We start from the raw sequence: 144179 nt of genomic DNA, 5'->3' as shown, positions 1-144179 counted from the left end.
TCAGATTTAAGTAGAAAAAAAATCAATATTTTTATATTTATGTTTTTACTCCTTGTTTTATAAAATGCATTGAAGATGCTAAAATAACCTAAACCAAACCTGTTGCCATCGAGTCATCTCTGACCCACAGTGACCTTACAGGACAGAGTAGAACTCCCATAGGGTTTCCAAGGAGCAGCTGGTGGATTCGAACTGCCGACCTTTTGGTTAGCAGCTGTAGCTCTTAACCACTGTGCCACCAGGGCTCCAAGCACTCCTGATTTCCTAACCCTGGTCAAGTTGCTTTTTGATACAGAAGGCACTCTGCTAAGCCTGGATAACTCTGAGGAGAATGTTTAGAGTTTAGATTGAAATTAAAGTACAACTATTTACAGCAAAACACTTTCAAATAAAAACTAGTAATTTATCATTGGAAGATCATGAAAATAATATCTCTCAAATTACCTGTTTCACTGTTTGGATCTCTTCCTTCCTGTATGGCCATGAGCTTATCACTGACAATTTTATGTAGAGTTCCAGGAATCTTAAGAAAAAGAAGGGACACAGGACATCATTCAATTCATTTTAATCTGGTGATCAATTACACAAACTTAACTACTTTCAGAGTTTTACCTTAAAAACATCTTTTTGATGATCCATTAAAAAGAGAACCAGAAGATCTGTTTTGCCTTTGGATAAATTTTTATTGTCAACAATAGCTTTCGAGAATATTCTTTTCACAACCATTCGGTTGTCACTCTATAAAAACAAAACACAGTATATGTTTAAAAGAACACATTTAGTACTAAAAAGAGGATATTAAATAATACCTGTTCATTATCCGTTTCAGCATATTTGATGCAAAAAAAAAAAAAGGAACAGTCTGACACACAGGTCCTCTAAATATTAAAGATACTGAATACCATTAGCATTTAGACAAAAGACTTACTTCTTTCTGTAATTTAAATTCAGAAGGATGGGCTGCAACAGCCATGAAATACAGTAGCCTTCTAAATTCTTCTCTATTTTGGGAATCCAAAAGCTTTAGAAAGAGCTGAGTAGCTTCTAATGCTGTTTCAGTCTTCCCATTCACTTTAGCCAAAGAAAAAATTGGCGTTAATTCTGACCAAACATGACCAGTATCAAAGGAAACAAAATTCAAGTTACAGCTTAAGCTAAACAGTAAACTTATTAAAAAATATTCCCCAAAGCAAACAGACAAACTAGGAATTACAATAAACATTTAACTCCACAAAAGCAGCCGGTTTTCAAACTGGCAACTAATACCCTTAATTCCTTATCAACTAATTTCTTATCCATTGAAAACCTGTTGCCATTGAGTCGATTCTGACTCACAGCAGCCCTGTAGGACAGAGCAGGACTGCCCCACAGGGTTTCCAAGGCTGTAAATTTTTACAAAAGCAGATTCTTACATCTTTCTCCTGCGGAGCAGCTGGTGGGTTCAAACCTCTGACCTTTTAGTTAGCAGCTGAGCACTTAACCACTGAACCATCAGGGCTCCTTAAATAATATCTTAGGACCTTGTTATGGATTGGATTGTGTCCCCCAGAAATGTGTTATCCACTTCGCTAGGCCACAATTCTCAGAATTGTGTGCTTGTCCACCATTCTGTGATCTGATGTGATTTCCTATGTGTTGTAAGTCCTATCTCTATGATGTTAATGGGGTGGGATTAGCGGTAGTGATGTTAATGAGGCAGGACTCAATCTACAAGATTAGGTTGTATTTTAAATCAATCTCTTCTGAGATATGAGAGAGAAGCAAGCAGGGACACATGGGGGAACCTCTTGTCACCAAGAAACAAGAGCCAGGAGAGCAGCACGTCCTTTAGACCAGGGTTGTCCCTGCACTGAGAAGCTCCTCAGCTGGGGATGATTGATGACAAGGACCTTCTCCCAGAGCTGTCGGAGAGAGAAAGCCTTTCCCTGGAACTGGCATCCTGAATCCGGACTTCTAGCCTCCTAAACTGTGAGAGAATAAATTTCTCTTTGTTAAAACCATCCACTTGTGATTTTCTGTTACAGCAGCACTAGATAACTGAGACAGAATTTGGTACCAAAAGTGTGGTGCTGCTCTAACAAATACCTAAAATGTGGAAGCACTTTTGAAACTGCGAATGGATAGAGGCTAGAAGAGCTTTAAAGTGCCTAATCATAAAAGCCTACATGGCTTTGAAGACAGTCTTGGTGGAATTATGAACATCAAAGGTAATTCTGTTGAGGACTCAGAATGAAATAAGGAGAGTTGTTTGGTTTTTTTTTTGGTTACACTAGAGATGGCGCAGATGGTGAGTGGCAGCAACAGAGAAACGGCAGCAGAACCAGGAGACCAGTGTGACATAGCACTGGAAATGACCCATGGAGTGACAGAGCTGAGGGCCTTTGCACAGGAGGCTTCCTGGCAGAGTGGGATACCTTCAAGCACTCATTAACAGAGCTAGGCTTGCTGACCCATGGAGCAAGAGAGCTGAGTGCCTCCTGGCTGAAGTTTACTGGCAGAGTGGGGTGCCTCCAGGCACTTATGGGTGGAGCTACACAGCTTTGGAATACTTGCCTCAGCAGGGCAGATGTGGGTGGCAAGTCCTGAGGGGCCGAGAGGCCAAGGACCAAGGAAGCAGAAGCTGGAGTCAAAGAACACAGGAAGCACAGCTGCCTCAGTCTCAAAATAGTAGCGCCACGGCCTCTGGGGTCTCAAAGGGTGGAGATGCCACTTAGATAGACTAGGAGAATGGGGCAGCCCAATTGCAAAGGAGCAGAGCTGCCGTTCCAGTGGGCCTGGAAGGCAGAGGTGAAGCCCAGGGCCGAGCGGCCTCCACTGAGAATCCAGAGAGTGTGGCCAATACTAGAGTCTAGAGGGCAGGGCCATTGTATAAATGGTCTCAGAGAATACAGGATTATTTTCAAGCCTTGAAGGCTAACATAATATATTCTGCTGATTTGCTTGGTGCCTGTTATCCCTTCTTTCCCTCCAGTTTCTCCCATTTGTAATGGAAATGTCTAGCTTGTGCCTGTTCCACCATTATACTTTGGAAGCAGATAATTTGTATTTTAGATTTCACAGATGAAGAGGAATTTTTGAGGTTTGGACTTGGACTTGATTTAAGGCTTTTGCTATGATATGATGAGGTGAATGTGTTTTACATGTGGCAAGGACATGAATTTTGGAAGGTCAAAGGGTAGAATGTTACAGCTTGAATTGTATCCCCCAAAAGTGTGTATCAACTTGGCTAGGCCATGTTTCCCAGTATTGTATGATTGTCTACATTTTGTGATCTGATGTGATTTTCCTGTGTGCTGTAAATCCTACTTCTAGGATGTTAATGAGGTGGGATTAGTGGCAGTGATGTTAATGAGGTAAGACTCAATCTACAAGGTTATGTTGTATCTTAAGTCAACCTCTTCTGAGATATGAGAGCGAATCGAGCAGAGACATGGGGGACCCCACGCCACCAAGAAACAAGGGCCAGGAGAATAGCGCATTCTTTGGACCTGCGGTCCCTGGGCTGAGAAGCTACTCAACTAGGGAAGATCGATGACAAGATCTTCCCCCATAGCTGACAGGGAGAGAAAGCCTTCCACTGGAGCTGGCAACCTGAATTCGAACTTCTAGCCTCCTAAACTGTGAGAAAATAGATTTCTTTTTGTTAAAGCCATCCACTTGTGATATTTCTGTTATAGCAGCACTAGATTACTAAAACAGACCCTAAATCTTACTATTTGCTTTGTAAATTTCCAGTCTACATTTTTCACTAATTCAATACATTTTGGGATACCAATGTATCCAAAAAATACCTGTACATAAGAAAAATAGAAGGGATTCTCTGAAACCCCCCGTTTTTTCCAACAAACCATGTAGAACAGTCAGGATCATTGGTAGAGGGCTAAAACATTATCTGCCACTTTGAAGAGACTGAATGGGGGTGACAGCAGTTTGATGTTAAAGCTTTCTAAAAAAAGAGAAATTACTGTCTACATGAACCATGGCCTCATCTACACTGAGACCAGAAGATCTACATGGTGCCTGCCTACCACTAACAACCATTCTCACAACAGGGCCACAATAGATGGATCCTGATAGAATGGGAGAAAAATGTAGAACAGAACTCAAATTCTTAAAAGGTTCAGTTGAGACTAGAGGACTCTCTGAGACTTTTGTCCTGAGATACTCCATAAACCTTAAACCGAAACTATACCCTTAGGACACCTTTTAGCTAAACAACAGATTTGCTCAAAAAATAAGGAATATTACCAGCGAGTACTGTGCACCTTCAAAAAACCATCTATGGGTGTTCAAATGGTCAACAATTACTTTAAAGCAAAGGTGAAAGGTAAGGGGACAGGGAAACCAGATTACTGGAAGTGTAACACCCATAAGGGAATTAATGAGAGAATGTGAAAACTGTAACCAATGTCTCTGAACAATTTGTGTAGCAATAATAGTTAAATGGAGACCTAATTTGCTATGTAAACTTTCACCCAAACACAGTATTATTTAAAAAACCGAGAGAGAGAGAGAGAGAGAGAGAGAGAGAATTGCTGCTCTGTGCCTAAGCTTCCAACGAATGAGAGCAGCATTCTCCTGTGGCAACCAGAAGTTACTGTATAACTCTGGTGGCGTGCAGTTGCCATCGCATTGATTCTGACTCACAGTGACCCTACAGGACAGAGCAGAACTGCCTCATAGAGTTTCCAAGGAGCGGCTGAGCTTCAAGGATTCGAACTGCTGACCTTTTGGTGGCAGCTTAGCTCTTAACCACTGTCCCACCAGGGCTGTTAGAGCTTGTTAAAGACTCCTTCCAAATCAGCCCTGAAAGTTTTGGAATAAAGACATTCCATGAATTAATTCAGATCCATTCTCAGCTTGAAGTAGTACACTAATATTCTGGTTAATTTTGAAGACAATTAACTTTTTCCCTCAAAAGACAAATTCTAGCATCCAATAAGATCTTCCTTACCTAACAGTTCTGCGATTCCATTATGAACATCAGATAAATGATTTAACAGAGGTTCCCTGCTGCTGTAATAATTGCCAATGGCATCAAACAGAAGTTCTTTCACTACATCTGTTTTATCTGGTTGCTCAGGAAAGTTTCTGCTTATATCCACCACCATCTGGTCTGGAAAGTATTCCAAGCAGTCAATTGCTGCAGAGAGCCACTCATCTTCCCTAGGAAGAAAAACATTATTTAAGAAAAGCAAAGAATAACAAATATACACATAATACCTTACTTCCTAGCTATTTCAATTTTGCCACCAGCTTACATTTCTACACACTTAAAGATATAGGTAATTCCTTTTTAATATATAGCGAGATAGTGTATCACAGATAAAAAGTTCGCCTTAATATATGTTCCGATGCTATTTTTTTAGCAAAATCAGAAGCTATCCACTACCACAGAGATGAAAAGGGCATCAGATTTCAAGCCCTACTTTTTAAATTTTACAGTGGAGACCCAGGAACTCGGTCCCAGCCAGGAACAGATGCCAGACCTGACTCCTAGAGCAATATTTTTCTAAAATAACGTTGCTTATTTCAGAGCTCTGTGTACGCTCTATCATCTCTCACTTTGGCTAGAAGAAAATGGAGGAAGATAAAGTTTCAAAATAATTACATATTAAATACCATTTCTAGTAAAATGTCAGCTGGGTAGCCTCAGAAAAAATATGACATTTCAAGAAATAAAATGCTTAACTTTTAATATCCAAGTCGTTAGTTTATATAATTAATCATGTACTCCACTGCCATGGAATCAGGATAACTAATGCTGCTGTGACCCAGGTATGTTACCTTGGCCAATTTGCTTCACCTCTCTGGGCATCGGTTTGATCAAGCATATAATAAAATGCAGCTAGATGATTTTTTTTAAGGTCACTTCTAGCAAAAATTCTGATTCTATACTATAAAATCAAGATAATTATAAAGTATTTCTGCATGTTGCTTCAGGTTGTAGAAATGTAACTTAAATTCTTGCAGAATAATGTTTCCTATTATATATGCAGAGCTCAATAACTAGTTATGTTGGGATTAACCTTTTCACATAAGGTTCTAAACTACCTTTTAACATTCAACTGCTTGTTAATAGTTCATTGGAATGTAAAATTGGTGAGGTGCTGAAAACGTAAACTGCGTTCCTTTCAAACATTTCAATCTCCCTAACTGGGCTGGAACACTACTGGCTAAGGCAAAACAATTAAAAATTAAGTAAGCTAGAAAATACAAGAATTTATTTTAACTTTTAATAATTTCACTTAGGAGAAGTCTCAAAGTTATGAGCAATAGGAAACTCTTCCTGGGGCGGAGTGGGGATCCTAATTCCCTTAGCACTTGAATTTAAGCCTTGAAACCTTAAGATTTATTTTCAGAGGAAAGGTAGTTGGAGGTGAAAGTGAGTTACTTTCATTATATTTCTTTTTGAAAGATTTGATTTTTAAAATCATGGACAACTCCTTTAATAAAGGTTAACTGAAGCTGGATATTTAAGAGGCACTCTATAGGAGTATAAAAGCATACGTAGCCAAAGGATACCAAGAATTTGTCAATCTGTTAATTTTGTTCCAGGTCCCTTTGAGGAACCTTGAGAGAACAGACAGCCCTACATTTTAACAAGGATAAGAAGACAGAACATAATCATTTTCTTCACTTGATGAGCAAGTAGTTATATGCAGAGCAAAAATGAACACGAAAAATAATGAAATTTAAATCTCTTGCTCTAATTTTGACCAAGACAATTTTGTTCTTCATCTTCCCAAATACCAAGAATATCAACTGACAATGCACATCTGATCTTACAGAAAGCAGGGTTCAAAACAGTATTTTAAAACTACTATCGATAATCTACCTACAAACGCACTCAAATTATTATATGTATTTCCACATACTGAGAGTCACTATAAGCCTTGAGAATCCCTCGATCCAGATAGCTACTGTTGTAGATCAAGTCAGGCTGCCTCTTAGACTGAGGAACTTTAGATACAATTTCTTGCTGTTTGAGTAAGGAGTCAAGAAGCGGAAGGTCTACAAGTTGTAGTAGACGCCCAATTGTTTCTTCTTGCCATACTTCATTAATAACTACACAGGAAAAATGACAAGGTGAAAAGAAACAATTAATAGTTACTAAATGCTCACCGCAATACTTGTCTAGGAAGGTCTAAGCCCGTAAGTTTGTGGCAAAAGAAAAGAAAAAAAGAAGTCAACCTTAATGAAGTGCTTTCTTTTAACAAAGCAAAACAATTCAAGATTTGTTTAATGTGTAGGAGAATAGACTTTGGACAACAGGAATTCTTTTCATTCTTTGTACTGTAAAATGCAATCTGTCAAAGATAAGAGACCAAGTCATGTAACATGTTAATAAGGGACTTTGAAAGAAAGAATGATTCATTCAATCTAAAAAGTGGTTTGAAACTATTGGCTGCAGATTATTCCACTCAGGGTTTCCACAACAGGGAGGGGGGAGGGAGGGTGGAAATCAAAGTCATTAAACTACATTCCATTGCCACAGACAAGGAAGAACACAAGAATTCTGTTAATGTTTTAATGTAATTTTCAGATTTTTATTTAACCTAATAAAATCTTAGGCAAAGAAACATCTGAAAGCATATCTTTAAATAAACAAAAGTCTGCACGCAGAACATTTCAGATTTGAACCTCTGCCAGCTGATAGGACAAAAGTCAGTGTTCAAGAATTGCAACACTGATTTATTTGTTAAAGATAATAGACCTCTGTAAAAAATATAAACAGCTTTAATACAGAGTGTGCTCTCTCTTTGCACTCTGAATATATTTAAATTCTAATAGAGGCTAAGATTGAAAATTTTTAAATAATTTTATTTGAAACTAGCTTTCTGTTGCTTACCGCATATTATCTTTAGCTTACCTTGTGGAGACAAGGCTGCAGAGATATTTACATGAGGAGAGCTAGCTGGCTTTAAACTCAGATTTTCCCACAGGTCCTCTAAACTTGCCGATTTGATATCCGATGACTTAAATAACATATCTGCACACCTAAAATGAACAGATTTCATAAATTCATTTTTATTAGTAAACTCACAGAAAAATACTTCAGCATCTGAGAGTTAGTTTCTGGAGAGTTTATGTATTTCAGAGGAAAAACACAACAAATGCAAATTCTAAGTTATCTTTCTCAAGCCTAAATATACTCTGAATAAATTCTCCTTTGAATATTTATTTAGATTTAAGTAATTCAATGACTGAAATTTTAGTCGCCAATTTTAAAACGTAATCAAACACAATCACATTTCATTATGCTTCTCTTTTTACCAGTTCTATTTCTGGGCCATTCTTTGTTGGAGAGTGCTCATCATTTTCCAGACACCGATCTCCAGTCCTTTTATCTGCAATTCTAAAATCCAAAAAGCTTTGAAACCGAAAGTTTATTCGAAACTCATATGGTGACCAAACCTGCCCTGAGGTTGTCATAGTTTTTATTTAACCCAGTTGGTATGAATGTTCTCTTGTTTACGACAGAAATATTAATGTGTCTGATGACCAGATGCTGTCCCAAATGCCTCCTGGGTTTTTATGTAAAATACCAAAAACCAAACCCAGTGCCATCGAGTCGATTCCGACTCATAGCGACCCTATAGGACAGAGTAGAACTGCCCCGTAGAGTTTCCAAGGAGCGCCTGGCGGATTTGAACTGCCGACCCTTGGGTTAGCAGCTGTAGCACTTAACCACTACGCCACCAGGGTTTCCTTTATGTAAAATACATGTACAAAATTACCTTTCTAAAATCTCCAAAGTTTCAGATTCCTAAACAAGGGTTTCAGATAAGGCATGTGGACCTGCATCTGAAAAGTGCCGACCATGCCCTACCTCATCCGCATATTTCCTTCCTATATAGGGAGATACATTTATCATGTTTTAGACACAGAGTTAAAAATATTTGAAAGTCAATACACTAAAGCTCTGACTTTAGGTCATATCCGAATTTTAAGGAGTTTTGATTATACTTCCACCACTGCAGAATTTAGCAAACATAGGAGAATATAACATAATACAGGAAACCCTGGTGGTGTAGTGGTTAAGAGCTATGGCTGCTAACCAGAAGGTAAGTGGTTTGAATTCACCAGACGCTCCTTGGAAACCCTATGGGGCAGTTCCACTCTGTCCTATAGGGTCACTATGAGTCGGAATCGACTCGGTGGCAATGGGTAATGGGTAGGAGAATACAGGGGAAAAGTTATTTTATTTCATGACAAATAACTACATTCACTATGTACCTGGGTTCTACAATTTTGTCTCTCCAATCTCCCTTTAAATGATTCCCTTTCTCCCCCCACTGCTACTTAGTTCAGTCTTCATCTTCTATAGATTGCAATACTGCAATAGGCTCTTAACTGGCTCTCCTTAGTAGGCTATCCATATGGTTGCCACGATAAACTTTCTAAAAGATAATCTCATCATTTTTGAAACCTTTTTGTGGACCCCCCACAACATCTGTACAATCAAGTTCAAATAAAGCCCTCTGCATCCTGGCTCCCATCTGCCGTTCGAGCTTCATTTATCTGCAACTTTCTGGATTCCAGTGATACCCTACTCTCTTAGTTATCTAGTGCTGCTATCACAGAAATGCCACAAGTGGATGGCTTCAACAAAGAGAAACTTATTCTCTCACAGTTTAGGAGGTCAGAAGTCTGAATTCAGGGCACCAGCCCCAGGAGAAGGCTTTCCCTCTCTGTTGGCTCTGGGGGGAAGGTCCCCATCATCAATCCTTCTCTGATTCAAGAGCTTCTCAGCACAGGGACCCCAGGTCCAAAGGACATGCTCTGCTTCTTGCACTTCTGTCCTGATAGAGTACCAGGTCCTGTTGTCTCTGCTCACTTCTCTCTTTCACATCTCAGAAGAGATTTTGACTCAAGGTACAACACAATCCTGTAGACTGAGTCTTGCCTCATTAACACAACTGCCTCTAATCCTGCCTCATTAACATCGTAGAGATTAGGATTTACAACACACAGAGTAGTCACATCAAATCACAAGATGGTGGACAACCACACAATACTGGAAATCATGGCCTAGCCAAGTCGACACATATTTTGGGGGGACACAATTCAATCCATAACATTTCACTCTTTGGGTCTCAATTCATGTCCCTGTCACATGTAAAACAGTTTCACCCCATCATATCATCCCAAAAGTATTAAATCAACTTCAAGTCCAAATTCCATCCTGGGGCAAAATTCTTCCTCATCCATGAAATCTAGAACACAAACTATCAGCTTCCGAAGTACAATGGCAGAACAGGCACAAGATAGACATATCCCTCACAAATAGGAGAAACTGGAGGGAAAGAAGGGACAACAGGCACCAAGCAAGCCAGAACACATTAAATTAGTTCTCAAGGCCTGAAAACAATCCTCTTTTCCCTGAGATCATCTAGGCAATAGCCCCCACCCTCCAAACTCTGGGCTTTGGCCACACTCTCCACACCTTGGGTGGCGGTCCCTCAGCCCTGCATGCCCTTGGATCTGGGCAGCTCCACTCTCCTAGTCTGAGTGGCGACCTCACACCTTTGGTCCCCAGGCATGGCAGCCCTGCGTACGCACCCCACCCAGTCTTGGGCAGCAAATCTGGCCCCGTCCTGCTGGCACCCATGAAAGGCTGCCCCACACTCCAGAACCAAGGGGGTGAAGATCTGACTCCCTGAAACCCAGGAGGCCATGGCCGCAGACCCAGCAGGCCATGGTTCCACCCCCCTAAGACCCCAGAGGTTGCAGCCCTACCTCCCAGGCTGAGGCAGCTTCACCGCCCACCTCTGCCTCCCTCCACACTTCTTCAGCCTCTGTCTCTCAGCCAGCCCAGCAACTGCCCCGAACAAGTGCCCAAAGGCACCCCACTCTACCAGCAAACTCCATGGGTTGGGAAGCCCAGCTCCCCCAACAAGTGCCCAGAGGTACTCCACTCTACAAGGAAGCCTCCTGCCCAAAGGCTCTCAGCAATCTTACTCTGTGGGTCAGCCCCACACCATCTCATACAGATCCCTTGACTCTGCTGCTGCCGCTCTTGGCCTGAGCAGTCTCTGGTGCCACAGCTTTCCTCGCATCCTTGAGTCCTCACTAGGATTATCTCTGATGTCCGCAATTCCACCAACAGTCTCTTCAAGGCAATCCAGGCCTTTACTAACAGCACCTCAAACCCTTCTAGCCACCACTCATTACTCAATTCCAAAATCAATTCCATATTGTACATATCCGTTAGAGCAGCAACCCACTCTCCGTACCAAATTCTTAGTTATCTAGTGCTGCTAAAACAGAAATACCACAAATGGATGGCTTCAACAAAGAGAAACTTATTCTCGCAGTTTAGGAGGTCAGAAGTCTGAATTCTGGGCACTAGCTCCAGGAGAAGCCTTTCCCTCTCTGTTGGCTCTGGAGGGAAGGTCTCCATCATCGATCCTCCCGATCCAGGAGCTTCTCAGTGCAGAGACCCCAGGTCCAAAGGATGCGCTCTGCTCACAGCGCTTTTCTCCTGGTGGTACAAGGTCCGCTATTCTCTACTAGCTTCTCTCTTCCACGTCTCAAAAGAGATTTTGACTCAAGATACAACCGAATCCTGTAGATTGAGTCCTGCCTCATTAACGCAACTGCCTCTAATTCTGCCTCATTAACGTTATAGTGGTTAGGGTTCACAACACATAGGATAGTCACTTCAAGTCACAAGATGGTGGACAACCGCACAATATTGCAAAGGGCCTAGCCAAGTTGACACATATTTTTGGGGAACACAATTCAATCAATAACTCCTATGTGGAATTCTCCCTACCTTTTCTCTGTTCTTATAACACTCTATGATTTTCTAACTTTTTTTACCCTGTAAGTGTAACCTGAAGCAGAAAATCAAAAGTTTGTGGACTGTTTCTACCAAATATAAAACATGAACAAACAAGAATTTTAGGAGATACCCAATAAAGTTAACAAAAGTACCCTGTACTTTATCAAGTATACCCACGGACCCAGATTTTACCTCAACTTACTGTTTAAAAAGTTAACACAAAGCCAGTCAGCATCTTATAACAAAGTAGATAAAATCCTGTCAATATCCCTCAGATAACCTAATATTACATACTAACCCAGAAGATGAGTGTAGTTTGTTCTCTTTGCCTAGTTGACTGTCTTGGTTAGGTATCGTTGTGAATCTATAAAGGCTGGAACTACTATCTTCAAATGTAGGTTTTTTGTCTTTTCCAAAAACTTTGGTTGGAACTGCTTCAAATATTTTGTAGTCCATAAGTGCTTGACACACTCTCACCACTTTGGTGCGAGGAATATCTACATCACCAAAATACTTATTCTGAATTAGGTGAGAAAAAATGACATCCACAGCTTCTGAACCAACAAAGCAGTCATTGTGTCGTTTTAAATGGTGCCTTCGTTTTTTCACTTCCACTTGTGTGTGAAGAGCATTTATAATGCTGCTCCATACATATGTGGCTCCAAATGGCTTCTGGGCCACACTGAAACCTAGAAGGGTAGAAAGCAGAGTAATTGATTTAGCATCTTGTTCATTTATATAAGGTCTAAACAATCCCTAAGCAAAAAGTGGCGATTTCCAAAGTTACTAATAAGGACCAATTCTGATAACAGCTTATTATTAAAATATTAAATTATTCATAGCAATTCCTTTTAAAATGCAGTGCCTGTTCTAAGTGCTAGGATACAACAGTGAACAAAAAAAGTCCCTGTTCTCATGGACTTAAGACTTTGAGGGAGGAAACAGACAATAAATACAGTATGTGTTACATCAGTGCTAAGAAGAAAAATAAAGCAGGGTAAGGAAAAGAATGCTATTTTAGCTGGAATGTCAGGAAAGACCTCTCTGATAAGGTGATACCTAAGCAGAAATTTGAGTAAAACAAGGAAACAAGCTGTGCAGATACCTTGGGAAAGAGCAGAGAAGAGAGAGAGCCGAGGCCCTGAGGTGGGAGTGTGCTCTGCTAGAACAGGAAGGAGACCAGCCTGGCCTTGGTTAGCAAGGGAGACAACAGTAGGAGGTGAGATCAGAGATGAAGTAGAGATGGGACTTGGAGTAGGGGTAGGAGGCACATCAAGTGGGACCCTGTTGGCACTTTCCAATTATGTGCCTTACATAAATTATCTAATCTTCATAGCAACCCTATGAGGTAGATATCATCTCTACTTGAGAGATGGAAAACACTTACAGAGGTTAAATGTAACTTCTAAACATTACATAGTAAGAGGTAGTACTGGGATTTGGCCTCACAGTCTATGTGACTTTGAAGTATTTATCAGTCTTTCACAGACACACATGCACACACGTCTTTTATGTCATATATACATATATAAACATGTATGTGTATATAAATATAACGGTTGCAGGAATAAACTAATATTTTTTAAGCTTCCTATTATGCAGGTTTATGAGTTAAAAACTTTGTAAGCAGGGTAAATTAACAATTTGATTCCTGTCCAACAGGAGCTTATGACCTATTGCAAAGATATGGTGGCCACAGAAATAAATCAAGATTTTAGACAAAAACAAAAGAAGGAAAACAGGTTTTTAAAATTTTCCTACCATATTTTTTTTTTCTCACTGTAAAACTGTTACTTGGCAAAAGTACAAAGAAGAGAAGCAGAAATAATCAAAAGAAAATGGGCCTTTGGCTTTAATAAGTTGATTGAACTGAGTCTAGCTAATAATTAGCTTACTGTCTGTCTCTCTTTCCTACATAAACACTGAAAATGCCCTTCTATGTGTGATGATTTTTAATAATTCTCTAAAATTCAGTGGTCCTAATTTTTTAAGCCCCCATTTTTGTTAAGCATATTACTTCCTTTACTTTTAGGATATTTTGGTGGAGAAATTGAAAAGTTGTTACTTCTCTTAAGATAGTCTAAGAAGAAAAACAATATGCAACAGTATAACAGTAAGGAATCAAGGGAATTAAAGGGGCTACTACTTGAAATTGCCTTCATACTTTTTCAGATAAAATAGGATGTGTAAGATGAAAGTATAAGGTAAGTTCCTGAAGAACACTCAAGCTCCGTTTAATGCACTAGAGTCATAATTTAAATGGGTTATTTGGAATTCAGCTTTTGTGCTGCAATAAATATAAGGAGTACAGTGAACCACTATACTGTATTCACTTATAGTATAATTTTGTTACACAGCTACTAACAATTTTAACGTCTTCACGAGAATCACTAACATACACACACATGCAGTTTATTAGTGTATTTCCAATACCAAAAGTAGATAAACAATTTACCACCTACCTATGACTGTAATGTTAGTTTGAAATAATCAGCAAGATTGTTTTTAATTATCAAAATTGAAGATAGTCCATAAACCAGTACTAAACAAAGAAGGAATAGTTGCCAGTCTTTCAAATACCATGTGAGCAATTGTAAGAATTGAACTGTGGAGAACTACATAAATAAATCAAGCTGAATCTAGATTTACTACTGGTATGATATTTAGTCTCTACTGAATAGAGCCAGAATCAGGCATTTGATGGAATCTCAAAATAAGTCCAGGTTCTTCCTGGTGTCCAGGACCCAGGAGTAAGCTGTACTGTTTTCAACCCCATGACTAAATAAAAGGGAGTGTTAGCAGCTAATACTCAACTTCCTAAAATACCAGGGATTATAACTGAGACTTAAATGAACTTAGTATCTGCTCTTTAATCTTTTTTAAAAATCTTCAACGTATTATTATTAAAATAGCTAACATCTGTGTACCTACAATGTGACATGCTCTGCTTTCTCTCATTTAATCCTGATAAACTTCTCCGTGAAACATTTATCAATAACACTATTTTGAAGAAATTGAGGCTCAATGAATTAAACAAAATAGCCTTGAGTTACATAGCTAGTAAATATATACTAGCTTTTCACGGTACTTAAATATAACATTAGAAGTCGTCTACCAGGTAAATTGTAGTGTTGACCTTTCATTTGAGACTTGGATTAAGTGAAATATCTGTAAGAGAGCCACAGAGATTAAAAGAAGTAAAACAAACAATTCTAGAATTAGTGAACCTTTAACCAAGCTATTGAAAAACAGTCAGTAGTTACTACTTCTAAAATAAGGTAGGATATTATAAACTGTTATAATAAATACTATCTACAGTTTTTTTTTTTTTTTTTTACAGTACACTAGTTTTTTTTTTACAGTACACAAGGGGTAAGACAGGAAAGGAAGACAGGCAAGATTCACATTTATAAGAGATCAGGCTGCATTTTAAATCCTAGTAAAACAGACTCTGGACTAGTGATAATATTAAAAATGAAACATCTCAGTCGTAACATTTGAGCTATAAGTAGGGTAGCACACAAATCCTAAAAATATATGGCTTGAGCCACTTCTTAATTTGAGATCAGTGAGACAACTGAAGGGGGTAAAGGTAGAGAGAGAGGGGGAAATGCAGCCTCAATGATGTGGAAAAGGCTAATCTTCACAGGGGAATTAAGAGGTAAAGAATAAATTTCCCCATCTTAACTTGCTGCTTCAGTGTGGGAAGTCAGGAAGTTTTGCAGATTGGATAATGCTGTATAGAAGATAAAAAAACAGGTTAGAGCAGGAGAGTAGGCACCTGTGAACCACACGGTCTCCAGAGTCCTCCAGGCATGATACAATCCAGCCCTTTCAGGTCCCTTCTGTTCTCACTGACCATTAATTCTCAACTATTGCATCCTGGGATATTCCCCTCAAGTATCACCACCCACAGACTCAAACCAGCTCATGTTCATACAGATACTTTAATATGTAATGTACCCTGGGCTTGACAAGTAAATGTGCCAAAACCCACACCAGGATAACCTGTTTTTTTTTTTTTTTTAATGCTGACTTCACCAGATGAACACAAATTTCCCAATATGCTGGTCTGAAACTTATTTATCATCATCTAAGACAAAATAAGAGTTAAAAACGAATATTGGTATAGCAGACCATGGCCCAGTAAGAAGACTTATTGTGTTTTCTAAACAGGATTCAAGATGCCAAAGTAGACAGAGAACATTTTTTAAGTCTAGCTATCAGAATTTATGCTTCATCTTGTCTTCAAATCTTCCTTGCAAACGATCTGCACAACTCTTCAAAATTAATTCATCACTATCTACGTCTTGATGCTTCCTTATTTACATTTGGTCAAGCCATTTTTTAAAAGCATCATGACCAAAGGATGTGATAACCCTGGATAAGAGACTTAACGTCTGTAGGTTGGTTTCTTCATCTACTGATAAAAGAGTTGAGCGCTATGTTTAAGGTTGGTTTCTAGTCTAAGCGGCTGATCTTAGGATTTTAGAGACTGAAGTTATACCTCCCTCCATTTAGAACACCAAATAAAATATTGTAGACCTACAGGTAAGAAATGAAGCCTAGGGACAAATTTGATCCTATCAGATATAAAGCTTTTTGGAAGGTGACCTAACAAGAGGCTCAGAAATTGTTTTAAGCTAAATCTATAACATCCTATACGTGCTCTTAAGCACTATATAAATCTAGGCTTTATTTCAAGCAGTCTCATCCTGATTTGCTTGAAAATAATAGCTGTTTTTCAAAAGCAAAGACCTGCCCATTTTATGTATTTGGCCTCAATCAAAAAGGTTTACTAACAATAAAAATATTACATTTCTAAGACCATATTAAACATTGACATAGCATTTGTACTACTAAGAACCATCTTTGCTTCCAAGAATACATGCTAAATAATCAACTTATTACAACAATAATTCCCTAAAAATCAAGTCAGAAAGCAGCTGTATCAAGTAAATTACATTTACTCAAAGTTACAAGGGTATAATCAGCATCAATCATAATCCACACTGCCAGCATCAACTATGGCCTTGCTGTGAAAACTAAGGGCAAAAAAAAAAAAAAAAAAAAAAATCCATGATCACCTCAAGTAGTGAGATCATATTAAAATCCTTAAAAGTAGATCAGTGTGCACATTATAAAATTGGAACCCAATATAAGGTAAACATACACACAGAATTACAAAAACACACCACCTTCAATGAATGCTTAATTTTACTTTTATTTTCAGGCTTTACACTGGACTAAAAAAAAAAAAATTCAGATAGCCCATGTTTTTCTAGCTAACTGTAAGAAAGAGCAAGCTAATGCCTCACTTCTTTCAAATTTCCTTACATTTTGTAGTTAATTGCCTTACACATTGTCTCAATAGATTATTCAATACTTGTTAGTTGTAGGTTATTAGCCAACTACTAAAAAACATTTGTTAAGAAAGGTTAACCCAATGCTTCTCAGTAGGCAGTTTTATGCACAACCCCCCCGCCCCCCACCCAATCGGGCATTTGGCAATGTCTGGAGATATTTTGGGTTGTCACAACTGTCTGTGGTTGGGGTGGGGCGGGGCGGGGGGCAAGAGCTATTGGCATCAAATGGGTAGAGGCCAGGGATGCTGCTAAATATCCTATAACATACAGGACAACCCCCAGAACAAAGAAAATGTTGTCGAGGTTAGGAAGCCTTGGCTTGAATGAACACTGTTCAGACATGGAAATGTGTGCTGCAAATACAAACATGTGCTGCAAATACAAAGAGTAAGACAAGAGCATGGATTTTGGAGTCCCAGAGACCCAGGTGCCATTTGTGGTTCCACCATTTACTAATAATGAAACCTTGGACAAACTGCCTAACTTTTTTGTTGCAAAGTAGAGCTAATTTTACTTACCTTAGTTATTGTAAGGATGATATGAGATAATATATGTAAAGTGGCCAACAACGAAAAGATATATAACTAAAAATAAAAAGGGGAAAGTATCACAGCATATAGGAATCCAAGGAAACATGACAACTCAATGTAATGTGGTATTCTGGATGGGATGCTGGAACAGAAAAAGGACATTAGGCAAAAACTAAGGAAATCTCAATAAAGTATGGACTTCAGTTAATAATCATGTACCAATATTAATTTTTTTTTAATATTAGTTCATTAATTGTGACAAATGTATCATACTAACATTAAAAAAAAAAAAAAACGAACCCACTGCTGTTGAGTTGATTCCAACTACTAGCGACCCCATAGGACAGACTAGAACTGCCCCATAGAGTTTCCAAGGCTGTAAATCTTTACAGAAGCAGACTGCCACATCTTTCTCCTGCAGAGTGGGTAGTAGGTTCCAAAAGCCGACCTTTTGGTTAGCAGCTAAGCGCTTTCACCACTGCACCACCAGGGCTCCTCCATACTAATGGAACCTGTTGCCATCCAGTCGATTCTGACTCATAGTGACCCTACAGAACAGAGCAGAACTGTCCCACAGAGTTTCCAAGGAGAGTCTGGTGGATTTGAACTGCTGATCTTTTGGTTAGCAGCCTCAACTCTTAACCACTCCGCCACCAGGGTTTACATACTAATGGAAGGTGTCAATAATAAGGGAAACTGGGTGCGAAGCATATGAAAACTCTATTAATAACTTCATGACATTTTTGTAAATCTCTTCTAACAATTTTTAAAGTTTCTTAAAAAGGGAGGTTTCTTTCTTCCTCTTCCTTCCTCTGAGCTCAGCTACACAGTCCTCACCCTCAGTTTCTCCTTTACCTACCCCTGTCACCTGGAGATAATGGCCAGCTCTAAAGAGCATCCAGTGAAATGAGAATCAATAGGATATCAGAAAACACGATGTGACACACACCAAAGGATTTAACCCTTCATCAGAAAATAACACATACATAAATCCTGGATTTAAGAGAATTTTATTTAATAATTATTTTTTCAAAGAGATTTTTTAAACATTACAGAATTGTCAAGACAAAGGAAAAGGACTAATATCTACTGGACAGTAACTGAGACCTCTGAGAACAGATAAATGTAAAGAGAACTGTATTTTGGGTGTTTTAAAATTGGGGAGCTGTGACTGAGTGGAAAAAAAATTCTATGATATCAACGCTGCAACACTTTTACTGGATATTGGTTTTGTTAGTCCCAAATTTATTTTTCTTCCTGTATGGCATTAAACGTTTCACGCTGAAAACTGAGATTGCTTCTGAAAAGGCTAGAGAAAGGCAGATAAAATACGTAAAACAAGTCTCTTCTAACAAGCACGATTTTTAAACATGTTAAGAGAAATAGCAATAAAAGGAGGCACTGGCCACTGCTTTAATTCATACAGATTAATGAGATAGCATATGGGAGGTATTTTGAGCTCCCTGGAAAAGTGATACTAGGCAAATTCAAAGAATCAGGTTACAGCATAAAGGGATAACAGAATAACATACCACCGTCTTGTTGCCTTTGTCTATGTTAAAAGACCAGAGTCTTTGAAGTACTAGCCAAAGGTTAGCACGTAGACCTTATTTCTACTACATAAATCAGGGTCCTGGTTTTTACAGCCTATTTAAGGTATGGAAGAGTTACTAATAGGCCGAGAAGCAAAAGTACAGCACTGCTTGCCAGAGCACAAAGAAAAGGAATGGCAAGGAACCAAGAACCATGGGCTCCCATTACCATGCTCACTAGAACTGATAAGGCATCTAAATGGTAGGAACTCCAACTGTAACAAGCCAAATGAGAAAACATAGTGGGCCCCTCCTTGCCCAATGCACCTGTGTGCAGAGGACGGTGTTCTTTTCTTTGGGTTCAAATCCACAAACGAGCACTTCGACTCTTCCTTCTGATGGTCATCGATTTGATTTTTGAATGCATATCCCCTTATGCCATCTAAGAACCTGTTCACAAATGCCTGATGCGCAGTCAGTATTTCAGCTGTTAGAAGAGACAGGTGCCATGTTTTTTAATCAGGTAAAATCTGGTAATTTCTTTCACTCAGAAAGTGAACCTAAAGATTTCTCAAAAGTGTTTCCAAACTTAAATATCTTTTGAAAAGGTTTTTAACTCCTAAATGCTGACCTACTTCCCTTCCCTCCCCAATGTTAAACAGGGCAAAATTCTGAATGTACCTTTTCCCAATCATTTAAATGGGAGGAGAGTAAGGTCAGTATTAAGAGCTTGCTTAGAAATGTACAGGTGAAAAGTGGTTCTCTATCAAAATTTATCATTAGCGTTTTGAGGATTAAAAGGGGCATTAATTAGTAACTCAAGGCCATTGAGATGCACCCATTTGATCTATGCCAGTTCACTGACCACTGTCACCTTGGGGAAGGAGTCGGTTTCACTGGCTGGCTTTTTATATGGAAAAGGCTTTTTTGTCAGATGGGAAACCGATTTTTTTTTTAATTGTACTTTCGATGAAGGTTTACAGAACAAACTAGTTTCTCATCCAACAGTACACACATTGTTGTATGACACTGGTTAACAACCCCACGACATGTCAGCGCTCTCCCTTCTCAACCTTGGGTTCCCTATTACCAGCTTTCTTGTTCCCTCCTACTTTCCAGTCCCCACCACAGGGCTGGTGGGCCCCTTTAGTCTTGTTTTGGGAACCAATTTTTTGATCATCCCATATTGAAGTTTCAGAAAGGGGGGGAGGTGGGGAATTTGCAACTTATTTAAAAGAAAAAAAAAAAAGCCTAGCGTTATCCAGATATCTTAACAGTCACCTGTTTTGTTGTTTTTTTTTTTTTACTACACTATAGATATGCATTTTTTTTTTTATAGATATGCTAGAATCAAAATTTTAGAAGTGATCATCCGATTTCACTCGTTTGGTCATTTGAAAAAATCAATACCCTAAGCAAACTGCCCAAAAGATATGATAAAAATGATTAAGCTGGGGGCAGGGTCTACCGACTTCTCTCCTAATGTCATGTAACTAAAAAAAAAAAAAGTCAGAGAGGTCTATTCGCTGAAATGCTGCTTATACCTTTTATGCCAAGTTCTTGCCGCTAGAATTTATATAACAGAAACCTCTCATCCCACCCAGGAAGAATCTGGGGAGACGACCATGATTCCTGAATCCTACCAGTCTCGAGAATAAAGTGGGCAAGAGAAGCACTCGGCCCCGGGCCATATCAAGGAACCAAAGTTTGTGGCTGAGAGAGGGGCAAAGAGCTATACAAACTCCTAGCAGCATACTTGTCACCAGCAGTGATACGCAGCATATGCTGGGCACCTACTTCCAGCGCCTGGCACCAAGCGGGCGCACATACAAACACGCGGTAAAGTTAAAGTTTGGGTAACTTAGCAAACTTTGGGCTGTGAGGGCAAACAGGCGCCAGAGTCCTGCAGACCACCAGCGGGAGAAGAACCCAAAACGGCTGCACCGCCCGGACGCTGTCCCAAGTGGTCACAGCCGTGCGGATCCCGCCGTGGGGCTGTTCCGAGCAGGGGCGCGTCTTCCAGCCGCCCACACCGCCCGCCCCGCGCTGGACCTCAGCCCCTTCCCTACGCCGCCTCGCGCCGCCCCTGGAGGGGGCCCTTGGCACCTACCGGGAGGCCTCTGCACGGGGCTGGAGAGAGCCGAGAGGTTGAGCGCGGCCGCCTTCTCCCGCACGGTGGCCATGGCCGCGCTGCCGCACTGCTACCTCCTTAACCACAGTCCAGCAAAACCTACACCCGCAGCGGCGCCGCCAGTTAACCGGCTCGGGGCGGGGCTCCCGCCACGGCCGCCCCCTTCCTTGGGCGAGCGGGCTCGCTAGCCAGGGCCGCGCGCCCAGCCTTGCGGGTCACGTGCCTCCTGGGCCGGCGTGTGGGCGGTGGCCTTGCGGATCCAGGGGAAGATGTGGCCTCTGCCCTCAGGATGCCAGGGGCCTATCACTGGGTGAGCTGGCAGCCAGGTAGGAAATACTTCACTGTGTCCAGCCCACCAGTTCTGCAATGTCGCCCGCACCGCCTCCCAGCACCTCCCAAGCGCAGGGATAAGCGCACGGCAGGCTCCGATCACCTGGGTTCAAACCACGCCCCATTACAGGTAGATTAACTCTGGGACTGGGCAGACTGCCTCAGTCTGCCTCAGTTTCCTCACGTGTGACGCGGAGGTCGTATTAGTACTCGCAGAGTTTTTGTTTTTGGGGTGTGTGTGTGTGTGTGTGTGTGTGTGAAGATTACACGAACTAATCCGTGTCCAGGATTTTAGTATCTGGGTCTGGAACATAAGTGCTTAAAATGATGTTATGGTAATAAATACATGGAGTTTTTCACCTGTCCCCCCCTATAAAGAACAAACAGATTTGTATATGGCTTGGGAGAGCAATGTCTAGATGTCACAGGAGAGCAGAGAAGGACCATCCTGGCTGCCAAAAAATCATGGCTTCCAAAGTTACTGGGTCATGTGGGTAGGGATAGGATTTGCTGTGGAAAGGGAAGGGAGAGAAGAAGATGGGGAGAGGGGAGAGCGCTGATAATGGGAAGCATCTGGGCAAGTTCAAGCCAGGGAATTCAGGCTGGCCCTCCAGTGCTGGGATAGGCAACCCAGAAGCAGGAGTTAACTCTGAAAGAATGAGGGTGTCTAAGAGACCAAAAATCCAATAGCCAGATACTTGCCTGTTTTTTTTTCCCCACGTTTGGAAATTTCGTTGTTATTTAAGACCTTCCTTTTACATATGTTATAATGAATGTCTTCTTAGTAAAGAGAATGCTCTGTGATCTGGTTATAAATTAGAACGGAGTTTAAGTGGAACTTTATTACTTAGCTTATTGGAAGAAGCTCCTACGCGTGGTTTCAGAGAATACATTTTAAGAAGTTGTGACCCTGGGGACCAGGGCTTATGGGGTAGAATGTGGGGAGCAATGGCTGCTCCCAAGACTTAGAGAAGGTTGCCAACCAAGAGGTCTTTTTTTATGTGCTCTCACCCCCTAGTGGTAGTAAAGCTTGGCTTCACTTCTGTTCAAGGAATTTCCTTTGTCATTTCTCAGCTGGTTACTGCTGGTAAGGATGCAGCTCAATACCAAATACAGGCACCTGATGGATGACTTAACTTCAGTCTGTCCCATCCTCACTGCTTGGGAGAAAAAAAAGGTCATCCTATTTCTGAAAACGAATCTTGACAAACATTAACTTCGGGTCTTTTGAAAAAAGCAGGTGACCTCAGTGACCATATTGATGCCTTATATAACATCTCAAAGAATTTTTCACTGGCTTGTGCTGTATCTGGCTACCTCATTTGTAATGCTGTATTTGCTTTTTTCTACCTACCCACATTCTATACACCCTGGAGGCCTAACCCAAGTATCACCTTCTTCACTGGACAGGTTTTCCCAAGTTAAACCCTGATGTAGTCCTGCTCTGACTGCTAATGGCATTTACCAAGCACACTACTATTTAGCCCTTGTCGTATTTTTACTCTATTTCAGTGGGACATCTTGATTGCCTAACAAAGTTAGAAAATTTGTTGTTTTAACCTCTCAGATTTCTTTCAACATCTGTACAGTGTTGAGCATGTAGCAGATGCCTTGATTATCCTCGTCAAAATACAGAGCTTTAAAAAAGATCAGCTTCATGCTTTTTTTTTTTTTTTAAGTTTAATGTTTAGGAACCTCTAGATTAAAAAAAAAATCCTCTCATATCTGGCAAGTGTCTCAGTCAGTTTGTGACATGAAAAGACATTTCTTTAATCCCTTTCTGATTAATCCAGTGTACAGCTTGCAGTCTCCCCCCCCCCCATAAAACTACCAGGAGTGTGCACCCAGGTTATAATTTTAGTGCAGTGTGTTTTTTCAGTTACAGATTGCTTGAAAATCACCAATGATTTCTCAAACAAATGTGTAAAGTCAGTATCATGTTTAGCATATGGCAGCACTTCATTTGATCTAAACTTGTGTAAGATCAAACTTGTGGAAACCAGTCGAGAGGTAGGAAACAGAATAGAAAGTGTATGATTCACTAGTCTGTTCTGGTGCAATCCTAAATACACACACACATACACACAAACACACACACACACACCCCACAACCCCACTTCTGGTTTTCTCTAGCAGTATAAAACAAAGATGAGTTTTTTTAAGCTTTGTTATTAACATGACAATTTTGTGCTGTCTTTTCATGGTTAAAACATTGGTTAAAATCTTTTAACTTCTACCTCAAATTTTTGCTAATTCGAATCCAGGCTTATAGCCTACCTAAGCCTCACCTGCCAAAAATTATCATAGTAGGCTTTTTTTGTCTTTAGGACATTTATCTCTGTCGTACTTGCTCCCATTTTTGGTGCCAAGTGATGGGAGAAATGGGAAAGACAGCACTAAAAACAGAAGGGAATTAAAACTTGTTTTCTGGAAAGATCTGATAACATCATTTATAATTTCTATGTGAACCGATGATGGGCGTATATGAGGGAGGAAAGAAGCAGCCCTGATATTAGACAGCCTTAAGCCAGACCTTTTAAAATGATAATTGGTATACTACACAACCATAAACAACAATGTTGAGTCCGTGAAACATTGTAACATGGACCTGGAGGACATAATGCTAAGTGAAATAAGTCAATCACGCAAGGACAAGTATTCTGTGATCCCACTTTTATAAGAAGATAAGAATAGATATATATAGAGAGACCAGTGTTCATTGGTGGTTACCAGGGAGTGTTGGGAGGAGGAGGACTCAGTCTGTAGATCACAGATACTTATTTTTTTTTTTTATTAACTTTTATTAAGCTTCAAGTGAACATTTACAAATCCAATCAGTCTGTCACATATAAGTTTACATACATCTTACTCCGTACTCCCACTTGCTCTCCCCCTATTGAGTCAGCCCTTTCAGTCTCTCCTTTCGTGACAATTTTGCCAGCTTCCCCTCTCTCTCTCTCTATCCTCCCATCCCCCCTCCAGATAAGAGTTGCCAACACACTCTCAAGTGTCCACCTGATATAATTAGCTCACTCTTCATCAGCATCTCTCTCCCACCCGCTGACCAGTCCCTTTCATGTCTGATGAGTTGTCTTCAGGGATGGTTCCTGTCCTGTGCCAACAGAAGGTCTGGGGAGCATGGCCGCCGGGATTCCTCTAGTCTCAGTCAGACCATTAAGTATGGTCTTTTTATGAGAATTTGGGGTCTGCATCCCACTGATCTCCTGCTCCCTCAGGAGTTCTCTGTTGTGCTCCCTGTCAGGGCAGTCGTCGATTGTGGCCGGGCACCAACTAGTTCTTCTGGTCTCAGGATGATATAGGTCTCTGGTTCCTGTGGCCCTTTCTGTCTCTTGGGCTCTTAGTTGTCATGTGACCTTGGTGTTCTTCATTTTCCTTTGCTCCAGGTGGGTTGAGACCAATTGATGCATCTTAGATGGCCGCTTGTTAGCATTTAAGACCCCAGACGCCACATTTCAAAGTGTGATGCAGAATGTTTTCATAATAGAATTATTTTGCCAATTGACTTAGAAGTCCCCTCAAACCATGTTCCCCAGACCCCCGCCCCTGCTCCGCTGACCTTTGAAGCATTCATTTTATCCCGGAAACTTCTTTGCTTTTGGTCCAGTCCAGTTGAGCTGACCTTCCGTGTATTGAGTGTTGTCTTTCCCTTCACCCAAAGCAGTTCTTATCTACTGATTAATCAATAAAAAACCCTCTCCCTCCCTCCCTCCCTCCCCCCTTTGTAACCACAAAAGTATGTGTTCTTCTCAGTTTTTACTATTTCTCAAGATCTTATAATAGTGGTCTTATACAATATTTGTCCTTTTGCCTCTGACTAATTTCGCTCAGCATAATGCCTTCCAGGTTCCTCCATGTTATGAAATGTTCCACAGATTCGTCACTGTTCTTTATCGATGCGTAGTGTTCCATTGTGTGAATATACCACAATTTATTTAACCATTCATCCGTTGATGGACACCTTGGTTGCTTCCAACTTTTTGCTATTGTAAACAGAGCTGCAATAAACATGGCTGTGCATGTATCTGTTTGTGTGAAGGCTCTTGTATCTCTAGGGTATATTCCGAGGAGTGGGATTTCTGGGTTGTATGGTAGTTCTATTTCTAACTGTTTAAGATAACGCCAGATAGATTTCCAAAGTGGTTGTACCATTTTACATTCCCACCAGCAGTGTGTAAGAGTTCCAATCTCTCCGCAGCCTCTCCAACATTTATTATTTTGTGTTTTTTGGATTAATGTGAGATGGAATCTCATTGTAGTTTTAATTTGCATTTCTCTAATGGCTAATGATCGGGAGCATTTTCTCATGTATCTGTTGGCTGCCTGAATATCTTCTTTAGTGAAATGTGTGTTCATATCCTTTGCCCACTTCTTGATTGGGTTGTTTGTCTTTTTGTGGTTGAGTTTTGACAGAATCATGTAGATTTTAGAGATCAGGAGCTGGTCTGAGATGTCATAGCTGAAAATTCTTTCCCAGTCTGTAGGTGGTCTTTTTACTCTTTTGGTGAAGTCTTTAGATGAGCATAAGTGTTTGATTTTTAGGACCTCCCAGTTATCTGGTTTCTCTTCATCATTTTTGGTAATGTTTTGTATTCTGTTTATGCCTTGTATTAGGGCTCCTAGGGTTGTCCCTATTTTTTCTTCCATGATCTTTATCATTTTAGTCTTTATGTTTAGGTCTTTGATCCACTTGGAGTTAGTTTTTGTGCATGGTGTGAAGTATGGGTCCTGTTTCATTCTTTTGCAAATGGATATCCAGTTATGCCAGCACCATTTGTTAAAAAGACTATCTTTTCCCCAATTAACTGACACTGGTCCTTTGTCAAATATCAGCTGCTCATACGTGGATGGATTTATATCTGGGTTCTCAATTCTGTTCCATTGGTCTATGTGCCTGTTGTTGTACCAGTACCAGGCTGTTTTGACTACTGTGGCTGTATAATAGGTTCTGAAATCAGGTAGAGTGAGGCCTCCCACTTTCTTCTTCTTTTTCAGTAATGCTTTGCTTATCCGGGGCTTCTTTTCCTTCCATATGAAATTGGTGATTTGTTTCTCTATCCCCTTAAAATATGACATTGGAATTTGGATCGGAAGTGCGTTATATGTATAGATGGCTTTTGGTAGAATAGACATTTTTACTATGTTAAGTCTTCCTATCCATGAGCAAGGTATGTTTTTCCACTTAAGTATGTCCTTTTGAATTTCTTGTAGTAGAGCTTTGTAGTTTTCTTTGTATAGGTCTTTTACATCCTTGGTAAGATTTATTCCTAAGTATTTTATCTTCTTGGGGGCTACTGTGAATGGTATTGATTTGGTTATTTCCTCTTCGGTGTTCTTTTTGTTGATGTAGAGGAATCCAAGTGATTTTTGTATGTTTATTTTATAACCTGAGACTCTGCCAAACTCTGCTATTAGTTTCAGTAGTTTTCTGGAGGATTCCTTAGGGTTTTCTGTGTATAAGATCATGTCATCTGCAAACAGTGATAACTTTACTTCCTCCTTACCAATCTGGATACCCTTTATTTCTTTGTCTAGCCTAATTGCCCTGGCTAGGACTTCAAGTACGATGTTGAATAAGAGTGGTGATAAAGGGCATCCTTGTCTGGTTCTCAAGGGAAATGCTTAATTTCGCCTTCATATTTCAGAGAGAGTTTTGCTGGATATATGATCCTTGGCTGGCAGTTTTTCTCCTTCAGTGCTCTGTATATGTCATCCCATTCCCTTCTTGCCTGCATGGTTTCTGCTGAGTAGTCTGAACTTATTGATTCTCCCTTGAAGGAAACCTTTCTTTTCTCCCTGGCTGCTTTTAAAATTTTCTGTTTATCTTTGGTTTTGGTGAGTTTGATGATAATATGTCTTGGTGTTTTTCTTTTTGGATCAATCTTAAATGGGGTTCGGTGAGCATCTTGGATAGATATCCTTTCGTCTTTCATGATGTCAGGGAAGTTTTGTGTCAGGAGTTCTTCAACTATTTTCTCTGTGTTTTCTGTACCCCCCCTCCCTGTTCTGGGACTCCAATCACCCGCAAGTTATCCTTCTTGATAGAGTCCCACATGATTCTTAGGGTTTCTTCATTTTTTTAAATTCTTTTATCTGATTTTTTTTCAGCTATGTTGGTGTTGATTCCCTGGTCCTCCAGATGTCCCAGTCTGCATTCTAATTGCTCGAGTCTGCTCCTCTGACTTGCTATTGCATTGTCTAATTCTGTAATTTTATTGTTAATCTTTTGGATTTCTACATGCTGTCTCTCTATGGATTCTTGCAACTTATTAATTTTTCCACTATGTTCTTGAATAATCTTTTTGAGTTCTTCAACTGTTTTATCAGTGTGTTCCTTGGCTTTTTCTGCAGTTTGCCTTATTTCGTTTGTGATGTTTTGAAGCATTCTGTAAATTAGTTTTTTATATTCTGTATCTGATAATTCCAGGATTGTATCTTCATTTGGGAAAGATTTTGATTCTTTTGTTTGGGGGGTTGGAGAAGCTGTCATGGTCTGCTTCTTTATGTGGTTTGATGTGGACTGCTGTCTCCGAGCCATCACTGGGAAGCTAGTTTTTCCAGAAAATCCGCTAAAAAGAAATGCAGTCAGATCCCTATCAGAGTTCTCCCTCTGGCTCAGGCTATTCGGATGTTAATGAAGCTGCCTGGGGAGGGTGGGGGAGGGATCAGAGAGATAGGAGAGTCGCACCTCAGAATATAGCCAGAGTTGCTTGTCTTACTTGGAATGACTATTATATCTGAGATTTCCGCGGGGCGCGTCGCCTATGTGTGCTGGCTGTGTGGAGATTGCCCCCGGGGGGTCTGGCCCCCTGGAGTCACGGTCAGATCCTCCGCTGCCAGCCCCACGCCCAATGTCAAGGTTCCCCTACTGGGATGGTGCACTCCTGACTCCAAAATCAGTCGCTGCCTCCTGGGGACTCCCCATCCCGCCAGCCGCGTTGCCGCGCCGCCTCCGCGAACCGGCTGGGCCGCCCCCGGGGTCAGCTCAGGTGAGCGGAGCAGCTCCCCACGCCTGCGCCGCAACCGCGTGTCCCGGCTGGAACGCCGCTCTCCCCACCCCAAGACCAGTCGCTTCCCCCCGGGGACCTCCCCCACTGGCCGCGTCGCCACACCGCCCGCGCGATCTGGCTGGGCCCCCCCGGGGCTAGTTCAGGGGGGTGGAGCAGCTCTCCGTGCCTATGTCGTGCCTGTGCCCAGTCAAAATTCTGGGGGGACGGTTCCCTGGCTGGGACGCTGCTCTCCCCGCTCCAAGACCCGTCACTGTCTCCCGGGGGCTTCTCCCATCGGCTGTGTCGCCACTCTCCCCGCCCGAAATGGCTGGACCCCCCCCCGGGTCAGTTCAGGGGGGTGGAGCTGCTCCCCGTGCTTATGCTGTGCCCGCACCCCGCCAAAATCCCGGTGGGACGGTTCCCCGGCTGGGACGCTGCTCTCCCTGCTCCAAGACCAGTCACTGCCTCCTGGGGACTTCTCCCACCGGCTGCGTTGCCACGCCGCCCGCGCGAACCAGCTGGGCCCCCTCCCGGGGTTAGTTCAGGGGGGTGGAGCAGCTCCCCGCGCTTATGCCGTGACCGCGCCCCGCCAAAATCCCGGCAGGACGGCTCCCCGGCTGGGACGCTGCTCTCCCCGCTCCAAGACCAGTCACTGCCTCCTGGGGACTTCTCCCACCGGCTGGGCCGCCACGCTGCCCGCGCGAACCGGCTGGGCACCCTCCCGGAATGAGTTCGGGGGCCAGGGCTGGGCCCCTTGTTTGTGCCATCTGCCCCCCTGGGCTCTGCCCCAAATCGGGTGCCGAAGGTCACCTGACTGGTACGCTGGCTCCAGGCTCTGAAAACAATCGCTGCCTCCCCGTATTTGTTCGTTCTCCGTCTCTAAATCTGTGTTTGTTGTTCAGGGTTCGTGGATTGTTATGTATGTGATCGATTCACTTGTTTTTCCGAGTCTTTGTTGCAAGAGGGATCCGCAGTAGCGTCCACCTAGTCCGCCATCTTGGCCCCGCCTCCAGATACTTATTTTTGATGGTGGGAGAAGTAGCACTGAATGTGGGTGGGTCAAGCACAGCTTGACCAAAGTAAATGATGTCACTAAGAAGAGCTCAAGAGAAAAGGTTGCTTGTACGAAAGAATCTGACATATGTAATCTGGCAACAACACCAACAATAACCAAAAAACGAGTGTATGGTCACATATAGGTTTGTATAGGTGTATAGGTGTATGGGTAGGTACAGGTGTATAGATATGTGTGAACAGATAGAAGTATCTGTATGTAAGTGTTAAGTACAGATATGTGTGTGCAGGCATGTACATTCATAGAAGACACAATTACAGATAACTTCTCAGACATAGCCAAACATCTTTCAAGGTTGGCTTTCTAGGTTTGAAGGCTTAGGATCTTAGTCCCCTGGGACAACTCAGTTAATTGATATAGTTCACAAAGTTCATGCTCTTTATCCTAGTGTAGGGAGTAGCTTCTAGGGTATTAAAAGTTTGCCAACAGCCATCTAAGAGTCAAAGAGTAAGAAGGAAACCAAAGTCTCAGAGAACAAACAAGTCTACAGGGCTAAAAGCCCACATGAACCATGGCCTGATCTACTCTGAAATTAGAACTAGATGGTGCCCAGCTACCACCACTGACAGTTCTGACCAGGATCACAATAGATGGTCCCAGATAGAATAGAAGAAAAAATGTGGAACAAAACTCAAATTCTTAAAAAACTCCAGACTTACCAGACCAGTTGAGACCAGAGGACTCCCTAAGACTATCGCCCTGAACCAAAACCAAACCTGTTGCCATCGAGTCAATTCTTACTCACAATGACCATATAGGACAGAGTAGAACTGCTCCAGTAGGGTTTCCAAGGAGCAGCTGGTGGATTTGAACTGCTGACCTTTTGGTTAGCAGCCATAGCTGTTAACCACTGCACCACCAGGGTACCATCACCCTGAGATGCTCTTTCAATCTTGAACCAAAACTCTCCCATGAGATCATCTTTCAGCAAAGTAACAGAGTGGTATACAAAATAAGGGATATTACCTGTAAGTATGGTGTTGTACTAAAAAACTATCTATAGGAGACCAAAAAGTCAACATTAACTCTAAAGCAAAGATGAGAAGATGAGGGATCAGGGAAACTAGAGTACTGGAAATGGAACTACCAAAACACAATTAAAGAGAATGTGGACATATTTTGAAAAATGTAAGTAATGTCACTGAACAATTTGTATAGAAATTGTCAAATGGTACCTAATTTACTGTGTAAACTTTCACCAAAAACACAATAAAATATTATTTAAAAATGAAAAAATAAAATGATGATTGGTTTTATAGAAAAAACCTAGACTTAGAATTTTTTTTTTTTTTTTACTATTACAGTGTCTTAAAGCTTCAAGATTCAATATGCATCATACTGAAAAGTATCCTTTTTTGTCCCTTAAAGTTTTTTTCCTCAGACATAGTTTGCATTATTTGGTATAAATTAATATCAGTTCAAATGAGTGCATTTCAGCAGGTTTGACTCCATTGGTTCCTAATTTAGAAGAAATCATTTAGATTTACATGGCCTTTCAGAGAACAAAGTTCCTGGGTCTGTGAGGTCTTTAAATATACTCTAAAAGACACATCCTGAAAAAGAGTTTTCTAATGTTAGTGTGCATAGAAATAATTCCTGTCCCCCACCCAAGTTCTGATTCACTGCTTCTGGAGTATCTCCCAAGAATCTCCATTTTTAACAAGCTCCCTGTCGTGCCATTGATTGCATTCCCTTGGCCTTTCTTGCCATGGTCTTGTAACTCCCACCCAGGTGATTGAATGGGACTGTGCAAATAGGATAACTGTGGCCCACCAAGAGAATTGGTCAGTTTTGCCATCCTGCTGGGCTTGAAATGAGCCATGCCAGAGGGAGGAGAGAGAGGATCCCACCACCACCAAGGAAGAAGAGCTGGTGCATCTTTTGGACCCAGGATCCCTGAACTGAGAAGCTCCTGGAACCAGGAGACTGAGAGGCAGAGAGCTGTAACAGCACAGACAATGAGAAACAGTGGCAGAGAAAGAAAGCAGAAGGGACCAGCAGGATACAGCCCAGTGGGCTTCTTGGCCCATGGAGCAAGAAAGCTGAGTGGCTTTGGGCAGGAGGTTTGCCGGAGGAGTAGGATGCTCCCTGGCACTTGGTGGACCTAGGCTTGCTAACCCACAGAGCTAGAGCTGAGTGCCTTTGGGCCAAGGCTTACTGGCAGAGTGGGGCGCCTCTGAAAGTGCTTTTTAACACCTGCCTGAGGAAGGCAGAGGCCAAGGGCCAGAGAGAGGCATGCCTGCAAGCATGGCTGAGAAGAGGCTGTTTTGACAGAAAAACTGTATCCTGAGTGTTCCTGAACCTGAATTGTATGTAACCTGTTACTTCCCTAATAAACCCCATAATCATGAGTATTGTCTGTGAGTTCTTTGTGGCCACTGCAATGAATTATCAAACCCAGCAGAGAAGTAGAGAGTGCCGTGAGAGGGATGGTTGGTGTCAGAAATGATAAAGATGGCGGAGAAAGGAGGCACGCCTGACCACCACCTCATAGGAATCAGCCTTGGGCTGTTGATCTTGATTCTTCTCCCTGTGAAGTTAGAGGAGGTCAGATGCTGCCCCCACACTATTTTTACACACCCCAAATGATTACAGTGTAAAATGTCAGAGAACCACATTTTAAGAAACATTTCTCTAACGCCTCATAGTTTCCTTTAACCTAACAGGATTTTATTCATAGAATGTGAAGTTCCAGGATGACGGGATTTTTGTCTTTTCACTGTTGTATCCTGAGCACTTAGTTCAGAGCAGCCTGGCTCATAGTTAGCTCTAAGCAATTTTTGTAAATGCTTGAATAAATAAAATATTTATTTTAAATGCAGTAAATCTCAATAAAAATACATTCAGAATATAGTTTTCTGTATACATTATATATTTGATGTAATGGTATATCCTAAGCTTTCTTTTCAAAAGCACAAAAAATTCAATGTAAATTTCTGTATCACTTTACTTGCAAATTTAAATCGGAAAACCGTGGAGGATAAATTAGTCTTAATAAGTTTGCCCTTCGTGTGATTTCAGATACAGGGCTTTTTAGGTTTCTTATTAGTTGGAGACTAGGGATGCCACAGAAGAATTAGAATAAATCATGTTTACCCTAAGCGTTTTGTAGAAATATTTCAGCTATCCACAGTCCACCCCATTTGTCCTTTATATAAATCATATATCAACAATGACCCTTTTCATGGAGTAGTAAAATACGTTAAAGGATTGTTTTACTTTTTTCTTCTGTGTATCAGTCAATTAAAAAGTTAAATGCATCATGACCAATATTTAGTCCATAGACTCGAAGCATTTACCGATGAAGATCGAAGACTACAGTCTTCAGTATGGATTACACCTGAACATAAAGAAAACAAAATCCTCACAACTGGACCAATAAGCAGCAACATGATAAATGGAGAAAATATTGAAGTTGTCAAGGATTTCATTTTACATGGATCCACAATCAACGCCCATTGAAGCAGCAGTCAAGAAATCAAATGACCCATTGCATTGGGCACATATGCTGCAGGAGACCTCTTTAAAGTGTTAAGATGTCACTTTGAGGGCTAAAGTGCGCCCGACCCAAGCCGTGGTATTTTCAATTGTCTCATATGTATGCGAAAGCTGGACTATGAGTAAGGAAGACCAAAAAAGAATTGATGCCTTTGAATTATGGTGTTGGTGAAGAATATTGAATATACCATGGACTGCCAAATGAACAGCTCTGTCTTGGAAGAAGTACATCCAGAATGCTCCTTAGAAGCAAGGGTGGCAAGACTTCATCTCACATACTTTGGACATGTTATCAGGAGGGACCACTCCCTGGAAAAGGACATCATGCTTGATAAAGTAGAGGGTCTGCAAAAGACAGGAGTACCCTCAAGGAGATGGATTGACACATAGCAGTGATTGTAGGGATGATGCAGGACCTGGCAGTGTTTCATTCTGTTGTACATAGGGTCACCATGATGGTAAAAGTCATGTGTCAACTTGGTTGGGCCATGATCCTCAGTGGTTTGGCAGCTATGATGCAGTTTAGCAGCTTTTTGATAATGTAGTTACCTCCATTATGAGATCTGATATAATGTGATCACCTCTATAATGAAATCTGTTGTGAGCAGACAGTCCATTGAAAGGGAATTTCCCTGGAGGTGCAGCTTGCATCCAATATACATGGACTTTCCGGCAAGGCTCGCTGGCTTTCACTCACTCTGGATCCTGCAGCTGGCTCCTGTTCATCTGACCTCTGGTTCTTGGGACATGAGCTAGTAGTTTACCTGCCGTCTACCTTCTGATCTTGGATTCACCAGCACCTGCAGCTTAGTGAGTCAGAAGAAGCCTCCAGCCTGACCCCAAAATTTGGGACTTTCCAGCCTCTACAACCACATGAGCTATTTCCTTTACATAAATTCTCTCTGTATATATACTTATATGCTGCACTGGTGTTGCATCTCTAGAGAACCCAGTCTAAGACAGTTGAAAGAAAAACTTGGAACAGTGTGGAGAAAGTATGACTGAATATAGTGCTTTCCTCTAGCAGGTAGAGATGGAGCCTGTGTAACAATGCTAATGGAACCTCACACCGCCAAGAATGAAGAACAAGGAGGGGAGGGCATCCTTTGGACCCTGGGTCCGTGTGCTGAGACGCTCCTAGAACAGGGGAAGATTGATGACAAGTACCTTCCACAGAGCTGACAGAGAGAGAAAACCTTCCCCTGGAGCTGGCACCCCGAATTCGGGCTTCTAGCTTCCTAAACTGCGAGAGAATAAATTTCCTTTTGTTAAAGCCATCCATGGGTGGTACTTCTGTTATGGTAGCACTAGATAACTAGGACAGTCACTATGAGTCAGAACCAACTCAGCGGAACCTCACAACAACGACTGTAGAAAAGTTGTGTTACTGTTTTGTGACGATAAACTAGTAAATAGAGATTAACTATTGTAGTAATTTAACTGAGGTACCCAGAAATTGGCTTGTTGTTATGTGCTGTCAAGTTGGTTCCAACTCATAGCAGCCCTGTATACAAAGAACAAAACATTGCCTGGTCCTGCACCATCCTCACAATTGTTGCTATGTTTGAGTCCATCTTGTAGCCACTGTGTCATTACATCTCCTCGAGGGTCTTCCTCTTTTTCACTGACCCTCTCTTTTACAGAATGTGATGTCCTTCTCCAGGGACTAGTCCCTTCTGGTAACATGTCCAAAGTATGTGAGATAAAGTCTTGCCATCCTTGCAGCTAAGGAGCATTCTGGCTATACTTCTTCCAAGATGGATTTGTTCATTCTTCTGGCAGTCCATGGTATATTCAATATTCGTTGCCAGCACCACAATTCAAAGACATCAGTTCCTCTTTGGTTTTCCTTATTCATTGTCCAGCTTTTGCATGCATATTGACGAGACTGAAGACACCATGGCTTGGGTCAGGCAAACTTTAGTTGTTAGAGTAACATCTTTGTTTTTAAACACTTTAAAAAGGTTTTTTGTAGCAGATTTGCCCAATGCAGTGCGTTGTTTGATTTCTTGACTGCTGCTTCCGTGGGCCTTGATTGGGTCCAAGTAAAATGAAATCCTTGATAACTTCAATATTTTCTCCATTTATTATTATGTTGCTTATTGGTCCAGTTGTGAGGATTTTTGTTTTCTTTGTGTTGAGGTGTAATCCATACTGAAGGCTGTAGCCATTGATCTTCATCAGTAAGTGCTTCAAGCCTTCTTCACTTTCAGCAAGCAAGGTTGTGTCACCTGCATAACGCAGGTTGTTAATGAGTCTTCCTCCAATCCTGACGCCATGTTGTTCTTCATGTAGACCAGACTGTCAGATTATTCGCTCAGCATACAGATTGAATAAGTATAATAAAAGGATACATCCCTGACGCACACCTTTCCTGATTTTAAACCATGCAATATCCACTTGTTCTGTGTGAACGACTGACTCTCAGACTATGTACAGGTTCATCATGAGCACAATTAAGTGTTCTGGAATTCCCATTCTTCACAATGTTAAGCATAATTTGTTATGATCCACACAGTCAAATGCCTTTGCATAGTCGATAAAACACAGGTAAACATCTTTCTGGTATTCTCTGCTTTCAGCCAAGATTCATCTGACATCAGCAATGATATCCCTCATTCCATGTCCTCATCTGAATCTGGCTTGAATTTCTGGCGGTTCCCTGTTGATGTACTGCTGCAACCATTTTTGAATTATCTTGAGCAAAATTTTACTTGTATGTGATCTTAATGATATTGTTAGATAATTTCCACATTTTGTTGGATCACCTTTCTTTGGAATGGGCACAGATATGGATCCCTTCCAGTCAGTTGGCTAGGCAGCTGTCTTCCAAATTTCTTGGCATAGACAAGTGAGCATACAGCACTGCATTTGTTTGTTGAAACATCTTAATTGGTGTTTCAGCAGTTCCTGGAGCCTTTTTTCTTTTTTTTGCCAGCGCCTTCAGTGCAGCTTGGACTTCTTCCTTCAGTACCATTCATGGTCATTAAGGTTATGTGTCAACTTGGCTGGGCCATGATTCTCAGTGGTTTGGCAGTTTTAGTTTGGCAATCGTATGATGATGTGCTCACTTCCATGGTGAGATTTGATATAATGCAGTCGCCTCCATGATGGGATCTGTTGTGAGAAGCCAGTTGAAATGGAGTTTCCTTGGGGGTGTGACCTGCATCAAATATATAAGTGGACTTTTTGGCAAGACTCATGGGCTTTTGCTCACTCTGGATCCTGCAACTGGCTCCTATTCGTCTGACCTCTGGTTCTTGAGACTTGAGCTGGCAGTTTACCTGCTGTCTTGCTTGCCGATCTTGTGATTCGTTGATCTTCTTAGCCTGTAAACAAGAGCCCTACTGTCTGACTTGCTGATCTTGGGTTCACCAACCCCAGCGGCTACGAGAATCAGGAGAAGCCTCTATCTTGACCCGTGGACTTGGGACATTCGAGCCTCTACAACCACGTGAGCCATTTCCTCGATGGAAATCTCTATATATATATTTGGAGCCCTCGTGGCAAAGTGGTTAAGAGCTCGGCTGCTAACCAAAAGGTCAGCAGTTCAAGTCCACCAGCTGCTCCTTGGGTACCCTATGGGGCAGTTCACTCTGTCCAATAGGGTGGCTATGAGTTGTAATAGACTCTATGGCAACAAGTGTATATATATATATATATATATATATATATATATATATATATATATATATATATATATATATATATATATATATATATATATAACACGCTTTACTGGTTTTGCTTCTCTAGAGAACCCAGCCTAAGATATCAAGTTATGACAAACCATGCTCATGACCTGTTTTATTTTTTTGTATATCTTATCGTTAGTAATATGTATTACATACAGTGTTGCAGCTCGTAATTTGCTGATGTTATCTTTCTCAGATGTTCACTCAAACATTAGATTTGTAAAAGATACTGATAATAAAAGGCAACAATAATGAAACAGAAAAAAAATTATTCAACTTAACATCAGAACCGACTTACAATAGAGTCATCCGAAGGGAACCCCATCATAAGTTGGGGACTACCTTTATATGGATTTTAAGGCTACCCCTAATGAAAATAATGCCCGCGTGCTCCCAATTCATCATAACTTTTACCTAGGCAAAAATCAGATTTAAATGATACAGTGCAGCAAAATACTTGATATGGATCTTCTAGCCATAGTCTTTATGAGTCCCACACAGTGATTGGGTAGAACTGTGCAAATAAGGTGCTCGTGACCTGCCAAGGGGATAGGACAGCCTGCTAATAATAATGAGGTGCATGGAATCTTATGGGGGTGGGATCATGCAAATAATGTATATGGAACCGTAGCAAGGGGATTGGTTGGTTTTGTCATCCTGCTAGTTTTAAAATGAGTCATCCCAGAGGTGGGAAGAGGGAACCTCATAGCAACAAGTAAGCAGCACCAGGAGCAGAGCATGTCATTTGGACCCAGGGTTCCTGCACTGAAAAAGTCCTAGACCAGGGGAAGATTTAAGACCAGGACCTTCCTCCAGAGCTGACAGGGAGAAAAAGCCTTCCCCTGGAGCTGGTGCCCTGAATTTAGACTTCTAGCCTTCTAGATTGTGAGAGAATAAATTTCTCTTTGTTAAAGCCATCCACTTGTGGTATTTTTGTTACAGCAGCACTAGATGACTAAGACACTGTTTGTTTTTAATCATATGCTACCTCGTGAAATGATTGAACGTCGACCAATTCTTTTTGGTACAGTGTCCCTGTGTATTCTTTCTATCTTCTTTTGATTCTTCCTATGTCATTCAATATTTTGTCCATAGACTCTTTCAGCATTGCAACTGAAGGTTTGAATTTTTTCTTCAGCTCTTTCAGCTTGAGAAATACTGAGCATGTTCTTTCCTTTTGTTTTTCTTAACTCCAGGTCTTTGCACACTTCATTGTAATACTTTACTTTGTCTTCTCAAGCCACCCTTTGAAATTTTCTGCTTAGCCTCCGCTACGCTGGCCTTCGAAGCATTTAGTTTATTCAGGAAACTTCTTTGCTTTTGGTTTAATCCAGTTGTGCTGACCTCCCCTGTATTGTGTGTTGTCTTTCCCTTCACCTAAAGTAGTTCTTATCTGCTATGTAATTAGTGAATACCCTTTTCCCACCCTGCCTCCCTCCCCGCTCTCATAACCACAAAAGAATGTTTTCTTCTCAGTTTAAACTATTTCTCAAGTTCTTATAATTGTGGTCTTACACAATATTTGTCCTTTTGCAACTGAGTAATTTCACTTAGCATAATGCCTTCCAGGTTCCTCCATGATATGAAATGTTTGACAGATTCATTACTGTTCTTTATAGATGTGTAGTATTCCATTGTGTGAATATACCATAATTTATTTATCCATTCATCTGTTGATGGGCCCCTTGGTTGCTTCCATCTTTTTGCTATTGTTAACAGTGCTGCAGTGAACATGGGTGTGCATATATCTGTTTGCGTAAAGGCTCTTATTTCTCTAGGATATATTCCGAGGAGTGGGATTGCTGGATTGTATGGTAGTTCTATTTCTAGCTTTTTAAGGAAGCACCAAATTGATTTCCAAAGTGGTTGTACCATTTTACATTCCCACCAGCAGTGTATAAGTGTTCCAGTCTCTCCACAGCCTCTCCAACATTTATTATTTTGTGTTTTTTGTCTTTCCTGTCTTTGTAATGACCTTTCTTCATGTATGTTGTCCTTGTTGGCATCCCACACCTGGTCTGGTCTTCAGTCATTAGTGTTCAATGTCTCAAATCTGTTCTTGAGATGGTCTCTAAATTCAGGTGGGATACACTCAAGGTCATACTCTTGTAGACTTGTTTTAATTTTCTTCAGCTTAACCTTGCACTTTTGTATCAGCAATTTAGGGTCTGCTCCATAGTCAGCCCCAGTCTTGTTTTGACTGATGATATTGAGCTTCTCCGATGTCTCTTTATACAGATATAGTCAATTTGATTCCTATGTATTCAGTCTGTTGAGGCCCACATGTATACTCTCTGTTTTTGTTGTTGAAAAAAGATATTTGCAATGAATAGGTCATTAGTCTTGCAAAATTCTATAACACGTTATTTCTGGCATTGTTTCTATCACCAAGGCCATGTTTTCCAACTACCAACCCTTCTTCGTTTCCAGCTTTCACATTCCAATCACGAATAATTATCAATGCATCATGATCGTATGCTTGTTCAACTTAATACCGCAGAAGTTGTAAAAACCTTCAATTTCTTCATCTTGGCATTTTTTTTTTTTTTTGGCATTACTCATTGGTGCAGAATTTTTTTTTTTATTGTGTTTAGATGAAAGTGTACAGCATAAGTTAATTTCTCATAAAAAAATTCATACATATATTGTTATGTGACATTAGTTGCAGTCCCTATAATGTGACAACACACTCCCCTTTTCCATTCTGGGTTCCCTGTGTCCATTCAACTAGTTTCTGTCCCTTCCTGCCTTCTCATTCTGCCTCCGGACAGGAGCTGCCCATTTGGTCTCGTGTATCTGACTGAACTAGGAAGCATAGTCCTCACGTGTATTATTTTTGGTTTTATAGTCCTGTGTAATCTTTATCTGAAGAGGAAGCTTCGGGAACGGTTTCGGCCCTGGGTTAACAGAGTGTTCCGGGCTGTGGTTTTGGAGGTTCGAAAATTTGAATAATAGTCGTATTAACTGGTCTTCCTTGTAGACATGCGGGTATTATCCTATCACTGACAGCGTTTACTTTAGGATAATCTTGAAATGTTCTTTTTGATGATAAGTGCAATGTCATTCATCTTCCATCTGTCATTCCTAGCATAGTAGACCATATGATTGTCCAATTCAGAGTGGCTAATACCAGTCCATTTCAGCTCATTAATAATGCCTAGGATATCGATCTTTATGTATTCCATTTCATTTTTGATGACTTCCAATTTTCCTGGATTCATACTTCATACATTCCACATTCTGATTATTAATGGATGTTTGCAGTCGTTTCTTCTCATTTTGAGTTGTGCCACATTAGCAAACGAAGATCCTGAAAACCTGACTCCATCCACATCATAAAGGTCAACTCTACTTTGAGGAGGCGGCTCTTCCGCAGTCATATTTTCGGCATCTTCCAACCTAAAGGGCTCATCTTCCAGCACTATATCAGACAGTGTTCTGCCATTATTCATAAGGTTTTCACTGGCCAGTTTTTTCAGAAATAGATCACCAGGTCCTTCTTCCTAGTCTTTCTTAGTCTGGAAGCTTCACTGAAGCCTGTCCACCGTGGGTGACCCTGCTGGTCTTACTCCCTATCATTCATTCACTCCTTCAGTGATCTCATCCAGCCTCATGGCTTTTAATACCGTTTGAAGACTCTTAGAATTCTCTGCTACTCCAAATCTTTTTCTAAACTTCAACCTCATTTATTCAGCTGCCAACTCTTCATCTCCACTTGAATGTCCAGTAGGAATCCCTAACTTAACATGTCCAAAACTCAACTCCTGTTCCCAGCCTCTAAGTCTGCTGCACACACAGCTGCTCCAGCTCAGTTAATGGCAAGTCCAACTCTAGTAGCTCAGCCCCAAAATCTTGGGAGTCTTCTTTGATTCCATTATTTCTCTTACATTCTATATACAATTTATGAGGGAATCTGTTGGCTCTACTTTCATAATATATCTAGAATCTGACCACATCCCACTGCCTACCATTCCTACTACCCTGGTGTGAGTCACTATCATCTCTTACCTGGATTACTACAGCAGCTTCCTAATTGGTTTTTCTGCTTTTTTCCCTTTGCCCCTACCCTTTTTAATCTTTTAAACAATGCAGATAGAGTAATCCTTAAAACATAAGTCAGATTATGCCATTCCTCAGCTCAAAACCCTGCAGAGGCTTCACATTTCACTCAATATAAAAGCCAAAGACCCTATATGACCTGCATTTTCCACCTGTCTTACCTTACCTCCTGCCACTCTACCCTTCTATCACTCTATTCCAGTCACATTAGCTTCCTTGCTGTTCAGTTAACAGGAGGCGCATTCCTACCTTAGTCCCTTTGTACCGGGGCTTCAAACTCTTCTTTCCAGTTAGAACCACAGCTGAAAATTTGCATTTCTTGTTGGGCCCTAGGTGATGCTAATGCTGCTGGTTAGGACCTAATTCTGAGGACCACTAGCAGAGCAGTTGTTCTCAAATTTTGTTATATGTAAGAATCACCTGGGGATCTTGTTAAAATGTAGGTTCTGATTCAGTATATCTGGGGTGGAAATGCAAATTTTCAGCAGGGGTTAGAACCAGAATGAACTGGTTCAAAGCTCAGCTTTGTACATCTGTTCACTCTGCCCGGAATGCTGTTTCCCCAAATAAACTTTCTCATATTCTTTAAATCTTGGTTCAAATGCCACCTTCTCAATGAGGCCTTCTTTAACCATCGTATTTAAAAATTGCAATCATAACCCCACCTCCCCTCCCCACTTCTCAGTATTCCAGATCTTCCTTGTTGTTGTTGTTGTGCCGTCGAATTAGTTCCAACTCATAGTGACCCTGTGTACCACAGAATGAAAACTGCCTAATCCTTCTTATCCTGGTCTTTTTCTCCTTTTCAAATGAGTTATCCCTTCTAATACATGTATTGACTTATTTATTGTCTGTCTCCCTTCATCCTAGAATATAATCTCCATGTGGGAAAAATTCATTGACACATTCCAAGCACCTAGAACAGTGCCTGGCACACAGTAGGTGCTCAATAAGTATTTATTGAATTAATTGATCAAAAGTAGACTCCCCCTTGCTACTATGTTCTTATTTATATTGTAGAGGTTCATTTTAATTTTTTCTTTTTTTTTTTTCACTCATGAAAGAGGAAAGATCTATTTAAGTCTAATATTTGCTTAAAAACAGGGAAGAACTCCTTCTTGGATCCCACACTATACACAATTGTGTTATTGAGTACCTTTCCGTTGGATCTTTAGCGGGAGAGCCCATTGGTATAAGTTTACATGACCTGGTCTGTATTTCAGCATCCCGAGGATTTCTTTTTTGTGTTTGGTGAAATCTCTTTCCAGCTTTCTATTTGGCTCATCTTCCACTCCATATACCTGGAGTTATTCAGTGTCTTTCCTATTGCACCTGCTGCCTGGGTAAATATCACATCACCTGCTGGCTTGGTGTTTGGTGTGGGCGTGCTTGTCCTAAAGCTTTCCAGCTTCCAAGGCCTTTTGAGTGTGGGGAAGGGTGTTTCAGTTGGACTGCTCCCCTAACGTTTTATGACTTATCCTTTTGGCCACTCCGTAATCCTCTAAATTAGGGGTTGATCGTTGGGTTTTGCCAAGATTTCCTCTATTTATTTATCACACCAGCATCTGGTTCCTTAGAAAGAGGAGTTGAACATCAGCCCTGGTGTCTTTCTTTCATTTGGTCTCATTTAACACTCTAGCCAGACATTTCTTAAGGTTTACAGCATTCAGATCATCCTACTGATGCAGATTTTTTTTCTTTTTTTGCACTCCTTTGGCCATTTCAGTTGTAGTTTGGCAGGGACCAGTTATCAATTTGTACTTGGAAGTCCAAAGAGTATGCAATTTAATAATTACTGGTAGGATGTGCATAAAAAATTTCCATCTCTTCTTCTCTTGGAAATAAGCTCCCTGAGTGTTTTCAGGGCACAGCTGTATTTGGGGACTACTGGAACAGATGATCAGTGAGGTTTACATTTAGGATTTAGGCAAAAGTCAAAATCTTGTGCAGCACTCTCAGTCAGTCACCACTTAGTTGGGTTTATTTATTTTTTTTTTTTTCCTGCAGTTCATTTTTTTTTCCCCAAAGCCTAGAGGCCTTACCCAAAAATATCAAGATACTGCAGGCACCAATTATCATCATGGCTTGAGGGGTACTTCAAATGAGATTTTTTCCCTTATAGTTTTCCAGTGTTTTAAGGAAACCATTCTTTCTAGAATCTAATGTCTAGTACTATAATTTAATAAGATACTAATTATGAGATCCAATCATTAATCCATTTAAAAGCTATTTATCAGTTACTGTCATATGCTAGGTACCAAATATGAATCTAGGCCTGAAACTTAATACAAATTGTGGGCCCTCTTTATTACAAATTCAAAATTAGGTACAGAATTCTGTCTTCAGGAAGATGATATAGAGGTATTTTTCCCATTGTTCTTACTAAGTATAACTAAAAACCTAAGATGTTATGTATAAAACATACATAAGAAGATTCTGAAAGGAGGAGAGAAGAGGGCTGACCATATAGGAACCTTAGGATCAACAATGACATGGTGATGGGTTTTCTTTTTGCCTCTCTAGCCAGAGGACCAAGAAAGGGGCAGTCTAGCAAGACGACAAACATAGCAAGGCAGAAAGCTTTTAGACGACAACTGTTTTACTCCAGCCAGTCACCACAGTAAAAACGGTGGACCCATCCTAATCCATGCTGGGTAAAGACCAGTAGGAACCGCAAACTTCCATTTCTCTAAGCTGTAACGAAGCACCCCACTGCCTCCTCCACCGCCCACCAGGCTGGCGTCAGAGAAGACCAAGTAGGGAGCCAGGATTTTCATCCTCAGATAAAGGAAAATTAAGGAAATTTGTCTCCATTGTGCCAGCCATAAAGGAATGACTAAAGTTCTCTAAACAGAAGGAAATAATAAGAGCAGGAACCCTGGACCATCAGGAAGGAAGGAAGAACACAGTAAGCAAAAACATATGTGAACACAACAGACTTTCATTTTCTTCTTGACTTTTCTAAATTATGTTGATAGTTGAAGCAAAAATTTTAATATTGCCTTAGAAAACCCCTATGTGGTTCTAAATATATATAGAGCAAATATTTAAAATGTTTATAAATGGAAGAAAGTAGGTTCCTATACTTCACTTGAACTGGTAAAATAACACCACGAGTAGACCGTGGTGTTATGTGTATATAGTGTAATACCTAGAAAAAAAAAAAATACCTAGAGCAACCACAAATTTGATATTCAAAGAGATATACTTGAAACACTATAGATAAATGAAAAGATATTTCTAAAAAATGTTCAAGTAACCCACAGGAAGGCAGGAAAAAGAAATCAAAGTTACGAAAAATGGAACAAACAAATCAAATTCACTAATCATTTCTTCTGGAATGTCTCATATTCATCCCATCCAATGTATTTTTCATCTCAGAAATTATAGTTCTCATCTCTAGAAGTTTGATTTGGTTCTTTTTTATATATCCTCTGTGCATCTCCTATTTATGCTTATACTTTGCTCTACGTTCTTGAACATACGGAATATACTTATAATAGTTATTTTATTGTCCTTGTCTAATAATTTATCATTTGTGTCATTACTGAGTTTCTTTCTATTGATTGATTTTTCTCCTCTTTATGAGTCGTTCTTGCTTCTTTGCCTGCCTGGTTATTTTTAGTTTGATGACACTGAATTTTACATCGTTGGGGGTTTGAAATTTTTTTTGTATTCCTTTATATACGTTTAGGTTATGCTCTGTGATGCAGTTAAGACAAAGAAATCCAAACCGGTTGCCGTTGAGTCAATTCTGACTCATAGCGACCCTATAGGACAGAGTAGAGCCCCCCCCGTAGGTTTTCCAAGGCTGTAAATCTCTGCAGAAGCAGACTGCCACATCTTTCTCTCACAGAGAAGCTGGTGGATTTGAACTGCCAACCTTTCAGTTAGCAGTTACCACCTGTTTTTGTATGGCCCATGAGCTAATAATTTTTACATTTTTAATTTGTTGAAAAAAATCAATAGAAATTTTTGTCACATGTAAAAAAAATACTAATGGAAAGTACACTAAACTACTAATAGAAAGAGTTACTGATTCTTTGCAAACCTAAAAAAAAAAAGTGTTATTTAGGTTTACAATATAGATAACTTAACTGTACCACTGGGGCTCCTTGCAGTTAAGTTACCTGAAAATAATCTTTTTGAGACCTGCCTTTAAGCTTTGTTAGGTGGGTCCAGAACAGCCTTTAGTCTAGGTTAAATGCCACCTCACTTTTGAGACAATACCTTCTGAGAACTCTACTTAATACCCTGTGTATTAGGGAGCCATTCCAATCTGACTGGTGGGAACACAAACTCTGCTAGTCCCCGTGCAAGCACAGGGGATTGTTCCAACCTGATTCTTTCTGGTGGTCCTTTCCCTGACTGTGGAAGTTTCATCACACATGTACACTGGTCAGTACTTGGAGCATCAAGGGGAACGTCCTGCAGATCTCCAGAAGTCTCTCTCTGTGTGGCTTTCTCCTCTCTAATAAATCTATTCTGTGAATTCTAGTTGCCTAGGCCTCCCTAAACTCTGAAGTTTGTCTTAGCTCAAGAAGACCTACAAGCTCTGTTTAGGTTCGCCCTTCCAGTATTAAGGCCTGGAAACTCCCTTTAGGCAGTAAGCTGGGGTAATTGTAAGGCTCATCTCATTTATTTTCCTTTTCTTAGGATTATTATCCTGTGATGCTGGTTTTTCAGTGTTCGAAAACCATTTTAATATATTTTGCCCTCCCTCTTAAGGCAGAAAGGTGTTTCTGGTCCCTGTTAATCCGTCATGGCTGAAAGTAGAAGTCACCATTAGAGTTTTAAGCCTTCATCCTAAGAGCAATAGGCAGCCATTGAAGGGTTTCCAGTGGAGAAATCACATGATCAGAGTTGTGTTTTAAAATCACTTTGACTGCTATGTAGAGAATGGACTGAAGGAAAGCACGGCTGGGAAGGGGCTAAGACAGCAGTCATAGGCTACTGTGGTAGTCTTGGCAGGAGATGATGGTGGTTTGGAGAAGGAAAATAATGAGAGAAATGGGCAAATGTAAGATTTATTTAGGAAGTGACAGGATATTATTGCTTTTGCAAAGTTCAAAGGATGTGATTCAGTAGCAGTCCAAAGCCACCCAGTGGCTCCATGGAATAAAAGGTGTGGTGATCTGCTTCTATAAAGATTATAGCCAAGAACCCACATGGAGCAGTTCTACTGTCACACACATGGTGTTGCCATGAGTCAGGGGCCAGCTCAATGGCAGTGAACAACAATGCTAGGGGAATTTTATTGTGAACCTCTGAAAATCCTACAGCCAGAAAAGAGGGATATATCTAAATTGTTATTGCTTCTGGATAGACCAGAGAGATGATTTTAAGCCAAGCAGTGATGTCTATTTCCAAGACCGGCTTTAAATTTTTCTACACGTAGCTGACACCTCAGTGGAACTCAGTTACGGCAGTCCTAGTGATGACTTATCTCATCTTTCTGTTTCGGATGTTTATGAGCAACATAGGCATACTTAAAAGGCAAGTTTTTGCTTTGCAATGCTTTGTCAATGGTGCTTTAATGGGTAATCTTTTTGATAGTGAATTGTTTGCAAACTCCTGGCAATGTTAGCATTAGCGTCAGCTGTGAAAAACCCTGACTTCCTGACTTATACTTAAATCAAATAACATTATCTTACTGTAATCTCAGTGAAAGACCGGCATTTAAAGGACCTTCTACTGATTGGCCCATTAGCAGTTTTTTAGCCATTTATAAAGAGCCTGTGTAAACAAGAGTAATTTTAAAAGTTCATGCTAAAGCCAGGCTCCTTCTGTTAGGCTGTTGTTAGTGTTTTGAGTTCTCTTGCTTCACTGCTCAAAGACACCTGCTCTCTGATGATAGCCTATCCACTTCCACGGAGTAAATGGAAATTAAATATAAGAATTAAAAGAATGGACTCTGATCTGCTGGGAAGTAAACACAAAGCGAGGAGAGCTAAGAGAGTGACATGCATATGATGGGTACCATAACTGAGGTATTTTCTTTTAAAGATAGAAAGGGAGAGCAAAGAACAAACCACTGGCATTCCTAGGATTGACATCAGACTATTCTGAACTACTTGGAGGCCAGCTTGAAAACACTTTAAACTGAATCCAAATAAACTCTTGTTTTGCATTTACCCATATATTCAACACGTACCTATTAAGTGCCTATTGTGTAAAATACTTTGCGCTAGTAGGGATATAAAGGTGAAGACTACAAGTAGTTCATAATTGGCTGGTGTTACATGTTTTTAATTAATCTCACCCTAGTGTCAGAAGATGAACTAAGTATTGCCAAAGTACATGTGTGTGTGTGTATGAAGTAGTTGCTTAATGATTTGGAAAAAAATAATAATATAGTCAGATCTTTCTATTCTTATTCACTATTCTGCCATGCCTCTATTTTGGTGCTGCCAAACTGAACCACTTTGTAGTTTTCCCAACATTCTAGTCTGTATATCTAGAATCAAATGTTAGGAGCTAAAAAGATCTTATTTCTTACCTTACTTTAAGGATGAGGAAACTGAGATTCAGATTAGGAGTCACGTGACATGCCTAAGGATAGAGCTAGTTTTAGTGGCAGAAACCCCGAAAAGAAACTAAGCACGTCTTCATCCTGCTTTGTTAAAAGTCCCCTCAGCCTCTGAGGCTCAGCTTGTTACTCCTTCCGTGAAGCCTTCCCTAACCCCTCCCCTAAGTAAAGGACCTGTCCCCCAGAGTGCTTTGCTCTTGATGAGTGCATCTAGTAGAAACAATTTTACCAGGACTTCCTTCCCCAATTATTCTGTATGGAGAGTCTTAAGCCCAAAAGACAAGAACATCACTCCCTGTCTCTGGGCTGTCTCTGCATCTGAGTTCAAAATGTAAAAGGTGATTTTACACTTTACTTTTTACATTTTCATGGAACATCAGCAGTTTTTGAAATCACACAGGTCTTGTTAGTCATTTTCTTCTGATGTTGCAATTATTGCTGCTTATTAAGGTCATTAACACCTTAATTGCAAAATCTAGTAAATACTCATTTTCATCTTAGTATTCCCTGTAACTTTTCTTTCATGCATCCAGTTATTCATCAAATATTTAATGAGAATATACCTTATCACAGGTACCACACTAGGTGCTCGGAATGCAACAGTGAACAAAACACACATGGATCCCAACATGCAGGGACTTTTAGTCAGGCAAAAAGTGTGGTAAATGCTACACAGGGCACCTCATCTGGTCCAGAGGATCAAAACCTAATTGGGTGCAGTAGAAGTGATGTTAAATTGAAATCTGAATAAAAAAGTGAGGGAAGAACATTGCAGCAGCAGGAGTGTGAAGGAGTGGGGGCAAGAAAAGTATACCTTTGAGGAATTTAAAGAGGTTCCTAAGACTATGCCACAGAGCAGGAGGAAGGGCAAGAGAGAGAACGAAGAACCATTTCATAAGAAGCTTTGTAAACTGTTTTAGAGTTTGGATTAAAGGTAATGAAAAGCCACAGAAAGGGTGTAAAGAGGGGAAGGGCAGGGGAAAGATCACTTTAAATGCATGTTCATTTTTTAATTCTATTTTTTATTTAAATTATTTTTGTTGTTGCTTTTTTCTATATAAGAAGCTAAAATACTTTGCATGAAACCAAACTCTCTAAGCATCACAGGTAAATTATATGTAAAACGTTGTCTTTAGCAAAGCAATTTCTTGACTCTTGATTAACATCACAACATAAAAATAGTTGACTCTATTATTCATGTTAACCAAAGAACATATGCCTAAAATGATCAGTAATCCAGAATTGCTTCTATTTAACTTTGGAATGTGCTTCTTCATTTTCATTTAAACATAGGTATGTCTGAAATCTTGGAAATTACTTAGTCACATCACGGAAAAGGGGCAATCATAATACCTAAACTTGCAACTCATCCCATGCTGGGAACTGAAAGCATGTTTTCGGCTGATGTTAAGACTTAGTAGAGCCTAGTTTATATTTTTTTACACACTTTTCGGTGTTGTTTGATTTTTTTTTTAAACAAGTAGTTTTATTATTTTTCTGGTAATAAAAATATTTCCTTTTTGAAAACAAGTATCCTCTTTCACACCTTCCTGGAGCAGGCTCAGGTTTAACTGAGTTCAGAGATCGCCTCTAAACTCACGTTTAGAGAAAAGTACATTTAAGAAAGTACTGATAAGTATCGCCCCAGAACACCCTTTTAACTCAGTGCTGAAGTCACTTGTGAGGTTCACCCTTCAGTCAAATGTTAGACAGGCCCATAAAACAAAACAAAGACTAAATGGACACACCAGGCCAGGGACAAGGACAAGAAGGTAGGAGGGGAAGAGGAAAGCTGATAATGGGAAACCCAGGGTCAAGAAGGGGAGAGCGTTGACATGTCGTGGGGTTGGCAACCAAGGTCAAAACGTTATTAGTATTCATCATTTAATGAGAAACTAATTTGCTCTGTAAACCATCTAGAGCACACACACACAAAAAATGTGTTGGAGGCAGCAAAAAGCTGAATTAATACTTGTTGAATCAATAATGTAGTGCAGGGTTCAGCAAACAATGGCTCAAAGGTCACATTTGGCCCACCTGTTTTTGTATGGCCCATGAGCTAATAATTTTTACATTTTTAATTTGTTGAAAAAAATCAATAGAAATTTTTGTCACACGTAAAAAAAATACTAATGGAAAGTACACTAAACTACTAATAGAAAGAGTTACTGATTCTTTGCAAACCTAAAAAAAAAAGTGTTATTTAGGTTTACAATATAGATAACTTAAATAATGACTATTTTTCAAAATATTTTGTGGAAAATACTAAAATTTCAGCAACCAGTGGAGAATAGGGATGTTACAGAATTTAAAAATATTTTTGATAGAGATTACTGTTTAAAGATTTTCTAATTGTATAAAATAAGTCAAAGAATGAAGTGTTTTAACAACCTAAACTAATTACAACACAGAAAATATGGTGACAATGTATTTACTTGAAGTACTTAATACTTTTAAATATTATATGAAGATTAGGGCAGAATCTTTTTCTGAAAATCAAAGGTCCAGTCAGGACAAACTTTTTAACCTACTCAATAGTAGTAGTTGTCAGTTACCCTCGATTCCAACTCATGGCGACCCCACATGTGTGGAGTAGAACTGCTCCGTAGGGTTTTCAAGGTTGTGACCTTTTGGAAGCAGATCATGAGGTCTATCTTCTGAGGTGCCTCTGGGTGGGTTCTAACTGCCAACTTTTCAGCTAGTATTTGAGTGCTTAACCACTCTATAGTTACGTAATAGTTAAATCAAAAAAACATTATGTTGTTGTTAGGTGCCATTGAGTTATAGCAACCCTAGAGAAGAGGGGAGAACTGCCCCAGAGGGTTTCCAAGGAACGGCTGGTGGATTTGAACTGCCGACCTTTTGGTTAGCAGCTGAGCTCTTAATCACTGTGCCATCAGGGCTCCAAACAAAAATTAGAAAGGTAGAATCGAATGGACTTATAATTCTTGATAGGTGGAAAAGGACTAAAAGAGTTGTATCTTAAAACAGAAACTCTTAAGTATTTTCAGATATTACCAGTTAAGGCTGTATAATTCATCAAATGTTGACTTAAAATAATCTGAGAAAATGATGAACCATTTGTACCTATTTGTGTTATTACTGCTAATACTGCTTCCAACTGTTTTAATTCTTAAAAAAAAAAAAAAAACAAACATTTTGATTTTGTTGTTTAAAAAATTGTTTTCATTTTAATGATCTGAGTTAGTAATAAACAAATACACAAAATTGTCTTTCACATTTCCATACATTGCATTATGGACCACTTGAAACTCTGGGCTACAGATGCAGAAGGTTTCTTTGTATCCTTATCTTCAATTATTGTCACTTATAAATAAAGGTGATTTTTGAAAACATGCATTGTGAACATAGATGCCAGAAGTTGTACAAGTAAAATAATGCACAACCAATAGTGAACATTGTTCATTTGTGCAGTTATGTGTCAAGTGCCCCTGACACAGAAGCAGTTTTCCTGGGATATTTTACTCTATTTGAAAAGCATTTTTGAGAAATAGGTGGAAATATAATTTAAAACAAAACGTTTTCTACAAATATAATAAAATTCAGAACTTGCACATGTGAAGCAACTCTTGGGAAGTCTAATCAAAAACACTACTGCTATACTGGTTTTATGGGTATTATTTCAAAGGTCATAGGTTGGAATATAGCTGCTTTAAAGAAAATAAGTGTTCATTAGAAGAAAAATGAGACTAAAAATTTGGGGGAAAGCTTTGAAAAACAGGTCTAATGCATGAGTCCATCTACGTAATTTCATCTTTTGAGTTTTAGTAATTTCAAGTTATTTCTGGAAAATTCCTAAAACATTTTAAAATAAGATTTTCCACCTTACTAATGTTTCATAGTGTACCAGAATCATTATAAATTTATGACTTCATTAGAGGATCGGATGAATGGAAACTGGGATGTAGTGAAAATGAAAACACGGAAGGCCCCTCTCTAACCCCTAATCTGAACTAGAAATGAGCACCAACACAGAATAATTTTCTACATTAAATTGTTTTCAGATCTCTGTATGTAGGAAAATCCAGTCTTTCTTTAAAATGTTTCCTGGGTTGTGGCAACATGTGCTTTACCTCTTGAACTCTATCTACAACCTAAAGTATTTCTATATCATAAATTTCAAACTCTATGGCAAGAAATGTAAATGCTAACTAGCTATTTATTTAACTTCATACAAAGAGAAGACTTGTGTATGGTTGTCATAATAGTCTCCCTTTTCTCTAAGGCCTGAGAATGATGTTTTTTTGTCTAAGCAATACAGACCAAATGAGAGAAGACAGTGCAGCAGAACAGTAGGGTCTCCTCGAGGCAGTATCATAGAATTAGCCTCCAATTTTATGAAAACACTTGTTTTACTAAATTGAATGCAAGTGCAAACAGTTTGAGGGCAACTGCGGTTCAAAAAGAAACAGGTTATTTTCTATAGGAAACAAGAAATACCTTTGTTTTTCAAGGGGCTTACCATGAAGAAAATGTGGCTAGTGATTTCAAACATCTACTTCCAGTCACCTAAATGCAAGGCAGCTTTCAAAAATATTTAAACCACCTATGATTCAGGAAAGTAAGCTAGGGGAGTAATGTAGACATAGACTTGTAATACTACCTTAGAAGATGTAGTTCTCTACTCTGCACTTTGGAAATGTAAGAAACCAATTCTGTCCAGAGTTGGTACTCTCAGAAAGAAATATGGCTGCTTCCTACTCTTCTCCACTTAGCAAAAATCATTTTATGACGCTCCCACTGCTGATATTGTGCATCTCTCATGTAAGTCAGGTAAAATGAATCTAAAAGGCTACTTCTGTTTTCAAAATAAGCTGCCCATGCAGGTTTTAAAAAATCTTTCAGAAATGGAGCATTTTAACTCAAGAGAAACTTCCATTATTGAGGATCTTATTGTCTAACAGCAGGTACGAGTATTAAGGATTATTGCTTTTAACAAGATAGCCATCAGAAATAAGTATGTAAGCTTAACTCAAATCCAAATACTGATTTTTCGCCCAATGTTACAATGTTGTTTTCCTCAAATCAAGTCATATGTTATCTTCAACTCTTTGCTAGTTTGCTGAGGTTTTAAGTATAAGAAGTTGACTGTTAATTCAACATCAAGACAATAGCAATAACCACATATACATGTCTTATCTGGGCATTGAGCAGTAACACTGCTTTCTTTCATTTAGGACTTAAGGCACTAATGGTGGTAAAATAAACAAAAGTATGATGATTAACAACTTCTTTAGAATCCTAAAAAAAGGAGAGAGTTTAGAATGACACTAGTAAATCTTTTTTTTTTTTTTCCAAAACAAATAAGGCATCCTGTTGGCAAATGCAAATAAAAACAAGGTCATGTAGAACCTAATACATTCACTGTCTGAGCTAAACTACTTGAATTGCTAACTACTGAACTCAAGGAAGCTACAATAGTGTGTATAAAGGTTGGAAAGGCACCAAAAGGAGAGCTCTACCACTTCCAGTTCTAAGAGTTAGGTAAGCTATGTTTTACACTGCATATAGTCTAATTATCAACCTTATTTTTCAAAATGTATAACGTGGTTAGATTTTTACTTCAACAAATCAGTTAATCAAGTGCTAGTTCGTAAGAAATTTATTTTCATGAATTAGAAAATTACTGCAGTGTCTAACACAACCTCATTTATAAAGCTAAACTAATTTTAGTACTGAATGCATATTGTGGGTAACACTGAAGCTAATCTGTACCAACAAAAATGGTTACCTCAAGATAGAGTTTACAACAGAAATCCAACATATAACTAAATAAGATTTACTGAAAATAATGAAAAGTGTATTACAGATATATCAAACATAATTATAACCACATTTTCCTTGTGAAAAATACACCTATTAGTGAGATAAAATGTACAATTGAAACATTTTCCAAAAGAAAAAAAACACAGTATAAAGGAGAGTACTTTTCTTTGAGATAGGGAAAAATAGTGTGTCATTGTTTGTTTTCATTACAATATAATTTGACACAAAAAGCAGTCATAGAATTGCACCAATTCCACATCCAGTTTCCTGAACATGTTAAGGAGTCCGGAAAGCAGAATGCAGTTTCTGAATTTTATATTTTAAATTGGTGATATTCTCATACAGAATGTCACATCATATCTGATCTGTTTACATAATGTACAATACTTCCCATTTTGCGGCCAGACATAAATGCAAATATATGCTTTCTGCCACTTCTCTTTCATTCTGGTGTTTGGCCAGAATAAGGGAAAAAAAAAAATCAAGTGTTATCTCTTTAGCAATAAAGAAAAATTATATTTAGTGCATGCGTCATCATTTGTCAAAAAACATTTCTGAAAATAAAACTCAGTTACCCAATGGTTTACAAAATAGAAAAATCATTCATTAGGATAAAATTGTGGTGGGATTTAGGTCCATTTCCAAAGGACTAACTTCCTTGGCAGCACCACTGTCCTTTAGCGGAGGTCACGATGTGAATTCCATGGTGGAAGCAGGCACGCCAACAGGAGCTCACTGCTTGACCTTCCATGAGCTGAGGACCTAGCCCCGTCTTGGCCGCCCGCCTCCGCCATTTCATTAGTGCTATGAGAGATGGGAGTCTGTGGCAAGATTATGAGCACTTCTGCTGTACATGATTCAAAAGTTCTCCAAATTTTTCAAATAGATCCTCCACCCATTTTACATTTTTCATACAAAGTTGAACAATTTCTTCCTGTCCTAAATCTTCATTTTTTTTCTGCACAGAAGAAATCTAAAATAAAGAAAATTGCCACATTAGCTTATCACTTTATAATTAAGTTCTCTACAAGGGCTTATTCTTTCTGTATCTTGAAGGAAAGGAGGATTTATTAATTCACCTAAAAGAATTTTTTTTTTTTAATTTAATTTATCCTTTCCATGGAGAATGCTTATTTCAGATAGGTTTGGTAAAGACCAATCCTTTCATCTTGGCACCACAGGGGTGGAGAAGACTAGAAAAAGGGGCCCAAACTTTCTCAATTCCTTCCAACTGTGTTAACAGCTAAATTTCAAAGCATTGTAAAAATTGTCAACATATTTTGTATCACTGCCTTTACTTTCTCCTTTGCTAGGTTAGGAAGTTGAATTTATGAACATCTTTCCATACCATTGTCAAACACATCAGGTATGGGTTTGGGCCAACTTAACTCTTTAATTAAAAAACCGATAGTGCTGATCAGATGTAAGGTACTAAGTACTATCTACAACCACTTAAACTGCCTAGGGAAATTAATCTTTATATCCTATCCAAAAGGTGGTATTAATGTCATATATAATTTCTGAGCAATGAATATTTATGATACCTAAAGTTACAATTAAATTTTAACCTTTATTTCTTCACACCAAGGCACAAAGACCCATTTCTCTGCAATTAAGTGGGATAAGGCAGACAGTGAGATATCAAAGCAGTTAGAAGTGAATTAAAGCAGGATCATTATACATTATGGAAGAACAAAATGCAGTAAAACACCATTTATTATGGCAGTGTAAAGCAATTATAGCTCCTACAAGAGGTGGTGAGCCTCAGATTAATCTAAGCACAAAACGTAGGCGAGAATCAGAACAATAAATCTCCTAGTCATTACTTAGAAGAGAATTATGGGACATACATGCTTTAACAATTCTCTTTACAGTATTCAAAAAAACACTACGGCTCAAGTCTCCTTAAAGTTCAGAAAAAGAATTTTTTTTTAAAATAAGTGAAAAAATAGATTACCTCATCCTTACATATCAGATAAACATGATATTTATAATGATGAAGTGAATGATACAAAGAATACAACTGTATTTTCTCTGGATCTACAGCAAACTCCTATAAAAAGAAAAAAGTTTATAAATTTCATGAAACATCTGAGCTATTAGGAAAACAATGGACTAAGTCTCAACGAAAACCTTGAAAATGACTTATTTGGATAGGTATTAGCTTGTAGTAATATGGGTAAGAGGCTTATTCAAAATAAGAATTTAAATTGTATTTTAAAATCTTCATTCTTTTTCCTGGATATAATACACACTATTCAAAAAAATTTAAACATGGAAATAGCTGACTTACATACTAAAAGCTTCCTATAATCCCCTGCTTCAGATATATATATATATATAAAATAGCATGTTATATATTCTTCCATATGGTTTTCACTTATGTATAACACATATATTAATAATAATATTAATATATGTGTTATACATAAGTTATTAATTACACTAATTTTGTACTGCGAAGGGAGCCATACTATCCGTATTGTTCTGCAACTATTTTGTTTCTTTTTGCCACTTGTTTTATACCTTACTAAACCTTGGCTATCTTTCCATTTATTACATATATCCACACTTCCCTCCTCCGAATGTAAGTTATATGGGGACAGGGATTTTTGACTGTTTTTCACTGTTGTATTTCCTAGACTTAGAACCATATTTGGCACTGTATAAGCACTCAAAAAAATTTTTTTTGAAAGAATGAACGAATCAATCTCTTCTTTTAAAAAAGTGCACAATATGACATTGTCTGTGTGGCTCTTTATTGATCCAGCCTCACAATTGTTCTTACAAACAATTCCGCAATGGCTAAGGCATATATTTTATGTATTTGAGAATCTGTTTCTACCGAATAAATTTTTTTCTGTGGATTTATGTTGCCAAACTGTTTTCTGAAAAGGCCCTAACAATTTCCATTTGAAGATGAATGAATTCTAATTTTAATGATTTTGCAGATATGGAATTGATACTGAAGTTACTTACGGATGTGTATCCAGTGACAAAAAAAAACTATATAACAAGTATATATAAATACAAGCATGGGATGATTCCTTGCTTATTAGTTTATATAAAAAAAATTGTGAGCACTTACTACATGCCAGGTACTGTGCTTGGCACTGGAGAAAAACAATAAACAAGAGTTCCCATTCCTCAGCCCAGAGCTGCCCATTCCTAACTGAAAAGACTTCAGACTTAAAAACAACATGGTAAAATATTTGCTTGTTTCAGTGTTTTAAGTAGGAATTATACTTACTTGTGCAGATTTAGTGGTTGTTTTGGAAGTCCTTAGAGTTTTCTTATTGTAAGCTTTGCCATTCATTTTGATTTTAGAAATAGCAGATCCCCCAGTTTTTGCTTTAGAGTCTCTAGTAATTATTGTCAGTTCAGGAAAACTTTCCAAAGCATTCTTTAAAACAATGAAGCAAAATAATTAAGATCAGAAGTTCTTTAAAAAAACAAAAGTTTGTTTATTTAATACATACATATTAATATAGACACACATATGGGGCGGGTACTTCTAGGGTCTAATAAATAGCTACATATGTATGTATACATCTACACACACTCATGTTGGGGAGTACTGCTGGGGTATGGTAAATTAAGCATGGTCACAAATTCTTTGTACCTTCTCTCAACAAGACGCGGAGTCTTTGAATCCGGGCTGATCTTATGACCTGCATTTGTAACAGCATGGTACACTGTGGGACTCCTGAGCAAGGCTGAAAGTTCTTTTTAGTAATGCCTTTCTGGCTCTAGGAAACACTAGTGACGTAGCGGTTGGTTGCTAAGCAAAAGGTTGGTAGTTGGAATCCACCAGGCATTCCTTGGAACCGCTAGGGGGCAGTTCTACTCTGTCCTATAGGGTTGCTATGAGTCGGAATCGACCTGATGGCAACGGGTTTGGTTTTTTTGGTCTCTGGCTTTACTGCCAGGGGAAAGAAGGGCATGTGTAAGTTTCTTCAAACCTCTGCCACTTGAAATCTCTGTTAACACCCTGAAACTCGGCCACCCCTGCTATAAAGAAGTCATCTGATCCTGGATGACAATGACAATGACAACAGAGAATGAGATGCTCTTCTTGCTTTGCCATTTCTCTTGCATTTTTTTGAGGACAAGATCCGGAAACAGAGCTTAAGTTTTCTGACCACAATGACAACAGTAGCTACTACTGATAATACCCTAGCCATGTGGCAGGACCAATTCCAGTTCATTCTTTAAAAGCCACTGGCATTATTTATGCCCTTACCTACTTGCTTCACATGAAAAGCTTCATGCTGAAATGAAAAGCTACAAACAATAACTGAATGATACGGCTAGATGTAGTTTTGTGGTAATTATACTTTTATAAAATTAAATTGAGCTGCCAGTATCATTTATTACTGTGACACTAAAAGGGTCAAAGTACTTCCATTAATATTTATGATTCAGAAAGTAGTCTTCATTTGATAAGCTCAGTTGTTTTATAAACATTTCTAGCCTTCAAGGCTGTTTTTTTTTTTTTTTTACCAAACTCATATACTATCTTCCAGCACCTAGTATTGTGACCCTGATAACAGGGCCTTTTTAAAAAACAAAAACAAAGTCAGATTACATACTTCTTCCTTGGCTATAAATGTAGGAGGGAACTACATTTCATGTGCTAGAAACAACAGGATTTTTGATATTTCCTATCAGAGTAAGTTACCATTCAATTTCTAGCTGCTTTCTTTCTCAGATTATTTGTGCTTTTACCACATATTCCGGTACTTTCCATTTAAAATATGCCCAGGTTTGAAAAATTTTGGACCCAGAGATACTATATACAGCAAATGGAATTTAAAGACTAGAAATGGCGCCTAAATTTGGAAAGAATGAATGCTAGGTCAATGGCAAAAACGAAGAAAACTTAAATGATCTTTCCACTGAGCTCAAGGTACGTGAAGATGATCTGAAGTACATGGATTTCAGAGGAAAACAGAACATCCTAACTTCCAAAGGCTTTGAGACTCTGAAATCACCATCATGGGAACTAGTTGACAACTGTTTCTAAAGAATAGGAAATCTTTCTTTATCTGCTATTTGTAAATATTTACACTTACAGTCAAACTATTCTAACTTTTAATGTTAGAATGGCTTTAAAATGCAAACTACTTTCTGAGGAAAATTTCAGAATACTGTAAATTAGTTTTTTAGCTGTTCATGAACTATTACATAAACTTTAAGTACCTACTGAATCTATTAAATCTCAACTGGTGGCATTATTTTAATACAAGTTATTAGATAATGGATTTGACATTTCTAAAATAGTTAGCCAAAGCTGATAATTTTTAAGATTTAGCAAATCTTTTTTTCTAGTGTTGCTATCATATTAACTACACCAAAGTTACCACTTATCTATTGTCTGTTTAGTGTTTTTCCATCCCCATCCCTCCCCTCCCTCATAACCATCAGATATTGTCTCTTTTTGCGTGTAAATCTTTTCATGAGTTTTTACAGTAGTAGTCTCATACAGTATTTATCCTTTTGTGATTCAGTTCATTCAGCATAATGCCCTCCAGATTCATCCGTGTTATGAGATGCTTCGCAGATTCATCACTGTTCTTCATTGTTGCATAATACTCTATTGTGTGTATGTACGATACTTTATCCATTCATCTGCCGATGGGCATCTAGGTTGTTTCCACCTTTTTGCTATTGTGATCAATGCTGCAATGAACATGGGTGTGCCTGTCTGTTCGAGTGACGACTCTTATTCCTACAAGATATGTTCCTAGGAGTGGGATTGGTGGATCATATGGTATTTCTATTTCTAGCTTTCTAAGGAAGCACCATATCATTTTCCAAAATGGTTGTATCATTTTGCATTTCCGCCAACAGTGCAAAAGAGTTCTGATCTCCCTGTGGCCTCTCTGATACTTGTTATTTCCTGTTTTTTTGATTCTTGCCAGACATTTTGTTATTTCCTTTTTTTTTATTTTTTATTTTTGCCAGTAATGCTGGGGCGAGATGGTATCTCATTGTGGTTTTGACTGGCATTTCTCTAATGGCTAGTGATCAAGAGCATTTCCTCACGTGTGTTAGCCACTTGAATGTCTTCTTTGGTGAAGTGTCTGTTCATTTCCTTTTACCATTTTTAAATTGGATTATTTGTCTTTTTGTTGTGGAGGTTTTGGTTTTTCCTGTAGATTTTAGAGAGTAGACCTTTGTCTGATTTGTAATAGCCAAAAAATTTTTCCCAGTATCTAGGTTCTCTTTTTTACTCTTTTCGTGACGTCTTTTGATAAGCATAAATATTGAATTTTTAGAAGATCCCAGTTATCTAGCTTATCTTCTGGAGTTTGCGTATTGTTATAGTTTACATCCTGTTAATGCCATGTATTAGGGCCTCTAGCATTGATCCTATTGTTTCTTCTATGAACTTTATACTTTTTGGCTATATATTTAGGTCTTTGATCCACCATGAATTAGTTTTTGTGTATGGTGTGTTTCATTTTTTTGTGGATGGACATCCAGTTTTGCCAGCACCATTTGTTAAAAAGACTGTCTTTTCCCCATGTGATGGACTTTGGGCCCTTGTCGAAAATCAGGTGACCGTAAGTGGGTGGATTTACATCTGGGTTCTCAGTTCTCTTCCACTGGCCAATGTATCTGTCGTTCTCCCGTACCAAGCTGTTTTGACTACCGTAGCTGTATAGAAAGTTCTGAGGTCAGGTAGTGCGAGGCCTCCTACTTTATTCTTCTTCTTCAGTAGTGCTTTACTTATCTGGGGCTTCTTTCCTTTCCATATAAAGTTAATAATTAGTTTTTCCATTTCTTTAAAGAATGTTGGTATTTGGACTGGGATTGCATTGTATTTATAAATTGTTTTGGGTAGAATTGTCATTTTCACAATGAGCCTACCTATCTGTAAGCATGTTTTTCCTTTTATGTAGATCTCTTTTGGTTTCCTGCAGTAGTGTTTTGTAGTTTTCTTCATATAGGTCTTTTACATCCCTGGTTAGATTTATTCCTGAATATTTAGGGGCTATTATAAGTGGTATTGTTTTCCTGATTTTTTCATCCTTCTCTTTATTGGTATATAGAAATCCAACTGATTTTTGTATGTTTATCTTGTATCCTGCTGATCTGGTGAATCTTTCTATTAGTTTCAGTAGTTTTCCATGGCATCTTTTGGGTTTTCTATGTATAATATATCATCCACAACTAGGGACACGTTAGCTTCTTCATTACCAATTTAGATGCCTTTTATTTCTTTTTCTTGCCTTATTGTTCTAGCTAGGACTCCCAGCACAGTGTTAAATAGGAGTGGTGATAAAGGGCATACTTGTCTTGTTCATGTTCACAAGGGGAATTTTTCAGCCTCTCTCCATTAAGAATGATGTTGGCTGTTGGTTTTGCATAGACGCCCTTTATTATGTTGAAAAATTTCCCTTCTATACCTATTTTATTGAGAGTTTTTATCAGGAATGGGTGTTGGACTTTGTCGGATGCCTTTTCTGTGTTCAGCTGAGATGATCGTGTGATTATTTTCTTTCCTTTTATGTATGTGGTGGGTTATGTTGACTGATTTTCTAATTTTGAACCATCCTTGCTTACCTGATATGAATCCTACTTGGTTGTGGTGTTATTTTTTTGATATGATGCTGAATTCTTTTGGCTAGAATTTTGTTGAGAATTTTTGCATCTATATTCATAAGAGATACTGTTCTGTAATTTTCCTTTTTTGTGGTGTCTTTGCCTTGTTTTGGTATCAGGATTATGCTGGCTTCCTAGAATGAATTCAGAAGTATCGCTTCCTTTTCTATGTTCTGAAATAGTTTGAGTAGTAGTGGTGTAAGCTCTTCTCTGAATGTTTGGTAGAATTCTCCAGTGAAGTCCTCTGAGCCAGGGCTTTTTTTTTTGTTGGGAGTTTTTTTAAATTACGTTTTCAATCTCTTCTCTTGTTATGGGTCTGTTCAGATTTCCAACATCATTTTGTGTTAGTTTGGGTAAATAGTGTGTTTCTAGAAATCTGTCCATTTCCTCTAGGTTTTCAAATTTGTTGGAGTATAGTTTTTCATAATACTCTGTTCTGATCCTTTTTATTTCAGTTGGGTCTGTTGTAATGTCCTCCATTTCATTTCTTATTTGGGTTATTTGCGTCCCTTCCTGTTTTTCTTTTGTCAGTTTGGCCAGTGGTTTGTCGATTCTGTTGATCCTTTCAAAGAACCAACTTTTGGTTTTGTTGATTCTTTCTATTGTTTTTCTATTCTCTATTTCATTTATTTCTGCTCTGATCTTTATTATTTCCTTTCTTCTGTGGCTGTGGGCTTTTTTTTTTTTTTTTTTTTTTGCTGTTCTCTTTCTATTTGTTAGAGTTGTGTAGCTAATGTTTTGATTTTGTCCCTTTTTTTAATGTGTGCATCTATTGCTATAAATTGACCTCTGAGGACTGCCTTTGCTGTGTCCCAAAGGTTTTGTTATGATGTGTTTTCATTCTCATTTGAGTCTAATTTTTTGATTCCATCTCTGATTTCTTCTATTACCCAGTGGTTTTTAAGCAGGGTCTTACTCAGTTTCCATGTAACTGATTTTTTTTTTCCTTGTTCCTCCTGTTGTTAACTTTTACTTTGATGGTGTTGTGGTCAGAGAAGGTACTTTGTATTATCTCAGTGTTTTCAATTTTGTTGAAGATTGCTCTGTGGCCTAAGATGTGGTCTGTTCAGGAGAATACTCCATGTGCGTTGGAAAAGAATGTATACTTTGCAGCTGTTGGGTGGAGTATACTGTATATATGCCTATGAGGTCAAGTTGGCTCATGGTCCCCTTTAGCTCTTCTGTATCTTTGTTGAGTTTCTTTCTAGATGTTCTGTCTTTTACCGAGAGTGCTGCTTTGAAGTCTCCTATTGTTGTTATGTTGGAACTGTCAGTTTCTCTTTTCAGTGCTGTTATAATTTGTTTTATGTATTTGGAGCCCTGTCATTGGGTGTGTAGATGATTATTATGGTTATGTCTTCATGATGAATCATCCCTTTAATCAGTATATAGTGTCCTTCCTTGTCTTTTATGGTGATTTTTGTTTTAAAGTCTATTTTATCTGAGATTAGTATTGCCACTCCTGCTCTTTTTTGGTGGCTGTTTGCTTGATATATTTTTTCCATTCTTTGATTTTTAATACATTCTTGTCTTTGTTTCTAAGGTTTGTCTCTTGTAGACAGCATATTGATTGATCCTGCTTTTTGACCCATTCTGTCACTCTTTTTCTGTTTATGGATGCATTTAGGCCATTTATGTTTAGTATAATTATTGATAGGTGTAAGTTTATTGCTGTCATTTTGTAGTGCCTTTTTTTTTTGTGGTGCATTTTCTTTGTTCCTCTTACTCTCCTGTGCTGAATTCCTTTTGTTTGTGGACTTTTTCTCCATTTGTTTTTGCTGAGACTTTGTTTTTCTTCTTTATTTTGATGAGTAGGTTTGTTAAATTTCTTTGTGGTTACCTTGAAATTTACCCTTATCTTCCTAGGTTTGAAACAGTCTATTATTACTTGGGATTGCCTTGGCTTCCTCTCCATTAGAAAGTTCTATACCTACATTGTTAATTCCCTCTTTTATTGTTCTGATGCAGTTGTCATTTGCAGATTAACCTATCTGGTTCCCTGTTGTATATCTTTTGGTTTTCACTAGTCCTTGAGAGTTAATTTCCTAGGTTGATATGTGGCTGGTATAATCTTATATCCTAGATTCAGGCTGTGGTCTGATGTTATTTGTTCTCAGACTGATGAACTCCCTTTAATAATTCTTGTAAGTTTGGTTTGGTTTTTACATATTCCCTTAATTTCTGTTTATCTGGAAATGCCCTAATCTCACCAACATATTTGAACAAGAGTTTTGCAGGATATATTATTCTTGGTTGGCAATTTTTTTCTTTCAAGTTTTTATATGTCATCCCATTGCCTGCTTTCCTGCATGGCTTCTGCCGAGTAATCAGAGCATAGTCTTATTGTTTCCCCTCTGTATGTGACTTTTCGTTTTTCTCGAGATGCTCTCAGAATTCTTTCTTTGTCTTTGGTTTTAGTGAGTGTGATTATGATATGCCTTGGTGATTTTCTTTTGGGCTCTATCTTATATGGGGTTCATTGAGCTTCTTGAATGCAATATTAGGGAAGTTTTCTGTCAGCAATTCTTCAGTGCTCCTCTCCGTGTTTTCTGTTTTCTCCCCATTCTGGAACTCTGATCACTTGTAGATTTTTGCTTTTGATTGTATCCCAACATAATTCTCAGGGTTTCTTCATTCTTTTTTCTGATTTTTTTCTCAAAGTTGTATCCACATGTTTGTCTTCAATTTTGCTGATCCTGTCTTCCACTGTTTCAAATCTGCTCCTCAGCCCTTCTGTTACACTGTTCATTTCTGAAATCTTGCTTATCTTTTGGATTTCTAATTGTTGTTTTTGTATGATTTCTAGTTGTGAATTTATTTTGTCATTTTGTTCCTGTATTATTTTCCTGAATTATTCCATTTTTTGTCCGTATTTTCCATGAAGTTGTCTATTTTTTCCTCGTTTTTTTCTGCTTTTTACTTTAGCTCTTTGATAGCTCTGAATATTGGAGATTTGAATTCCCTTTCAGGTAGTTCTAGTGCTTGTCTTCTACTGGAAAGTAATCTGGTGTTTTACTTTGGATGGCTTCTGGAACTATCCTGTCTTTTTTTAAAAATATTGTCTGCTGTCTTCAGGACATTCAGTTATTTCCTTCGTTTACTGATTGTAGATTTGTTTCGTCCTGTTTTTTGTTTTATTTTGTTATATCTGAGCAGGCAGGCTGTGCATTCTTTTGTTGTTTGCTTGTCTGTGGGCACCATACTTTTCACCTCCCTGTCCAATGGGCAGGGCCAGTCGCTCAGCTATGGTGCAGCAGGGCAGGTACAGCTGAAGGGGAGGGGTTGGGATGGGTGTTTGTGGCACATACTAGGGCCGAAGGTGGGCTGAGAGTCAGTACAGGGCAGTGTCTGGTAGGCTGTGCCTCTGCAGCTTGGGGATGTGATGTTCAGCACACAGTGCAGGAAGAAGGGGAGAGGTTGTGATGTGTGGAGCTAAGATGGGTATGGGAAAGAAGGGAGAGAGGAGAGAGAAACAGGAACCAAAAAACAAACAAAAACAAGAGTGTTGAGGGAACGGGTACTCTGTCTCCTGGTGGGAGCTCCATGAAGCTGCTTTCCTGTACTCCCTGTCCACCGATCTCCAGTGTGGGCTGGGTGAATTCAAGTGGCACGGAGCTAGCACTTCCTGGCCAGCCAAGCAACCACAGCCAGCTAGAAAGTGCCAGAGGCTGAGCAGGAGGAAGAAGAATGCGGAGTGTAAAAGCGTGCGTATATCGGTAGTTACTGGGTGCTCTGTCTCCGGCTGTGAGGTCCATGAAGCTGCTTTCCCATACTCCCTGTCTGCTGATCTCTGACAGGAGTCCAAGATAGTGAATCTGTGCTGCATTAGCTGATAGGGGACCTCTGCTCATATCTCTCCTGGTTCTCCATTTTCTGTCAGTTTCTTATTCCATTCCATGCTTAGCTGAGTTCTTCATCTCTTCATTTGACACTTAGGGTTCCAGGATTGACGTTTGTCTCTGTTTTACTTAGTTTTTTGGGTCTTTGCTATGGAAGGATGGCCTGGTGCTTCTGTCTATAGCGCCATATTGGCTCCGCCTCAAGATTCAGCAAATTTTTAGAAAACACCTGTTTAACAACATTCCCTTACCTGCAGGAAATATGGCATTTCCTCAAAGAATATTCCATTTGAAGGCTATAGTTAAGCGGAAAACACTGGACTAGGGGTCAGGAGACCAAATTCTTTGTACTAAGCTTCTTACCAGCTTCTGGCTTTTTTCCCTCTTTAAGTACTTGACTGCTAGTACAGCCTGGTGCTGTTTAACTTTGAACTTAACTTTGTACCTAATCTCAGAGCCTCAATTATCACCTAGTTAAAATGAAGTCAGTATTCACTTTTAAGTGGCATTCAGATAAAACAGAGATGTGAAAAAGTTACACAAATGTATAACGTTATCACCATCAATAAAAAACATCTCCCAGGTAAAGATTCTAGATGTGGTAACATTATATTTTTGACTAAGAAAAGTTGGAAATTTTTCAAATATTAACTAGCTGCTTTGACAGATTTTCTGATTTTAGATTATGAAGTTGTTCAATTCATGGTGCCGAAATATATTAACAGATATAATTACATATATATCTCCTCCCATTACGCAAGCATTGATTTTTCCTTGGTATTAGATAAGTCAGGCAAGTAAAGAGAATTGTGAAAACTGTGGTAACAAAAGGCCAGTTTTAATTATAGATAAGATGTGAAAATTTTGGAAAGGTTTAAAAGAAAAACAAGATTGAAGCAGCTTAAAAGATGTACTTTTGGAAAACATTTGCAATTATTATGTAGAATAAATACTAGATTAATATAAGTGCCTGAAAGAGATCATTTAAGCAGAGAAGAGCAAATAATTAACACTAAGAATTTGCTTAATAAAATAAAGACATGCTAAACAGACTTACAATGAATAAAAACCAATGTTTGTTAGGTGAAAATTTTTGTTAAACTAAGAATGACTTTCATAAATTTTCTTTCCAGTCAGACTATGATTGCCACGGAGTTTTGCTAATAAGGAAATACCTTGAATGATTGATCCAAATGAAGATTCAAAAGAAGCCTCTTTCGGTTATCATTCAGCATACCATCTATTTTTTTCATATGAGGCAAAAGTAGCTCATCTGAAACAACATTATAATTTATTTTAACAGGAAAAACTATCAACATAAAAACTTGTTAAAAATCCAACTTTTTGTCAAAACACCGATACACTAAAACACTTTTAAATTCACTGGCTTATGTAAAATACTGTTCACAAAAAATTGGACATGGAGCGTTCTGAACAAAGGCTAACTTGAAAAGTAGGTTTATACTAGCAAGTGATGAAGAGGCAGCTTAGTATGATGATGAGACATACTCTGTACTAGGATCAAAAGCCCTGGGTTTAAACCCCATCCCTGCCTCTAGAACTAATGGCAGCTATGGGATCACTGCGCAAGATGCCTAATTTCTCCAGACCTCACTTACCATCTGAACAATCTGAATAATAACAGTGTTACAAAATATAAATTCATCGGACATTATAAAATTTTATAAAATACTGAGTATGACCAAAGGATATTCTTAATTCATTGCAATTTGGGGCAAAGAAAAAGTAGGGGAAGAAAAATGATCAACATCCAGTGTCAGAAAAAGAAGAGTCAAATAATTATTTTAGAAGAGAGTAAAAGTATGCTAATGATTCCTACCCAAAAGTTTTGTTTTCTTTTCTCATTCCTAGGTACCTTATATTTTTTCAAAAGCACCTTTGGAGTGCAGGGTAATTGCTATTGGTACAGCATTAAATATTTTAGGTTATATTAGACTATTTCTTATCAGCATAATACTATGTTATGTAATACTAATTGCCTTTAACAACTTCTCTGAAAATGTATATACAATCCTCAGAATCTAGGTTACTACACAGCTAAATAATGTGACTATATATTTGGAATACAAACATAAGCACAGTGACCTGGGAAGAAACACCTCCTCACACTGAAGAAAAAGTCCTTAGTCAAGAAAACTCTGTTAGGTCACTGCAATACACCTGGAAGTTTTATCTTTGTAGTATTGATTAAATCTACTAAAATATTATAAAAATTTATATTTCACAGAAACAAGCTTTTGTGGATTACTTTAAAACATAACCTTTAAAAAAAATATTTTGTGTTTTAGGTGAAAGTTTACAGGGAAAATTAGTTTCACATTCAACAAATTGTACACAAAGCGTTCCACGACATTGCTCGCAATCCCCCTGCTGTGTCAATATTCTCCCCATTTCTGCCCTGGGTTCCCTGTTTATTTTTATCTGGTTTTTCTACCCTTTCCTGCCTTATCATCTTTACTTTTGGGTCAATGTTGTCCTTTTGGTCTCGTATAATTGTTTGTTCTTTGGATTAACTGCTTCCTTGAGTCTTTGTTTTTTTTGTTTTTGCTCTCCTTTACTCTGGATGGAAAGAGACTACTAGCTCTATCTCAAATGGCCACTTCCAAGCTCTTAAGACCCCAGACCCAATGCACCAAGTAGGGTGGAGTACATTGTTTTTATCCACTATGTTATGCCACTTGATGGAGATGTCTCCTGAATCTATGGTCCCCAGCCTTCAAGCCTAGTATCTTTGTCATGGGAAGTGTTTGGTTGTACATAAGAAATTTACATGTCCATGACTGTTTCCCTTGCATGTTCTAAAATATAACCTTTTAATTTTTTCTCCCTTTTATTAAATGGAAAAATATCAGAAAACACTGATAAAGCAGTAAAAAAAAAAGTTCCAAATCTAACCACCCTGAAATGACCACTATTAAGCGATGTACATTTGCCCATTTTATGATGCAAGGAGTTTTGATTGAGAACGGAAAGCTTTAACGGCAAAAGAAAAGTGCAGTTCAGGGGGGATATCTATATGGGTCTTAATCTTGGTTCTTATACCACTAAATGTTCTATAACTTTAGGAAATATATTTACTTTTTTTAATACCTTAGTCTACAAAGTAAATGTTTTAGACTAAGTAATCTCTAAGGTCTCTGCTAGCTTCACATGACTCTAAAATGATTGATATAGGGAGTGCTGTCTGATTATATGGAAAGAAAGGCACTGATCTAGAAATGAGACCTTGGATTCTAATCCTTTCTCTGTTACTTACAAGCTATGAGCCTTAAGCAAGTCACTTAACCTCTCTAAACCTCACTTTTTTGAGCCACAAAATACCCTCTCAATTGTTCTTGGGTTAAAATAATATATGTCAAAGTATGTGGAATTATAAAACAGTATGTATTATTAGGTATTATTGTTGAATTATATTCGTTATTGATTACTGTGTTTTTACTATCTTTTGATTTTACACCACCACCACTCATTTTGATAGACGGGTAAAGCAAACTGGTTTATTAATCCTTTTATTCCTCGGCACTGGCAGATGCTATAGTAGCTGAAGGGTAAAAATTACTGGACAACATTAACATTAGATCTATGAGTTACTAGCTTATTTCATATACCAATTTTGTCCCTGTTTTAACAACAACAACAAAAATTAGCAAAAGAATAAAGGGATAATATTAATGGGTATAACTCAGTGCATATACTGCTTTAATTAATTAGGGAATAATTCCTCTGTGATGTATCTTTTGCTGAAGACACAAATATAGTGTTCCAATTTTTATACCATTATCATCTAGTTCATCTTTCCAATTACTGGAAAACAGAATATATTGACATCTGGACCTTCAACTCTAATGTCATGTAATGCAGTCTTAGTGAAATACTATGACGATAACAAATATTCTAGAATTAAAAGAAACTGGTGGGTAGTTATGTAATTTTCCCAATTATAGAAAGCAATAAAAATGCATTCACTATAAAGTTCAAATACTCAATGTGTGAAAAAATATGATCCATTTTACAGAATCAAGATATTATGAATTTGTACTGATAATATATAGGTATATAATACACAAACCATATATAAACAATAGACAAGAATGGGAAAAAAAAAAAAAATCCAAAAAGTACTACTTAGAAGTCTGTACCATTGCTCTTCTCTAAGGCTTGCATTGTGTCAGGGTCCAAGGCAATGCTAACAAGCAATTCCATGTAGCTCTTAAAGGTTTCCTTCATTGCTCTTGTGTTCAAAAAACGAGTGACAAAGGGAGCTGGAGGATCAAATTCTGGCAGGGGAAAGAAATGAAATATTAAATTTTCCCTCCTGACAACTTTAAAAGTGTTTGTCTATAACAACAGTTCATAAACATATGAAGACACAATTTCCTCAAATTCAGAGTTCTCCCACAATGCATTAAAAATACTCTAGGTAAGATTCTCAAAGCTGGTTTGCACATCAGAATCAATGGAGAGTTTTAAAAAAAAAAAAAAACCAGATTGCTGAACCTACTGTAACAGAATCTCTTGTAGATGGTGGTAGTAGTGGCGATGATGCTTAAACATTTTTTAAAAGTTTCCCAGGTGATTCTGAACCCAGCACCAGACAATATTTGGAGACCTAGGCCCTGCGGGAACCTATTTCTCCTCTCCTGGCCCCCACCACAGATATATGCTGCCAGAAGGTGCTACTGTAGTCCTGATGCTTTCCTTATCTTCATCAGATAGTAAAGAAACCACAACACATCTAAAGTATTGGTTAATATCTATTCTTTTTTGCTTCCACACTTAAATTACTACAAACTTCTGGTATAGGACCAGGACATAATAAAAAAAATTTTCATGTGAACATAACCCATGCATAGAGAAAATTTCATTCCAATTCAATGTCAAGACTTCAAAATTAAAAGTTCATCTCAAGTGTGACTTTTTACGTTTGAATACATAATTACTATCACAGCCTATAAGAGCAGTTCTTAGTTATGGACTCTTGGGGCTACTGAGACATATTCAGGGGTCTTTGATGTCAAAACTATTTTCAAAATAAGATTAGATGTTACTTGCCTTGTTCACTGTGTTGACATTTGCACATATGGTGCAAAATAATGTTGGGTAAAACTGCTGGTGCCTTGCTTAGCATGAGTCAAGGCAATGGCACCAAACTGTACTAGTAGTCATGTCACTGCCATGCACTTGCAGAAGAAAAAAAAGAAAAAAGCCAGTTTCACTTAAGAATAGTTCTTGATGAAGCAGTCAAAATTAATTTTACTAAATCTCTACTCCTGAGTAAATTTATTATTATTTTTTTAAATTTCTTGGGGGCACTGAAAGGTAAAGTTCTTCCTAATTTTATAGAAACATTAAAATCAAGCTAGCATGATTTTGAAGTTAAACGGCTTTAAGAAGTTCTTGTGAAAATTGAGCAAGTATCTTTCTAATACTTTGTGTGATGAAATGGGAAATACACATAAAGCACTTATGCTGCAAAGTATAATGGTTATCATCTCCAGGAAGAGCACCTGGGAAACTGAGTTACATGATGAACTACCTACTTTTTTTTTTCAAGGAAGCACTGTTTTTATTTGAAAGAATGGCTGACAGACACACTATACACCTATTTGGGTTTCAATATTTGGCAGACGTTTTCTTAAAAACCAATGAAGTAAATCTGTCACTTCAAGGAAACAGCTGACAGTATTTGTTGCCAATGATAAAATTTGGGTTTCAAGCGAAAACTAGAATTCTGGAAAACTTGTATCTGTCACTGTGAGCTTGACAGTTTCCCAGCCTTTAAAGACTTCATTGATGAGATCAGTGGTGGTATTTTCATTCATTTTGATACTGTAGAATGAAATGTGTGGACATTTGGAAGACCTGCATCATTGAGCCAACTAGCATTTTGCAGTGACCAGTGCATAAAGTTATAAAATCATGCATGGGTGAAAGATGCATTCAATGGGCAAGATAAACCAATAGATTTTAATGTAACAGAGCAAGAAAGTTCAACAAACTATCACTTGTCAAGCTTTGAGCATCAAAGAAGAACAACTTTGCTGTCAAGTCGATTCTGACTCATAGCCACCCTATAGGACAGAGTAGAACTGCCCCATAGAGTTTCCAAGGAGCGCTTGGTGGATCTGAACTGCCGACCTTTTGGTTAGCAGCCATAGCATTTAACCACTATGTCAACAGAGAAAAATATCCAGAATTATTTGAAAAGGCAACTAAAATAATCCTCCCTTTCCAACTACGTATCTATGTGAGACTAGATTTTCTCAATATACTTTAACCAAAACAATATACAACAAACTGAATGCAGAAGCAGATATGAAATTGTGACTCTCACTAAATATTGCTAGTTTTGAAAAGTATAGTTATTTTAAAAAAAGTATGTTAACATGTAATGGATTGATTTTAAATAAATATTTTAAAATTTGTTTTGTTATTTTGTAAATACCAGTAGATATAGCCTACATAAACACAAGTTTTTTTGGGATACTCAAAAAATTTGAAGATTGTAAAGCAGTAGTGAAACAAAAACTTTGAAAACTGCCAGCCTATGAATCTGTTTTTACCGTCAATATTTACTTTCTTAAAAGCACTAAAAATGCTTAACTACTAGTGACACCTAGTGGTCACTCAGGTTGCCAATGGAAAGGAAATTTATTTTAATTATCATTTGAGGAAACTATATAATTGAGTGTAAATTCAGAACTCAAACCTCCCTATTATAAGCAGTAGGCAGGACTGCTAACTGCAAAAATACCAATGCTGTCTATTCATACGCAAAGCACTGATTTTTATAAATTCTGGTATGTACACTTCTATTACAACCATTCGTTAAGTAGGTTAAAACAGTACATTTAAAGTACACTGCTGCACTGGAGAAGACATTTTATGACTCTATTAAGTAAGTCTGTGTGTGGCTCCAATGGTTATGCATTCAACTACTAACTGAAAGGTAGGTGGTCAAACCCACGCAGAGGTGCTTTGAACAATAAGCTTGGCAATCTGCTTCTGAAAGGTCACAGTCTTAAAATCCCTATGGAGCAGTTCTTTTCTGCACACATGGGGTCACCATGAGTCAGAATTGACTCGGTGGCAATTAACAACATTTCTATTAAATTAATCTCTAAGATTAGCTCTCAAGCAACAATACTTATATTACAATGTTGGAAACCGTCCTGGACATCAACCTCTTCCTTATCCCAACACCCAATCTATCATTCAGGTTCTGCCAATTTTACATCCTAAATTTCTCACATCTGTAATCTCTGCTTCATCACTGCTACCATTACTTAGGTTCGGATTCTCAATTCATGCCTGGACTATGAATTCAATTTCAGATTTTACCATGTACTCCTCCACTTAAATCCGTCCATGTACTCCCCTTTCCCTACAGAATCCCATGCTTTTTAGCTTTAGCACTGCATACACAGCCTTTTATGATTCCTTTATCTTCTCCTCCCTATCTTAAATTTTATACTTCAGAAGAAATGAGGTTAGCAAACTTTTTCCGTAAAGGGCCTGAGGGTAAATATTTTAGGCTTTGCTGGTCATATCGTCTCTGCAGCAACTACTCAGATCTCCCTCTATAGTGGGGAAGCAACCACAAGCAATATGTAAACAAGTGAGCACGACTGTGTTCCAATAAAACTTTATTTACAAAAACAATCCGTGGGTTAGAATTGGCAAACCGGCCATAGTTTGCTAATCCCTGCTCTGGAGTTCGGAACTGTTCAAAATTTCTTGCAGATATTACACACCTCACTTTGATAGCCAGTGGAATCTGTGCTGGTATATTCTCATGTTTTGTAACTATTTTAGTTTTAATTTCTAATATGGTAAATATCAATAGTGATAAGACTATTGTTGTTATCATAAACATTCTTTGGGCTTTAACAGTTTTTAAGAGGGTAAATGGGTTCCAAGATCAAAAAGTTTGAAAGCTGCTGATCTATTTCAGCCTTCTCATTTTATAAAAGAGAAAACTAAGGGACAGAGAAGATACCTAGCTTAGTTAGGGGCACATGGTTGGTCAGCAGCAGATACACAGTAGTGTGTATATATGTATACACACACACACGTATATAATACATTATTATATAAATATAACTACAGTTTCAGAGTTGCTGTTTCCTCAGCTTATTTATTGTTTTCCTTTAGCATGAACTTAGACCCAGAAGGTTAGAAGTAGAGGGCTCTTAGTAATCATTCGATCTAATCCCTGTCCTACCCAAAGAGGTGAGATAACTGGGATTACTAAGGCTGGAACTCACAAAGGTCTTCTTTCAGTTCACTTCCTTTTCCGTTTTACAAGGTGGCGTGTGAACAGCACTATCTGTTGAAGTGCTCAGGGAATGTGAATTTATTTTCATAAAAGCCTGAGCAGAACCTAATTAGGTGGATAAATTCCCCGAAAAATATATTCGGAATTGTCAGTATCACTGCTCCCCTCCGTCCATGTAGGTAATCTCACATTATCAAGGTATTTACTTCATGGAGAACTCACCCTCATCATCACTACTACTAGAATGGATTTCAGGAGACGAGTCAGATTGGGATGATGAAAATTCTTCTTTCCATTTCTTCCGTTTCTTTGGTGGTGGTTCAGCCTTTACTTTTAGCTGTTTAACTTTGGGTTTCATGGAAGGGGCTTTTGTAGTTGTAGCTTTTAGTGTTGGAGGATCAGAAGTTTTACTGCTATTGCTCAGCTTAGCCTGAACAGTTCTGCAATGTTACAAACAAACTCGGTTAACACTGAAATCTTGTCAAAATAAAATAGAAAAAATAAATAAGGGAATCACAAAAGAAGACAAATTGCCTCACCAACACCTCAAAATTATAGGTCAAATTCCTACACATCTCCAATGACGATTTCCAAAAAACTCTGTGAAATATATTCTTTAACTACTGACATTCAGTATTCAGTTATTAAAAACCCATTGCTGCAGAGTCAATTTCGACTCATTCTGACCCCATAGTTATTAAGGGGGTAGTAATTTCAATCTCTCTTCACTTCTCCCCTCTCCTTATGGACTCACCCAGAGTATGAACAACAGATGATCAATGGGCTTAAAGACAAAATGCATGATAAACCCCAGTGGCTACACCTAACTCCAACTCTCAGAACTCTCACAGGCTCTTGTTTTAGTGCCAGGTTTTGATGTGGACACTCAACTACGTCTGTCCTACAGCCCTCAAGAAGCTCTGCTCTATGCTGATCCTGAAGATTTGAATAGATAAAAGTCCACCATAATGGACACTTGACACGAGGTTGGCATCTCCTGCCTGGAGGGGAGATGAAAGGGTGGAGGGGGTTAGAAGCTGGCGAAAAGGACACGAAAAGAGAGAATGGAGGGAGAGAGCAGGCTGTCTCATTAGGGGGAGAGTAACTGGGAGTGTGTAGCAAGGTGTATATGGGTTTTTGTGTGAGAGACTGACTTGATTTGTAAACTTTCACTTAAAGCACAATAAAAATTATTAAAAAAAAGTCCATCATAAACATAAGGTGGGCTGTTTCCATTAGATGGGAATCTTAATTAAACTAGACCTCCCTGGCACTGGAGCCCTGGTGGTACAGTGGTTAAGAGCTTGGCTGCTAACCAAAAGGTCAGCAGTTCGAATCCACCAGCCGCTCCTTGGAAACCCTATGGGGCAGTTCTACCCTGTCTTATAGGGGTCACTAGGAGTTGGAATCGACTCTACGGCAACAGGGTTTTTTTTTTGGTCCCTGACACTAGATTGAGCATTATCGATGGCCACATCTCATTTCCTACATATACCACAGGGAATCTGGCTACATCAGTTATCTTCCAGAGTCATGCATCAGACACCCCAGAATCACGTTAATGATGATGATAATTCGACTGCGCATTTGTGTAGTACTGTATAGGTCTCATACTGCTTTCTCAATATTTATCTTATTTTAAATTTGACACAGTGGTAGGTAGAAAAGGCATTATTATTTTCTTTTATAGATGAAAAAAAGGACTTCAGAAAGGCTGGTCTTAGTCTAGGTTACAAAGCTGGATTCAGACGTTTTCTCTCTAAATCTAATGCTATTTTCACTACATCCAAGTGACAGCAAAAACACTCAGGGAAAGAAAAGTGAACCCATACCACCACAAATGGCCAGAAGCTTTACAATGCCTGCCTCAGTACTTCAAAAAGAATAACTTCTTCCATCAAGCACTGAATTTTCAGACTTGTATGTAATGAAAAAAGTCAAGTCTCTTCAACTGATGTAATTTTTTGTACAATGACATCACCAATAATAAGCCTTCCAATAATTACTACACAAGCAGATAAGAAAATAAATACCGGATAGTTTGTGATGGCTTATTTCTGGGCTTTCTGGAACACACTCTGACATATTCCTTTTTGTTTGTGTTTTCAATGAACTTCACATATATCCTTTTGTATTTACTCTTTGCATCTCCAAAATATCCAAGGTACTAAGGAAAGAAACACTTTATGTAATTGTACAATCTGTACATAAATATTACTTTGTTCACTTGACTGACCATTGCATAGCCATTCAAAATGCAGCTTTGGCTAGGATTTTACCCTGAATAAAAATGATCTCAGGCTTATTCTTTACTGGAGGCCAATGCATAGGAGCCATCTCATTTGGCAAATCAGCTGATGCTAATTTACTCAAAGCTACTGAACAGCTACATAAATACAAAAGAGTAACTTCTGTCAGTCTCCTAACATATCAGGGTATCTGACTGATAAAAAAATCAATGTAAGAGCCTCTGAATCCATCTGAACCCTTTACAGACTAATTCTAATTCCTTTCCTTTATAAAAAATGTTACATAATACTAAATAATTATTGAATTTTAAGCAGTTTGCATTTATCCATTTGATTTTATTTTTAAATCAGACAATCATTTTATACTATACTTTGTAGTTAAAATTTTATGCTATTTTATATCAGAAATACTATAACATAAACCTAAATTTAAATCATGTATTTTCCCCAGGATCACTGTCAAAAAACAGGAAAGCTAATGTAAACAAACATTTCACTTACACTATTTGTAGCAGCAAATTCTCTTTGCCCATCTCTAATTTCAGGAACAAACTTCTGTAATAAAGCTTTTTGTACTTTCCAAATAGCTGGGGGTTCTTTTCCTGATCTTAAAGCCTCCTGTAGCAAGCAGTAAGTTAATTATATTTATAAACAGTAGCATCATTATTTTAGATTTATAGAATCTTAGAACTGAAAGTAATCTTAAACACCTATCTACTTCATCCTCTTATCTCTTACCTGGCTCAACTTCCATAATAATTCTTATAAGCCTGTTATTTAGCCTCTACTTAAATTATTCTAGAAACAGAGCGTTCACTAACATGCAAAGTAGCCCAGTACCCTTTTGCATAGTTAAAAGGATTGGAATGTTTTCCCTTAATGATACTGTCATATATTATTTATGTAATTTTATAACAGTATATATACATGGAAAAACAGACCAGGAACAAATATGCTAAAATACTAACAAAAGTTCATTGTGATTGGTAGGGACGCAGAAGATTTGAATGTTATGTTCTTCATTGTACTTTTAATACCATTCTTCTCCACCCCCATTTAAAAAAAAAAAATCAAAAGCAAACAGAAGCCCCCAAAATAGGTTTTCTTAACATAGCTAAAATTTTCTTGTATGAAATTATAACACTCATTTGAAATTCTGAAAATAAGTCTAATTCTACTTTTACGTGATAATCCAATTATTTTTCTTTAAAGTTTTAAATTGGTTAAGTAACCATTTTCTCCAAACTCCTTCTAATATGATGACTTGAGAACCTTTAAAAAAAATTAGCATTTCAAAATGCTGTAATTACCAGTACTTAAATGCAATATGGAGTGGTTAAGAGCTCAGCTGCTAACCAAAAGATTGGCAGTTCAAATGCACCAGCAGCTCCTTGGAAATGGGGCAGTTTTACTCTGTCCTGTAAGGTACCTGTGAGTCAGAATTGACTGGACAGACAGCAATGAGTTTTTTTTTTTTTAATGCAACATAGTGAGGACTCAGAAATACATAAAACTAAGATAAAGTTAAAATTATTTTAAGCTATTTCGTTTTTTAAAATATCTGATTTTATTATTTTAACACTTTTGATAACTTAGAAAAATTATAAAAATATAACCTTTTGCCATTTAAGCTAGATGCTATTGAAGTCATTGCAAAGACTATTATAGGCACTTCAAACTGATCTTTACACCTGTGAACATTCACATCACCTTAAAAGTCTCTATGTCTTCTATCTTTACCACAAATTCATCACGCTCTCTGTATTGGCCTTCTCCTCCACTTTCTGTGTTCTCCTCATCTGTACAACCTTCTATGGCAACAGTGTCCTGTCCTTTCGCAAACTTGTTTGAAGGAAGACCGTCATGTTCGACGTGTTTTGGGGGTTCTGCAGAGTTTATATTTTCTGGAATATTTACTGTAGATGAAGTAGAGTAGAGAGGTTCTTGTTTGTCAGCACCCACAGTGGTGGAAGAATTAGTAGCAGTACCAGTGGTACTGGCAGTTGGGCTAGTAGTTGCCACCTGTAGGGCTTCTGAAACTAAAACAAGCAAATACAAAACAGTAATATAAATAAACATTTACTTGTTTTTAGTAAAACTTGGAACAGTTTAAAAAGAAAGACTTGATTACTTTTGCAATCAAATTGGCTGAAACACTCAAAACCACAGTAAGAAATTAAAGAATGGTTGTTAATTTCCAAGAATCAGAAAGGAGAGAATTGCATCTTGATGAAAAACAGACTGAACCACTCAACAAACTAGGAATAAAGGGAAGTTTCCTCAGCCTGACAAAGGGCACCTACAAAAAACCCACAGACTGAATGCTTTCCCTCTAAGACCAGGAACAAAATAAGATTGTCCACTATCACCATTCTATAAAGTACTGTACTGGAGGTTCTTTTCAGGGCAATTACGCAAGAAAATGAAATAAAAGGCACCAGGAGAGAAAGAGAAGAAGTAAAATGATCTCTATCTGCAGATGGTATGACCATGTATATAGAAAATCCTAAAAAACTGTAAGAAATAACAAACTAGTTCAGCAAGGTTGCAGGATACAAGACCAATGAACAAAAATCAACTGTTTCTATAGACTAGCAATGAACAATCAGAAAATGAAATTAAGAAAACAATTTACAACAGCATCAATAAGAATAGGAATAAATTTAACAAAAGAAGTGTAAGACTTTTACCCTTTTCACTACAAAACATTGTTGAAAAAAAAAAAGCCTAAAAATGGAAATGCATTCCATGTTCATAGATTGGAATACTTAATATTGTTAAGGCAATCCTGGTGGCATAGTGGTTGAGAGCAACAGCTGCTAACCAAAAGGTCAGCAGTTCGAATCCACCAGGCGCCTTCTGGAAACCCTATGGGGCAGTTCCACTCTGTCCTATAGGATCGCTGAGTCGGAATTGACTCAACAGCAACAGGTTTGGTTTTGGGATTTAATATTGTTAAGATGGCAGTACTCCCCAAGCTGATCTACAGATTCAACACAATCCCTATCAAAATTCCAGCTGCATTTATTTGTAAAAATTGTCAAGCTAATTCTAAATTCATATGGTAATACAAGAGAACCACAGTAGCCAAAACAATCCTGAAAAAGAATGAAGTTGGAAGACTGACATTTCCCAATTTCAAAACTTAATTCCAAAGCTACAGTAATCAAGATATTGTAATACTTGTACAATGACAGACATATAAATCAATGGAATACAGAGTCCAGAAGTAAACTCTTATATTTATGGTCAATTCATTTTTGACAAGGGTGCCAAGACCATATAATGAGGAAATAATAATGTTTTCAACAAATGAGTTTTGGGACAACTAGATGTCCACATGCAAAAGAATGAAGCTAGACCCCTACCTCATACAAAAATTAACTCAAAACAGATCATAGACCTAAATATAAAAGCTGAAACTATAAAACTCTTAGAAGAAACAGGCATATGCCTTTGTGATCTTGGGTTACGTAATGGTTTCTTAGATATACCACCAAAAGCAGAAGTGAGAAAAGAAGAAGTAAACTAGTCGTAACCAAAATTTAAAAATTTTATGCTGCAAATGATACCATCAAGAAAGTGAAAATACAATCCAAATAATGGGGAACATACTAAAATTCATATATTTATCAGGGACTTGTATGCAAAATAAAGAACTCTTACACCTCAAATATAAAGACAAATAACCCAATTAAAAAATGGTCAAAAAATCAGGATATTTTTCCAAAGAAGTCAATAAGCACATGAAATGATGCTTGACATCTTTAGTCCTTAGATATACGCAAATCAAAACCACAATGAGATACCACTTCACATCTACTAGAATGGCTTAATAAAAAATACAGACAAATTCACTAAAGAGAATATACAAATGGCCAACAAGCACATGAAAAGATGCTCAATGTCATCAGTCATCACCAAAACCAAACCCACTGCCATCAAGTTGATTCTGACTCATAGCGACCCTACAGGACAAAGCAAAACTGCCCCATAGGGTTTCTAAGGCTATAAATCTTTACAGAGGCAGACTGCCAAATCTTTCTTCCATGGAGTGGCTGGTGGGTTCAAACCACCTTTTCGTTAGCAGCTGAGCACTTAGCCACTGCACCACTAGGGCTCCCATTAGTCATTAAAAACTCACTGCCATTGAGTCAAATTCCGACTCACAGCAACCGTATAGGACAGGGTAGAACTGCCCCGTAGGGTTTCCAAGGAGCAGCTGGTGGATTCAAACTGCCCATCTTTTCATTAACAGCTGAGCTCTTAACTGCTGCGACACCACAGCTCATTAGTCATTAGGGAGATGCAAATCAAAATCATAATGAGATACCACCTCACCCCTACTAAAATGGCCATGACAGGTATTGGCAAGGATGTGGAGAATGCTGGCGGGAATGCAAAACAGTACAGCCACTGTGGAGAACAGTTTGTTGGTTCCTCAAAAAGTTAAACACAGAATTACCATATGATCCAGCAATCCCAATCCTAGGTACATACCCAAAAGAACTGAAAGCAGGAATATAAACACAAACCCATACACCAATATTAATTTCAGCACTATGCACAATAGTTAACAGGTGGAAACAACTTAAATATCCAGCAGACAAATGGATAAACAAAATGTGGTATATACATACAAAGGACTATTACTCAGTCATAAAGAAAACATGAAGTCTGATAAATGCTACAACATGGATGAACCTTGAAAACATGCGGTGAGTGAAATAAGTCAGTGACAAAAGGTCAAATATCATACGATCCCACTTATATGAAACAGGGAAATGTATAAAGACCAAAGCTGATTAGTGATTATCAGAGACGGAAGGAAGGGGAAAACAGAAAGTCATTGCTTAGGGGGCACTAGTTTCCATTACTGGTGGTAGAATAATTTGGGAAAGGATAGTGGTAATGATGCACAACATTGATGAACATAATTAATGTCACTGAATGGTAGATGTAAAAATTACTGAATTGGTAAATGTTCTGTTATATATATATATTTACCATAATTAAAACAAAATGCAGATAAATAACAAGTATTGACAAGAATGTGGAAAAACTGCAACCCTCATTCAGTGCTGGTGGGAATGTAAAATGGTGCGAGAATTTTGGAAAACAGTCTGGCCCTTCCTCAAAATGTTAAACATAGAATTATCACATATATCACGGTATATAACTCAGTTATATAGTACATATCTGAGTATCTGAGGAGTAGTAGAAGGAAAAATTTATCAATAAAAAATAATCAGTAAACAAGAGACAAGAAAGGAGAGAAAAAGAAACAGAGCAGGTAGAACCAAAAGAAACCACAAAGAGGGTAGATTTCAGTCCAAATATGTCTTTAAAGATAGAAGGTAATTCTGACCAGCCCACCCAACAAAAGGTTATTTTAAAAATTAGTTGAAGTATAACAATTTCTTCTTTAAAACATGAAAGAATGAGTAAGAAAATAAGCTACCACCAGGCTGAAATTCAGGAGAAGATGGATATTCAGAAAGGGGAAACTGGTGTCTGGGGCCACTTTTGTCCAGAGGTATTTGTGGCCAAGAGGGGAAAAACATTGGAGTCCATGGCATGCATCATATGGGCTGCAGCCTAGATACCCTAGAAAATCCCAAGCCCTGATAGGCATCTGACAAAAGCAAAGGAAAATCTTCTATGAAGGGAGAGAGTATCAATTTCGGACTCAAATGATTTCTCCAAATATTTAGGATATAATATCAAGCATTTAATCAAAGGTAACTGAGCACATTAGGAGAAAAGACTACATAAATAGGAGAACTACTACCAAAACAGACAACAGATACAGACCTACAGCTAGTCCAGATAGTGAAATTACCAGACATAGACCTAAAAACAACTATGCTTACTATATTTGTAGGGATAAAAGCCAAACTTAATTTCAGCAAAGAATTGGAAATCAGAAGTGACACTCCAGTTTTTTGAACAAAATCTCAAACTGAAAAATATAATAATTGAAATTAAGAACTCAAAAATTTGTTTAATAGACTAACGGCCACAGCTGAAGAAGGAATTAGTAAAATGCAAGATAGGTTGGAAGAAACCATAAATGATAGAGACAAAATGAAGGAAAATAAAACTTTCAGTTTTGAAAGCAAGCACAAGGAAGAAGAAAAAAAGACTTCCATTCTCAACAGAGCTAAAGGCTAACAGTAACATGAAACAAGGATGAATGTCAAAATACAGTGGAATAGTATCAATGTACCAGGAAAATAACACTCATAAACTAGAACCCCACACCCAACAACATATCATTAAAATTGTGTTAATGGCTATAATCGGAAAGACAGACAACAAGAATTCACAAGAATGTGGAGAAGTTAGAACTCTAATACTCTGCTGAGGGGAATGTAAAATGGTACAGTATTTTTTGGAAAATACTTTGGCCATTCCTCAAAATGTTAAACACGGAGTTGCCATATGATCCAGCCAACTCCACTCCTAGGTGTGTATCCAAGAGAAATAAAGCATACATCTACACAAAAGCTTGCACATGAATGTTCATAGAAACATTACTCATAAAACGCTAAATGTAAAAAGCCAGTCTTAAAAGGCTACATATTATGATTCCTTTTATATGAAATATCCAGAATAGGCAAGCATATGGAGACAGAAAGTAGACTGATAGTTGCCTACAGCTAGGGTGGGGGTGAGGAGTGACTGCAAATGGACATGAGGTTTCTTTTTGGGGATAAAAATGTTCTAAAATTAGATAATGGTGATGGTTCCAGAATCTTATGAATATACTAAAAACCGGTAAAATGTACACTTTAAATGCATGGTATATATCACTAAAGCTGTTAAAAATGTAGATAATAGAGAAGATTTGATAGAATTAAAAAATTAGTTTTGAATCCATAATGAATTCAGGGATCTGGGTGCTGATCAACAATTGCTATTAGACATCACAAAAAGAGAGATAATCAAGATGCTGAGGGCCTCTTGAGGGAAGAAGAATACACTAGCATATATGAAGTAATCTTGCCAAAAACACAAAAAGAAACTAAGTCTGTTCAAGCCTGGCAACCCAACTATGAATTTTCAGTAAATACGAGGACAAAGGAATATGTTAAACACATTGTAGGATGTAATCAACAAAATCCTCACTATGTGAAATGCTACAGAAAACCCACTTTCTTCAACAAGTAAATTACAAAAGGAAATGGAGGAGAGAACCTATGGATTAAAAGAGTTTTAAGAGACATATCAATCAACCACAGCATGTGGACCTTACTTGGATCGTGATTCAAACAAACTGCCAAAAAGTATTTTGAGACAGTGGCAAAATTTGAACACTAACTTAGTGATGGTAGTGCCCAGTGAAAGGCCAATCAAAGGAACAGAACAGAAAGCTCTGAAACAGACCCATATATACACAGATACTTATAATACTCTGGAAAAAGAATTTTCGATAAATGTGTTGGCATAATTGGGCCAAATGGATTACAGAATAAATGTGAAAAGGAAAACTATTAAGATTTTTAAAAGGTAAAGGACAGGACTGATATGTCCTCTCAACAAAAAAAGGGAGCCCTGGTGGCGCAGTGGTTAAGTGCTGAGCTGCTAACTGATAAGTCAGTGGTATGAACCCACTAGCCGCTCTGTGGGAGAAAGATGTGGCAGTCTGCTTCCATAAAGGTCACAGCCTTGGAAACCCAATGGGGCAGTTCTACTCTGTCCTATAGGGTTGCTGTGAGTCGGAGCCGACTTGCTGGCACACAACATTCAACAAAATGAGCCCTAGTGATGCAATGATTTAGTGCTGGGCTGCTAACCGAAGGTCGTTGTTCAAACCCACTGGTACTCCACAGGAGAAAGATGTGGCAATCTGCTTTGGTAAAGATTTACAGCCTTGGAAACCCTACAGGGCAGTCTGCTTTGTCCTATAGGGCTGCTATGAGTCGGAATCGACTGGATGGCAACAGGTATTCAACAAAAAGACACCATAAAAAGTGTAAAAAAAACCCAAAACACAAGTAGGAGATATTTGCTTGTATGTAACTAACATAGTAAAATCTCCTACAAATAAATTTTTTAAAGGGCAACAGGCTTTAACAAAAGAGGAAATCCAAATGGCCTATAAAATATGAAAAAGTGTTCACAGTCATTAATAATCAGGGAAATGCAGATTTAAACCACATCAAGAAACTATTAAATATCCAGCAACATGGCAAAAAAGAAAAGGCCTGACAATGCCAAGTTTGCTGAGGAACTCTCATACACTGGTGGACGGAGCATAAATCAATATAATCATTTTGGGAGAAACAGTATGGCACTATTTAGGAAAGCTGAACATATACATAGCCTATGACTCAGTCATTCCACTAAAGGTATAAAATCGGAAATACTTTCACATGTGTATCAGTAAGGCCAAGGTCCATTCATAACCACATTATTCATAAAAGCTAAAATGTGGAAACAAGCCAAAATGCTCAACAGAAGAATGAATAATAAACTGTGGCATGTTCATATAAAGCAATCAACTACTAATGGAAATAAACTAAGGGTATATGCAACAATATATAAATAAATCTTACAAATATTGAACAAGAGAAACAAGACAATAAATACTGTATGATTGTCTTTATATAAAGTTTTAAAAGAAGCCTAACAAAAATGTTTTTAGGGATGCATACACTGGTGGTAAAATGATAAAAGTAAAGCAAGGAAGTAATTACCATCCAAGTCAGTCAGTGGTTAGCGCTCAGGGTTATGACAATGTTTTAATATGAGTGGGACCCACAGGGTAGCTTCTAGGGTGCTGGCGACATTTTATTTCTTGATCTGGGTAGTGATTTATACTTGTATATGCTTTATAAGTCATTAATTATTCTGTAGTTTGCCCTCTTTCTTGATCCAAATGGTTATTTGCAGCTTTTTTTCTTAATGTATTCAAGGTTTGCCTATTAAACCTTTGCCTTTAAAAAGAACCAACTTACATTTTTTTGTTCCTGTTTTTATTTTTCACTTATTTTTTTAAATTTCTGCTTTTATTCTTTTCTCGTATATTCTTCAGATTTAATTTAATACTCTATTTGTGAACTTTCTTGCTTTCTAATGAATGTCATTTAGAGTCACAAAATTTCTTCTTTGTACCACACCATGGCCACATCTCACTGGTTTCAGTATATGCTGCTCTTCTGTCCTTTTAGACAGGTTGTCATTTCCTTTTTAAGCCAAGAGTTATTTAGAAGGGCGAGTATCTTTCTTCTATTCATCCTTTCTTTCATCTCTCTCCCTTCCCCTCTGCCTGCTATTCTCTTATGAAACTATTGCATTATGATCAGAAAATATGGCTTGAATAATGTCTGGATTTTCAAATTTATGGAAATTTCTTCTGTGTGTTTTTCTTTAAGTGTGCTATATTTTCATACGTGTGCTATATGTCACAAGAAAAAATTTTGAAAAAGAAAAAGAAAGACATGGAAAATATACTAAGAAAATGTTAACAAGAAGATTAGTATGGCTATATTACAAAAGGATATTATTATGGGAAAAAGAAACATTTTGTCATGTTAAACTGTAGTAAACTTTTACGCACCCAATTACATGGCTTCAAAACATATCAAGTAAATAATATTAGAAAAGCAAGTAAAACATAGTGGGAAACTTTAACACACCTTTCTCAGGAATCAACAGATCAAGCAATCTAAAAACAAATAAGGATAGAGAGAGGGTTTTTAAAAACATTGTATTATTAAAAAATTCAAACATATACAAAAGTAGAGAATACAAACTCATAAGCCCCATAGCCCAACTGTTAACAACCACAAACATTTTGCTATACTTATTTCATCTATCCACCATCGCTTTTATATTTGCTGGAGGATTTTAAGGCAAATTCTAGACATGTCCTCCAACATACACATTTTCTTAGATAACTCAATGTCATTTATCATATTAAATAATAATAAAATTTAGAGGACTGGACAGTATTACCAAATACAATCTATTAGCACTTGGTGCACTTGGTACTCATGGAACATTTACAAATATTGACCATGTACCACCCCACTAACAAAATTTCAATAAAGCACAAAATGTAGACATTATGCAAGCCATATTCCCTGACCACAATATCTTATTGGGCCATAAATTAATACTAAAAGAATGCAAGAAATAAAAATAAAACTTCGAGGAAAAGGGGAAAAAGCCCACCATTCTAAATAAATTTTGGATTAAAAAGGTAATCAGAATGGAAAGGACAAACCATTTGAAAAAATCAGTACGAGCATTATAAATTAAAACCAGTGGGACAGGGCCAGAATATGGTGCAAAGAAGAAGACATATGGGTTTAAAGGCCATCCATTAGAAAACAAAAATGCACAAAAATAAACTAAGTATTAAACTTGAGAAGTATAGGACCGGGCAGTGTTTCTTTCTGCTGTACATAGGGTTGCCATGAGTCAGAACTGACTCGCCAGCACCTAACAACAACAAATTCAAGAAGCCAGAAAAGAATATTAAATTAAAAACACAAGATGGGAAAGAAGGTAAAAGCAGAAATTAACAACAAAAAAAATGAGTTAAAAATGATAACAGGAGTAAAAGATGTAAATTGGCTCTCTGAAAAGAAATATTTCATGGGCAAACCTTTGACAGACTGGTAAGGAAAAAGATGCGAACCATCATATGGAACAACAGAAAGGGCATAATCATAGAAACAAAGGAGATAAAAAACTTGTGAGGGGATACTGTGTACAACTTAATAACAAATTTTAAAATCTAAGTTTTTTTTTTTTAAGTGAAAGGAATGATTTTCCTAGAAAATCTGCCCTTTTTAAATTGACCCAGAGAGACCAAACGACCTCAGGAAAAAAATCAGAAAGATAGTCCCAGATCAACTCTTAGAAAAAGTTCTATCAAATCTCCCAGTTATATGCAGTAAGCGTTCTCAAAGCTTAGACAAATATGAAAAGTTTCCCAACTCAATTTATCTGACTAGCATAATCCTGAATACCAAAGTAAACAAAATTAAGGGGGAAAAAAAACCACAAAAACCTATAGGCCAATCTTATTTAAGAATATAGATATGGAATCCCAAATAAAATACTAACAAATTAAATCTTGCAGTGGATTAAGATAATTTATTATGATCAAGCAGATTCCATGGTAGAAATTTAAATAAATAAATAAAGTTAAGCATTAAGAAATCAAGTAATAATTTACCACAGTAACAGACTAACAGAGGAAAGGGGAGAAGAGAGCAGACTTGTCAGAAGAAGCTTAAAAACAACCTCTGACAAAATTCATCATCCAGTGTTGGTAAAATAAATACATAATCTTAAGGCTTCAAACTAGAAGGAAAAATTTTTAAAGAATTTAAAATACCAGAAACCAACAGCAAATACATTTCATAGTGAAACACTACATATAACACAAAACATCAGGGAAACCAGGATGCTTACTACTACAGTGAAACCTGTGAAAGCCAGAACTCTAGGGGACTGCCTTGTTTTTCCGGATCTTGCCGGTTTTCCACCTCTGACAGGTGCAGTCTTACCACTTTTCTGTGGCTCTCTGTTAGTGGAAAATATTTGAGTTTTCCTTCTCTGACAGGTTTTTGCTTTACACAGGTCCTGGCTTTTGCAAGTTTTACATTATACTAGATTTACATTTAACATTTTACTAGAGGCCCAAGCCAATATGATGACAAGTTTAAAAAAAAAAAAAAAGTATAAGAGCTAAAACTATGCTTATTTTTAAAAGATACAATTGTCCACTGAAAAATGCTAAGAGAATCCATTGGAAAAACAGAATAAGAATTCAGCAGAATTACCAAATACAGATAGAGATATGAAAATCAGTGACTGTCACACATCATCAGCAATCAATTAGAAAATACTGTTGGAAAAAGTATATTTAAAAAACTGTTCAAACTATACTATACAAACTTTATGTGGTAAGAACATTATAAATACTGATGGATGTGAAGTAAGATCTGAATAAACAGAAAAACATATTCCATAAGTGGATGAGATATACAGAAGACAATGTTGCAAAGATATTAGTTATCCCTTAAAATTTATTTATGAATTCAGTGAAATAACAAAATCCCAAAATGTTGAAGGGTCTCCTGCTGGCTCATTATAGGACAATGTGAGCACCAGAAAGAAATAACTATAATTGATAAAATGATGAATTTTTAAAAATTCTGGTGCCAATCATGATGGAGTCGGTGCACTGGAGCACATTATTACCCGCTGATTACAAATAAAAACAGAACAAAATATAAAATGCAACTACCTGAAGACTGAAAAGTTAGTAATAACAGTAAGGGGAATATAGAACGAAGAATTACTTTAACCAAAGACTTTGGCCTTAGTCCTCAGTTTCTGGGAGGTAACCTCTAAACTCTTGGAATTTCCTAAGTGACTGAAGTATTTGTTATTCATGAAGGACCTCCAAGACTTCACCTGATAGTTTATGCTAATGAGGCAATTCATGTGGGAGGTGGGGCACTGGTTACTCCAGAAAGACCCACCAAAGTGGTATCAGCCTGACTTCTGGGGAGAGGAAAGGGACTGAAGATTGAGTTTAGTCGTGTAGCCAATGGCTCAATCAATCATGCCTCTGTAACGAAACCCCAGTAAAAACTCTGGACACCGAAGCTCAGATAAATTTCTCTGATTGACAGTACGTCGATGTGCCAGGAGCATGACACATCCTGACACTATGGGGAGAGGACAGGGAAGCTTCACATTTGGGACTCTTCTAGACTTTACCTTATGGGTCTCATCTTTTGGCTGGTTCTAATTTGTATTCTTTTTTGCTATAATAAATCTGTAATAGTAACTGCAGAGAAGTCCTGTATCCCAAGAGTCACTCTAGGGAATTGTCAAACCTGAGGGAAGGAGTGGGAACCCCTGAATTGGTAGTCAGTTGGTCAGAAGTAAGGGTGTTCTGGGAACCCCTTGAACTTAGTTGACTTGGCAGTCTGGAGGACTGTGTCCTTAATCTGTGAAGTGTGGCCTAACTCTGGGTAGTCAAGTTTAGAGGAACAGATTTTGTAGGGAGGGAGGCCCAAACTTAAGTAAAAATTCATAGGGAGTGTTTCCCAGGTTTCTTTCATCTCTTCTCACCTGGTATTATTGCAGAGGGCGACTCCTATGCAGAATTAAACAGTGCACAGGCAACAAAACTCTAAGAAGCCTCTCTGGCCAGAGCAGCTGGGAAAGAAGCCCCATGCAAGGCTAAATCTGTTTCTTGTTTTTTCCTTTTTCTCTCTCAGCCCTGCCTAGAGGGCAGCCAGAGTCACTGAGCCGCACTACAGTGGCAGTGAACAAACCCTGGCTAAACTCTGACAGAACACCTGTCTTTTTGGCCAGAGGAAACTGGAAACAAGGTCCCTATGGCATGAAGAGTGTAGGGTGAATCTGTGTTCTTTTTCTCTTCTCATTGCATTGCCCTAAGGGCAGCCCCAGTTGCACAGACCTGTGCCGCAGCTAAAACTCAGAAATCCCAGCTTTCTAGAAAAAGGACTAGGAAAGGGGTCTTGGGGTTCAGCAGCGTGAGGAAAAATCTGAGAGGAGAAAGAATGGGATCATCTAATTCTGTATGAACCCACACAAATCCCAGTTTCACACTCGAGTTGTACAACTGCAGGATATACCCAAACTAGCACAGCAAAAGTTTTGAGATACGAACACAGTCTCTACTAGCCAAGTTCCAAACAAACTGGTGAGAGGCACATTTGTGGGACAGATCCAAAGCAGCATGGCAAAGGCTTTGAACACTGAACTAACATTGGAACCACCATTCCCAGAAACAGAACCTGCTAATAACAAACAAACAAAAATCAACATTCTCCAGAGGATTTTAATAGAACCCAGAGACTTAAAATACTCAAAATGTCCAGGATACAATCCCCAAATTACTCAACATCCAAAGAATCAGAAAAAAATGTGACCTGTCCTCAAAGTGAAAACATAATCAAAAGATGTTAATCCCCAAATAACTCAGATATAGGAATTGTCAGGCAAAGGCTTGAAAGCAGCTGTTATAATTATGCTGCAAGAGGTAAGGTGAGCTTAGCCTCAAAATGAATGGAAATAATGTAAGCTCTCAGCAGAGAAAAAGAAAAATTCTGCCTTCTCCATTTTGCTATTGAGTCCATCCAGTGAATTTTTAAATCTCATATACTATACTTTTCAGTTCTAAAATTTCCTAAAAATACAGTTCAAGCAGAATAAAGGAAATGAGAACAGCAGAAATTAATGAAATTGTCAGAAAAGAGGAAAATCAATGAAACTAACAACTGGCTTCTTGAAGAGATCAATAAAATTAATAAATCTCTACCCAGACTGACCAAGAAGAGAGAAGACACAAAGCAAAACATCAGGAAAAATGAGGGATAATCACTACAGACCCTACAGACACAAAAAAAGATACAGAATGCTACTAACAACTCTTTGCCCATACATTTGACAACTTAGATAAAATGGGCAAATTCCTTAAAAGATACAAACTACCAAAACACAGTCAAAAGGAAACCAACAATCTGGATATTCTGTATCAATGAAACTGAATTCATAGTTAAAAACTTTCTGACAAAGAAAACTCCGGACACAAATGGTTTCATTGGCAAATTCAACCAAACATTTATGGAATACTCCTATACAATCTCTTGAAGAAAAAAGAAAAGGAGCCAACACTCCTCAACTCAGTTATGACGCCAGCCAATAGCCAGATACTAAAACCAGAAAAGAAATGAAAAAGATGTAGGTTGGAAAAGAAGAAATAAAACTATATTCTTTAGCTTGGCCTCTATTTTGAAGAAATATACCACTCACTTTGAATAAAAGCAAACTAGTTAGACTTTATTAGCATAAGCCTAACAGACTGCTTCCACTGGCTATGTAAATTACTTGATATAGATTTGGAAACATTTTAGTAGTTCAAAAACTAGTTTCATACTGCATTTGAACTCAATTTGAAAGGAAGAGGTATTGGTGAGAGTGACATTCTTCCCTAGTCTCAGCATTCAAGCAAGTCTTCACCTCTTTATATATTCCACTGGTCATTTTAATGTAAACATAGAAATGACTGTGTTAAGCACCTGTGCACCATCTTGCCCAAGTCTAGCATTTAGTTTACATTGATCCCAGGCAAGGTTCCATTGGTTTTTTTTTTCATAATGCAATTTAATAATGGAAGTAACAGATAATTTTTTGACAGTTCTTTCATCACAAAAATTACTATTATTTACTAGAAAACACTGTTATTTTAGAACAAGGAATATGCTCTTTAGGTATTTGAATAATTTAAAATCAACAAACAGGAGGAAATATCTTCTCATATAAGGACATCTCCTTCATATGCTAACATTGGCTGTAGCAGCAGGACATAAAAGCTAGCAAAAAGCCTACATTTCAGGAAATTTACAAGTGTTTAGGGTTGGTATCAATGAAATATCACCCTCCCCCCTTAAAACTTCCTATTTACCATGAACTCATGGAATTTGGGGTACCACAGGCCCATCATATCCTCTCTGTGATCTCATTCCAACTATTTCACATTGTGCGACGTGTGTGCAAAACTCAGAATTCTAGCCACAAAATTGAAGCAAAACCCTGCTACTTAACTTTCACCCACAGCCATCCCAATGTTCCATTTTTCTTTTACATATCCTCATTCAATCAACAAACATTTATTGACCACCTACTATGGTTCAGGCCTCAGAAATACGAAGATGAACATGTTGTGTGCTTTCAAGTCAATTCCGACTCATAATGACCACATAGGACAGGGTAGAACTCCTGCCCCCACAGAGTTTCCTAGGCTGTAACCTTTACAGGAGTAGATCACCAGGTCTTTTCTCCTGTGGAGCTGCTGAGTGGGTTTGAACTGCTGACCTTTAGGTTAGCAGCTGAGTGCTTAACCACTGCGCCACCAGATGAACATAAACTCATTGCCATCAAGTTGATTCTCACTCATAGCGACCCTATAGGACCAGGTAGAACTGTCCCACAGGGTTTCCAAGGAGCGGCTGGTGGATTTGAACTGCCAGCTTTTTGGTTAGCAGCAAAACACTTAACCACTGCACCACCAGGGCTCCAGATGAACATAGCAAAATAAGTTAATGTGTCAGGCTAAGTGCTTTATGTCTTTGAATCCTCCCCAAAACAAAACAAAGCAAAACACCTTGAGGCACATACTATGTACTAGATACTTTATCATTATCCCAGTTTATAGATGAGCTAAGGGCCTAAGGCCACACAGCTATTAAGTCAGAATTTGAACCCTAGGAGATTTAACTTCAAAGCCTAAATTTTTAACCATAACACTTCCCTGCCCTAAAGAGACTCATATGTAATGTAATTATATACAAATGTAAATAAGTTAAAACACAAAGATAAACATTTTCATGAATATTTAAGTACTGTGGGGTTCAGGAAACCCTGGCAGCATAGTGCTTAAGAGCTACCACTGTTAACCAAAAGGTCGGCAGTTTGAATCCACAGGTGCTCCTCGGAAACTATATGGGGCAGTTCTACTCTGACCTGTAGGGTCGCTATGAGTCAGAATCAACTCAATGGCAACAGGTTTTTTTTTTTTGGGGGGGGGGTGGGGATTCAGGAAAAGAGGAGTAAATACTTCCTGGAAGAGAGTAAGGTTGGCAAACGAACGTAGGAGGCACCGTTATTTGCGTAAAAATATGGTTAAGTGTCTGTCCTGTGATCTCAAGAACTAAGAGAGCCCTCTAGATAGAGAAAAGCATGTTCAAAAGTTCATAATTATGAAGGGGGTTCACAGGTCTAATAAACAATGAGAAATTCAGTCATGATGGAAGAAGGAAAAGTGAGAACGTAGAAATATAAGGGATAGATTTTAAAGAATTTTATGTATTGTTTTTATTTCTTTCTCATGAAGCAAAGAGAGGCGTTTTGAAGCAGAGAAGTAACAATCAGCTTTCCTTTTTTTATAAAGATAAATCTGAGGACAGGGCAAAGGATGAACTGGTGTACAAACTGGTGGGGAGGATTCTAGTTAGAAGTCTGCTGCAATAGTCTAAGCAAGAGATGACGGGTTCTTAGAGAAGAGTCAATGGGAATGAGGAAGGGTTTCGAAACTTCAAAGTCCAACTAGCAAGGACTAGATCGATGGTGATGATTTTAACTGAGATACTGATAATGGCTGTCTGGAAGAAAGTTTTAGACTAGAGATTACAAAAGGTTTGTTCTAGGAAGGAAACCCTGGTAGCGTAGTGGTTAAGTGCTATGGCTGCTAACCAAAGGGTCGGCAGTTTGAATCCACCAGGCGCTCCTTGGAAACTTGACAGGGCAGTTCTAACTTGTCCTATAGGGTCGCTATGAGTCAGAATCCACTTGAAGGTACTGGGTTTGGTTTTCGGTTTTAGTTGTTCTAGGAATGTAAGAGAAATATAATAGTGGGGAGGGAGTGTAAAGCCATACCAGGATTAGCCTCATACATAATGTCTTTGATTCTATGACTGACTACATTATGCTAATTCCCCTCTGTGACAAAATAAGAATTCTATAAAAATGTATTATGAGACATTTGTGCTAATAGGTTACTTGGAATAGCAATTGTCGTATATTAGTTTAGTAGTCAAAAGTAGTCTCACACAGGTCAGGAACCATCCCCGAAGACAACTCATCAGAAATGAAAGGGACTGGTCAGCGGGTGGGAGAGAGACACTGATGAAGAGTGAGCTAATTATATCAGGTGGACACTTGAGATTGTGTTGGCAACTCTTGTCTGGAGGGGGGATGGGAGGATAGAGAGAGAGGGAAGCAGGCAAAATTGTCAAGAAAGGAGAGACTGAAAGGGCTGACTCAAGAGGGGGAGAGCAAGTGGGAGTAGGGAGTGAGATGTATGTAAATTTATATGTGACAGACTGATTGGATTTGTAAACGTTCACTTGAAGCTTAATAAAGGTTATTAAAAAAAAAAAAAAGTAGTCTCACATCCAGAAAGAAACAGAGAGGGCATCAAAAAACAAGGTTTAACTCATAAAGCGCCATCCTCTTTATACAAAAGAACTGAGCAGGAATATAGGCTCCAGAGCCAAACAGTCCTGGGTTCAGAGTCCAGCTCTGTCATTTACTAACTGTGGGGACCTGGTCAGTTTATTTACTCTCAGTTACATCATCTGTATATTGGAGATATCAATGCATTCCTCACAACACTACTACTAGTTCCTGGCACTGAGGTGGAAGCTATATCATTATTATAAATATTTTTTCCTTAGCATGTTCCTTAAAATAGTAATTTTTATACTTTACTGTCAATTGTTTACATAAAGCAGTACTCTTTAAAACATGTCAGTTTTGATGGAAGAAAGAAAGAAAGTGGAGAATAAAATGGAGCACATACTCAAATATCTGGGCATATAGTCCGCAGCCAGCACAAAATTATTTTTATGTTAATAATGTTAAAGTGCATGCTGCATATAATGTAACCATATTTAATAGTAAAGTGCTAATCTTCAGGTAAAATGGGTGTAGCAAGAAAACGTGCCAGGTTATTACCACAACAGGGCCCTCAACACAATGCCTTATATCCGTAACTACCCCAAGATGTCTCACATTAGAGAAGTCTGGATAGCATATTGTTTACGTTTTGCTGCATGTGGCAGAAAGCCAAGAAAAACCAGAACTACGCAACATAAAACCCAGCACTTTCCTGTAGGCAAGGAACATTTAAAAAAATAAGTCCCTAAGATACCTACCTATGCATTTTGTCCTGAAAATTTATTTGCAGAACTGTTTTACTCTAAGAAAGCTTAAAATCCAGTCTATAGCTAGAAATATAATAATGAAAGTCATAATTATGAATCTAACTTTTAAAACTTACCTGTTTTCTTCTTTTTATCAGAAGTAGCATCCAAAGCAGTTAAGGTAGTAGAGATACTTTTATAAATATCGTGACTGGATACTCCAGGATCTTCTTCGTCGGAAGAAAATGAAGATAAATGTTCCAAGTTTTTAAGTTCATTATCCATTTTTTCTGATGGACTGTTAACCCCAGTTTCAGACACTAAAGACACGGGTGTTGTAGATAAAGTCTTTGGAAGAGGTGGGGGACAAAGTGTACGAACAATCTGCGTCCCCGGTCTTCTAGTCCTGTTAGGCATTCGTACAGCAAGAGTAGAAAACTGCTGCTTGGGCCCAGATTTCAGAAAATCTAAGAAAGAGGCAATAAATCCTGTTTTGACCTCTGGCTGTTTTTCCTCTACTTCTTTGATCTTTTGTCTCATTTTTTCTTGATGCTGATAACCATCATGGCAGCTTTCCGAGGAAGGAGGAGTATATGGCAAATATATATCTGTTCCCCTTGGATTCTGGCGTTTGCCGTGGGTAGGTCTTTTCAGCTGTTTCTGATTATTGTTGTCTTCTTCCTTAATTTGCCCCTTTCCTTTAGTTTTTTTCTTTTGAAGGTTAAAATGCATTAAATCTTGGTTTTCTTCTTCAATCTTGACGTTGATTGCATCCCCAGGTTGGGCTATAGCCAGCAGTGCAATTGCACTCCTAGTCGGATTCACTGACACACTACTGTCATCACTCCCTAAGGTAAATTCACTCTCTGATGTAGCACTCTCTCCACTTATACTTCTACTACTAGAAACAAATTCTTGGTTTCTGTTATTATTTAATGTATTATCAACAGGAACTTCACTGTTTTCTTCAGATTCATGATTGGTAGCAGAGTGTTTTTTGACTGAGCCAGAACTTTGCTCCTGGCCTTCATGACTTGGTCCAACCACTGATGAAGTTACTTTAGATGCTATATTTTGATCACGTGTTTCAGTGTGCTTTTGATCAAGGATAATTTTTGACTGAAGGGTAGGTACTGGTGAAAGATTGATGGCAATCTGACATCCATTTAAAGAAATTTCGTTTATATTATGTGGCTTTCCCACTGTGGGTGTTATAGAGTTAAAATCTGAAGTCACATGTCTGACATCTAATGTCTGCTGAAAATGAGATTTAGAATCACCTTCTTCAACAGCCTGAATACTTTCATTTGAAGTTGACCTGGAAAACTCAGAAGGTGTAACTCCACAAGCTGCTGCTGTAGCTGCTAAGATATCATCTACATTTGATAAGATATTTCTTTCATCACTGAGAAGCATTGCCTCAGGGAAACATATTGATCCAAGAGAAACAAACTGATTCTTGGACTCATGTTGATTTGTTTCATTAAAATGGTCCTTGGTTGTTAGATGCTGTTGTAATGGTTTTGAAGACTCAGAGAGGTTCATTTTCATAATTTCAGAATTTTGAGGATGGAGCTGCTGCTGATCGCCATTGCTCTGAATAATATGACCATCCATTTGAAGGAAAGGGTGTACTATTTGCTGAGGACTTTGAACACGTTGTACTTGTAACGATGCCTTTACTTGTCCTAAACCTGCCTGCAGTAATGACTGTTGAAGAATTTGTAAATCACAAGCAGAGTCTAAAAGGACCTGTGTATTAGGAACAGACACCTGATGGCCATGCCCTAGAGCATGAATTGGAATTTGGATCTGCGATGAAGCATTAATTATTTGATCATGCTGTTCCTGGATCTTGGCTTCAGGGACCTTACGCATAAGAGAATGTTGCTCATTGAGGTCTTTAGTATTTAAGCTTATTTGTGGAGCTTGCATTAAATTAGTTGCCTTCTTAATATCCAGGGTTGGTGTATTATTGACCTGGCCAATTTGCTGACTAAGTTGTGTCACTGATCCACCCATGCTTTCTTCTTTTTTTGACGCTTGTAGACCAATCCCAACAACTTGATCTTCAAGACGAGAATTACTTCTGATTACACTCTGAGAATACCTGTCATCTGCCTTTGATACCTTATAAGCTGATTCTTGGGCATTAATTTCCCCATCAGACAGCCTTTGGGTTGATGACTCAAGAGATGTTTGAGGTTGTAATACCTGTAACTCTTGCATTGGAAAATCATTTTCTTCCTTTGAAGATGTATAAACATTTGAGTCAAGCTTTCTTTCCGAGTAAGACTTTGCATCAGGGGAAGGTATATTATTCTGTAATGTCTGACAATGAGTAGAGGATGCAAAAGATGTTGACTGGACAGCAGGCAAATACTTTTGGGACTGGGGAGATGATGACCCTTGGGTCTGAGAATTTTGGGAAGAATGCAAAGAAATGTAATTCTGGTTTGGGCTAGATGCTGGCAAATTCTGAGAACGAGAGGCAGAAGAATAAGAAAGAGAAGGGGCTGTTAATGTTAGGGACTGCCCTGAAGCATAGCTTTCTGAAGGACTAACTGACAAAACTTGTGATTGAGATGAATAGCTAACCTGTGACTGGCTAACTGGTGATAAACTCTGAGAGTGACCAGATGAATAACTTTGAGACTGACTAGCTGAAGACAGATCTCTTGTTTGGGCAGGGTAATTCTCACTTGTAACTGAAGATAATACCTGTTGCTCATTAGGAGAATAACTAAGTGTCTGATTTTCAGAAGTTATAGTCTGAGATGACCCAGAAAAAGTCAATGTCTTGTATAAGGATGGCAACTTCTCAACCTTGCTAGACCTATAAACCTGTGAATGAACAATAGATGGCACATTATGTGGTTGCACTAAACCATAATTTTGGGACTGACTAACTGATAAAAGGCTTGGTAGCTGCGCTGTAGAATAAATCTGTGCTTGTCCTGGTATTACAGAACTCTGGTTATGTAAGGGTTTGGAATAGCTTAGTGTTTGCAAAGGCGGAATTACACTTTGAGGTTTGGGGGTCTTAGTTGACCTTGGTGGTTGTTTCATAGAACAGTTTTTTACTTTTGTAGAAGGAGGATACCCTGGTGATGGAATTGCAGATGAATAAGACTCAGCAAGTTCCACTGAGACCTGGGAGGTCTTTTGTTGCAATCCTCCATTGCTCACCTGAGTAGAATCTCCAACTGAGCTGCAGGATAAAGATGACTGTCTGGTTGTTTCCTGAAAATTAACTACACTTGCATTTGATAGATAACTATGTAAGGAATGCTGCGAACCAGTCAGTTGTGCCTGAATAGACTGGGTACCTGAAGGCCGCTGATGGTGTTTAATAACACTACATTCTCGAAGAAGAGCTCTTTCAATGGATGCAGTAGAGCTAGAAAAGAGAGTTGGATTGTAGGCTTGAGGAGTTTGCTGGGCTCCTCCAAGTGCAGAAGGCAACAAACTAAACTGAGGTTGTAAAAGATGGGGTGCAGACTCTTGAGCTGAGCGATATGTTGAAGACTGAGGTGGTATGCTGTTACTTAATGCAGAACTGCCCAGGCGCTCAAATGCCAAAGCAGTTGGAACAGTTCCCTGGGAAGTCTTGATTTGTAGCACAGGATCATGAGGATTTAAAATTCCATTTGATGTAGTGTTAAAAGTTGAATCCTGAAGCACCAAAGGTGAGGTGGTAGCAAAGTTTCTGTTGCTAAAGGTGGTAGGATGCTGGTAAGCAGAGAGGGCAGATGGTGGAAGCGTTCCAGTGGTTGGCAAAGGTCCAGTAACAAACAGCTCAGTTGCTGCTGAGGAATGCATACCTAATGAAGAGAAAGCACAAAGGTCTTTATAAAATGATAGCACAAATGCTTAAACATATATGTTTTCATAGTAGTGAAACCATCAAAATCTCTGTAAGACTGAAAAGCCTGATAAATTGGTTCTGCATGTAAATTTTGAAAATGACGTTTCAAAACAGCTTTCTTAAAGCAAAAACAAAGTTACAAAAGTATCAAAATTATAACTGTTATGTAAAAATGAGTTTACATATAGTTTACATATAGGCCATTTGGAAATTTAGAAACCAGTAAAAATGTACATGATCTCTAGTGATTTACCCTGCAATCCCAAAGCAAAATAATAACTGACAAACTAAAATGTATGTGACATCAAACTTGAAACATCAAATGCCTACATTTAACATGATAAATAAATCTAAAAATAACAGTAAGTTTATTTAAGACTGCAAAGTTTCTTTTATCAAAATACATGCATTTCAAATTTTAACTTCCTATTAACCACTTCCCAATAACAACAGATGCATGCTTGTCATGAAAGGCTGATCAGAAATGGATAAAGTACCATCAAGAAGAGAGTCTTAACATTTGAGGACAGAATTCTAGCAACATCAAAAAAAAAGAGTAAAAGTAAAATGTGTATACCTTTGTGATTCAAAAGTTTTCATTTCTAGAAGTTTATCCTTTGGAAATAAGTGGACACAAGGATATTTGTACAAGATATTCCTCATAGTTATTATTTATAATAGTAAGTGGAAAAACCCAAATGTCCATCAACAGGAGTTGTTGTGTGCTGCTCAGCCAATTTCTGACTCATAGCGACCCCCATGTGATAGAGTAGAACTGCTTCATAGGGTTTTCTCTGCTGTCATCTTTACTGGAACAGATTGCCAAGTCTTTCTCCTGTGGAGCTGCTGGGTCAGTTCAAACTGCCAACCTTTTCATTTAGCAGCTGTGTGCTTAACTGTTGTGCCACTGGATCGGTTAATAATTATGGCATATCCTAATACTATTGCCATAAACATTGACTTGGTGGATATATATGCTTTGACATAGAACAATATCCAAGAAAAATAAATATGAAAATATGAAATACTTTCCAAAAAGTTTAACTGTAGTTATGAATAATTATTTTTCATTTTATATGCCTTTTCATAGTTTTGTTTTATAGTGAGTTTACATTAAAAAAAAAAAAAAGAAAAGAAAATTGAGGGGAGGGAGGAAGATTCTCTGATCCTTTGAAAGAAATTATTCTCTCACTTCTTTCCAGTAAATGCCAAAAAAGTATTACTACTACAAAAACAAAACAATTCATTGCACTTGAAGGAAAAAACATTTGAAATTAACTTCTAAAATAATATAACCATAAGAACTACAGTAGACTTTAAAGATAATTTAGTTCAACTCCTTGCTATAGCAATGCAGAATAGGGTCCAGAGAGATGACGTGATTTGCCCAAGGTCACGGTCTGTTTAGTGGCATTTGTGAAACTCCGATCCACTTATTCCCCGGCTCTTTTCATTTCACTAGGTATCCCCTCTTTTGTGTGTGTTTGTGTGGAGAGGAGTAGAAATATAAAAAGTAGATAGCAATAAAGAATTGAAATTTAACTAAGTTTAAAGTTATAAATAATTGATTCAGCCATAATGTTTATTCTAAAGTAAGAACAGGTTTCATGTTACATATGTCATAACTGTGCTTAAGAATCAATGGTAACTGCAGTGGTAACTGACACCCTCAGAGTTATTCCTAGAATGTGGATGAGGCTAGTTATGAAGACCAGAGAATTACATGGGGCTTAAAATACTGGGCGAGGAGCTTCTATTACTTGAATTTCTTCTCGTATTCCACAGAGTAATGAAGGATCTTACTTGACACATTTCTGCATGATTTATTAGACCAGCATAGAAGGGAGTCCCAGAAGCTAGAAAATTTGCCACACTATTTTACTAGCAGAGCATATTTTGAAATGTATCTCATGTCATATTATAATCTCAGACATTCCAACCGAAAGATGCTCCTTTATCCTAACACATTAACACTAATACCCTCTTCCAACTAAGGGTATATGTATATGGTGTCCCAATTTTTAGATACAGTTTAATGTCTTCAAAACTCCATCAATATTTCTTTTAAGTGGGCATATGGTAGTGGAGCCTGTGGTGCTCTCGGGAAAAAAAGAAAAAGAAAAAAAAAAACCTCTATCTTACTAACCTGAGAATCCAAGGCCCTTCTGAATTCAATTATGGGGCCAGATACAAATTGCAAAAGTGAATTTTTGAAAACTGAAACCTAAAAAAATTACCAAAAAAATTGCACAAGATAAAAACATTTTATAGAAAGTGTTGGTTTACTTAGATGTGAATTAAAAGCTTTCTTGCCTTCATTAAACATATACAAAAAAAAACTTATATTTTTCTTTGCATTAATTTATTAAAATTCTTAGTATCAAGTTTTAGCATTAAGATACTGATTAACAGAAAGTCCAACTAAATACACAAAATGTAAAATTATTCCAGGAAGCAAAAAAATGAAGCTACTGTGTTTTTTTAAATTATTATTATTATTCTGTTTTATTTCACACTAAAATATTAATTACCCCTTAACAGCAGAAAAACTTGCTAAGGCATTTTAGAATCTCTGTGAGGGGAATTTATATCAGAATGATAAACTACTACTTCCTATATTTATGTTTAAAATATCTTCTTAAATACGCGCTGACATTTCTTATCCTTTGTTTATAGAAACAAACCTCCCCGCCAAAAAAACTAACCTTTATGTTGACCTGATTTATGTATATCTGTGTATATGTGTGTGTATATATATATACACATATATATAAAACATACACACAAATCATTTTTGAGGGGAAACAGTTGAGAAATAAAATAAGTAAAACAGTAGAAAAGGGCACATATACTTTGTAATTATTGTTGAGAAATGGGTACAATGTAATAAAATATGAATGTGTAATGGTTTTATTAAACTAAATAGTGATTTCACCTGTTCATTTAAGAATATTTGAACATTAACACTAATGATGAAATAAATCAATTCCAAGATTGTTTTTCAATACCATCTACCCAACCTGAAGTCACTAAACTAAATGAAATTTAATCTTCGCTCCTTTCAAGCAGACAAGTATCTACTTAAATTGTCAGATATAAGCTTTACATCAAGGTATATCTCTAATAATATCTACCTTCTTCAATGTGAACTTGTTTAGTTTTCAACCAAGGGCTAAAACTGAATTCCTGCCAGGAACAAATGCTTGAATTTTGTCTACTTTAAAATTGTGAAAAATTTCAGGTTTTAAAGTTCACTGGAAGATCAATAATTAACATCACTCTGGGCAACACTACCTTGATGTGGTCATACAGAGTATATTTTTGTCAGTGTTTTTAGAAGATTTAAAAATTCCAAAAAGAAAGAATTACCTGTCTGCCAGGATGGAGCCCTGAATTGTGGTAAAAGAGTAGTTCCTGAAGAAGCAGCCTGAGCAGTTCGGGATTCAACAGCAGAGAGAAAATTCATCACTGAAGATTCTTTAGTGTTAGTGATGGCACTGTTCACATTTGTTTCAAATATTCCAGAAAGACCTACATTTAAAGATAAAATATATCTCAAAGAAAAAAAAAACATATACTTAAATAAAATTATATTCCTATTATTTTAAAAAGGAATTTCTGAAAATTGAGGCCAAAAAATTCTACAACCCTAAGCTGTTTAATTTTGAAAAAGCAAATATTAATTTGACCAAGCACATTTATAATTTAACATTTCCAAAGTTGCAAAAAAATCTCCCAACCTATTTTCTAGATATTCTCTATCAGTAAAAGACATAGCTTTTAATCTGATTTTCATTTTAATACTTCCCATGGTATGTTTACACCCAAACACATTCATAACCTAACACATGCAAATTTTTTTTTTTTTTTCTTATTCACTAAATGGTCCCAGATTCACAGCATATTTCATGAGAACTGTTACCAGTTGGCTGAGGTGTGGTAGCATATCCAGGAAGCTGGTGAGAGGCTGCAAAAGTCTGTCTCTGAAGGAGATCTGCTTCAGAGTGTGAGGGATGTCCTTCTTCATAGCTTAAACTAGAGGATATTAAAACACAGTGATCAAAAACATATACCCAAACCATATGCATATCAAAAAATTTCTAGGATACCAACTCTCAAAAGTGGCAGTAGTCTTTGACCAAATCCCTGACCTGTATAGATCAGTAGATCAGTCTGACAATACTGTCACAATGGGAAAAATACATTGAAGATATAATTGGAAGAAAAAAATCCATAATATTTTCCTTAATTCAACTTTATCTCCAACAAAGCCCTTTTGCAGGGACAGACAGCATGGTACAGTGGAAAGAATAATATCCTAGAAAACAGGGAAGCTGAATTCATTGTCCAAGCTCTATTACTAGTTTACAGTGTGACTTAAACAAGTGATTACTCACTATGGGACTAATTTCCTTATCTGTATGAAAAAACGGCTTAGACAAAATTAACTCTAAGGTCCGTTTAATTCCAACATTCTATGGAATCAAACCATTCAAATGAATTAATTAACATTCTTTCCAATTACTCACCTATATAATTTCAAACATTTTAAGCAACTGTTTAAATGCGTGTACAAGTTTTGTGTAAACCTAAGTTTTCACTTCACTTATTAAGCAAATATATAGGAAGGCGAATGCTGAGTTTATGGTAATGTATGTTTAACTCTCTAGAAACAATCTGTTTTCCAGTGGATTTCCAAAGTGGCTGTACCATTTATTTTGTGTTCTTACCAATTAATGTATGATTTTCAGTCACTCACATCCCTTGTTGACTAGGTATTGTCGATTTGTTAAAAAAATTTTATTTTAGCCATTCAAATTGGTGTGCAGTAGTATCTCACTGGTTTTGTTTTTTGCATTTCCTTAATAACTAACAGTGTTATCTGCTTATCTGTCATCCAGAAATCTTCTTTGGGAAAGCATCTACTCAAATCTTTTACCCATTTTTTACTGGGTTGTTTAGTTATTGAGTTTTGGGGGTTGTTTATATATTCTGGAATCAAGTCCTTTACTAGATACATATTGCAAATATTTTCTCCCAATCTATGGCTTATATTTTCATTCCCATACAATGTCTTTAGAATTAGAAGAGTTCTTAATTTTGTATCAACTTTTTATTTTCTAGATTGTACTTTTGGTGTTGTAGTCAAGAATCTTTGCCTGATCCCAGGTTTCAAAGATTTTCTCCTGTTTTCTTAAGAACTGAAAATATGTTCACACAAAAACTTCTACATGAATGTTCATAGCAGCTATTCATGATAGCCAAAAAGTAGAGATAGCCCAAATGCCCACCAACTGATGAATGGGTAAACAAAATGTGATATAGCCATAAAATGGAGTATTATTCAGCCATAAAAAGGAATAAAGTACTGATACATGCTAAAACTTGGATGAACCTTAAAAACATTATGCTAAGTGAAAGCCAGTCAAAGAAGACCACGTATGATTCCATGTATATTAAATGTCCAGAATAGACAAATCCATAGAGACAGAAAGTAGATTAGTAGATGCCAGGTGCTGGAGAAAGACAAGAATGGGGAGGGACTGCTAACAGGTATGAGGTTTCTTTTTGGGGTGGTGAAAATGTTCTGGAATTAGTGATGATAGTTGCACAGCCTTGTGAATATACTGAAAACTACTGAATCGTATACTTTAAATGGTGAATTTTACAGTATGTGAATTAAATCTCAATAAAAAGAATAGTCACTCAGTCTTACTGATCCTTGCTAGTTTTCCATGAACTGACCTATACAGATCAGTAGATCGGTCTGACAATACTGTCACAATGGGAAAAATATATTGAAGATATAATACGAAGAAAAACAATCCATACTATTTTCCTTAATTCAACTTTATCTCAGAGACACACTATCAAACAAGGTGGTTATAGATGAGCCTTCTTGCCATGTACATCTTCAGTCTCCTATGATCTGCACACATCTCCATACGCCATATAACAGTGATGTTAATCTGTATATAATATCCTTCTTGTTTTAAAATAAGTTTTCAGAAGGTATTACAGCTGATGACCACTGTTTTGTTGAGTCTTTGTTTATTTTTTAAGTAAAACCCAATTATTTAAAAAAACTTATGCTGAAGAAATAAAACCACATGCCTCAAAACATGGTCTTTGTTTCTAATTCCTACATTTGGACTAGTATATGATCTTCTTTGAATACATGTACATTTGCTTAAGAAAGGACCTGGTGTGGCCCAGCATAGCCTTTCCTAGCCCCTAAACTTTAGATAGGTGGTAGGGATACAGGACTTTTCCCATCCTCTCCAAGCACCAAACATTACATGAGCTAAGGCCTAGGGAAGTAGAATGAACCGAAGAATAAAGGTTACATCTTCCTCAATCTTCATACTCCTAGCTTAGCATAAAATTTCAATCAACCATCTTCTCCCCACACACTCTTCAGTGGGGTGCTAACTCAATCTTTAGAATAACGAAGGTCAGAATATTGCAGGGGAAATATAATGTTTTCTTCAATTGCTGTCACTTACATTCCAAAAATATCGACTTTTTCCTCAAAATCAAAACAAACCAAAAAAGATAAATTATTCATCATTACCACTCTCTACTTAAGTATGAATATTCTTTCCCTAACATAATTCAATTTAACAAAGAAAATAATATTTTAGGGCAGATGAGAAAACTGAGACAAAAATCTAAAAATGGCAATTCATGGAGTGAAGATGGTATATGCTCCTAAAGGAAACTGCTTTTGAATACACTATTGAGAATATTTTGTTTCATATCCAGATGTTAATAACACATACAGATCTATTCCCTGGGTAGCCTACTCTTATGTCCATAATGCTTAAGAAATAAAGTACATTATAAGTTTAAAAATCAATTAGCAAAAGTTCCATGAAATATTTTAAAGCCCAGGTAAAGAAGCATTAAGTTATTTAAGCAGTGAATGAATAGTTTTTGCCTTCACTAGTCATATCATTTTCTTAATGTCAAAGAATCTGGCCACTGGAAACTCTCCTCAAGCTTTGAAAAGACTGTGTTAGATATATCAACTTTTTCACAACTGAGAAAATTAAGAACCCCGAATTGGAAGTTCAGAGCCCCCGATTCCAGTCCTGATTTTGCAAATATGCTACAAGACTTTGAGCAAAGTCACTTAATCTTTTAGAGTTCTAGGTTTCTTATTTAAGAATTCTAATGTTTTTTTTTTTTTTAACGTTCTTTGCAATTCTGATACTCTGAATTAAGCTAAATAACTTTACTTCATCTAGCACATATGTACCTGTATTCTCTAGCATAAAATCTGTCTTCTAAATTGAGTACAGAAATAAACATTGAGTTCATTGAATTAACCTTATGTGTGGAACTGTAGCATGCCTCTAGATTCATCCATTTCAGCATGCTCGACACTTTTTCATTCAACTTAAGTAAGTTTTTCTCCCATTAGATGCCAAATATTTTATATGTATCCTTATTTTATTTTAGCTAACCACAGTGTGAGAAAAACAAAAGCCTGAAGCCTAGAAATAATCATCTCTTATTAAGGAATTCTTAATCGTGAAATTGAAAAAAGTTCATTCATGAACTTTGAGGAGCCAGATCGTGGAAAATTATATGTCTAAATAAAGTTCTCACAGAATCTCTCAAAAATTATTTATCAGTAATTCTGGGATGGGACCCTGCAAATTTCTTCTAAAAAGCTCCTGAAGAAGTTCTGTCGTGCTCCTGCAGTAGAGAATCGCTACCTTAGAAAGATAATCTGATAGGCAGTGTAGAAAAGTGAAAGCAGAATGACCAACATCCTACAGCAGAAATCCAAGTGAGAAATTATATGGACAGAACAGTGGTAACTGACATTTGAGAACTCTTAAGAAACAGAATTGACAAGACTTGGCCAATGGTGATTTGTGGGGGAAAACAGAATGACAGCAAGCCACTCACAGGTTGAACAAATTTTTAAGGGTTCAATTTTGGATGCATTAAGTTTGAGGTGTTCATAAGTAATATGACAAATACTCAAAAGACAGTTAATGAACATTTCCACTTACAGCTCCGGAGATAATTTTTCCCCCTATTTTTTTTTGTCTTTTAGATGAAGGTTTACAGAACAAACTAGTTTCTCACCAGTTAGTACACACATTGTTCTGTGACACTGGTTAACAACCCCACAACATGTCAGCACTCTCACGAGAGATATTTGAGCTAGAAATAAAAAAATTGGGAGTCCTTATCAATTGGGCTTTTTTGAAGTCCTAGAAGTAGGCAGAACTGCCTAAGATCATGTTGCAATAGAAGTGGGCTGAGGACAGAGTCTTTGGAGATCCTACCTTTACACATATAACTGATGATATTAATTAATTAATCTCAAGGATATTATCTGAAATTCAAAATACCTTGCAACCCGGCTAAAATCCTACCCTCTCTCTTCCTACTCAAGATATCATAGAAGAACATATATGAGAGTAAAATTATTATAGGGATCTGCTCTATTTTACTTAAAGAAACAAGGCAATAATCCATAATTTATTACTTTTACAATGTATTACTTAAAATATAAATTTAAGGGACAGAAGGAGAAAAAGGAAACCACAAAGGAGAATGAGAAAGTTTAACTCAAGGCTTGGGAGGAAAACAAGGAATGGGGTCTCAAAAAATCAAGGAAAGAGTAAGTTTTAAGAAGGGAAGGATCACCACTAAACACTGCAGCAGAATCAGGCAAGAGGAAAACTGTTAGAGAAAATAGTTATCAGACATCAATCATCACTATAACACAGATATTACCTTCAGGCACCATTATAATATACCCCTTCCCCTCCAAACTAGAAAGTTCTATAGACCTGAAGGCTATAACAAAAACAGAAAAAGCAAACTGAAACAAGGAAGCAGTTATAATGGCATACAGCAGGCGCAAGGAGTAGGGGAAAATACAGAAGAAATTGTATGTAAATCATAATTTAGAGTCTATATCTAAAATGCTTTTTGATTTTTACTCTACCTTTGATCTTAAATTTCATATTGAAAAAGCCCTTATTATACTGGCAGTTATAACTGTAGGACATCTCTAACTTATCCATTTCCACACATTCATTATTTTTCAGTTAACTCCAGTCAACATATATTTATTGAGTACATACAACACATATTTATTAAGACATACACATGACAAAGGTCCAGCCATCAAGACCATGTAATAGTGAGGGGTTAAACAGGATACATATGTGTAGCCTGTAAAATAGAATAAAACAAAAAATATGGCAAAGAATGATAATTCATTTCTTTATTCAACACATTGGATGTTATGTGCCGGGTACTGAGGAAACCACAGTAAACAAGACAATCACTGCCCTGGAAGAACTTACTAGATGAGATGGAGTAACAAATAACAGGAAACAAACTATTAATTACAAACTCTATCTAGTAAAGGAAAAAAAAGGGGCTACAGAGACAGAGAATGATGGTGAAAAGAGGACAGAAGTGATCAGCGAAAGAGTCCCCGAAGGAAAAAAAAAAAAAATTAGCCCTGTGCCAAACCACAGGAAGAGAAGAGGAAACAGCTATGCAAAAGTCTGAGGTGGGAAAGAGTTGGTACATGGAGAAGCTAAAAAAAGACCAGCATACTTTAAGTGTGCTGAGGGAAAAAGATAGCAAGTGGAGAGGTAGTAGGCAAGGGTCAGGCATGTGGAGCCTTATAGGTTCAATAAGGAGTTTGGCTTTTATTCCAAGTGCAATGGAAAACAACTGAAAGATTTCCAAGCATGGGAGTGACTAAACTTACATTTTAAAGTGATCACACTAGCTGCTACCTGGAGAACAGACCAGAGAGAGTCAAGAATGGAAGCAGGGAGTCCAATTCATGAGGATTTGGTGGCAGTCCAGGTAAAGGATGATGGTGCCTTGGACCAGAATGATGATAACAGAAATGGAGAAAAGTGGAAGGCTTTGGGATATATTTTGAAGATGTAACTTGTGGATACATTAGAGGGTAGGGCATGGGTTGGTTTAAGCAAGTGGATGGATAATGGCATCTTTTATTGAAATGGGGAAGGACTGTGAGATGGGGTAGAAAACAGAATTAACGGGGGGGGGGGGATTATTTTGAGACATGTTAATTCCTGGAAAGTTATATACTGGTAAAACATCAAAGTATCAGGTAAGCATGTGGATGTAAGTCTAGAGCACAAAGGAGATGTCTAGGCTGGAGAAACTATTTTGATTCTTCCATCTGTGTTCTGGGGATTCCCCCTCTTTCAATTATTGCTCCTGCATCATCAGTCTCCTCTACTGAATCACTCCTCTCTCTCTGAGTAGCTCCTATGTTTAAAAAAAAAAACTTTTAATGCTGATGAGATACTTTGGGAATAGTGATAATGCTTGTAAAAAATGATAATGTTACTGAATTATACATGTAAAAATGTTGAATTGGCAAATGTTTTGTTATATATATATTTTTACCACAATAAAATTAAAATCACCTTTTTAAACCCTAAAACATAATCCAGCTACCCTTACTTTTTTTCCTGTTCCTGTTTAAAACCAGTCTCCACTTCCTTTCTTCCTATTTATTCTTCATCTCCCGCCCTCTGATTTGGCTCCTGCTTCTTCCATTACAGTGAAACAGCTCTTGTCATAATCAATAAGGACGTCTTGGCTGCCAAATACAAAACACTCTTTCCTGTCCTCATCCTATCTGATACTCTAAAGCTTTTGATCAGGTGACCAAGATCATTTCTTCCTTGAAACAATCTCTTTTCTTGGCTTCTCTGATATTGCTGTCTTCTAGTGCTACTCATTCTTGATCTGTCTTCTCCATTTCCTGATCATCTACCGAAAACCTCTTACTATAACTTCATTCCTGAGACTTCTCTCTTCCCTATCCCTATGTGAATTCATCCTTTCCATGGCTTTAAATATTCCTGTGACCCAGCTTTTCCTAGGGAAATAATGAAAAATACGTGCAAATATGTATTCTAAGATGTTTATCAAAGCATTGTTTACAGCAGCAAACAACAGTAGACAGTTTTAATGTCTACCGATGGAAATTGGTTAAGTATATTATATGCATATAAAGGGTAATTATGCAGCCTTTTTTTTTTTTTGGCTGAAGATAATTCAAAAATGGCTATGGGAGTACATCAGCAAGGAACTGCCAGAAATTCAAGCCGGATTTAGAAAAGGATGTGGAACAAGAGATATCACGGCTGATGTCAGATAAATCTTGGCTTGAAGCAGAGAATACCAGAAAGATGTTTACATGTGTTTTACTGACTATGCAAAGGCATTCAACTGTGTGGAGCATAACAAATTACAGATAACATTTCAAAGAATGAGAATTCTAAGACACTTAATTGTGCTCATGCAGAACATGTACATAGACCAAGAGGCAGTTGTTCAAACAGAACAAGGGGATACTGCATGGTTTAAAATCGGGAAAGATATGCATCAGAGTTGTATCCTTTCACCAAATGTATTCAATCTGTATGCTGAGCAAATAACTCGAGAAGCTGGACTATATAAGATTATATCAGGACTATATCAGGATTGGTGGAGACCTATTAATAACCTGCGATATGCGGATGACAAAACCTTGCTTGCTCAAAGCGAAGAGGACTTGAAGCACTGATGAAGATCAAAGACTACAGCCTTCGGTATGGATTACACCTCAACATAAAGAAAACAAAAATCCTCACAACTGGACCAATAAGCAACATCATGATAAACGGAGAAAATACTGAAGTTGCCAAGAGTTTCATTTTACTTGGGTCCACAGTCAATGCCCACAGAAGCAACAGTCCAAAAATCAAACGACATATTGCATTGGGCTAGTATGCTGCAAAAGACCTCTTTTAAAGTGTTGAAAAGCAAAGATAACACTTTGAGTATTAAGACACGCCTGACTCAAGCCATTATAATCGCCTCATATACACGCAAAAGCTGGACAATGAATAAGGAAGACTGAAGAACTGGTGAATTTAAATTATGGTTTTGGCAAAGAACACTGAATATAGCACAAACACATCTGTCTCAGAAGTACAGTCAGAGTGCTCTTTGGAAGCAAGGATGGAGAAACTTCGTATCACAAACTTTGGATGTGTTTTCAGAATGGACCAGCCCATGGAGAAGGACGTCATGCTTGGTACGGTAGAGGTTCAGCGAAAAAGAGGAAGACCCTCAACGACATAAATTGACACAGTGGCTACAACAATGGGCTCAAACATAGACAGCAATTGTGAGGATGGCACAGGACCAGGGAATGTTTCATTCTGTTGTGCATAGGGCTGTTAGGGGTCGTAACTGACTCAATGGCACCTAACAACAACATGCAGCCTTTAAAGATGGTGTAGTATAAATTTGTTTAATGACAAGGAAAGAGGATTAAGGTAAATTAGATTTGGGGAAAACAGACTACACATATGTACAACAATGACATTTTAAATAGATAATGTATATGGTCATGTGTGTCAAGGTAGAAGAAGGGCTGGGAGTGGCTGCCTTGATGGTGTCCTCAGCCCATTCCTCATTGCAACAGTCTTCTTGGGCAGTTTCACCCATTTCCATGGCTTTAACAAACTCAGTCGCAAATGATTCCTAACTTTTTCCAAATAAAGAAATTCGAATGACAGACATGTTAAATCTAAAAATGCAATTTAGAGATATCATTTTAAAATTGCTAGGTGCCGTTGAGTCGGTTCCAACTCATCACAACCCTACGCACAACAGATTGAAACACTGCCCAGTCCTGGGGCATCTTTACAATCGTTATGCTTGAGCTCACTGTTGCAGCCACTGTGTCAACCCACCTCTTTGAGGGTCTTCCTCTTTTTTACCTACCCTGTACTTTGCCAAGCATGATGTCCTTATCCAGGGACTGATCCCTCCTGACAACATGTCCAAAGTATGTAAGATGCAGTCTCGCCATCCTTGCTTCTAAGGAGCATTCTGGCTGTACTTCTTCCAAGACAGATTTGTTCTTTTGTCAGTCCATGGTATATTCAATATTTTCTGCCAGCAACACAATTCAAAGGCCTCAATTCTTCTTTGGTCTTCCTTACTCATTGTCCAGCTACCACATGCATATGATGCGATTGAAAATACCATGGCTTGGGTCAGGTGCACCTTAGTCTTCAAGGTGACATCTTTTGCTTTTCAACACTTTAAAGAGGTCCTTTGCAGAAGATTTACCCAATGCAATGCGTAGTTTGATTTCTTGATTGCTGCTTCCATGGGTGTTGATTGTGGATCCAAGTAAAATGAAATCCTTGACAACTTCAATCTTTTCTCCATTTATCATGATGTTGCCCATTGGTCCAGTTGTGAAGATTTTTGTTTTCTTTATGTTGATGTACAGTCCATACTGAAGGCTGTGGTCTTTGATCTTCATTAGTGAGTGCTTCAAGTCCTTTTAAAATTATTAGGTTAACAAAAATAATAAAAGTTCATTGGTGTTGGTGAGTTTAAGTTGGTGAAGATGTGGAAGAGTGGGCATATTCTTATAGCCTTTCTGAGGAACAGTATAACAATTTTATCAAGAGTCTAAAATTTTGGGTCATGGGGCTGTACTTTTATTTCCTAAGATTTATCACCTGAGCTCTAGGTGAGGTTGTCCTTTGTCCATTCTTCTTTTGGAGTGTTTTGACTTTTTCATATTGATTTGAGAAAGCACTTTATTTTTTAATGATATTATTTGTTATATATGTAGCAAATATCTTCCCAGCTTATTTACCCTTTACCTTTGTTATGATGGTTTTTCAGCGAGCTATTTTAAAGTTTCATGTAGGCAAATCTCTACTCTTCTGCCTAATGGGTTCCTCTCTGAATGTCATATTTAAAAATATCATACCCATCCAAAGATGTATACAAATCCTCATCTCTATTTCTTCTAGAATTTAGGTGATTTCATTTTTAACATTTAACCCTTTAATTCATTTGGTATTTGTGTATCTGTTACAAAGAATAAACTTAATTATCAGCAATTAACCAATTATTACAGATTATTAAAGCATATATCATTTCTCTATTGGTTTGAAATGCCTACTTCATAACACACTAGATAATTTTACATAGTTTGGCCTTCCTATATCATTCATGGATGTCTATTTAGTTATGACACGCTGTTTTCACTACTGTGGCTTTAGAGTACATTTAATATCAAGAAATACAAGTCCTCCCCATTATTCTTCTTTTTTCACTATTTTCTTGGTTATTCAAATAAGTATTATATCAGCTTGAACGCTAAGCTCACTTTGTCACGTACACACACATATGCACACATGCAGATTCATATCATGATTTTAATATATATCTATATTTATTTACTATAGGAGATGTATATTGAGCTTCCCATTCATAAGCATGATACAACATCTCACCATTCATAAACAATTTCTTGTAAAATCCCCAGTGCTAATTTTCTCTATGTAGGTCCCACATATGACTTTAAGGTCAGTCTACATGATTCTTTTTTATGTTTTTATTGTGACTGCATTGAAGGATTTTGAACATGGAGTGACATTAGATCAATAATGTGCTTACTAAGTATTATATGAAACAAACGAATTTCCATTTGGGGTCAGTTCAAGACAAGTGTCGTATTTTCAACTCATGAGTTTTCCTCTTACGTATTTATTGTACTCTCATGTTTTTGGAAAACCAAAAAACATTTCCCATACTGCTTCCATCTTCTCTCCAAACTTAAATATGCATCTACTCCTCTTATTGCATGCATACACACATATACTTTTTCCCCAATTTGAAACACCAAATATTGTGAGTACCTTTTGAAAGAAAACCAAAAAAAACAAACCCATTGCCAATGAATCGATTCCGACTCATAGCGACCTTCTAGGACAGAGTAGAACTGCCCCACTAAGTTTCCAACGAGTGACTGGTGGATTTGAACTGCCGACCTTTTGGTCAGCAGCCAAGCTCTTAACCACTGCACCACCAGGGCTCCTTTGAAGCAAGGCAGGGCTTAAACAGAAAAAAACTCTAGCATAAAAAATGAGCTTTATCCTTGCAAAAGAAAATAAAAGATTTAAAAACAAACCTACTGCTTGCCAATGACTGCAGCACAGGGATAAGCAATCACAGTTAAGTCAATCCTGAATTAAATACTTACTTAAAAGCCACAGTAAGTCACTTAATTGAGAGTTTCAGTTTTTTCATATTTAAAAGGAGGCTGATACTTGCACTGCCTCCTTTATAAATTAATATAATAAATGACAGTAAAATTACTCTACTTCTGTAGAACTATTTCTCACTTAATCTGTTTTGCCCCATCATAGCCTAGACATGGGGCTGCCATTGTCTACTGTACCTCCAGCCTAATGGTAAAATGTCAGAACTAACACCTGCTATGAAACTTTCCTCAGTTTCCAAATTAAAATTGAAAGCAGAGGAATCCTACAATCAAATGTACTCTTCAATGTCATGATCACACCCCAACATACATATTAGTACCCAAGTAGCTCTAAGTGTCACTTAAACACTGCCTTAAAAAATGTTCAGGGATCTAGAGTTTAATAAGTTGCTTATCAACTGGTGAATAATTCCTTGTTTTTTTAAAAAAGTGAAAATAACAAATAATAAAGTTTTTTATAGTAAAAAGATACTTCCTGGGAGGCAGGACCAAGATATCTGAGTAATCAGACACTTCCGGTGATCCCTCTTAAAACAAAGACCTGAAAAAACAAGTGAAATGATTATGACAAGCTAAGAGACCTGAACATCAAAGGCAAAGTTAGGAAACAGACTGAGCGGCAGGAGGAAGGAGAGAGGGTTCAAAAGTGGAGAGGAGTTACCGGACCTGAATCTCCAGGAACCATCAGGCACCATTCCCTGGAGCGACCATGGCAGGGCTGGCGGTAGCGTTCCAATCACGGTTTCCTCAGGGAGAGACAGCGAACCGCACAGCCTACTCACACCTCCAGAACGAGAGAAGAATAGCACTCTCGGCAAAAGCTAAATACATGCGTTTCTTTTACCGTGTCCCCAGCCCCCAAGCCAGCATCAGTGGCTATCAGTTTCCTTGGGCCCAAGATAAGCCCTGCTGGGCGCCCTGAGCCATTCTCCCAGCCTTGGAGGAGGAATAAATTCACAATTGGGGGAAAAGATAATCTGCCTACTCCACTGAGCTGGACAGAAGCGGCACCTGTCCATGCACAAGTGGGCCATGGACTTTGAATACTTTTCACCCCGGAATGGACCTGTGTGGGCCCTTTTCAGGAGAACAGGCCCTTGTTGGCAGACTGCAACTGTTTCAGCTGTGTGGCGGAGAGGTGGGTGTTTGATGTTTGACACCACTTTGCCTATTTAACAGGCCTACCCACATCAAGGCATAGGGCCTGATGGCTCCACTCACGTTACCTAGCCACCTGCAACAGGGGTCCAAAGTTAAGTGGTACCTCCCAGTCCTTACAAACAAGAACTTTAGGTGCCTGTGTTATGCCTGCAGGACCCACCCACCTGTGCGCTCTAGGGAAGAGGGACGTGCTTTCCTCATATACACTTGGGGGATGGTTGTCAGCCCCCTGCCTTGTTCAGATCGTGACCCCCTGCTGCACCATGATACCTGTACCTACACCAATCACCCTGCCCCTCTAAGACTGTAGGACAGAGCCTACACCACACACCTGATGACCAGCTACTTGGACACCTGAGCTGAATCCACACAAGAAAAGTGAATGGACTCCCAGGCTCATATACCTTATAACAGCTCTAGCCATCTGGTGACAGAAGGTTAGAGCTTCAAAGGGGAAAATAATCAAGCTAGCTCACTCAAGCAGCTTATTTGGGCATATCAAAACAAAACCAAGCAGGAAGTTAGGATACAGTAAGAAAACATACAATAAACTAATACAAGAACTTATAGATGGCTCAGAGACAACAGTCAATATATCATATAAAGAAGCAGACCATGATCGCTTCAACAAGCTCCCAAAACAAAGAATCAAGGGATCTGGATGAAGGTGTCTTCCTGGAATTACCAGATACAGAATACAAAAGATTAACATACAAAACTCTTCAAAACATCAGGAACGAGATCAGGGAAAATACAGAATGAGCCAAGAAACACACAGGTAAAGCACTTGAAGAAATTAAAAAAGCTATTCAAGAACATAATGAAAAATTTAATAAGCTGCAAGAATCCATAGAGAGACACCAATCAGAAATTCAGAAGATTAACGATAAAATTACAGAATTAGACAACTCAACAGAAAGTCAGAGGAGCAGAACTGATTAAGTAGAAGGCAGAATTAGTGAGAATGAAGATAAAACACTTGGTGCAAATACATTTAAAGAAAAATCAGATAAAAGAATTTTTAAAAAATGAAGAAATCCTAAGAATCTTGTGGGACTCTATCAAGAGAAATAACCTCTGAGTGATTGGAGTACCAGAACAGAGAGGGATAACGGAAAATACAGAGAGAACTGAAGATTTGTTGGCAAAAAACTTCCCTGATATTGTGAAAGATGACATCATATCTATCCAAGATGCTCATTGAACTCCACAAAAGGGAGATCTCAAAAGGAAGTCACCAAGACATGATCAGACTTGCCAAAACGAAAGATAAAGAGAATTTTAAGAGAGGCTAGGGATAAACAAAAACCTACAAAGTAGAGTCAATAAGAATAAGCTCGGACTACTCAACAGAAATCATGCAGGCAAGAAGGCAATGGGATGACTTATATAAAGCACTGAAGGAAAAAAACTGCCACCCAAGAATCATATCCAGCAAGACTGTCTCTCAAATACAAATGCGAAATTAGGACATTTCCAGATAAAGAGAAGTTTAGGGAATTTGTAAAAATCAAACCAAACCTACAAGAAATACTAAAGGGAGTTCTCTGGTTAGAAAATCAGTAATATCAGATATCAACCCAAGACTAGAACATGGGACACAGCAACCAGATATCAACCCAGATAGGGGAATCACAAAAATAAATCAAGACTAAAAAAAAAAACCTCTCAAAACAGGGAAACAGCGATGTCATTACATAAAAGAAGACAACATTAAAAAAATAGAGAGGGACTGAGAAATGTAGTCATAGATCTTTCATATGGAGAGAAAGACAAGGTGATACAAGGAAATAAAAGTTTGGTTTAAACTTAGAAAAATAGGGGTAAATATTAACCACAAAGGAGACTAACAATCCTACTCATCAAAATAAAATACAAGAAAAAAATAAAGACTCAGCAGAAACAAAATCAACAACAACGAATAATAGGAAAAGACATTATATGAACTACTCAGCACAGAAAATTAAGTGTGAAAAAGAAACTGTCAACAACACACAAAAAAAGGCATCAAAATGACAGCACTAAATTTATACTTATCCATAATATGCTGAATGTAAATGGACTAAATGCAACAATAAAGAGACAGAGAGTGGCAGAATGGATTAAAAAACACGATCCATCTATATGCAGCTTACAAGAGACACACCTTAGACTTAGAGACACAAACAAACAAAAACTCAAAGGATGGAAAAAATATATCAAGCAAATGACAATGAAAAAAGAGCAGGAGTAGCAATATTAATTTCTGACAAAATAGACTTTAAAGTTAAATCCACCACAAAGGATAATGAAGGACACTATATAATGCTTAAAGGGACAATATACCAGGAGGATATAACCATATTAAATATTTACACACCCAATGACAAGGCTGCAAGATACATAAAAAAAATCTAACAGCATTGAAAAGTGAGATAGACAGCTCCACAATTATAGTTGGAGACTTCAACATACCACTTTCGTAAGACATCCAGAAAGAAGCTCAACAAAGACACAGAAAATCTAAATGCTACAATCAACCAACTTGACCTCAAAGACATATACAGAAAGCTCCACCCAATAGCAGCCAAGTATACTTTCTTTTCCAACACACATGGAACATTCTCTGGAATAGACCACATATTAGGTCATGAAGCAAGCCTTAGCAGAATTCAAAACATCGAAATATTATAAAGCATCTTCTCTGACCATAAGGTCATAAAAGTAGAAATCAATAACAGGAAAAGAAATCAAACACTTGGAAACTGAACAATACCCTGCTCAAAAAGGACTGGGTTATAGAAGACATTAAAGAGGGAATAAAGAAATTCACAGAATCCAATGAGAACGAAAACACTTCCTATCAGAACCTTTGGAACACAGCTAAAGCAGTGATCAGAGGTTAATTTATATCAATAAATGCACACATACAAAAAGAAGAAAGGGCCAAAATAAAAAAATTATCCCTACAACTTGAACAAATAGAGAGCAACAAAAAAAAACCCTCAGGCAGCAGAAGAAAGCAAATAATAATGATTAGGGCAGAATTAAATGAAATAGAGAACAGAAAAAAAATTGAAATAGTTAACCAGACTGAAAACTGGTTCTTTGAAAAAAAAAATCAACAAAATTGATAAACCACTGGCCAAACAGACAAAAGAAAAACAGGAGAGGAAGCAAATAACCTGAATAAAAAATGAGATGGGCAATATCACAACAGACCCAAATGAAATTAAAAGAATCATATCAGACTACTACGAAAAATGGTACTTTAACAAGTTTGAAAACCTAGAAGAAAAGGATGAATTTCTAGAAACATACTACCTACCTAAACTAACACAGGGGTAGAACAATAAACCCATAACAAAAGAAGAGATTGAAAAGGTAATATAAAAACTCCCAACAAAAAAATAGCCCTGGTCCGGACAGCTTCACTGCAGAGTGCTACCAAATTTTCAGAGAAGAGTTAAAACCACTACTAGTATAGGTATTTCAGAGCATAGAAAAGGATGGAATACTCCCTAACTCATTCTATGAAGCCAGCATAACCCTGATACCAAAACAAGGTAAAGACACAACAAAAAAAAGAAAATTACAGACCTATATCCCTCATGAACTTAGAGGCAAAAATCCTCAACAATATCCTAGCCAATAGAATTCAACAACATATCAAAAAAAATAATTCACCACGACCAAGTGGGATTCATACCAGGTATACAGAGATGGTTCAACATAAGAAAAACAATTAATAATGTAATCCATCACATAAATAAAAGACAAGAACCAGATGGTTTTATCAATTGATGCAGAAAAGGCATCTCACAAAGTCCAACGCCCATTAATGATAAAAACTCTCAGCAAAATAGGAATAGAAGGAAAATTTCTCAACATAAGAAAGGGCATTTATACAAAGCCAACAGCCAACAGCCAACATCACCCTAAATGGAGAGAATCTGAAAGCATTCCCCTTGAGAACAAGAACCAGACAAGGATGCCCTTTATCACCACTCTTATTCAACATTATGCTGGAGGTCCTAGCCAGAGCAATTAGGCTAGATAAAGAAATAAAGGCCATCCAGACTGGTAAGGAAGAAGTAAAAGTATCTCTATTTGCAGATGACATGATCTTATACACAGAACACCCTAAGGAATCCTCAAGACCTATACAAAGAAAAGTACAAGACACTACTGCAAGAAACCAAAAGAGACCTACATAAGTGGAAAAACATAACTTGCTCATGGATAGGAAGACTTAACATTGTAAAAATGTCTATTCTACCAAAAGCGATCTATAGGTACAATGCAATTCCGATCCAAATTTCAATGACATTTTTTCATAAGTTGGAGAAACAAATCACCAACTTCATATGGAAGGGAAAGAGGCCCTGGATAAGAAAAGCATTACTGAAAAAGAAGAACAAAGTGGGAGACCTCAACACTACCTGATTTTGGAACCTATTATACCACCACCGTAGTCAAAACAGCCTGGTACTGGTACAACAACAGATACATAGACCAATGGAACAGAATTGAGAATCCAGACATAAATCCATCCACATATTAGCAGCTGATATTTGACAAAGGCGCAAAGTCAGTTAAATGGGGAAAAGACAGTCTGTTTAACAAATGGTGCTGGCATAACTGTAGATCCATCTGCAAAAAAAATGAAACAAGACCCATACACAAAAATGAACTCAAAATGGATCAAAGACCTAAATATAAAATCTAAAATGATAAAGATCATGGAAGAAAAAATAGGGGCAATGTTAGGAGCCCTAATACATGGCATAAACACTATATAAAACATTACTAACAGTGCAGAAGAGAAACTAGATAACTGGGAGCTCCTAAAAATCAAACACCTATGCTCATCCAAAGACTTCACCAAAAGAGTAAAAAGATTATCTACAGACTGGGAAAAACCTTTTAGCTATGACATTTCCAATCAGCGCCTGATCTCTAAAATCTACATGATACTGCAAAAACTCAACAACAAAAAGCCAAATAACCCAATGAAAAAATGGGCAATGGACATGAACAGGCACTTCAATAAAGATGACATTCAGGTAGCTAAAAGATATATGAGGAAAAGCTCACAATCATTAGCCATTAGAGAAATGCAAATCCAAACTACAATGAGATGCCATCTCACTCCAACAAGGCTGGCTGGCATTAATCCAAAAACACAAAATAATAAATGTTGGAGAGGCTGTAGAGAGACTGGAACACTTATACACCGCTGGTGGGAATGTAAAATGGTACAACCACTTTGGAAATCGATTTGGCGCTTCCTTAAAAAGCTAGAAATAGAACTACCATCCGATCGGCAATCCTGCTCCTTGGAATATATCCTAAAGAAATAAGAGCCTTTACATGAACAGATATATGCACACCAATGTTCACTGCAGCACTGTTTACAATAGCAAAAAGACGGAAGCAACCAAAGTGCCCATCAATGGATGAAAGGAGAAACAAATTACAGTATATTTGCACAACAGAATACTACACATCGATAAAGAAAAATGATAAATATGCGAAACATTTCATAACATGGAGGAATCTGGAAGGCATTATGCTGAGAGAAATTAGTCAGTTGCAAAAGGACAAATATTGCATGAGACTACTATTACAAGAACTCAAGAAATAGTTTAAACAGAGAAGAAAATATTCTTTGATGGTTAAGAGAGTGGGGAGGGAGAGGGGTATTCACTAATTAGATAGTAGACAACTATTTTAGGTGAAGGGAAAGACAACACACAGTACAGGAGAGATCAGCACAACTGGACTTAACCAAAAGCCAAGAAGTTTCCTGAATAAACCAAACGCTCTGAAGGCCAGCATAGCAGGGGCAGGGGTTTGGGGACCATGGTTTCAGGGACATCTTGGTCAATTGGCATAATAAAATCTATTAAGAAAACATTCTCCATCCCACTTCAGAGAGTGGCATCTGGGGTCTTAAACACTAGCAAGCGGCCATGTAAGATGCGTCAATTGGTCTCAGCCCATCTGGAGCAAAGGAGAATGAAGAACACCAAAGACACAAGGTGATTATGAGCCCAAGAGACAGAAAGGGCCACATAAACCAGAGACTACATCACCCTGAGACCAGAAGAACTAGATGGTGCCCGGCTACAACCGATGACTGCCCTGATGGGAACACAATAGAGAACCCCTGATGGAGCAGAAAAGCAGTGGATGCAGACCTCAAATTCTCATAAAAAGACCAGACTCAATGGTCTGACTGAGACTAGAAGGACCCCAGAGGTCACAGTCCCCAGATCTTCTGTTAGCCCAAGACAGGAACCATTCCCAAAGCCAACTCTTCAGACAGGGATTGGACTGGACTATAGGATAGGAAATGATACTGGTGAAGACTGAGCTTCTTGCATCAAGTAGACACATGAGACTGCGTGGGCAACTTCTGTCTGGAGGGGAGATGAGAAGTCAGAGGGGGACAGAAGCTGGCTGAATGGACATGAAAACAGAGGGTGGAGAGAAGGAATGTGCTGTCTTATTGGGGGAGCACAACTAGGAGTATATAGCAAAGTGTATATAAATTTTTGTATGAGAGACTGACTTGATTTGTAAACTTTCACTTAAAGCACAATAAAAAAAAAAAAAAGATACTTCCCTTCGCTTGAACCTGACTATACAGAAAATCATGGGAGAAGAGACAGACCTAGGCATAAATATGGTGGTGAACTTTTCAGGATATGAATGGCTTACATGACACAATTACAAGTATTGACAAGGATGTAGAGAAATGGAAACCCCCTAAATTATAAGTGGGAATATAATACAGTGCTGCTAATTTGGAGAACAGTTTGGCAGTTTCTCAAAATGTTAAGCATTGAATTACTATATGCAGTAATGGCATGGTAGCAGCATCAGATCTCCTCGTCTAATTTCACAAGAGGGAAGGAGAGTCATTATCAGCATTAACAGCCCCAAGCTGCTTCCTATGAGGTAGAGGTCAGACATACCTCTACCCTCCAACCTTTTTACCAGTCCTGACACAAGGTGTCCCTCCCCTGGCACTCTCTACTTCTCTGCTGGGTTCATTAATTCGTTGCAGTGTCCACACAGAACTCACAGACCATAGTCGTGATTATGGGGTTTATTAGGGAAGTAACAGGTTACAATTCAGGATACAGTTCTTCAGTCAGCACAGCCTCTTCTCAGCTGTTGCCACCAGGCAGGCCTCTCTCTGGCCCTTGGCCCAGCCTCCACCCTGCTTGGGCAAGTGTTACCAAGTTCTTTAGCTCCACCAAGTGCATGGCTGTGCCCCACTCCACTAGTAAACCTTGGCCTGAAGGCGCTTAGCTCTTTCACTCCGTGGGATGGCAAACCTAGTTCCACTGACAAGTGTCCAGGGGCACCCCACTCTGCCAGGAAGCCTCCTACCCAAAGGTACTCATCTCGTATCCACTGTAACCGCCTTGCTCCATGGCTGAGAAACCGATCATGCTGTCTCCTGCCAGTCTCCTGGTTCTGCTGCTGCTAGCTCTCTGCCACGCTTGCTGCTGCTTCTCACCATTCTGCACCATCTGTGGTGTTACATCTCTCTGTCTCCTTGGTCTAAGAGGTTCTCAGTGCAGGGACTCTGGGTCAAAAGGACACACTTCACTTCCGGCTCTTCTTTCTTGGTAATAGTGAGGCTCTCCTGTTTCAAGTCTGGGATAGCTCATTTTAAGCCTAGTGGGATGGCAAAACTGACCAATAGCCTCATTAGAGTTCCATACACCTTATTTGCATGATCCCACCCAATCATTTGGTGTGAGTTACAAGACCATGGTGAGAAAGGCCATATAAAAGCAATCTATTACACCAGTTTTGGTTTAGCTTCTTCAGTGTATCTTCTTATTGTTTGTGGCCTAGTCTTTCCTTTATCAAATTAAATTTTCTTCCTTATTTGAGAAACTGGTTGTTCACTATTATTAGCATGGTTTAGGACTACTGGCATTAGGTAAGGAAGTATGTCTAAAGATACACATTCGTTACAACAGTTCAGTGATGTCACTAGGGTTGGTGTCACCGCCTCCATGCTAATTACCACAATATTGTAGCTAAAACACCAGAAAGTTTGACAAAATCAGTAAAATCAGTTTTTATAAAAACAAGGGCAGCATGAAAACAACACCATGAGCTTGGAGTGCATGCAGAGGAAACCACATGATTCAAAGCACCATTGTAATTGGGTAATGGCAGCTCGGACGGAAACTCATTAGAAGGTTCAAAAAGTAAATCAGCATAGATTTTTAGCCTCGTAGATATATTGGTACATGTAAGCTGAAATTATAAAATTTGTTGTTGTTAACTACAGGGATATTTTTATAAAAAACAAGACATGTCTGCTGAAGCACTGCACAAAAACTTCATAGACGGTCGTTTTGGTGTCACCTCCTCATCCCCTCCGCCCCACAATATCATACAGTGTGCTCTGCACCCCCACACCCCCCTAGTGGTGCCACAATTCACCTTTTTTGAGTTATTTGGTTAAATATATGGTTATGTTAAAAAGCTTTTAAGTTTTTATCTTGTAGACACATACTATGATGAAAGAGAGATGTGGCCTGAAATTTGTTTAAAATAATACATGGGAGTAAGTGAGGAAACAAGAATGACCATGTGTCAAAATTGTTAAAGCTGAGTAACAGATACACAGGGATTTCATCATACCATTACCTCCAAGTTTGTTTACATTTGAAAATTTCCATAATAGAAGTGTTTTTTCTCAGAGAGAAAATCAACATTTAGGTGGCCAATTCCTGGTTCATAACAGAGGTTAACACTGAGGAAGAAATTATAATGAATTCTAGAGAAAAAAAAGGGGTATATATTTTTAAAAAGATTTCATAAAATATTATTCAAATGACAATTTACAAGCTTACTATCTTTCTTTAAATTTTATTTTGGTAAAGTATATATAACAAAAATGTTACCATTTTAACCATTTTTAAGTGTACAATTCAGTGACATTAATTACATTCACCATGTTGTGCAATTACCACCACTCTTTCCAAAAGTTTTTCATCACCCCAAACAAACTCAGTACCCCTTGGTTTACTACCTTCTTCAATTTCTCTAAATAAAACATGGTCTGTTAAATGCAAATTATATATCTATTCACTCCAAAATACACTTTCTATCTATGAGGATGCTAAAATTCCCTTCTTAATAGGGTGCACAGTAAATCATGGTTAATTAACTGGTATACAAGATAACCGCAGCTTTTAATAGCAAGTTTGAAACTTTGATCTCATATACAATATTGACACACAATTTACAAGTCTTAAAAACAATTCTAATTGTTAGCATGTTAAAGAGGTACAAAGCTGAGCCAAAAATTTACTAATTTTTTTAAAGTAATGCAATGGTATCAACCAATAGCATAAGACCATCTCCAGGTTTTTGTTTTTTTTTTTTGCATGCGCCAAGTTCTACTTAAATCCCACCCTTCCAAATGGTTCACACTTTTATTCTGGCATCATTCCATTACTCTCTTTGTGGCTCTAGCCAAATCAAACTCTGATTTAAATAGTTTAATGTCTGTTTAAGTGACGACAGTACCAGCTGTTTTCAGGAGTAATGTTCATCTTGCAGTCTGCACAATATAGAAATGTTCTAACGTGTTAAGCCATCTAATTTAAGCAGATCCAAGCAAATGCAATACTTATTGACATTCTTTGTGACTGCCATGCTTCCCTGGGCCAGACAAATCTGGTCTCTAGTTATTTAATAGGATCACACAGTAATGAGAATGATGGTATTAGATCATATAAAAATTTCATTATTTTATGTTTAGTTATACCCAGTAAAGGCCTAGCATCATAGGCCAGGATCCTTAAAGAACTTCAAACTTATGGAGAGTAAATTTAAACTCTGAAATATTAAACAACAAGTCAAAGCAGAATATACTCGAGCATTAAATATATTCATCATTAAATCAATATTGAGCACTTACTATATGCCAGGCATGTGAAAAGTTCTGCAGTCAGGAAACACCCAAGCTAATGGGCAGAGACCAACAATAAAAAAGAACACATAAATACTTATATCAGGGATTGGTAAATGCTATGAAGAAAATAAAACAGGGTACAGGTCTACACAGTGATGGGGGTGGAGGAAGAAGTGCTGTTCCACTGAGGGTGCTAAGAAGGGGTCTCTGACAATGAAAATGTGTTCTAGGAACATCTAATTTTTAAAGTAATTGATAAAACAAAAATGTGAAGTCCCCAGGACCCAACATCCTCCTTCAAAGTCTGCTATCACAGACTCCCCTTCCTGGCTTCTTTTCATTTGCCACTTCTACTTTTCTTAAGAAACAAATCCCCAAATGGAGTTTTCCTGAGAAGGAGAACAGCCTGTTTTAAGAGCACAGTCTCTGAAGTTATACTTCCTGGCTTAAAATTCTGGCTTTGCCACTTACTAGCTGTGTGACCTTCAACAAGTTAATTAACTTATCTGTACTTTGGTTTTCTTGTCTGTAAAATGGGGTAAAAGGAGCCCTAGTAGTACAGTGGTTAAGTACTCGGCTGCTAACTGAAAGGTCAGTGGTTCAAACCCAGCAGCTGCTCCACGGAAGAAAGATGTGGCAGTAGGCTTTCACAAAGATTTACAGCCTTGGAAACCCTATGGGGCAGTTCTACCCTGTCCTTTAGGGTCACTATGAGTTGAAATTGACTTGCCAACAGTGGGGTTTTTTTTTGGGGGGGGGTGGTGGCTTAAAATGGGGGTAATAATAGTAGAGCTGTTGTGATGATTACATGAGCAACACATAGAAAATTATTAGAACAGTGCCTGACACACAATAAAAGTATTCAATAAATACTAGTTATCACCAACAGCTAAGGCTCAGTTCTCAGCCCTCTACTCTTCAACCCTGGAAACCTTAATTTCTGAGATTCCACTGTCATCTCTATACAAATGTCTAGTCAGACTCCTAAATTCACATCTCTGATCCTGTCAGTTAAAGACAAAAGTTTTGAAAAAAATAAAAGCACTGTTATAAGGAAAATTTGGTGGAACTACTCTAGATTTGGTGGTCAGGGAAAGGCCTTTGTGAAGAGTTCATATTTAAGCAAATGAATGTCAAGAAACCCAACCATGATGAGATCCAGGTCAGTAGTTCTCAAGATATGGTCCCTGGCAGCAGGATCAGCATGACTTGGGAACTTGTCAGAAATGCAGGTTTTCAGGCTCCACTCCCAGACCTACTACTGACTCGGAAACTCTAGGGTTCGGCCCAGAAACAAGCCCTCTGTGTGATTCTGGAGGACTCAAAAGTTTAGGAACTACTAATCTTGGGTAAGATCATATCAAGGAAGGGAATTGCCGGATTTGTTCTTGCCTTAGGACATTTGCAGTTGCTGTTCCCCTCAGATCTGAGGGACATGCTACCTCCTCAAGGAGGATATTTTCTTGTGTATATGCTTATCTGACTCCCCCACCCAAGAACGTAAGCGCCACAAGAACAGAGATTTTGTCTCCTTAATTATTACGGAATCCTCAATGCCTAGAACAAGCTGTATGCCATATTTGTTGACCAACTGAATGAACACTTGCATTTTTATTTACTTCATCATTCTTCCTTGAGTTACCCAGTTCAAAACATCCCTTTTTTCTTACTCTTTAACATGCCCTCTGCCAACAATCCCAGGTGATTTGATCTGTAATGTCTCTCACATCTACCCCTTCTTTTCTATATCAGTATGGCTAGTCTGGTGAACTGCCTCTTATCTAGTATTCTATTCTCTACCTCAAATTACTCCAGAGGGTGATAATGCTATAACGAAAATAAAACTCTGTGATATGATAAAGAATGATAAGTTACTTTAGACAGGGCCGTCATAGAAGCTAGGAGTGACACACAGGACAGTGCAAATGGTTAATGGTTAAGGCACTCCGCTACTAACTGAAAAGCTGGTGATCTGAACCCACCCAGAGGCATCCAGAAAGAAAGGCCCGGCAATCTATCTTCAAAAAGTCAGTAATTGAAAGAAAACACTATGGAGCAGTTTTACTCTGACACATGGCAACAGGTTAACATGTAGGATACCTGAACATCCAGGAGGAGCAGCAAAAAAAAGACCTGGAAAGGGAATTCTGGATAAAGAAAACAGCCAGTTCAAAAGCCCTAAAACAAAAATAATCTTGGCATGTTTCAGGAATAGAAATAACGTCAGTGTGGCTGAAGCGCAGGGTGCTAGGAGTGGAATGAAACGAGACTGGAGAATTAGCTGAGGCTCATATCACACAGGGCCTTGGAGGCTATGATAAGAACTTTGGATTTTACTCTGAGTAACACTGGAAGGTTTTCAGTGATATTACCTGATTTATGTTTTGGAAAGTTAATTCAGGCTGCTGTGTGCTTAATAAATTTGAGGAAGACCAAGTGGAAAGGCAAAGAAAGTACTCAGGAGGCAAGTGCAATAGTCCATGTGGAAAATCATGAATATGGAGATCTAGCCAACAGGATTTTCTAAGGAAAAAGATATGGGAGGGAAAGAATTGAGTCACGAACAGCTCTAAACTTTTGGGCCCGAGCAGCAAATTAAATTGTGGTATTATTTATTGAGGTGAGAAGGGTTAAAGGAGAACCAGGTTGGAGAGGAGTGTAGGCTGTTTATCACATTTTGAACATAAGGTTTGAGATACCTATTACATACCCAAGTGGAGATTATATGACTCTAGAAATATAAATTTGAAAGTCACCTGACATATATATGGCAACTTCACCTAGGGAAAGTGGAGAAATAAGAAAAATGGATAAAACTCCAAGCTCCTGGGAACTTCGACATTTAGAGGCCAAGCAGAGAGGTAGCCAGGGTATTACTGTCTCTCTTCTAGATCACAAGTTCTTTGAGACACAGGACAGTGTCTTTTTCATTTATGTGACACTCTGTAGAACTCAGAAGCCCTGGTGACACAGTAGTTAAGTGTTGTTCAGCTACTAACCTAAAGGTCAGAGGTTCAAACCCACCAGCTACTCCGTAAGAGAAAGATGTGGCAATCTGCTTCTGTAAAGATTACAGCCTTGGAAACACTATGGGCAGTTCTACTCTATCCTGTAGGGTCGCTATGTGTCAGAATCAAATCAAGGCAATGGGTTTTTGGTTTTTTTTTTTTTTTTTGGCTGTAAAACTTGAGTAGCAGCAACTCAGAGATGCTCAGTACATTTTAAGAAGTCAATGTTTGCAATTTGATTTCTTGACCTTACCCTGCAGAAATATAACACCTGAGGACAAGGGCAACAGTGCTTAGCACCTAGTAAAAAAACTAAAAAAAGCACCTAGTAGGTACGCAAATATTTGTTTCATGAAAGAAAAAAGCTTGGACTGTGTGTTTTGCTAGACACATTTTAGTACTCTTTGTTCCAGAGAGCATAACAAACTAGAAAGAAAGCAGGGGCCCATCTCCTCATACATCTAACCCACTATAAGTACCTTAAATGCCTCATCTTAGTCCCTATCACAAAGCAGAGGAGGAAGACAAGGAATAGCATTAGAGGCTGCGCCAGGGGAAGGGGGTCCCGTTTCTCGCACTAAAGCAGAGTTCTGGCTTTCATTCATCTTTCAGGTCATACATATGTATTAAGCACCAACTATATGCCAGGCACTACTCTAGGTACCAGAAATGTAACAATAAGAAAAACTGATAGGGTTCCTCAAAGAACTTTCATTCTAGAGACAGTGTCTAACAAATAATTACATAAACAGTCTATAGGAATACACTTTTAAGAGGTGATATAAAAGTAAAAAAATACCATGAAAACATATGTCATTGCAACAAAACAAACTGGGAGGGAAGGCCTGGAAAGCACCAGGTTTCTAACATGAGATTCCTGATGAAAAAATGAGGTTGGAAGCCAGGGGTAAGGTGAAAGTTATGTAGGTAGAAGAAACAGCATTTATGAAGGCTTTAAGGTAGGAAGGAATTTAGCAAGATCCAAGGTGTTTAAAACAGGCAAATGTATCCAGGGCCATACTGGGTACATTACATTTTTAAAAACTTGACCCTAAAATCTAAGAGTAGCTATGGAAAGGTTTTAAGCGATGGAGTAAGATGGCCAGACTGGTAGATGTTTGTTTTTAAAAATCACTGTGGATGGTATGAAGAGAATGAATTGAAAAAGGTGGAAAGAAAAGATTGGAGATCTCTAGTTAGGAGGTTACTGCAGTTACCCAAGTGAAAAGTAACAGTGGCTTGGGTCAGGGTGGAGGTGTATGTAAAGGGAAAGAAGTAGACAGTTTGAAGATATTTAAGAGATACAATGTAGCAGCATGTGACTGAGCACACACAATTCCCAGGTTTCCCGCCTGAGCAACTAGGTGAATAGAGGTGTGACTTACTGAGATGGGCCTCACTAGAGAAGAAGTGGTGCGGTAGGAGGGGAAAATGCCCAAGACACAAAGAGGCAGCTGGACATGTGACTTGTGGGGCAGAAGAGGTTTTGGCTGAAGACATAAATATGGGCATCTTCACACACAGATGGTATTTAAAAGCCAATGGGCATGGATGTGATGTCCTTAGGAGAAATTACAAAATGGACAAGTTGTATCAATCCCAAACCCAGAGGGAACAACATATAAAGATTAAACAGAAGAGGATTAAGAACTAGTTTAAAAAAACACAGAAAAGCAGTGGTCAGAAAGGTAGGAGAAAAATCAGGAAAGTAGAAGTGAAAGGCAACATGTTTCAAGAAGGAAATGGTCAAGAGTGACAACGAACACTGAAATAAGGGTAATAATAATGATTAGGTTTCTGGGCCAGCTCACAAAAGAGCATTTAACCTATAATATAGATAGATTACAACACTATACTACCACAAAGTATTGCATACAGTGGTTAAACATGCAGGCTCTGGGCCCACACTGCCCCAAGTTTAAATCCCAGCTCCACTACTTATCAGTTATGTGACTACGGCTATATTACTTAACACCTCCGTGCCTCAGTTTCCCCTTCCACAAAAAGAAGGTACAAACAGTACCTGTCTCAAAGGATTGTTGTGAGGATTAAAGTAATATATGTGTAAATGAATATATATACACACATACATATACTTAAAATAGCACAAATTATTTGCTCAGCAATTGATAAAATGATAGCTACTATTACAACATTGTTTCCATGTAAAAATACTTTCTGAACTCTAACAACAGAAGTTTGATTTGAAAACATTCTTTCACCATAGAGTCGCTCTGAGTCGGAATCAGCTTGATGGCATTGGGAATTTAGGATGTCCCTGCTCCTCACAAATTGTGATCTTACAAAGTTTTTTTCCAAAAGCCTTGAGGGAAACTCTAGATTTAAAACTTAATTCAAAATGTATTCAAACAACCGCCCTTCATATGGAAGCTGACCATTTTTAGAGAAGCTAATCATTGTCTTTTTGGAGGAGTACCTATCACATATATTACACATTCATACTATAAAAAGAAAGTACATATGTATTAGGAAATTCTAAAAACTATCTTTAGCGGCAAAAAGTAAGACTGTGTTTCAAGTTAGAAAGGCCAACAATCAAATATAAATCTAAAAACAAAGTATTTCCATTCACTCTCTCGGGTGTATTCAAATGCAAACACGACATCCATCACTATAATGAAACAGCCTGTCTCTTCCTGTTCTGCAAAAGATATAAATATCAGGTAGAAAAAAGGGCAGTAAGTCTGCAGTTTAATGCTTCCTGACCATCGTTTTACTTCCAAAAGCTGCAAGGGTATTTACAGGATCTAAAACAACCCCACAAAAATTATTTCCAACTGCATGGTGATAGACAAAGGATATGTTCTTTTGGTACCTAAATCTCAGACAAGCACAAATAAACGGACATTTATATAAGCAATGTTTATACCTGAACTTTTCATGTACCTAGCAAACACTATTTAAGATAAAATGCTGGGTTTTCCCATTGGCTCATTATTTTTCAACTGCTAAAACAACAGAAACACCTGATATCTGATGGAGCCGTTTTATCCCAGAGTATTGCTTCAAAACTCATGAAGAATTGTTTACCACGCTCTCTCCCCACCAACTGATGAAAATGTTTCATTTCAGGATCAAAGACATAAGGTAGGTTGTTAGATCCCATGTCAGTAACAACTGCATGTCATTACCATCTGTCAGCTTCTGAAGAGGTTATTAGAAACAAGGTGACAGACAAGCTAATTCTTTATGGATAAGTATCTGTATTACATCATCACAACTAGTACTCATTTGCACCTTCAGAAGAAACTGCCACAAAGGGGAACAAAAACATTCAACTGCTACATTAATTATGAAAAAGCTTTTATAAATGTTATACAAATATGAAGAAGCTTCTGAAAATGCAGAATATTTAAAAATTTGCAGGACATATTTCAGATTCTGTATTTTTTATATAACTGAAATCAAAGAGGACATTTGCAGTTTGAGGAATAAAATGAGGTACAATTAAGAAATGTGTGCAGCCCTGTACAGATGGCCTGATCCTAACACAAGATGTTAACAAAGCAGGTTGGTGGGGAGAGGAGGAAAAGCCTGCATTTCCTACACTGCAATTCAGCTGACCCCACCCCAAAAAATATTTTTTTTTATAAAGGAGTTGGAGGGGGTTAGCATTTAAGTATCAATTACTTCCAATAAACAAAAAAATCAATCTTTTTTTAGATTATGTGTTCCAAATGAATCTACTTACTGTTTTCAAATGTGTTTGGGAAGTCATTCTGTGTTACTTTGATAAATAACATTTGGAAAATATGACAAGTAGATTTTAGTTTCTTGCCTCAGAAGTACTCTGCTAAAAGAAATAACAGAAATAACTAGGTTGCATTTGTTTCATTTACCTAATAAAACATTTTACATCTAAAATATAAAAAATGCTGCACAAATACCTATCATTGATATTCACTGAAGAGTAATTTTAATTTGTAAATTATCATATTCAATGCAAAAGCTCCTTGAAAAATGATAGTCAAATTACTACCAAAAGGAAATAACTAAAGGGCCAAGTAGCTTTCATAAAACTCCTTAAAATGTTTTAGTTCTATATAATACCAAATAATGGCTGTTTCTGAAGGGTTTCAGCGATCAATTTAGCTCCAAAATGGCATATCACTTTTTTTTTTTTAACCCAGTTCTTTTAAACAAAGGCCCTAAAATTTTCTACGAAAGCTACATTTTCCTTTTTATTGAACCAAATTGTTCTCATTCTCATTCACAGTCATTCCAAGGTACAAACTAAGACAAAGGCCAGCTACATATTTTCCAAATCATGAACACAGAAACTTTAATTAAAAACAAGCAGTCACCTAAAACACTATAATATATAAAATAAAAAAAAAAGTTCACTTTTCTGAAAATAATGAAGAAATCGGATGAGATCATAAAGCCACAAAGCTTCCTGTTGGTAACTGAGGATGAAGTCATTAGCAACCCAGGATTCCCCGGTCCTTGTAATCAGAAGCTGCACCTACCAGATTCAGTATTGTTCGGAAGAGGTGGCTTTAAAACACCCCGCTCCCAAATCCTCCAAACCAGACCACGCCTTCCAGTTATCATTCAAATGGGACCGTTTCACAGTGTGGTACTTCTACACATATTTCACGACCTTAAATATTTAGTAAGAGCCAACATTCTAGATTTCCTTGGTCATGCTGGAGAAAAGATGAACTCTTGAACTCCGCGCTACATAATGAACCCGGGCTTCAGAAACGGAGATGCAGAAGCATGCTTTGGTTCTTCAACCTTTATGGCCTTCCTTGACCCTCCCCCCAAAACCTTCCCAACTCTTGGTCACCTCGAGACACAGAAGGAAAAGAGAGGTTCCTTACTTCCTGCTGTTGTTAAAAGGGGCGGGGGGGGACGACCCAAGAGTAACTTTGAACGCGTGGAAAAGAAATCTCGTTCTCTTGGCCACCACAGCAAACATATGTCACCCAGCCCCGGCACAGCGTTCGCGCCCCGCCTAGCCCCGGGGTTTCTCCCGCAGCTCATTCCTCCCGGGTCTCCCACTGTCAGGGACACAGTTGGGCTCGACTGGGCTTGGAGGCGCCTCCTCTCCCCGTCTCCCCCACTCTCACACCGCCGGGGGCCCCAAGACCACATTGTCGGCCACTCAGGTTCCAATACAATGGAATATCACTGCCCGGAACTCCCGGGCGCCCCCCTCGATTCCCTGAAGCCAGTCCCGGGTCTCCCCGATCGCCGAGTTCAGCCACGAGCCCAAACTTCACCATGTGAGAGCCCAGGACCCCAGAGGGTGACGGAGCCCCACAGCTCCCGCCCAGCCCTCCCTCCACCCGCGCTCCCCGACCAGCCCCAGGCGCGAATCCTGCACTGGGCTCCCCCATCCAGCCCGGGACCACCCCAGAGGAGTCATCAGCCGCCTCTCCCGGCGAGGGGCGAGGCGAGCGGAGGCTCTCCGCCCGGCCCGGACCCCTGGGCGGCGCTGCACCGGCGCGAAGGCCCCAAACGCATCCCCGGCCTTTCCTGGCCCACCGCGACCCCGCTGCCCACCCTCCCTACCTGGCCTTGAGGCTGGGGCTGCTGCCGCTGCTGCAGCTGCTGCTGCTGCTGGCCGCGGCGGCGGCGGCCCCCGGTTCGTAGGCCCAGGCGGGGGCGGGGGGCTGTGCGGCAGCGCTGGCTGCGGCGGGGGCCGCGGGCGGCGGCGGTGGGTCGGCGAAGCCCGAGGTCGCGTAGTTCCTGTCCATCGTAGGGGCTGCGTCGGGAGGGCGGGCGGCACTGGGGGCTCCTCTCGGGCCCTGTGTGAGGGGGACGGGCGGGGGGGGAGGGGGCGGGGGGAGGAGGAGGCGGCGGCGGCGGAGGGAGCTGCCCCCTCACATGGCCCCGGCGGGCGGGCGGGCTGGCGGGCGGGCGAGCGGACGGCGCGCTGGGGCGTCTGTGCCGGGGACTCCGGGGCCGGGGCAGGCGGCGAGGCCCCAGCCGGGCGTCAGGGAAGTGGGGGCGCCCGCAGCCGGGACTCGCGGCGGCGCCCGCGGCGGCGGCGGCCGCTTCGCCCCATGTTGGTGGATTTCCCAGGATGCACCTCCCGCCCCCCTCCGCCCCACGGCCTCGCCCCGCCTCCCCTCGGCGCCCCGCGCTCCCGGCTCGCGGGCCAGACGGGCGGCCGGTGAGGCCGCGGCCCGGCGGGTTTATTCCTGAGAAGCAGCCGGCACGGCGGAGGCGCGAGGCCTCCCGGCCCTGCCGGCACTGGCGACGAGGAAGGACGCTCGCTTGCCCGGCTGGCGAGGCCGTAGTTCACGGGTCGCGGACTTCCCGCTCTGGGCAGCTCGGAGGGGAGCTGTCAGCAATCGCCGCGCCCTGCGTGGGAGGGGGCAGCGCCTGGGGCTCGCCCCGCGCGGGGAGGGAAAATCGAGCGGAAACTCAGGGTAGGGTGCTGCAGAGGGGGTGCCTTGTCAACGCTTTGGAAGGAGTTCGTTATTTGACCCTTCCAGTTATCTTGAATGACTCAAATACTCAGTTCCCACATTGCGATTTTTCTCAGCGCTTAGCCCCAAACCAGAAACAGCTGAGCAGGCTCTTTTACAGTTCCGCTTACTCCCTTCCTGCCCAAAGCTTGCTGGGCTATAGAGGACCCTTTTCCTGCTGTTAGGGGTAGTTTATATTCAAAGAGATTTAAATTCAAACGTATTATTTTCCAGTCCTCGTTGAAAGGGCCTTTCCCAGGGGCTCTTATTAACTGTTCCCCACCCCCACCTTGGGGATTTTCTCTTTCTGGATTTCGGAATCTTCTATCCCAAGATAAATACTGTCTCTTCATTGATTAATCCAACCACCATCTGGATGGCTTTAATTACAATAAATTTAAACTTGCCATGCACACTTGGTGTGAGGGCTTTTTGTTTAAAGACTTGGAAGTTAAGCAGGACCCTCTACCCAAACATTTCCTCTCTGACCTCCAAGCTGTTTGGTGTGTGGTAATTTAACGATTATTTGAGATTCTTCTATTGTATATCAAGGTTGTGTTTCTTTTAATAATTAATGAATAGAGGCACTCGGAATCATAGAACTTGTCAAGTTTGGCCCTTAAGTCATAAATTAAAAAGTTAAAAATAACAGTAAAATTTATATTTACTTTAAAGATCTCCTCCCTTTAAAAAAAAAATCAATATTAGTTTAACACCTAATATATGCTCAGCACAGAAATCTCACCCTCAAGATAAGCCTAACAAAAGTTTAAGCAAACCAGACAGACATAATAGAAGGCCTAATAAACTTGATACACTATCTCTGGTCACCGATTTTTAAAAGCAGTTTAAACTTGGTTAATACCCATTTAACTGATACTGGATCTGCTATTCCTTCCGAGTTTGGCTTAATCTTTCCTGAGATTGTTTTCCTCCTGGAGCCTACATCCTTTTGTTTCCATTCATTCCTTTTTGTAAATCTTTCTGCACCTGTGATGCTTGGAGCCTGGTCCTGGAGTGAAGAAGCAAGGAAGTGAGTAGTTGTTATTTGCAAATGAATTCAACATGTAGATACAAGTGACCTTGCCAATTTTATGCTAATTCCCGTATGCATTTACTGAGGTTACCTTTGAAAAGTGGCTTTCCTTGGAGAAGGAATTTGATAATCTGAGATCCTGCATAGAAGTAACATAAATCATCCTTACAACATTTATTTTCTTCTTGCAGACTTGAAATCTATAATCTAAATAAAACAAAAACGTTTTCATTACTATTACATTTATGAGTACTTTTGTGAGCACTAAAGTTTTGTCTCTATGGAAAGTGTAGGAAATGGAGTGGCATGCTATAAATGTTTTATGGCACTTAGTTTGAGATGCCCACAACTGGTACTCTCAGAGTGAGTTATGCTGGCAATACCAAACAAGTGGCAATAAAATCTTTATAGTCTCTCACACCATTATGTAGTTTGTTTATGTCACATAAATCAGAGAAAAGATATTAAGGGAAAATTTTAGTATTTTTAAATACTACTGTCACTGTATGTGTTGTTCCTTTGCCTGTTCAGTGAAATTTCCTTAGTTTACCCAAAGTCAACACAATTATATTTCCACATGTATATAACATGTCTACAAATAAAAAAAAAAAATAGCAACATTAAATATTTTTACAATTTGGTAAAATTGATGATTCTATTTGAAGAATGTCTTCTTCCCTACTGAAAATATACTCCCAACTCTGCAGCCTTGTCCTGGTCTCTCAAATTATACTCAAGTTGCTTTAAGTCTGAAATAGGCAGTGTCAAAAATCTAGAATGAATTTTGTTGTTCTTGTTCTAAATAAGGAAACCCTGGTGGCATGGTGGTTAAGAGCTATGACTGCTAACCAAAAAGTTGGCAGTTCGAAATCACCAGGTGTTCTTTGGAAACTCTGTGGCGCAGCACTCCATCCCACAGGATCGCTGTGAGTCAGAATCGACTCGATGGCAACGAGTTTTGCTTTAAATAAAAATTTCCATTCCATTCTTTGCCTATGGAACTCCTACTCATCCTTTAAGATCCGAATCAAAATGTCTTTCTTGACATTTCCCCAACTCCCCCAGGCAAAACCACTTGTTTCCCTTTCAACTACCCCATGGTGCTTTATTCTGATCTTTATTATATTTAGCATTATCATGTTACATTACAATTAGTTGTGTATCTGCTTCTCTTCCTCATATATTATGAGTTCCTTACAGGTAGGGGTTGTGTTTAATTCATCCGTGCATCACCAGCACCTAGTACTATAAACCCGTTGCTGTAGATTCCAACTCATAGCGACCCTATAGAGCAGAGTAGAGCTGCCCATAGGGTTTCCAAGGCAGAAATCTTTAAGGATAGATTGGCACAGTGGCTGCAACAATGTGTTCAAGCATAACAATGATTGTGAGGATGGTGCAGGACCAGGCATTGTTTCCTTCTGTTGTGCATAGGGTCACTATGAGTCAGAACCCACTTGACTGCGCAACAACAATCTTTACAGAAGCAGAATGCCACATCTTTCTCCTGCTGAGCAGTTGATGGGTTTGAACTGCAGACCTTTGGGTTAGCAGCCAATCACTTTAACCACTGCACCACCAGTGCTCCTCCTAGTACTATGCCTGGCACTGTTTTAGGCTCTAAATAGAAGTTTATCGAGTGAATAAATACACATACAAAACCTAAAAAAATCAAAGCCATTGCCATCAATTTCAATTCATAGTGACCCTATAGGACAGAGTAGAACTGCCCCATAGGGTTTCCAAGCAGCAGCTGGTGCATTCGAACTGCCAACCTTTTGATTGGCAGCTGAGCTCTTAACAACTGCACCATTAGGGGTTCCTACTACTTTTAAAATACCCATTCAGAACTTCCATTTAGTCATTACATGTTCTTTCAACTAGGAAAAAAAACCTATTTGTAGCTCAGTCCCAAAATTCAAGGATAGGGTTCGAAAATAGATTAAACTAAAGGCGGTTTGGTTGCAAGATGAATCGAAGTAAGTCTTAGGAAGGAGTCTTTCCTCCTACCCAGTCTCCCCATTTACACTCTCTTCTGATTTTATTGTCTAGGAGTTAATGGTGATTTACATAATGTACACCAGTGTTCATTGCAGCATTACTCACAATAGCCGCAAGGTAGAAACAACTCGAGCGTTCATCAAGAAATGAATGGATAAACAAAATGTGATATATATGCACCAAGCCCATTACTCTGGAGTTGATTCATACTAAAGTTATTGTTAGGTACCATCAAGTCGGTTTTGACTCATAGTGACCCTACGTACAACAGAACAAAACACTGTCGGATCCTGTGCCATCCTCACAATCGTTGTTATGCTTGAGCCCATTGTTGCAGCCACTGTATCAGTCCATCTGGTTGATGATCTTCCTCTTTTTCGCTGATGCTCTACTTTACAAAACATGACAACCTTCTCCAGGGACTGGTCCCTCCTGATAACATGTCCAAGATGAAGTCTTGCCATCCTTGCTTCCAAGGAGCTTTCTGGCTGTACAGCTTCCAAGTCAGATTTGTTCATTCTTCTGGCAGTACGTGGCATAGTCAGTATTCTTTGCCAACACCATAATCGAAGGTATCTATTGTCCTTCCCTCTTCCTTATTCACTGTCCAGCTTTCATATGCACATGAGGCAATTGAAAACACTATGGCTTGGATCAGGCACACCTTGGTCCACAAAGTGACATCTTTTTAACACTAAAGAGGTCTTTGGGAGCAAATTTGCCCAATGTAAAGCATCATTTGATTTCTTGACTGCTGCTTCCATGAGTGTTGATTGTGGATTCAAGTAAAATGGAATCCTTGACAACTTCAATCTTTTCTCCATTTATCATGATGTTGCTTATTGCTACAGTTGTGAGGATTTTCTTTATGTTAAGGTGTGATCTATACTAATATAGATTTTGGATGCAGGCTGCCACATCTATAGTCTTTGTGCTTCACTTTCAGCAAACAAGGTTGTCATCTGCATATCACAGGTTGTTAATGAGTCTTTCTCCAATCCTGATGCCCGTCCTTCTTCTCAGATTATCTGCTCAGCATACAGATTGAATCAGTACAGTGAAAGGATACAACTCTGATGCACACTTTTCCTGATTTTAAACCACGGTATCCCCTTGTTCTGCTCAAACAACTGCCTCATGGTCTATGTACAGGTTCCTCAGGAACATAAAATTAAGCGTTCTGGAATTCTCATTCTTTGAAATGTTATCCATAATCTGTTATGATCCACACAGTCAAATGCCTTTGCATAGTCAACAAAATACAGGTAAACATCTTTTTGGTATTCTCTGCTTTCAGCCAAGATCCATCTGACATCAGCAATGATATCCCGAGTTCCACGTGCTCCTCTGAATCTGGCTTGAATTTCTGCCAGTTACTTGTTGATGTACTGCTACAAACATTTTTGAATTATCCTCAGCAAAATTTTACTTATGTGTGATATTGATGATATCCAACTCATAGCAACCCTACAGGACATAGTAGAACTGCCCCATAGGGTTTCTAAGGCTGTACATTTTTATGGATGCAGACTGTCACATCTTTCTCCTGTGGAGCAGCTGGTGAGTTCAAACAGCCAACCTTTTGATTAGCAGCTGAGTGCTTAACCACTGTGCCACCAGAGCACCTGTATATATGTACAATGGAATATAATTCTGCCATAAAAAGAAATGAAGTTCTAATACATGCTACAACATGGATGAACTTTGAAAACATTATGCTGAGTGAAATAAGCCAGACAAAAAGGGAAGAATACTGGGTGATCCCATTCAAATATGATATCTAAAATAAGCAAATGTATAGTTTTATAGAGACAGAAAGTAGATTACTGGTTAACATAGGCTGGAGGGAAGAGGGAAAGGGGAGTGATTGCTTAATGGGTACAGAGTTTCTGTTTGGGGTGATGAAAACATTTTGGAAACAAATAGTGGTGATAGTTGCGCAACACTGTGTGATTAATGCCATTGGATTATACATTTGTAAATGGTTAAAATAACGTTTTTTTTTATGTTTTACCACAATAAAAGAAAAAAATATGCCCATGAACCATCTTCTCACATTTCCAACCCACCCTGCGTCCAATTAGAAAATAAAAAAAATATTTCAACCGGTAGGAATCTTATAGTTGGACCCTCATATTGAGGTTCAGAAAACTGAGATTCAGCAGCATTCAGTGACTCCCTTCAAAGTGATGGAGAGAATTGGTGGGAGAGGGAGCAATGGAATTCCATCTCCACTGAGGCAGCCCTGTTTACTAGCTTGCTGAGAAATGCAGCATGTGGGGTGCCTGGCTAAAACTGTAGTCGGTAAATCCATACATTCCCAGTACAAATAGATCAACAACTTTTAGATGGAAAGATCCAGGAAGCTCAAGTTTGTAGTTTCAAAGAAAATGTCAGGAATATGTGGACGAGTGGGTGAATTGAGGGAGAAGGATTTGGTTTTCCTCTCTCTTTTGGGGGCAACTATAAGCTCTATCTTTACCAGAGCAGCCTTGATTTATTCCATAAAATGAAAACTAGATGGCAGGTTTTTTGTATTTGTTTTTAAGTTTCTAGGAGAACCCTATAGTCAAAATCTTACTCAGAATCCTATTATAGAAAATAGAAATAATAGAGTGGTTCTCCTTGATTTGGATTTGGGAGGAGTGATTGAGAGTACTGCCTTCTCTTTGCCACACTTCAGATGGCCCCAAGAAATTTCTTTAATTCCTTGGCTCGGAGAAACATAATTAGAAAACCCTTGGAGTAGTTGGACTCTAAGTTAGTGTAATGCCTGTTGATTTTCCCCTTCCCATCCGTTTCCTTTCCTTTCCATTTCCATCTCACCCCTTGCAAAATTTTCTTCTACCTCATCTCTCATCCACCGGCATCTCCCATCTCCAGTCCAGCCAGGTTAATTTCCACAACTTTCAGTTGTATCGATGCAAAACCCTCAATTATACCTCATGAGAACCAAACCCATTGCTGTCAAGTCAATTCCGACTCATAACAGCCCTATAGGACAGAGTAGAACTGCCCCATAGCACTTCCAAGGAACGGCTGGTGAATTTGAACTGCTAACCTTTTGGTTAGCAGCTGTAGCTCTTAACCACTGTGCCACCAGGGCTCCATACCTCATGAGATAGGGCCAAATTTCCTAGCTTAATATTTAAAGTCATTCACAAACCAGCCTGTAAAATGGTGTGGGGGCAGTGTCTGACCGCCTCCAAATCCACAAGGGGGAAGAAAAACCAAGATCAATAGCCCATGGCTGATTCTTATAAGGCGGAGGTCAGACATGCCTTCTCTCTCTGCTCTCTGCCATCTTTACTACTTCTGACACCAATCATCCCTCCCACAGCACTCTCTACTGATTCAATAATTCATTACCATGGCCACACAGAATTCACATACCATACTCACAATTATGGGGGTTTATTAATTTTTTTTTATTAGGGAAGTAACAATTACAATTCAGGCTCAGGAACATACCGGATACAATTCTTCCATCGGGATAGCCTCTTCCCAGCTGTGCTCACAGGCTTGGCTCTCCCTGCCCCTCAGACTCTGCCCAGAGGCACTCAGCTGTCTTACTCCTTGGGCTGGGAAGCCTACCACATTGCCTCCTGCTGCTGGGTCTCTCCTATTGGTCTCTCCTTCCTTTGTGGTGATGGGATCCTCCTCTCTGCTTTGGAATTGGCTCTCTTTTAAGGCAAAACTGACCAATCCCCTCAGTAGACCACAATTTCCCTATCACACAGTCCCGCCCAATCACCTGGGTGGGAGTTACAAGACCATGGCTAGAAAGACTGCACACAAAAGTAATTAATTGCACTATACAACCCCATTCAAACTAGCTGCATCTTTTTCCCTTCCAGTCACACTGATACACATTTAGGTACACTTTGGAGACCGATCATTCTATTCCGCAGCCCCCCCCCCGCCCCTATATAATGAATCCTGCCTTCGAGTGGATCCCAATTTATAACAACACTACTACGGCTTTTTTTATACAAAAGAGTAGAACTGTCCCATAGGATTTCCGAGGCTATAATCTTTACGGAAGCAGACTGCCACTTCTTTCTTCCATGGAGTGCTGTTGGGTTCAAACTGCTGACCTTTGATTAGCAGCTGAGCACTTAATCACTACACCAACAGGGCTCCATGTATTTCTGCTTAGGCAAATCCAATCCATCATTCAAACCTAAACTCAAGCTGGATATATTTCATTTTACCCTCCAGATCCACTCCCTACCTTCTCTATGTCCCAGAGGCTGACTCATACAGAACAAGTCAACAGGTTCCTTTGCCTCCTGGCTTCTAGTTTAGTCCAGCCAATGGGGAGCACAGGCAGGAAGGAGGAGAGAGAGGTCAGGGGTACCTCCCTCTTTCTGCAGGTGTCCCTTGACTCACTGAAAGAAGGGAGGTGACAGCTTCTGTAAGGCAGCCGTTTCTACACAACTCTCCCTGCCTGTTCCTCTATCCCTACCTCAATCTGGAAACCATTTCCTCTTCTCAGTAATATTGCATTATTCCTTGTGGATTTCCTACACCCTGAAAGTAATCATTTTTAAGTAATCCTTTATTAAATCACCTCAAATTACCCAATTTGAGGGTGTTATCTTTTTCCTGCTGAGATCCTGATTGATATACATTTCATGACCTTTCTTGGCCATTCCAACCATAGAATTCCACATTCATCCCATGGCTGACCTCCCATTCTTCCATGTCTCTCTCATGTACCTCAAAGATCAAGATGCCGAAAATACCCAAAGGGCAAGGGAGACTGTGTGCTGAAGGAAAGGAGCTTTGGTGGAAGAAGCAAAGGAGTAAATATCCTCTTACTGGGTCACCTACTCCACTCTCTAGCTGCTTGGTAAGAAGGAGTTAGGTTTGCCTTCTTTTTAGAAGATGCTCCTTTATCTGTAGAACTGAGCAAGGCCAGAGTGAGATTTGGCAAGAGAAAACCTGGTCCAGGCTATGAAGAACAAGATTAAATGGGCATCTACCCAGTGCCCAGTGCAAATAGGCATCTAGGAGTACTATAAAAGGTCCAGCCCAGGTCAGCAGGGAGGAGAAAAGAGATTTGAGGCAGAGGTTTGGCCAAGGTTGGAGGTCATATTTCACAGATTCAGACACGGGATAAGAATACTATCTCCCTGACTAGATTGTATATACATATATATATTATATATTAAGAAAACAAAAACCGTTGCCATCGAGTCGATTCCAACTCATGGAGAACTCGTGTGTTAGAGTAGAACTGTACTCCATAGGGTTTTCAATGGCTAACTTTTCTGAAGTAGATCACCAGGTCCTTCTTCCAAGGTACCTCCAGGTGGACTCGAACTGTTGACCTTTTGGTTAGTAGCTCAGTGCTTAATCATTAGTGCCACCCCTGGACTCCTATTCCTTTTTATAGATGACTAATCTACTATTGTATGGATATACCACATTTTGTTTATCCTTTCATCAATTGATGGCTATTGAGGTTGTTTCCACTTTTAGCTATCATGAATAATTAATGAACATGGGTACAAGTTTTTGTGTTAATATATGTTTTCAGTTTTCTTGGCTATGTATCTAGGAGTTGGAAAATAAAATTTTAAAGATACCATTTGGAATAATACAAAAAGACATGAAGTACTTAGGGATGAATTTAACATAATATATGTAACAACTGTGTGCTGAAATCTATAAACATTGCTGAGAAGAATTTTAAGAGACCTACATATATAAGAGGGAAGGAATACACAGAGTCATTATACCAAAAAGAATAGGTCGGCTGTTTTAGTCATTTAGTGCTGCCATAACAGAAATACCACAAGTGGATGGCTTTAACAAAGAGAAATTTATTTTCTCACAGTTTTTTTTAGTAGGTTACAAGTCCAAATTCAGGACGCCGGCTCCAGGGGAAGCCTTTCCCTCTCTGTTGGCTCTGGAGGAAGGTCCTTGTGCTCAATCTTCCCCTGGTCGAGGAGCTTCTCAGGCACAGGCACCCCGTGTCCACAGGACGTGCTCTGCTCCGGGTGCTGTTTTTTTGGTGGTATGAGGTCCCCAACTCTCTGCTTGCTTCCCTTAGCCTTGGTCCTTACCTCATATAAACACAAAATTTCAACTTACCTGTAAAAGCTAAAACTTTAAAAGGCCTAGAAGAAAATCTTCACAAACTTGGGGCAGACAATGGTTACTAACAGGACACAATACACGATGAACATAAAAGGAAAAATTGATAAATTGAACTCCATCAAAATTCATAACACCTGCTCTTTGAAAGACGCTGTTAAGAAAATGAAAAGGCCAGCCATGACCTAGGACAAAATTTTTGTCAAATACATACCTGACAAAGATTTTATATCCAGACTATATAAAGAACTCTTATAACTCAAAAGTAAGAAGATAAACGACCCAGTAAAAAATAGACCACAGAGTTGAATAAACATTTGACAAAAGAAGGTACATGAATGGCCAATGGGTATATAAAAAGGTACTCAACATCATCAGTCATCAGGGACATGCAAATTAAAACCACGATGAGATACCACTCCGCAAACACCAGATAGTTTAAATTAAAAAGACTGGTAATAGTGTTGATAAGGATGTGGAGCCACTAGAACCCTCATACATTCTTGTTGAGAGTGTAAAATGGTTCAACCACTTTAGAAAACAGTTTGGTAGTTTCTTATAAAGTTAAACATATACCCACCCTATTACCAGCAATTCTTAGGTATTCATCGAAGAGTAATAAAAAGACATGTCCACACAAAGACTTGTACATGAATGTTCATAGAAGCTTTATTTAAAAATGCTCATCAACAGGTGAATGGATAAACAAATTGTGGTATATCAATACAGTAAAATACTACTTAGCCAAAAAAGGAAAAAATACTGATACCTGCAACCTGCAACAACATCCTGCTGAGTGAAAGAAGCTAGACACTAAAAAATATATGCTGTATGATTCAATTTATATAGAATTCTAGTATGGTTTAAGCAAAAATAATTGATAATGACAGAAAAGAAAGCTGTGATATATTAGGGCTGGGGTTTAGGAAATGGACAGTAAAGGGACAGATGAGAACTCTTTGCAGTTGGGATGGTTATTTAATGTGTATACAAACCCAAACCAAACCCACTGCCATCGAGTAGATTCCTACACATAGCAACCCAATAGGACAGAGTAGAACTGCCCCATAGAGTTTCCAAGGAGCAGCTGGTGGATTTGAACTGCTAAATTTTTGGTTAGCTAGCAGCCAATCTCTTGAACACATTTGTTAAGCTTATGGAACTGCTCACTTCAGATGACTTCATATAATGGCATGTAAATTATACACCCGATGAAGTTGATTAGAAATGTAAAAAAGCAAAACAAAACAGGTTGTTAGGAAAAGAAACACTCAGAGAATAGGAAAGTTCTCTTAGAAATTAAAAACACGATAACATGCAAACATAAAAATTTAATAGAGTTGGAAGGTAAAGCGTAAGAACTTTTGCAGAAAGCAGAATAGATAAAGAATGAAAATGGAGGAACAATTGAGGACATCCAAGATTCAACCACTAGTAATAATAGGAAGACCAGAGAAAACAGAGAGGATG

The 144179-nt window shown here is 38.4% G+C and overlaps 2 protein-coding genes across 7 annotated transcripts in view; both read right to left on the bottom strand.

The window, feature by feature from the left end:
- Nucleotides 1-21457, bottom strand: part of DEPDC7 (DEP domain containing 7) — a 21741-nt gene extending 284 nt beyond the window's left edge. Inside the window, exons 1-8 of the mRNA XM_049889588.1 lie at nucleotides 21330-21457; nucleotides 12090-12480; nucleotides 7874-8001; nucleotides 6879-7068; nucleotides 4955-5166; nucleotides 929-1071; nucleotides 613-738; nucleotides 445-523 (exon numbers count right to left, since the gene is read on the bottom strand). Coding sequence (XP_049745545.1) covers nucleotides 445-523; nucleotides 613-738; nucleotides 929-1071; nucleotides 4955-5166; nucleotides 6879-7068; nucleotides 7874-8001; nucleotides 12090-12480; nucleotides 21330-21402 — 1342 coding nt within the window. The 5' untranslated portion in view covers nucleotides 21403-21457. The remainder of the gene's footprint in view (nucleotides 1-444; nucleotides 524-612; nucleotides 739-928; nucleotides 1072-4954; nucleotides 5167-6878; nucleotides 7069-7873; nucleotides 8002-12089; nucleotides 12481-21329) is intronic.
- A 29255-nt stretch (nucleotides 21458-50712) lies between these two features.
- On the bottom strand, nucleotides 50713-132910 carry QSER1 (glutamine and serine rich 1). 6 transcript variants are annotated; one of them, XM_049890840.1, is made up of 13 exons: nucleotides 132666-132910; nucleotides 101826-101938; nucleotides 101273-101434; nucleotides 94173-97859; nucleotides 77039-77367; nucleotides 75830-75946; nucleotides 75113-75246; nucleotides 73302-73519; nucleotides 68941-69078; nucleotides 65956-66053; nucleotides 56581-56733; nucleotides 55288-55383; nucleotides 50713-54303 (listed from the first exon to the last, which is right to left on the bottom strand). In XM_049890840.1, exons 1-13 carry the CDS (start codon nucleotides 132848-132850, stop codon nucleotides 54163-54165), a joined length of 5571 nt encoding a protein of 1856 aa, XP_049746797.1. In that variant the 5' UTR covers nucleotides 132851-132910; the 3' UTR covers nucleotides 50713-54162. The 6 variants fall into 6 exon arrangements, 5 of the variants coding, with proteins under 5 accessions (XP_049746797.1, XP_049746798.1, XP_049746799.1 ...); XM_049890841.1 differs by having other exon boundaries at nucleotides 77039-77361; XM_049890842.1 differs by having other exon boundaries at nucleotides 77039-77244.
- Nucleotides 132911-144179: the final 11269 nt, after the last annotated feature.

The sequence above is a fragment of the Elephas maximus genome, chromosome 7 (genome assembly GCF_024166365.1).
Source record: "Elephas maximus indicus isolate mEleMax1 chromosome 7, mEleMax1 primary haplotype, whole genome shotgun sequence".
Taxonomy (NCBI): Eukaryota; Metazoa; Chordata; class Mammalia; order Proboscidea; family Elephantidae; genus Elephas; species Elephas maximus.
Note: the sequence above shows the minus strand (reverse complement) of the source record. Positions and strands in the feature narration are given on the sequence as shown.

Coding starts and splice junctions, on each gene's coding strand:
- QSER1 (XM_049890840.1), bottom strand. CDS start 132,850: ATGGACAGGAACTACGCGACCTCGGGCTTCGCCGACCCACCGCCGCCG. Junction 77,368..94,172: donor TGATAAAAAGAAGAAAACAG/GTAAGTTTTAAA, acceptor TGCTTGTTTTAG/TTTCAGAAGCCCTACAGGTG. Junction 75,247..75,829: donor AATTTGCTGCTACAAATAGT/GTAAGTGAAATG, acceptor TTCTTTCCTTAG/TACCTTGGATATTTTGGAGA.